General features: G+C 37.8%; 6 protein-coding genes across 9 annotated transcripts; 4 read left to right on the top strand and 2 right to left on the bottom strand.

The window, feature by feature from the left end:
- Positions 1-928: 928 nt before the first annotated feature.
- On the top strand, positions 929-27,811 carry ATAB2 (RNA binding protein). Its single transcript, XM_010258886.3, has 5 exons — positions 929-1,580; positions 1,744-1,813; positions 17,889-18,060; positions 19,596-19,739; positions 27,268-27,811. Exons 1-5 carry the CDS (start codon positions 1,060-1,062, stop codon positions 27,525-27,527), a joined length of 1,167 nt encoding a protein of 388 aa, XP_010257188.1. The 5' UTR covers positions 929-1,059; the 3' UTR covers positions 27,528-27,811.
- A 3,380-nt stretch (positions 27,812-31,191) lies between these two features.
- LOC104597390 (uncharacterized) lies at positions 31,192-56,327 on the bottom strand. Of its 2 annotated transcripts, none has more exons than XM_010258884.3 (14): positions 56,195-56,327; positions 56,013-56,096; positions 55,586-55,922; positions 54,486-54,675; positions 54,344-54,393; positions 51,374-51,466; positions 51,202-51,290; positions 50,483-50,561; positions 43,777-43,859; positions 39,226-39,304; positions 38,414-39,140; positions 33,351-33,440; positions 32,603-33,179; positions 31,192-32,389 (listed from the first exon to the last, which is right to left on the bottom strand). In XM_010258884.3, exons 2-14 carry the CDS (start codon positions 56,042-56,044, stop codon positions 32,248-32,250), a joined length of 2,568 nt encoding a protein of 855 aa, XP_010257186.1. In that variant the 5' UTR covers positions 56,045-56,096; positions 56,195-56,327; the 3' UTR covers positions 31,192-32,247. The 2 variants fall into 2 exon arrangements, with proteins under 2 accessions (XP_010257186.1, XP_010257187.1); XM_010258885.2 differs by having other exon boundaries at positions 56,169-56,230.
- A 19,105-nt stretch (positions 56,328-75,432) lies between these two features.
- NRPB11 (DNA-directed RNA polymerase, RBP11-like protein) lies at positions 75,433-81,833 on the top strand. The gene is made up of 5 exons (XM_010258881.3): positions 75,433-75,572; positions 75,671-75,760; positions 75,921-75,999; positions 76,145-76,240; positions 81,573-81,833. The coding sequence occupies exons 1-5, from the start codon at positions 75,520-75,522 to the stop codon at positions 81,603-81,605; spliced, it is 351 nt and encodes a 116-aa protein (XP_010257183.1). The 5' UTR covers positions 75,433-75,519; the 3' UTR covers positions 81,606-81,833.
- Positions 81,834-83,341: 1,508 nt separating this feature from the next.
- Positions 83,342-88,268, top strand: LOC104597388 (zinc finger AN1 and C2H2 domain-containing stress-associated protein 16-like). Of its 2 annotated transcripts, XM_088891020.1 has the most exons (3): positions 83,342-83,653; positions 85,374-85,538; positions 87,306-88,268. In XM_088891020.1, exons 2-3 carry the CDS (start codon positions 85,530-85,532, stop codon positions 88,017-88,019), a joined length of 723 nt encoding a protein of 240 aa, XP_088747146.1. In that variant the 5' UTR covers positions 83,342-83,653; positions 85,374-85,529; the 3' UTR covers positions 88,020-88,268. The 2 variants fall into 2 exon arrangements, with proteins under 2 accessions (XP_088747146.1, XP_019053350.1); XM_019197805.2 differs by lacking the exon at positions 85,374-85,538.
- Positions 88,269-97,473: 9,205 nt separating this feature from the next.
- On the top strand, positions 97,474-100,637 carry LOC104597387 (myosin-like protein). Of its 2 annotated transcripts, none has more exons than XM_010258880.3 (5): positions 97,474-98,030; positions 98,164-98,469; positions 98,692-98,901; positions 99,645-99,863; positions 99,963-100,637. In XM_010258880.3, exons 1-5 carry the CDS (start codon positions 97,590-97,592, stop codon positions 100,461-100,463), a joined length of 1,677 nt encoding a protein of 558 aa, XP_010257182.1. In that variant the 5' UTR covers positions 97,474-97,589; the 3' UTR covers positions 100,464-100,637. The 2 variants fall into 2 exon arrangements, with proteins under 2 accessions (XP_010257182.1, XP_010257181.1); XM_010258879.3 differs by having other exon boundaries at positions 97,477-98,048.
- Positions 100,638-103,489: 2,852 nt separating this feature from the next.
- On the bottom strand, positions 103,490-111,486 carry LOC104597745 (cation/H(+) antiporter 28). Its single transcript, XM_010259474.2, has 4 exons — positions 111,043-111,486; positions 109,639-110,625; positions 106,446-107,036; positions 103,490-104,145 (listed from the first exon to the last, which is right to left on the bottom strand). The coding sequence occupies exons 1-4, from the start codon at positions 111,235-111,237 to the stop codon at positions 103,513-103,515; spliced, it is 2,406 nt and encodes an 801-aa protein (XP_010257776.1). The 5' UTR covers positions 111,238-111,486; the 3' UTR covers positions 103,490-103,512.
- Positions 111,487-122,217: the final 10,731 nt, after the last annotated feature.

Below are 122,217 nucleotides of genomic sequence, written 5' to 3' on the forward strand. Positions count from 1 at the left end.
AATTGGCCTCAATTCCGAGCTGGTACTTACCCCCAATTGTATGGTGGAGTTAGGATTTTAGAGGTGGACTGAACGGTAAAACCCCTATTAAAAAAAAGAAAAAAAAACAAACCATGTGTGAACCAAGAAAACCCACAAATTTTCAAACCCATAATGGGTCGGCCATAGAATGTGGATCCCCAACCCAACAAATTTTCAAAGCCCACCATCCAAAGCCCATTTCTCGGATGTTTTACATGTCTAGGGTCCAAAGTATGAATCTAACGTGAAGAAGGTCGTGTTCGGTTCTATTGTCATCTCGTGGATGGCCTGTTTCGGTCCATACCACTGAATGGCCACAGAGTTTGGTTGGCTATAGATGGAGATGGTTCACAATATATCGTGGATTGTCTTTGTCCATATTCCAAAATCTCAGCCTCACATATATCTGGTAGATGTGGTTGATCCATAATATTTCTACACTCTATTTTGATATAATGCATCTCTTTTACATACTTTTCTTTATTTTTAAATTTTAAATTTTGAAATAATAATTTTTTAAATTTTATTTTTTAATATTTTATCATTAAAATATTAATTTTTAATGTTAATTCTAACACAAATCCGGAAATTCTCCTTCTCCATTATTTTTTCATTTATTTAAATAATAAATTTTAATATTTTTATCAATAAAATAATATTTTTAATTTCTCTTCCAAATTACAGAATACTCCAAAATCAGCTATTCCACGTAGAGACATAGAGTAGCGCTGGGCTAAAACCTTAAAATCACAGCCTTTGAGTTATTTCATCCGATTCAAAGGTAAGACCACATCAATACATCGAAGGCCGTGATTCACAGTTTTTGCCTGCGCTGCTCCAAGTGGTGTAGCTGATTTTTTGAGCGAACCGAACGACATGTTTAGGGAGAAAAGAGTGTAACCGCGCATTTCAGCAAGTTTTACCTGTAGATAGAACTTCGTAACCGCCACCAACGGATATGTGTGGTGGATAGCTTCTCTCTCCCTCTCTCGGTCGGAACTTGTAAGGCTTCAGTGGGCAAGGGGTAGGAGTGAAGCCATGGCGACTCTAACATTCAATCCCGCCAGAATCAGAACCCCGAGACTTCAATCTCACAAACCCATCTCCAGTTCCCTTTCCCTCTCAAAACCCAACAAAATCGTATACCCCTCCTCTCATTTCTCCACAAACCCACAAATTTCCCAGCCCAGATTGTCTCGATCACGATTGAACTCTGTCTCCGAAAGCCCGACTTCGTCGCCGACAGAGAAGCCTTCAGCTTCAGCTCTAACTGATGATGAGGAAGAGTATGGGGACCCGACAGCGGAAGTGAGTTATCTGGACCCAGAAATCGATCGAGAAAGCATTTCGGAGTGGGAATTGGATTTCTGTTCAAGACCAATTTTAGATATTAGAGGGAAAAAGATCTGGGAGCTAGTCGTCTGTGACAGTACGCTCTCGCTTCAATATACCAAGTACTTCCCAAACAATGTCATCAACAGCATCACCTTGAAGGATGCCATCGTATCGATTAGCGATGATTTGGGTGTCCCTTTGCCACAGAAAATTAGATTTTTCAGGTTATACTTTTACTCTATTTTGTTTTAATGCTTTGTTGTAGTGGTGGTGGCAGTTGGTCTTCTTGTTTCATGTTCCTTGGCATTCTTCTCTTCTATGCCAGCCTTTTGAAGTTGCAATCAGAAGGATACATAGGATTGACTTGTTTGTTTTATTGATCTATAGGTCACAGATGCAGACAATTATAACAAGAGCCGGTAGGGAGCTTGGTATAAAGCCTGTTCCAAGTAAGCGGGTATGTTCTTTGGTGCTTTATCTTTTTAGTTTCTCCCTCTAAAATGTAACTGAATTTTTTGAGTAAAACATGGTGACCTTCAATGGAACTGAGATATGAAAGACAAAGATGAATAACGAAACTTAGCATGCTTTATGCCTTCCAGTTAATGAATTCGTCAATGAATATTCAAAAAGAATGAACATAATATGCATCTTGTCAGGCCAATTAGGATTTGCATACCTACCTATGGCTAGGAAATAGTGCCAGACAATATTTTGACATGCTTACTTCATGTTAGAAGCATCCAAAATGTTGAATGAAGGTGAACACAATAATATTAGAATCAGATAAGAAATAGTGGTTTGTGAATCCTTGTTTTAATGACTATTCAATTTACAAAAGATTTCAACTTTTTGCTATTGAAATTACATCCCATAATGGTCTGTTTGATTGCTGAGAAAATTGGACTGAGAAAGGATGGGATGAGAAATGTTGGGATGAGAAGAGGAAAATTTATTTTCTCAGTTAGTTATAATGTGTTTGTTTGCTGAGAATTTTTTTGTGAGAAAATCCACTTTCTAGTGTTTGTTTTGCAAGAAAATTTATAGGAGAAAAATCATGCTAAACTATAAAAATGCATGTAATTTACTTTTATGACAACTTGCACCCCCCAAATGTTGGGATGACAAGTTGCTTGCTCTCAAATGTTTCAACAGAATTTACATGTGCATAACCAAATCTCTACATTCAACCATCAGCAACTCCCTGCAGGTTATTTTTTCCTTTCTCTTTTCCATAAATCATTATCTGCAGTTCTTAATGAAGATATGTGCTCTTTGAGAGAGTATCCAGTGCAAGAAGAATCAATTACCTCTGTGGAATAAGGGGACAAGATGAGAAAATGGGAGAATATATTTGTTGTTATGGTGATTTTATATGTTCCATAACCCGTTTGTTGAACAAAGTTAGTTATTTACCTTGGGATCCAAAAGTCTATTTTGAGTTGCTCCCACTGTCATGTTTCTTTAAATGAATTAATTTTCTATTATCTTCATTCTTCGTTTTCTATGCTAAAAGTTGCAATTTTCTAATTGACTTTGCAACCATTGAGGCCATTCAAAGCATAGATTCATACATGAGCAAGTTCAATATGATGAGATGATGAAGCTGCCTCAGAAAAATTCATCCTTTCCACGAGGATAACTGAGACTACATTTGTGCGATTGTACTTTTTAAAATGTGATCAGAAAGTGCCAATGTAGGAAATAAGTCTATCCACAATTTTTAATAATAAATAAGTTTGCAATCTGGAAGTGAGGATAACTGAGACCACATTTGTGCAATTATACTTTTTAAAATGTGATCAGAAAGTGCCAATGCAGGAAGCAAGCCTGTCCACAATTCCTAGTAGTAAATAAATCTATGTTCAATCTGACATTGTTACTTCCCTTTGGCTTCTATGCCTAAAAACAGCAGCCTCCAGAAGACCTATGGAAAGTGGCAATTGAAAAGAGCTGGTTTCTTCCTCTTGTAAGGAGTTTCTCATAATAGTTTATGGGCCTCTCCAAATTATTTTTGGTGGTGCTCACAATGCAATCTGAGTTCAGAAAAGAAATATTCATTTTTCTTATATGAGAAAGAAGATATGTTTCAATTTTTCACTCCATTGAAGTAGATAAGCATCAATATCTTTGGCTTGGGTCCAAAGGAGCTTTGCTTTGTTGAACAGGGAGATATTTGCATAAGTTGGAACCACCGTAGGAAACAGAGAAAATACTGTAATAGCCTTATAGAGATGAACTCCCCTCTAGGATGCTAATGGATATTTAAGCTCAATGTTGACAAGAATTTGTTTGTGAATCTGAGTTCAGCATATGTGTTGGGTCCATTTTTGTGAATATGCATGTGGATTGGTGATGAGCTTGTTAATCTTATTATTTCCCACATTCAGAGATGTAAATGAAGCCACAACAAAAGCTTCCAGGAATACTCTGCTCCTTTGTTATGTCTCCTGTTTCAACTTTCAATTCAAGAATAACTCTTAAGTTCCATTATATGGGTAAGGAAATTTAACCAGCCAGAGTAGAAGACCAACTAGTAGGTACACTGAGAATATGAAGCAATCGAAGTGTAGATTGGGATCACACTACCCCATGTTATTGCTAGTGCATCTTTAGAGAATATTGTAAAAGCATGTTCTGACCATAGGGAGTAGTTTTAATATTTAACATATACTATTGCTACAAGTTGCCTCCAATTGCTATAATTTTAATCTTTAGAGAATATTGTAAGAGTTGATCAATCTTAAAGAGAGTACAATAAGAATTGAGATTCATATGGGGGCAAGTAAAATCAAAATAATCTTCTATCAAATAACTGTATCTGGGATTTCTAATATTATTAGGTCAGTGATGTGAGAAACCACCCTGCCCCCCACCCCCACCCCCACCCCCGAATAACTGTATCTGACTCTATCAAATAACTGTATCTGGGATTTCTAATAATCTTCTATCACAACTCATTGTAGTGAACAAAATAACTTAAGTTGGGCTCTATATCCACAGGTTTCGAGTCCATCAACTTATAATTCACTTAATAAATGCCGTCCTATCACATTGAAAGCAAGCTATACCCCATCATCTGTGAAGAGAGATAAGCACAGGGAAGAATTGAGATGCCTTATACCAGTGGAAGCCTTACTGACAATCACAATCTTATCATTATCAATTTATAATCAAATAGCTTAGTTAATATTCCCTGGAAAACCAAAGATTTCTCCAATCTCCATATGTAAATACCTCTACATAGTTTCTGAAAAACTTTTGCCATTAGTGAAGAAGAGCTATAAATATTTAAAGACAAAGAAACAAGCATATCCAATAGGGCCAGGGGGTTTCAGAATAAGGAAGCCATTAAGGATTCATTCTTCAATTACAACAGAAGGGTGCAGCTTATAAATTACCAAAGAGTAATAGTACATGATTGCGAAGTACTGGAAACACACATTAACAAAAGAAAAATGAAAAGAAAAAAAAAAGAAAAGCATCAATATGGATTGAAGGACCAGAATCAAATGGTAAAGTAAAATAGACAGAGCTAGTTAGGGTATACCTAACTACTGTCTGAATGAAGAAGATGTCTAATCGAAATGTGGGTGAGATTAAGAAACTGTCTGCACAGGGTACCTATCAATGCAATCTTCCCAGGGACCCTTGGGAGAAGGCTTTACATGCCGAAGAGCTTCCCAGACAACACTGTTACACATGAAACCACTTCCGAATGCAATCTGCCACACACGGTGGCCCTTGCGCATCCTCCCCTTGGCCTCTGTGTAGGCCAACTCATACCAAATGGAGCTTGACGATGTATTGCCGAAATGGTGGAGGGACATCCGAGAAGCCTCAACATGTACCAGCATCAGCTGTAGGTTCTTCTCCAGTTCATCAATCACAGCCCTTCCTCCGGCATGTATGCAGAAATGATCGAAAGCCAGCTTGAAGTCTGGAATGTATGGCTTCACCTTTGCATTGAACAGCTTCTTCGCCACTAGAGTTGCAAAGAAGAGAAGCTGCTCACTAATTGGGAGGACAAGAGGACCGAGGGTGGTAATGTTGGTCTTCAGAGCTCCTCCAGCAATTGCCCGAGAAATTTTCTTAGCTTTTTCTTTTCTCACCGGGGTCGCACTGTTTTGGTGCGACCCCACTCACTTAATTTTGGGATCCCACGTCCCTCTTGTTTCTCATCCCAAAACACTGTTTACCAGTAAACAAACACAAGATAGGAAGAATAATTCGGGAATATTCCCTTTTCTCATTCCTTTCTCAGCAATCAAACAGACCCTAAGCCTCTAGGTTTGTCTTGGCTGCTGCTGCAAATGTGGATTTGTCCTGCATCGGTTTAATATAGTTTTTAATTATATTAAACTACAATTAAAACAAGGGACTGTAAGGGAGAGTCTGTTTTGGGCAGTGCTGTAATGTTTGATGTTTATTGAATCAAACTTTTCTAATAAGGGTTGAATTCTGTATTTCAGGTTAATTTATCTCTAATGAAAGTTATCGTTTCTGATAATATATATATATATATATATATATATATATATATATATATATATATATAGTTTTTAATTATAAATTTCAGCAAGCCTCATTTAGTGGATTATGTGAACTCAGATTTAGAGATTTACACCTCATAAGAAATTTGATATATGCCATTGCAACTATGAAGCAATTTGTTGCATCATTTGGATGTAAAGTAGGAATTCTTAAATGAGAAATTGTGAGAAGCTTGTATGTGAATAAACTTCAAATCCCTTATTAGCTGGTTGTAAACTTAAACAATGATCTTATGTTTGAAGAGCACATATATAGGGCTGTCAATGGACTGGATATTGGTCCAACCCAACCTGTCCAATATGAGTCCATTACAGATGAACCAGGTCCAATCCAATCCAGTGAATACTTTAGACCATTCTAGACTGGTCCTATTCAATGTCTGGACTGTCCAATCTGTTCAAATTGTTTTTAATTTAGATTGGGTCCAACTCAAACCTGGTCCATTAACACCCACTCTTATTTTCTGTTAATGGACTAGATATTGGTTCAATCCAACCCAGTCCAATATAAATTCATTAAACATGGACCAGGTCCAGTCCAATCCAATAAATACTTTGGACCATTAAGTCTGGACTTGTCTAATTCAATATGTCTTATTGGTCCTTCCAACCCATTCAAATTGAGTTTGATTTGGACGGGGTCCAACCCAAACCTGGTCCATTGACACCCCTATTTCCCCTACACATATGTAGTTCAATGTTGATGTATACATTTCTTGGTGATCTAGTAAAGAATAAACACTTTTTTTCTGAAACTTGAATTCTAATGTCGTTTAGTATCTCCATGAGCATTATTTTGGTAACTAAAGTAAGAACATAGTATATTTGAGTTGATTCTTAGCTTATTGGGTAGAAGGAAACAACCCTGAAATTAAGCATGGTACACGTGAAACTGGAAGATTAATTGATAAAAGTCTTGAAAACTCTTTCTTAATGTTGGATTGAAGTCTTTGTATGTATGAGTATTCGGCTGATAAGAGTTCTTATTAGCCTATACTTAAGTTTAAGTTGTCTTGTACTGGGCCTTTGTTAATGGGCCTAATCCTGTTTAATGTTTTAAGTTGTCTGGGTGTCCCATCACTAATCAGGGGCATTCTAGTAACTTCCTGTATCATTGTACTACATCATAATATAAATAATAGTACTGTCGACTGAGCAGTGCAGTTCGACATTCCAGCATCTCTTCTTCTTCTTCTTCTCTTTTCTGCTACTTCAGCTACAGTAATTTAGCTTTCATGGTATCAGAGCATTAGCTTCTTCCTGGTTTCAACTGGCACACACTCTCTTCTCTTGCTGTCTTTTCATCTTCTCTCTTCCTTTTCTGGGTTGCTGCAGTGAAGACCTAGGGGTGTAAGAGAGTAAAGCAAGTTCGAACCTAGGGTATCTCTTGGTTGTAGGACTCAAGGGAAGTAAGACCCAGAAGTAGATATTTGGCTACTTGGCTACTAGGTTATTTCCAGCAAATAGTAGCTATTTGGCTACTAAGAGAGGTCTGTGTAGGACAGACCTAGTTGAGGACTGATTTCAGCAGTCCTAGCACTAGCCGAAAGGGGCTTAGCTACTTCTACAGTTGCAGCTTCGGTGCTCCAGCAAGACTCGCACAGACTTAGCTTCTTTCCCGAACTGTTGCAGCCTCGAACTCTTCACTTGCTACTGTTGCAGCCTCGAACTCTTCACTCGCTACTGTACCCGAACTGTTGTAGTTTTTGGTTCAGCCCAAGTGAAGTCTATCTAGTGTTCTACCAGCACTGTGAACACTTCTACCAGCATAGCAATGTGGCAAACAGCTCCAAGTTCAAGGTGGTTATCAGTCCGAAACCCCTCACCACTGCTGTGAGGTTACCTAGGGAGCTGCCAGCTCCAGATTGTTAAGCACTGTGAACCCTAGTTGAGGACTGGTGTCAGCAGTCCTAGTATTGGCCGCAAGGAAGGGCACTCTCTTTACAGTTGCAGTACTCGAAGTTCAAGTGGAGTCTGCATAGCACAATAGTTGAGAACCCTTAGCTTCAGGTCGGTTACCATCCCAGAACTCCTTGCTTGCTGTTGTAACTGAACTGTTTCAGAACTGTGACAGTCTCGGCAAGTCTGAAATTGTGTCGAGTGCTGTCAGAACCTGCTGTGATCATTTCAGCTAATCAGATCTGCTCCAGAACTGGTTCAGAACCTTCAGAACTGCTTCGGCTAGTCTTAATCAGTGTCACCTACACAGTGACTGCAGTCAAGATGTCTTCAATACCCATAGATGTTTCTTCTAGAGATAACAGGCCTGCGGCAAGTGGGAATTTTGTCACCAGCAACAATGATGACAACTCACAAAATACACCAACAGTGTCTTCTTCTCCTATGGGACAGGTTGCTGATTCCTCTGGAACTGGTACTTTGGGCTTCACTGCTAGTGAGGTTGAGGTCCTTAGCAGGGCATTAGCCCGTCTAAGAAATAATTCTTTTGCTTCTACATCTCTTGCTAGATCGGTACAGCCTCTGCCTTCAGTGCCACTGGCTCTATTGACTCTACTTCTTGGGTTATTGATTCCGGTGCTACTAATCATATGACACATATGTCTTCCCTATTCTCTTCATATCATTTGTTGTCTGGTCAGGATAAGATGAGAGTTGCTGACGGGTCTTTCTCCACTATCTCTGGAAAGGGAATTGTTGACCTAAGCAAGGACCTCTCTCTTAAATCAGTTTTACATGTTCCTAGTCTTACCTCAAATCTTTTGTCTGTTTCAAAACTTACCAAAAATTTGAACTGTAGTATAACCTTTTTTCCTACTCATTGTGTCTTCCAGGACAAATTGACAAGGAGAACGATTGGGTGCGGTCATGAGTATGGATGCCTCTACTACCTTGATGCAGACATCGGCTCAGCCTTACAAGCATCTGCTGCTAGTAATCCGGAAAGTGTGGAGTCAATAGCTAAGCTGCATCTTTGGCATGCTAGGCTAGGTCATGTGTCTTTCTCCTCATTAGAAATGTTGTTTCCCGAATTGTTTAAGGGCATTCCAAGTCAGAGTCTAACCTGTAAAGTATGTCAAATGTCAAAACAATGTAGAATTGTGTATCCAATTTTTGTGCTCCTTTTGATTTGGTTCATTCTGATGTCTGGGGCCCTTCACCCATTGTTTCCTTTGATGGCTTCCGATACTTTATCAGTTTTATTGACCACTACTCTCGTTGTACATGGATCTACCTGTTAAAAGACGGGATGAAGTACCACGGATAACCATGGCATTTTGCAAGATGATTGAAACACAGTTTAATAAGAAGATTAAGCAATTCAGGTCAGACAATGCTGCTGAATACCTTGAAAAATCCTTGAACTTATTCATGGAAGATGCTGGCATACTACATCAGTCATCCTGTGCTTATACTCCTCAGCAGAATGGGGTTGCTGAGCGCAAGAATAGACATCTATTGGAGACAACTCGAGCCTTACTATTCCAGCACAAAGTCCCCAAGCAATACTAGTCTCAAGCTGTACTTTCTGCATCATATCTGATAAACCGGATGCCATCTAAGGTGTTGGGTATGAAAACCCCTTTCTCTGTTTTGTGCCCCACTCTTCCAGACTTTCCCCTTCCTCCTCGGGTCTTTGGCTGTATATGTTTCATACATGTGAAGGATCCAAAGAAGACCAAGTTGGATCCTAAGGCTACAAAGGGAATATTCTTGGGGTACTCTCCTACACAAAAGGGTTACAAGTGTTATGACCCTGTCTCCAAGAGAAAGTATGTCACCAGAGATGTCTTCTTTGAGTCTCAACCCTATTTTCAGTCTTCTCAGAATCCTCTTTAGGGGGAGACTAGTGGGATGGAAGAGGATTCTCATTCTCCCTCATTTTTTGTTCCCCTATCTGCCTCGGGTCTTCCATCCTCTCCTCCTACTCCTTGTTGTGACATTCCGGGTCAACCCAGTGAGGCTCCCACTGTGCCGGTTACCTCTCCTGATGCTGCAGATGTTCCTGAAGGCTCCGATAGGCAACAAAAAGAGATACTTACATACAACAGAAGAAAAAGGGGCCCTCAACCTCATGACAGCAACCAGTTGGACTCGAATCAATCTGTCTCTACAATCCAAGGTAATTTCAACTCTCAAACTTCTGATTTGGATCTTCCTATTGCTCTCCGTAAGCCTATCCACTCTTGCACCACCCGACACCCCATTGCTGATTTTGTTTCCTACTCATATTTATCTCCTGCCTATCACTCCTTTGTGTCTGCTCTTTCCTCTGTGTGTGTTCCTTCTAGGTACTCAGAGGTTGTGTCTGATCCAAGGTGGAAAGAAGCTATGAATGAAGAGATGAAAGCCCTAATGAAAGCAAGAACTTGGGAATTAGTGGATCTGCCAGAGGGAAAAACCACTGTTGGGTGCAAGTGGGTGTTTACTGTAAAGCACAGGGAGGACGGGTCCATTGAAAGGTATAAGGCCAGACTTGTGGCAAAGGGGTTTACTCAGAAAGAAAGGGATTGACTACAAAGAAACCTTTGCGCCAGTAGCAAAGCTCAACACAATTCGGGTTCCATTGTCACTAGCAGCAAATTTTTCATGGGAACTTCATCAGCTGGATGTGAAGAATGCCTTCTTAAATGGTGACCTTCATGAAGAGGTATTTATGGAACCTCCACCAAGCTATGACTTTAGTAGAAAGGTGTGCAAACTGAGGAAAGCATTATATGGGTTGAAGCAATCTCCCCGTGCATGGTTTGAGAGGCTCTGTGGGGCCATGAAGAAAGTGGGGTACACTCAGAGTGGTGCAGACCATACCTTATTCATAAGGAGACAGGATAACAAACTTACTGCACTCATTGTTTATGTGGATGATATGGTAATTACCGGGAATGACTTGGAAGAGATAAAAAGACTGAAGGAGTTTTTAGCTTCTGAATTTGAGATCAAAGACTTGGGTCATTTGAGATATTTTCTTGGGATTGAAGTTGCCAGGTCAAGAGAGGGAATCTACATATGTCAGCGGAAGTATGTTTTTGACCTCCTAGAGGAAACAGGCATGATGGGGTGCAGGCCAGCAGATACTCCAATGGAACAGAATCATGGCCTGCAGGAATCAGTAGGGGAGGACTACTGTGATAAAGAGAGATACAATAAATTGGTAGGGAAGCTGATATACTTATCCCTCACTCAGCCAAATATTGCTTATGCTGTGCATGTTGTCAGTCAATTTATGCACTCTCCAAAGATCCCTCATATGAAAGCAGTTGAAAGGATTCTCAAGTACTTGAAGACTTGCCCAGGGAAGGGAATTCTCTTCAAGAAAAACAATAGAATTGAAATTGAAGCCTACACTGATGCAGATTGGGCTGGGTCTGTTGGAGACAGGAAGTCAACCTCGGGTTACTGTACATTTGTGGGAGGAAACCTGGTCACATGGCGCAGTAAGAAGCAGAATGTAGTGGCTAGATCAAGTGCAGAAGCAGAGTATCGAGCTATGGCCCACAGGGTTGCTGAACTCTTATGGCTCAGAACTCTTCTTAATGAACTTGGCATTAAGGTTGAAGGTCCTCTCAGGCTGTATTGTGACAATAAAGCTGCCATCAACATTGCCAACAATCCCGTGCAGCATGATAGGACAAAACATATTGAGATTGATCGGCACTTTGTTAGAGAAAGAATTGTCTCGGGTGAACTCTGTGTGCCTTATACTCCATCTGAGATGCAAATTGCAGATGTACTGACTAAAGGGCTGGCAGCAGCAAAGTTTAGGGACATGCTTGGCAAGCTAAACATGATTGATATCCATGCTTAGCTTGAGGGGGAGTGTTGGATTGAAGTTTTTGTATGTATGAGTATTCGGCTGACAAGAGTTCTTATTAGCCTATACTTAAGTTTAAGTTGTCTTGTACTGGGCCTTTGTTAATGGGCCTAATCCTGTTTAATGTTTTAAGTTGTCTGGGTGTCCCATCACTAATCAGGGGCATTCTAGTAACTTCCTGTATCATTGTACTACATCGTAATATAAATAATAGTACTGTCGACTGAGCAGTGCAGTTTTGTTTTAACCATTGAATTAAATTTTTTTCTTAATTAATCTTCCACCTGAGAGATAAATGGAAAATCTCCCTTGTCCCCTCTTGTCTTCATCATATTATATAATACAAGGTTCTTTCCATGGCATTCCTCTTATAAAACATCATCTAAAACTAACAGTGGATCTTGTACCCCATTGAAAGCTGAAATGTTGCAGTCGAAGAAGTAGAAGAGAGAAGAAGACCAAGAGGTGTTGATAATGTCGAACTGAATAACCCAGTCGACAGTACTATTATTTATATTAGACTATAGTACAACGTTACAGGAAATGTCTGGAATGCCCCTGATTAGTGATGGGACACCCAGACTACTTAAAACAACAAATAAACTTAGGCCCATTAACACAGGCCCAGTACATAACAACTTAAACACAAATACAGACTAATAAGAACACTTATCAACCAAACCATCTATACATAAAACCCCTCAACCTAACACTCCCCCTCAAGCTAAGCATGGATGTCAATCATGTTTAGCTTGCCAAGAAGGTCCATGAATTTTGCTGCAGCCAACCCTTTAGTCAGTACATCTGCAATTTGCATCTCAGATGGAGTATAAGGAATGCAGAGTTCTCCCGAGACTATTCTCTCTCTAACAAAATGTCGATCAATCTCAATATGTTTTGTCCTGTCATGTTGCACAGGGTTATTTGCAATGTTGATGGCCGCTTTGTTGTCACAATACAGTCTGAGAGGACCCTCAGCTTTAATGCCAAGCTCATTTAGAAGAGTCCTGAGCCATAAGAGTTCAGCAACCCCGTGAGCCATAGCTCGATATTCAGCTTCCGCACTTGATCTAGCAACAACATTCTGCTTCTTACTACGCCATGTAACCAGGTTCCCTCCCACAAATGTACAATAACTTGAAGTTGATTTTCTGTCCCCAACAGAACCGACCCAATCTGCATCAGTATAAGCTTCAATTTCAATTTTATTATTTTTTCTTAATAGAATTCCCTTTCCTGGGAAAGTCTTCAAGTACCTGAGAATCCTTTCAACTGCTTTCATATGAGGGATCTTTGGAGAGTGCATGAACTGACTGACAACATGCACCACATAAGCAATATCTGGTCGAGTGAGAGATAAATATATCAGCTTCCCTACCAATTTTTGGTATCTCTCTCTATCATAGTAGTCCTCCCCTACTGATTCCTGTAGGCCATGATTCTATTCTATTGGAGTATCTGCTGGTCTACACCCTATCTTGCTTGTCTCATCTAGAAGGTCAAAAACATACTTCCGCTGACATATGTAGATCCCCTCTCTTGACCTAGCAACTTCAATCCCGAGAAAATATCTCAAATGGCCCAAGTCTTTGATCTCAAATTCAGAGGCTAAAAACTCCTTCAGTCTTTTGATCTCTTCCAAGTCATTCCTAGTAATCACCATATCATCCACATAAACAATGAGTGCTGTAAGTTTGCTATCCTGTCTCCTTATGAATAAGGTATGGTCTGCACCACTCTGAGTGTACCCAACTTTCTTCATGGCCCCACAAAGCCTCTCAAACCATGCATGAGGAGACTGCTTTAAACCATATAATGCTTTCCTTAGTTTACACACCTTTCTACCAAAGTCATAGCCTGGTGGAGGTTCCATAAATACCTCTTCATGAAAGTCACCATTTAGGAAGGCATTCTTCACATCCAGCTAATTGAAGTTCTCATGAAAAATTTGTTGCTAATGACAATAGAACCCAAATTGTGTTGAGCTTTGCTACTGGGGCAAAGGTTTCTTTGTAGTCAATCCCTTCTTTCTGAGTAAAACCCCTTTGCCACAAGCCTGGCCTTGTACCTTTCAATGGACCCGTCCTCCCTATGCTTTACAGTAAACACCCACTTGCACCCAACAATGCTCTTCCCCTCTGGCAGATCCACTAATTCCCAAGTTCTTGCTTTCATTTCTTCATTCATAGCTTCTTTCTACCTTGGATCAGACACGGCCTCTAAGTACCTAGAAGGAACATGAACAGAGGAAAGAGCAGACACAAAGGAGTGATAGGCTGGAGATAAATGTGAGTAAGAAACACAATTAGCAATGGGATGCAGAGTGGTACAAGAACGGATAGGCTTACGAAGAGCAATAGGAAGATCAAAATCAGAAGTATGAGTGTTGGAATTACCTTGGATTGCAGAGACAGATTGATCCGAGTCCAATTGGTTGCTGTCATGAGTTTGAGGGCCCTTTTTCCTTCTGTTGTAGGTGATTCATATCTCTTTTTGTTGCCTACTGGAGCCTTCAGGGACATCTGCAGTATCAGGAGAAGTAACTGGCACAGTGGGAGCCTCACTAGGTTGATCCAGGATGCCACAACTAGGAGTAGAAGAAGAGGATGGAAGGCCCGAGGCAGATAGGGGAACAAGAAAAGAGGGAGAATGAGAATCCTCTTCTATTCCACTAGTCTCCCCCTGAAGAGGATTCTGAGAAGATTGAAAATAGGGTTGAGACTCAAAGAAGACCACATCTCTGGTGACATACTTTCTCTTGGAGTCAGGATCATAACACTTGTAACCCTTTTGCGTAGGAGAATACCTCAAAAATATTCCTTTCGTAGCCCGAGGATCCAGCTTGGTCTTCTTTGGATCCTTCACATGTATGAAACATATACAGCCAAAGACCCGTGGAGGAAGAGGAAAGTCTGGAAGAGTAGGACACAGAAAAGAGAAAGGGGTTTTCATACCCAACACCTTAGATGGCATCCGATTTATCAGATATGATGCAGTAAGTACAGCTTGAGACCAGTATTGCTTGGGAACCTTGTGTTGGAATAGTAAGGCTCGATCTGTCTCCAATAGATGTCTATTCTTGCGCTCAGCAACCCCATTCTGCTGAGGGGTATAAGCACAAGATGATTGATGTAACATGCCAGCATCTTCCATGAATAAGTTCAAGGATTTTTCAAAATATTCAGCAGCATTATCTGACCGGAATTGTTTAATCTTCTTATCAAATTGTGTTTCAATCATTTTGCAAAATGTCATAGTTATCCGTGGCACTTCATCTCGTCCTTTTAACAGGTAGATCCATGTGCATCGAGAGTAGTGGTCAATAAAACTAATAAAGTAACGAAAGCCATCAATAGGTGAAGGGCACCAAACATCAGAATGAACCAAATCAAAAGGAGCTCGAATTCCATTACTGGAAATTGGATAAACAGTTCTACATTGTTTTGACATTTGACATACTTCACAGACTAAACTCTGACTTGAAATGCCCTTAAATATTTCGAGAAACAAATTTCTAATGAAGAGAAAGGTAAATGACCTAGCCTAGCATGCCACAGATGCAACCTAGCTATTGACTCCACACTCTCCGGACTACTAGCAGTAAAGGCTTGTAAGGCTGAACGGATGTCTGCATCAAAATAGTAGAGGCCTCCATACTCATGACCACTCCCAATCGTTCTCCTCGTCAATCTGTCCTAAAAGACACAATGAGTAGGAAAAAATGTTATACTACAGTTCAAATTTTTGGTAAGTTTTGAAACAGACAAAAGATTTGAGGTGAGACTGGGAATATGTAGGACTGATTTAAGAGAGGTCCTTGCTTAGGTCAACCACCCCTTTTCCAAAGATGGTGGAGAAAGACCCGTCAGCAACTCTCATCTTATCCTGACCAAACAACAATTGATATGAAGAGAATAAGGAGGACATATGTGTCATGTGGTCAGTTGCACCGGAATCAATAACCCAAGAAGTAGAGTCAATAGAACTAGTTGCACTAAAGGCAGAGACTATACCTGATCTGGCAAGAGAGGAGGAAGCAAAAGAATTACTCCTTAGACGGGCTAAAGCCCGGCTAAGGACCTCTACCTCACTAGTAGTGAAGCCTAAGGCACCGGCTCCAGAGGAATCAACAACCTGCCCCATGGGAGAAGAAGTCACTGTTGGTATACTCTGTGAGTTGTCACCATTGTTACTAGTGACAAGGTTCCCCCTTGCCGCATGACTCTTCTGTTGCTTCTTGTCCCACTGTGCCGGTTACTTCACCATTGTTACTAGTGAGTTGTCACCATTGGTATACTCTTCTGTTGCTTCTGTGAGTTGTCAATGCAGCTGGCTTCAGGTGTGGATGTAGGACCGAACACTTTTCTTTCACATGTCTCTCACCCCCACAATGAGTGCACTTAAGATGCTTCTTTTCTGGATGTCTGTTTCCCTTAGTAGAAATCAGGGCTGAATGGTCTCCAAGTTGTTCAGCTGGTTGAATCTGAGAGTCAACTTGCATCTCCTTTCTCCTCACTTCTTCATTCCATACCAGATAATAAACATGGTGTAACTCGAGCAGTTCATCTCTTCCTAGAATTTGTGACCTTATGCCCTCATACACTGGTTCCAGGTCAGCCAAGAACTTAAAGGCTCTGCTCTCTTCAACCTGCTTATCATGTCTCTCCTTGTCCCTGGCATTTTCCCAGTTCAAAATCAAGTGATGGTCAAGTTCTTCCCAAAGTCCTTCCAGAGTTGCAAAGTATGTTGCAACTGTCATATCCCCTTGCCTTAAGGCAGCAATGTCTTGATTCAATCTGTAGATTCTAGCATTATTTTTCCTCTGTCCATAGGTTTTAGACACTTTTTCCCAAATCTTGGCTGCTTTGGGAAGTGTTGAACAGTCCTGGCAACTCGTGGAGTCATAGAGGCAAGCAACCAGGACATAACTGTGGCATTCTCCTTGCGCCACACTGCATACTCCGTACTGCCAACTTCAGGTTCCTTCTTATTCCCATCTAAGTAGCCTGTGAGATCACGGGAAGTAATAAAAAGCATTGCAGAAACTGACCACTCCCTGAAGTTGTATTCATCCAGCAGCACACTTGTAATCTGCAAGCTGTGCAGATTCGGGTTTTCCAGGTTTGAAGACCTCCCACCAGGTCTGTTATCTCTAGAAGAGACCTCTCCTGATACTGAAGACATCTTGGCTGCAAACACTGTGTAGACAACACTGTTGAAACTAGCCGAAGTGATAACAGTGCTGAAAAGAGACTAGTTGCAGTATTGAAGAAGGTTCTGATAGCCCACAACACTGTTTCAGACTTGCCGAGACTGACACAGCTCTGAAGTAGTTCAGTAACAGCAGCAAATTGGGTGTACTGTGAGCAGGAAACCGACCTGAAACTGAGAGCTCACACCACTGCACTATGCAGACTTCTCTTGAGCTTCGATTACTGCAACTGTAGAGAGTGTTCCTCCCCCTACGGCCAATACTAGGACTGCAGAAATCAGTCCTCAAACTAGGTCTGTCCTATACAGACCTCTCTTAGCAGCCGAATAGCTACTAACTACTAGAAACAATCTAGTAGGACATCAACTTCTGGGTCTTCTTCCCTTGCGCCCTACAATCAAGGGAAATCCTAGGTTCAAACCTCGTAGTGTTCTCCTCACCGCAGCAACCAAGATAAAACAAAGAAAGAAAGACAGCAAGAGAGAAGAGATGGTGTCGGCTGCAACCAGGAAAGTGCTCAATGCTCTGATACCATGAAAGCTGAAATGTTGCAGTCGAAGAAGTAGAAGAGAGAAGAAGACCAAGAGGTGCTGATAATGTCGAACTGAATAACCCAGTCGACAGTACTATTATTTATATTAGACTATAGTACAATGTTACAGGAAATGTCTGGAATGCCCCTGATTAGTGATGGGACACCCAGACTACTTAAAACAGCAAATAAACTTAGGCCCATTAACACAGGCCCAGTACATAACAACTTAAATACAAATACAGACTAATAATAACACTTATAAGCCGAACCATCAATACATAAAACCCCTCAACCTAACACCCATGACCAACATTTTTGAGTTCAATTGCAAATGAAACTCCATAATGTTTCAATATGGTTGGTCTGGTTGCTTGCATGCATATATAATGAAGTGTGCTTTGGTTCCCAGGTAGATATTCTGCTATTCTATCATATTCTTCTGATGATCATTTGTTGTTGCAGTGTTTGTCACTACTTCTGTGGCTGGAAGAGCGTTATGAGACTGTCTATATGCGTCATCCTGGATTTCAAAAAGGATCAAAGCCACTTCTGTCATTAGATAATCCCTTCCCAATGGATCTTCCTGAAAACCTTTTTGGGGAGAAATGGGCCTTTGTCCAGTTACCTTTCTCAGGCATGTGAATCACTTCTTTGATGATTTCCATTACTTTCTCTTAAGAGTTTTGTCTCTTCTAGTAAGCATGCAATGCATTTATAATATTGCATATAACCAGTGTTGCATGGACCTCCTAAATGGATGGAGTATCTGTGCTTTTTTTATAAGAAATGGTAGCACTTTCATTAAAGATACTAAAAGGAGAGTACAGTTATCACCACCCAAAGGATGGGTGGAAAATCAGAATAAAAGTCTTACATACAAGCCCAAAACAAAGTCTCCCCAATAACTCCTTGCTTAGCTAATGTGTCAGACATTCCATTTGCTGACCTTCTTACCCAATTAAATTGCACCCCAAGTTCCTTTGCCAAGCTAATAATCTCTCTTAGAAGCTGTCTAAGTGACCATACTCCCAAGTTTCTAGATTGCATCCACCCTATTACCAGATTGCAGTCTGCTTCCACTTCCAAGTGCTGCATACCCCATTGCTTTTCCAATTTCAGTCCTTGAAGTAAGGCCATGACTTCTGCCCTCAAAGAATCTCCCACCCCAATTGGGCCCGAGTAAAGGGCCAAAACTCAGGATGAAGTATCTGTGTTGAAGACACATTAGAGTTGAACAATCCATGGATTCTTGAAGGACACTTTTATACAAGATTTTTTTTTACTTTTTTAACCTTTTTTATTCAACTCACTGGAACAGATAATGTACACAATAAATTTAATTTCCATATAAAATGCTATTAAGTAACAAATATTTCTATAGGTTTAAAATGTTAAAGTTCAACAAACATGGACTGTCTTAATAGTTTATACTTTTATGTAGACGTGTCCCTGAGTCCTTGTTTTTATGTCGTGTTGAGTCAGACTCCTGGGCACACACACATCAGGTTCTGATTCCCATGTATCTCTCTATACAATACTACATATAACATGACCATTTTAAGTAGCGTTGTTTTCATATTTTAGGCTTTTCTGTTATAATCATTACTACTTGCAAAAAGCATCCCATACAGGGATCAGTTAGGCAGGAATTCAATGAGTTGTATGTGGTAATGGAGGTATCTTCTTTGTTTGATATGCATTAAAATGGTAAATATCACTGAATATTAATATGGATGATAATTGGTATCAAATAAAACACAAAGTGAAACCGCCAATGGATTGTCATCCAATATGTTCACCATGCAATACTTAATATCATCATTATCACCCAAATCTTATCCTAACTATATGGGGTCAGCTACACGAATCCTGTTCCGCCATTCCTTTCTGTTTAATGACATATCCATCTCTAAATTATGGGCACTTAAATCATTTCTTGCAATGCTTAACACATACATACATCATAACTAACTCACATCTAAGTCAAATTTTATTTTATATATATGTATGCTACATACATATATACAGTCATACAGTCATTACTTATTCCAATGGTTTACGTTCTAGCTTCAATTGCAATTCTTTTACTATCTAGATTGCTAACAATAAATATGGCTTTCACAAGAAAGTGATTCTTTTTTTTTTTAATTTTATATTTTTAACTTTCAGCTGTCCAAGAGGAGGTCTCATCTTTAAGGACAAGGTTCACCTTTGGTGCAAGCTTAGATTTGGACCTCTTGGGAATTGAAATTGATGATAAGACATTGATTCCAGGACTGGCTGTTGCATCTTCACGTGCTATACCTTTAGCAGGTATATATGCCCTTAATGATAGATGTCTTGACGATAAATCCATAAAATATTCATTTGACACCTGGAACATGACATTTCCATACTGTACTTCTCTGAGGCATGAGGGGTCTATATGCTATTTGTGTAAATGCTAATTTATTTCATCTGAAGAAAGATAACTTTTCATCTATATCAGTCATTATGTTATACACATCCTCTGCACATGATTCAAATGATGAACTACAAAATCCTTATATGTTAAGTATTGCATTCCCCTTTGTAGAGAAGATGGGCCGAATGGCCCATAGGTTGTTTATTCTTTCTTGTTATTTATGTTTCTTTTCTGTAATGGGCCTTATTCTGGGCCCATCCTGTCAATATTAAGTTCTTTGTAAATTCTTGCCCAACTAAGGGCCTCCTTGTAATTATTCAAATATATCTAATAAAACAGTGTTAGGGGTCTGAGAGAAAGAGTGTGTTCGAAACCCTCTTCTCAGACCCTCATTGCCGAACCCTCAACTCTCTTCTCTTCAGTTTCTTCATGGTATCAGAGCCACTTTGACCAAGTGGTCTAGTGTTCGATTCTCGTCACCCTCATTATAATAAATTAAGTTTCAGCACAAGGTATGGGTGGGCCTGTGCTGTCCACGCTTCAAGCCCAATGGGCTTTCGTGTGAGGGGGCATGTTAGAGAATAAAACCTATTCAAGGACTTCACTTAACAGCTTAAGCTTTTAGGTTGAATGGTTCTTTGAGATGGTATCAGAGCATACCTGAACTTCAATATCCTAGGGCTGGAATCTTGACTCGTGTTGCCTGATTCTTGGAGGTCATTGGAAGTGCCCAAGACTCGAATCTCTTGGAGAAGTGGTTCGGTGGCCAGGAAGAATCAGAGAAAAGAAAAAGGGGAAGAGGAAGAGGAAGAGGAACAATTCGGTTCTGTTGAAGCTCGAAACTGTAAGTTGTACTCAGATTTTTGGGTTCAGTTTTCTTCTGGTTCGAAACTGTAAGTTGTACTCAGATTTCTGGGTTCAGTTTCTTCTGGTTGTTCTGTATTGCTTTCGAATGTGTTTGGACTGTTGAACTGCCCGAAAAACTTTGGTTTTTCTGTACTACCTTCGACTGCCATTGAATCTGGTTTAACCCAGAAATTTTTGGGCTGTTTTTCACTCCTTATTTGACTGTCAAACTGCCGAAACATCCCTGTAACAAGGCTGTGGATTGTTGCTTATACCTGGTTGTTTTTGGGGGGCTGTACGAACTATTCTTGAGGCCTTTTCTCCTTTTGACAGTGGGGTTGTCTCTATTGCCCACACTGTGTTTGTAAAAAGGGTGCTTCGGCTGAGTGCCAAGTGGTATTTACCTTGAAGTCCAGATTTGAAAAGGGTACTTCGGCTGAGTGCCTAGAAGTTTCTATTTACTTCTTGAAGGTTGAACTCAGTGTATTGCCTTCTTGTGGTCGGCTGAACTCTGTTATTGCTTGGTAGAAGTCATCTGAACTCAGTTTGGAGTGTTTACTTGTAGAAGTCATCTGAAATCATATTTGGAGTGTTTACATGATGTAATCCTCAGAGTTTGAAAACAAAAGTGGTGCTGAATATGGACTGGTTCAGGGGACTCCAAGTGATTCCTTATTGACTGTGACCACAGTTAAACTAGATGGAACTAATTATCTGGCATGGTCACAATCAGTAAAGATTCATGTATGTAGTAGAGGAAAGTGGGGGTTCATTTCCGGGAGTAAGAAGGCTCCCCCAGAAGATGATCCATCCTACGAGAAGTGGATGCAAGAAAATTACACTGTCATTGGGTGGCTTGTGAACTCAATGCAGCCACAAATCAGTCAACACTACCTATGGATGAATTCAGCAAAAGAAATTTGGGACAGTGTTGCAGAAACCTATTCCCAAAAACTCAATGTGGCCCGGGCATATAAATTGAGAAGTGATGTAAAGAATTTAAGGCAATGAGAGAAACCTCTTGCTGTATATTTCTCAACCTTGAAGTCCCTATGGCAAGAAATTGACCTAATAGAAGCTGTAACTTGGGACACCACCAATGATGCAGAGACCTACAGAAAATTGGTTGAAAGGAACAGGGTTTTTGAGTTCTTAACTGGACTAAACCCGGAATATGATATCACAAAACAGAATATTCTTTCCAAGGAGTGTGTCTCTTTGTCACAAGCTTATGCATTGGTGAGTAGTGAAGAGAGCAGAAGGGTTGTCCAGGTTCAAGGGGCTGATATTAATGATCACTTTGCCAATATGGGGATTAAACCTAAAGGGAATACTGGAACTTCTAGTGGCACAGGAAAGAAAAAGTTATATGTGAGTACTGCAAGAAACCGAAGCACACCAAAGACAAGTGTTGGAAGTTACATCCTAATCTTGTTCCCATTCAGTTTCAGAAAAAACATGATAGTAAAAGATCAGGAAGTGCAAATGTAGCTGTCGGGCCAGATAGTGAAGAGATGTCTGCTTCTGCACAGTTGGCAACCATGAGAGCAGAATATGAAAAGTTTGGGAAGATGATCAGTCAGCTGAGTGATGTGACCTCTCCTTCCAACCCTTCAGGAAATTCTACTGCTTCAGCATTTGCTCATTCAGGTATAAGGGCTTCTGCTAATCATGCTACCTCTTCAGGTAATCTCAAGATCCCTTGGATTATTGACTCGGGTGCTTCTGACCATATGACCAATCTGTTTACCTTGTTTGTTTCATATGACCTACTTCCTGGACGTGATAAAATCACTTTAGTTGATGGTTCACTTGCCTCTATCTCTGGTAAGGGAACCATCAAGGCTACGGATTCCTTGTACCTACCTTCTGCCCTTCATGTACCTAAACTAAATACAAATTTGTTGTCTGTGAGTAGTTTAACCAAGTCACTAAACTGTTGTGTAACATTTTTTCCTTCCTACTGTGTTTTTCAAGATCTGGAGTCTCAGAAGGTGATTGGGAGTGGCCATGAGGCGAATGGAATATACCTGCTTGATACTCCGGGACAATGCACTGATCATCTTGGGAATGTTGCTCTCGGATCTGTCTCTTCAAAGTCTGTTAGTCGGATTATGTTGTGTCATTGTCGTTTTGGTCATCTGTCTTTTTCTGCCTTGAGTCATCTATTCCCTGAACTGTTTAAGGGAATTAGTTTGTCCAGTCTTCATTGTGAGTCTTGTGAATTGTCAAAGCATTGTAGAAACAATTATCCTTTGAGCAATAAAAGATCTTCTGTTCCTTTTAATATTGTGCATTCTGATGTGTGGGGACCTTACCACTTACCCTCTATGGGTGGCTACAAATATTTTATCCTGTTTATTGATGACTTTTCACGGTTCACTTGGATATTTCTGATGAAATCCCGTGATGAAGTTCCAAGACTTGTAAAACAATTCCATGAATTTGTTTTAACCCAATTTGATACCAGGATTAAAATCTTCAGATCGGACAATGCAAAAGAATATTTTGAGAAAAACCTATCCTACTATCTTTCTGACATGGGGGTTATTCATCAAAGCTCATGTGCTAGGACCCCAGAACAGAATGGGGTTGCTGAGAGGAAAAACAGGCATATTGTTGAGGTTGCAAGAAGTATCTTATTTGCCTCACATGTTCCTACCAGGTTTTGGGGTGATGCTGTTCTTACTGCTACCTACCTTATAAATCGCATGCCATCCAGGGTTTTGGGGTTTAAGTCTCCCTTCACTCTTCTTCATCTAGACAATGACCTTTTTCCTGTTCCTATTCGTGTCTTTGGTTGCACCTGTTACGTACATGTTCCAAGTGTCCAAAGGCATAAATTTGAACACAGCTCAAAAGTGTATCTTCCTTGGTTATTCCCCCACACAGAAGGGTTATTGTTGTTTTGATCCAAAGTTTGGCAATCGATATGTCTCAATGGATGTCACCTTTGATGAGCTTTCCCCTTTTTATGGTTCCTCTCCAGAAGGACATTGTCCACAGGGGGAGGATTTGACACAGGTGTTTGCACTTCCTCTTCCTGTCTCTGTTGAGTCTCTTGATGTGTCTGCCTCTCCTTCAAATGTATCAAGGGCGGATCAATCGTTCAATTCTCCTTGTCCCAGTACTCTACCTCCTCGTCCTATCCTCAATCCCAAGGTGTATCAAAGGCAAAGATCCAGAAATGTGCAGGTTGTTTCTCCTTCAACACATGAGCCTCATACACTTCCAGTCACAGAAGAGACAACAGGTACTGTTTCAGCACCTTTGGATTCATCATTCCCTGACCTTGATATTCCCATTGCTATCAGAAAAGGAAAACGGAAGTGCACTGCACACTGCATTTCCAAGCACCTTTCTTATAGTTTGCTTTCACCTTCATACTTTGCCTCTCTCTCTTTTGTTGCTTCTCATCCTATTCCCAGGTTTGTGTCAGAAGCTCTTAAGATTCCAGAATGGAGGGATGCTATGAGATCTGAAATCGATGCCCTACACAAGAATGACACATGGGAAGTGGTGGATTTGCCTGAAGGGAAGGATCCTGTTGGTTGCAAGTGGGTCTTTACTATCAAATACAGAGCTGATGGCACCATTGAAAGGTACAAGGCGAGGCTGGTTGCAAAAGGCTATACACAGACATATGGGATTGATTATTTAGAGACTTTTGCACCTGTTGCCAAGATGACATCTGTGAGGGTTCTTCTATCTTTAGCTGCTCACTTTGACTAGCCCCTTTATCAATTGGATGTGAAGAATGCATTTCTGAATGGTGAATTACATGAGGAGGTTTACATGTCTCTTCCTCCAGGGATGTATGGAACTGACATGAAAGGGAAGGTATGCAGGCTGAAGAAATCACTTTATGGACTAAAACAGTCACCTAGAGCATGGTTTGAGAGATTTAGAACAACACTTGTTAACTTTGGTTATGTGCAGACACAGTCCGATCATACTCTTTTTGTGAAGAGGAGTGGACCTCTGGCAGTATACCTCATTGTGTATGTAGATGATATTGTAGTGACTGGTAATGATGCCTCAGGAATTCATGATCTAAAATATTTTCTCCATACAGAGTTTGAGATTAAAGATTTGGGGGAATTGAGATACTTTCTTGGCATAGAAGTGGCTCGATCCATAGATGGGATTCTTATCTCCCAAAGGAAGTATGTTCTTGACTTGCTCTCTGAAACTGGAAAGATGGGTGCTAGACCAGTTGCTACTCCTATTGATATGAGTCATAAACTCTCAGCCTCAGAAGGGACATTGTTAGAAGACAAAGGAATCTTTCAGAGACTTCTTGGGAAACTTTTGTACCTATGCATGACTCGGCCAGATATTGCATATGCAGTCAGTTGCATTAGCCAATTCATGCATGCTCCCCGAGACACTCATATGGTAGCTGCAGAGAGAATCCTATGTTATTTGAAGGGCTCCCCAGGAAAGGGTATTCTGTTTTCCAAGCATGGTCATATGAAACTTGAAGCCTACACCGATGCTGACTGGGCCGGGAACATTGATGACAGAAGATCTACCTCTGGGTATTGCAGCTTGGTAGCTGGTAATGTTGTTTCTTGGAGAAGCAAGAAACAATCGGTTGTTGCTCGGTCTTCTGCTGAAGCAGAATACAAGGCCATGGCACATGGGGTTTCTAAATTATTATGGCTAAAATCTTTGATGGAAGAACTTTGAGTTGAATATGACAAGCCAATGATGTTGTACTGTGGTAATCAGGCTACCATCAACATTGCTCACAACCCAGTGCAACATGATAGAACCAAGCATATTGAAGTTGATCGACACTTCATTAGGGAAAGGGTCTCTTCGGGTGAAGTGTGTCTTCCTTTCATCACATCTGAAGGACAGTTGGCAGATTTTCTCACCAAAGGCATTCCCAAGGCAAAACTTCAGCATGATACCAGCAAACTTGGCATGATCGACATCTATGCTCAGCTTGAGGGGGAGTGTAGAGAAGATGGGCCGAATGGTCCATAGGTTGTTTATTCTTTCTTGTTATTTATGTTTCTTTTCTGTAATGGGCCTTATTCTGGGCCCATCCTGTCAATATTAAGTTCTTTGTAAATTCTTGCCCAACTAAGGGCCTCCTTGTAATTATTCAAATATATCTAATAAAACAGTGTTAGGGGTCTGAGAGAAAGAGTGTGTTCGAAACCCTATTCTCAGACCCTCATTGCCGAACCCTCAACTCTCTTCTCTTCAGTTTCTTCACCCTTCAATTCAAGGATTACCTTAGACGTTTATATGATTGACTTAGTACTGTTTGCTCAAGTGAGAGGCATCTGACCCGTGGTGCCATGCAAATGAGGATGAAACACAACGAAAAGAAATTCCAGCCCACAGATGGAGACCAGAAAAAGGACTTGCACTGAAAGAATTAGTATTGATATTTCCATTTCTTTTTTGGTATAGTCGTCTATATTGACCTATTTGGTGCTAAAAGATCTAACAGTTACATTCATCTTTTTGGCTTTTGGCAGAAAATCTCTTCCTTCCAGGACAAGTTATGGTTTCTTTTCTGAAATTTTAGTATTTTCATCACCATATTGGATTGAAAAATATAAATTTTCAATGAAATGATTGCATGTTTTAACATTTAAGTCTATGTGAAACAATTAAACTTTATAATCTTGAATACAACATAGACCTGGCTTGTGGAATGAATGAAGCCATACATCACGGAGGTTGGAGTTATGCTAACTGTCAAAACCTTCATTATCATGTTAACTTTGAGTAGACCCTTTTTTATTTAACTATGCTATATGGCATTTGATTATCTGTATTCTTTCCATATTTTTATATTCATAGCAGAATTATCAAGTCTGATATTGGAAGACACACACTTCTCAATGAGGTAGAAAGAGTATTAAGACAATTCCTGATGATGCACTTATTTGGATGCTTCTATACCAATAAATTTTAATTTACAGGTCCATATGGTTAAAACTAATAGGGTCATTGCATTATAACCATAAATACTCTTAGTAATAGCTGTTCGCCCTGTTAATAATGGAAACCTTCCAGTTATCTAAGGCCATAAATATAATTATAATATTAGTTTAATGCCATTTATGTGTGCTAGTTAAATGCATTATATTTTTTGCAACCATGGTATAATCACATACACTATTTAAATGTAAAAAGGTTCACTAGTTGGATCAAGTAGGAGCTTGCCTACTTGAAACCACTTATTTCTGCTATGTAGAGGGATCTTGTGGCTGATCCAGACCATCCATTAGACAAGGGACCCAGTGGATTGGCCACATGTTCAATCCCACAGTCCATATGCGTGATTTTCACAACTAGTGCTAGTTGTTCAGAGTTTTGATTTTTTTTAATGTAAAACCTAACTATAAAAGTGGTTTAATATGCATACGTGCAAGGTGTTGGGGGTCAATCTTCTTTTCTCCATGAACAGGGTGTTTGGGTCAATTTTCTTTTAGCAAGCTGTTTTCTTGTACTTTTCCCTCTTTTCTAGTAAAGATGAATTGAGCAACCAAATTATTGGCCTATTAAGTTGTTAGCTTTTGAGTGTTAACGTGCATGGTTTTTTTCCTTTTTTTTCCATTTCAGCTTGGATGAATGGATTGGAGGTTTGCTCAGTTGAAGCTGATACTTCCCGGGCTGGCTTGATTCTATCAGTTGGAATTTCTACTCGGTATATCTATGCTACTTACAAGAAAACTCCAGCAACAACTCAAGAAGCTGAAGCTTGGGAAGCAGCGAAGAAGTCATGTGGAGGCTTGCATTTTCTTGCCATCCAAGAAAGCTTAGATTCAGATGATTGCGTTGGGTTTTGGCTCCTCTTGGATTTGCCCCCCCCACCTGTATAATTTGAGCTGACATTTCCATTATCCATGATTCACTCTTAAATGTTACTTCTCATCCATATTGTGTTTAGGCCAATGGTTGCAGGAGAAAATGCACTCCCACTTATTAGCTCTTTAGGCTGCATTTGGAAACGATGCAAATGGAGTGTAAATCCCGGTTCAGGGTAAATTTGCACTCTGGTTCACTTTTGCCTTTTTTTTTTATTAGTAAAAAGAAGTTTCATTAATGTAAAGAAATTACAGGGGTTATAGTTTATGAGTAGCCTCGGCTACCCCGTTACAGTGCATCCACTAGTAAATTTACTTTTCGCTTTTATAGTTGAGCCCAGAAACATTGATCCCTGTTCACCCCTTGTTTGGCTAGCTGGTCTGCAAGTCCATTTGCTACTCTATGGGTCCACTGAATTGAAAGCTGCATGTCCTTGGATAGACTTTTTAATCTTCTTGATGTCATTTCTGAATATCCAGGGTGTACTGTCATATTGTTTTAGCCAACTGATGATAACTTTTGAATCCCCTTCCACAACCAAACTTTCCACCCCCATCTCCTTAGCCTTTTGTATCCCATATACCATTGCCTTCAGTTCAGCTGTAATGGAATTTCCAATTCCAATGGAACCCAAATACAGCCCCAGCACATTTCCTCTTTCATTTCTTATAACCCCTCCGATTCCAGATCTTCAAAGGTTTCCGAAACTGCTGCCATCAAAATGATTCAATTTGACAAAGCCTGGTTCAGGGGGCACCCACTCCTTCAGGATCTTCTTTTTTGCCGAGGAAAAGCAAGCAATTAGCCTCCAATTCCTAATCATATCATCCACTATAAAATTTGAAAATAAGTTCAGTGTTTTCACCCATGAGATCACCTTCATCATAATACTTTCAATCATTTCTGCCTTGCATCTTTCCTTATCTTCAAACAATCTCCGATTTCTTTCCTCCCATGGTACCCATAGTACTGCTGCCCTTGTGCATCTCCACATCATTCTCCCTCTTTGCTTTGGCCATCTAAAAGTAGATGGCGCAAACAATCTTTCCAAGCTCATTGGGGTGTCCCACCTGCATCCAAATAGGTAGAAGAACCAACCCCAAATGCTACTAGCAAGAGGACAGGCAACAAGAATATGAAAAGCATTCTCACCATTTGACTTACATAAATAGCACCAATTTGGTGAAAGGCACCAACTAGGTCTTTTCCTCTGCAACAGATCACTAGTGTTAATTGCACTATGATATACTTCCCAACAAAAAGCACCACTTTGTGAGGGACAGGTCGACACCAAACTTCCTGTAAATGAAAAGGGTTCCCCAAGTTGGGCAGGAGAAGACAAAGACTTGAAAAAGGAGGCACAACTGAAAACACCTGAAGGATGGGGAGACCAAAGTCTAGTGTCTTGTTTAGAAGTGTCAAGCCACACCCCATCAAGCACCTGAAGTAGAGAAGACAAAGAATCCAGTTTTGAGTCCCTGACACTTCTGGGAAGTCCCAAGTTCCAAGTCGGACCAGACAAAGGTGGGGAGGGGGCAAGAAAATCAGCAACCGGTCTACCTTTGAGGGATGAAAGAGCAAAAATTGAGGGAAAGAGGGTTTTTAAAGAAGACTCTCCCACCCAAATATCTTCCCAGAATTTGATTTTGTTACCTGAATTAAGATCAAATCCAATATGACTAAGAAACGAAGGGAGAAGTCTGTGAATTGCCTTCCATGGTGAATAGCTCAATGCCCTGCTGGAAACTCCAACATCCCATCCACTCCCTGAGAGCCCATGTATACTGGTTACCACTTTGTGCCAAAGCCTATCTGTCTCACCTGGGAATCTCCATAACCACTTGTCCAAGAGAGCTTCATTCCTCTCCTTAAGTCTTCCAATGCCCAGCCCTCCCAAATCCTTCCTTCTAGTCACTACTTCCCATCTAACTAGATGATCTCTCTTCTTCTCATCAGGTCCCCACAGAAAATCCTTCCTTCTAATCACTTTTGCCTGTGTTTGGCAACATTACACTTATGCATTGACAAATGACAGACCGATGCATATTTACATTGATAATTAGATGTAAAGGCTCAGTTTGGAAGGAGTACAAATACAAATATGTACAGTGCAAATACATACAAAATACAAGGTTTTGCACTCTACATATTTGTATTTGCACTCATTCCTAACTGAGCCAAAAGTACATCAATAAAAACGAAGTAAATTTGCATTCAAATGGGTTTTTGATAAAAAAAAGCATATGTTTTATTGAAATTCATGTTTGCATCCATTACAGCTAAAAGTCTGTTTGGTAAGAAGGTAAATTTGTCAATGCAAAATTAACCCAACTTTGCAATTTATATGAACTATTTTATACTCTACATATTTACATTCACACTTATTTGCATCGTTTCCAAACAAAACCTTAGGAATGCCAATGTCATGGTGAACCAAACCAATCCACTTGAGCTAACCCTGATTCTAAACTGATCTACCCCATGAAACGAAGTCTAGAAACTATACTTCACAGTTTGAGCAATATGTGAACCCCGCCCCCGCTCCCTCTGAAGTAGAGGGTTTGCTTGGGACTGTACCCAGTTAAAACGGTTCCTTAGGGCTAACTGCCTAATGCCTATTGAGACCAATTCCTGACCATAAGCAATTAATAAAGTGAAAAAGAAGAAACAAGAATCAGTTGGTTGATGAGGCTCTTGTGGCAAGGGTATTTATTGGAGAATCAGTATGAGAATAGAAAAAGAATATCCAGAACAGACACCATAAGAGCTTGTCACCTCAAAGCATACTATAACATTTTAACCTCCACATGTCAAAGTAGAAGGAATGCTTATGTAATTTAATGTACTTACTAATTTGCTTATGCTGCACTCAAAACCTAGTCCCTATTGCAATCATTGACAGCCTTCTATGCTGTGCTGCAAATAATGTAATTCAGTTATCCCTAGACAATTAAAATGTGACAGAGTTACAGGAGCCAGAAGGTATTGACCTACCCAACTTGAGCTTTAGACATTAAGTAGCCCACAACCTACTTAAAATCTTCTTTCAGTAAATGACAAAATAATAAGCATTTCAGTTCAACCAGCTGTTACCAAACAGCCCTGAATTTGAGGGTAGCCACTAAATTCAAAAAAAAAAAAGGCCAAAGTTAGTATCCAATCCACCCCTCCCAAGGTCATGCATACCTAAGCTAAACTGCACATGTACCCTATTGCTCAGGATTCCCTACAAGCAAAAATTCTGTTCATTCTACATGGGAGTCCGGCCACACATTAGGAATACAACGGGATTCCCTGCAAGATACACTTTTTTTTTTCTTTTTTTGATAAATAACACGACGCTCTGGACATTCTTCAAGCATAGGAATCCAGTCAAACATTAGGAACATCTCCTTATGAATTTAACATACGGTTGGATGTTATATAGAGTTTTTGCATGCAAGAGATCCTGGCATCCCTGCCATCCAAGGGTCTAATTAATAATTACTATTTATTTTGAAATAAAGAACATATGGTTTTAACACATGTAGTAGTTCATAAAAAGTTATATAACCATTAGCTAGCATATTAAGACAAGTTTACTATAACTTTGGGTACCAATTGCATTGCTCTCTGCAGTCAGGTATATCTTATGGAATCTAATTCTAATTTCCATCTGAACCAAATAGGTAATTCTGATTCCAATTTCAGGGGATTTCAATTCTGATCCCAATTATAAACTAAACAGACCCATTAGGCTCCATTTGGAAATAATTAAGAGTGCAGATACAAATATATTAAGTGCAAATACAAATATGTACAATTCATACAGAGGTTCCGTCTGTATTTGCACTTTCCCCAAAAACGGGGCCTAGATTACAATTACAAGGTTTCAATGCTGAAGCCAACCCAAGAAAATTTTGGTTCAAACCATAAATGTCCTACTATGGAATTTGGGATTAAATCATTTGAAACTACATCAAATCAAATCAGCTGAAAAGCTCAGATTCATGAGAATGATACCAATATTTCTCATTTTTGTAAACGATTATTGCTTAATTATCGTATGAATCCCAAGTAGTTCGCTTGCAGGAATGGCATTTAAAGGGACTGAAACAGTTGCGACGAAAGCGAAAATGATGATTCACTTTATCATTTGGGAATTGGGGGAAACAGCAGTTAATGGACTCTCTTTTAGTAGCAAATTTTGTAAAGCTTCCGATCTTTTGAGAATAAAGAGAGGTAGACAGGTAGCTATCGTTATCAGTAAAATTCTTTCACCATAATTCCCTTATTGATAACTTACCCCACTTGTATTAGGCATTTTGACAAAGCATTTACCTCTGCAACTTCATTTTCCCATCTCAAATAGAAAGTTCAATACACTAAGATGTGTAAATCCATCCTCGGACCCTGAATAGGTCAGATTGTATTTCTCGCGTCTTTCGAGTTATTCCAGGTAATTTTCAGAAGCTGCTGCCTGCTGATCACTTTCGCAGAGTGAAGAAATTGTATAGACCCTCCTGTTCAATCAATCACTGTTCCACGGCATGACCCTTTTTTATATGTACAATCAGCTATTGCACTTCAGCAAGATGGCCGGCCAAGGCGATGAGGCGATCAACTCCAAGAAAAAAAAGCTGGTGGGCAAAAAAGAAAAGCCATGATTGTTGGGTTTCAAAGCTGGAGCTGCTTCTGCCGGTGGAATGGATCACTCAACATTTAAATAAAATCCACAGATAAATGGGTTCAATCTCATGTTTTAGTTCGCTTTTGCTTTTGAGAAACAAAACGAACCCCTTGCTTCCCAAGATCCAAGGTCTTCGCTTTACCATCATCTAGATGAACGGTTAAAGATGATGTGCCTTCCATCACCTCAGTAACTACTCCCTTGCGCCTACAGAAAGTCAAACAGATCCTGTCAAAAATACCTTCTTTATAGAAGTAAAACTAGTATGCCAAGCAAGGCATCTAATTTAAAGATTGCAAGACCATTTTTCACGTCATTTATAATTTAAGCAAAAGATGTTGCAATCTTTCTAAAAAGTACGATGGTGCAGAAAGAATGCATTACGAAGGTATGAGAAGATCAAACTTAGGAAGCACTCACCAGGAATTATCAGATGGTTGGTGAACTTCAACTCTTTTTCCAATTGCATCCTTGCCCAGCTTCTTTAAGATCCAGTTGGCACCCATTACCTCATTGACTGGATTTTCCTGATGATATTGTGTATTCTCATCATCTTCCCTGACTAGGGCTTTTTCAGTCAAGGGCGATGGTCTTTTCCTTTTTGATCTCTGCCCTTTGACAGAAGTCTTCTCTTCCTCCCCATGGGGAACCCAGGAACTCCGGTTATCAATGTAAGGATTCTTAAATTTAAGTTTCAGCAATGGTTTGGGGTCTTTTGGTACCGCATCAGAAACAGAGGGTGTGAGACTGGAGTTATTGCAGCTTTCACTATGTATATTAGGTGTACCTCTTGAATGCTTCCTCAGCAAGATATCTTCATCCTTTAATGTGGTTGTTTCGCCTACAGGCTCCACAGCAGCAGCACTTCTTTCCTGATAAGTAGATTGATAACCCTCTCTGATACTCCCCCCACTAATATTTGAATTCAAGTCAGAAACATCTGACTTGGATTTTCCCAACTTTATCAAGCTATCTTCCCTAACTCTAGGCTTATCTCCTGCAAATATCAGAGAACCAAATGAATGCTTAGTCCAAGTTAAAACAGCATATTCTATTTTTAAGTACTTGGCAATATATTGACAACATAAGCCAGGACAATAATCAAAAGGTATCAGAGCTGATTCCCTAACGAATCTCAACCATCATCCAAAACTAAGAACTACAATACCTTTACTATCTCCTAATCTGGTTAGTCCATCATGCCCATCAACCACATACTTTTTACCATTGGCCTTCTGCTGGCTAGTTTCATCACTACCTGTTCATCAAATTACCACAAATGAAAATTCATCACAAACTAACAGGAAAAAGAAAAGTCGGCAACACTTCACCATCTTTGAAAGTAAACACAGATTTTTATAGAAAAACAATTACAAAAAAAACGACAAAGAACATCAAAATGGTAGAAATGAGAAAATGAGAAGCATCTTGGCTAGTTACGGCCAAGACAAAGAACACCAAAAGACAAAAAAAAGACAGAACATCAAAAAGGTAGAAATGAGAAAAAAGACAAAGAACATCAAAAGACAAAGAACATCAAAAAAAAAAGAAAATGAGAAAATAAAAAAGAGTTAAACAAAGAAGCATCTTTCAAAGAAGAGATGATAGAAATTTGGAAGTAAAAGGAAAGTGATCAATTAAATTAAAACACCCAAAGAACATCAAAATTAAATTTGCGAAAAAGATGATCATAAACATACAGGATTCAGTGCACAAAAAGTACTAGTTACGGCATGATGATGGTAGAAAACATATTCTTATTTTCTGGCCTCTTAAAGTCCTTCAGAACAATTTCAGCATAAGAAAGCTTGATAAACTACAGTCATTTTTTTTATCAATAAAAAGAAATTTCATCGATGAAAATAGAAATTAGAGGGGTTACAGTTTATGAGTAGCCTTGGCTACCCCACTACAATGTACTGTATCCACTATTAAGTTGATTTTCACTCTTACAGTTGAGCCCAGAAACAGTGATCCCTGTTTACCCCTTGTTTGGCTAGCTGGTCTGCAAATCCATTTGCTGCTCTAGGAGTCCACCGAATTGACAGTTGCATGTCCTTGGATAGGTTTTTAATCTTCTTGATGTCATTTCTGAATAGCCAGGGTGTGCTGTTCTGTTGTTTTAGCCAACTGATGATAATTTTGGAATCCCCTTCCATAACCAGCTTTTCCACCCCCATCTCCTTAGCTTTTTTGTATCCCATATACCATTGCCTTCAGTTCAGCTGTAGTGGAATTTCCAATTCCAATGGGACCCGAAAACAGCCCCAACACATTTCCTCCATTTCTTATAGCTCCTCCAATTCCAGATCTTCCTGGGTTTCCAAAACTGCTCATTCAAAGTTTAATTTGATAAAACCTGGTTCAGGGGGAACCCAATCCTTCAGGACCTTCGTTTTTGCCGAGGAAGAGCAAACAGCTGTCCTCCAATTCCTTATTATATCATCCACTGTAAATTTTGAGAATAAATTCAGTGTTTTCACCCATGAAGTCACCTTCATCATAATACTTTCTATTAGATCTTCCTTGCATCTTTCCTTGTCTTCAAATATTCTCAGATTTCTTTCCTCCCATAGTACCCATAGCACTGCTGCCCTTGTGCACTGAATCCTGGGAGATTTGCTAGAAAATCCCTCATTATGCATCATTTTGTGCACTGAATCCTGTATGTTTCTGATTCAGTGCCCTAGTCCTCTTGCATCTTTCCTTGCATCCTTTTTCTCATCAGGTTCCCATAGAAAATCCCTCATTATCTTCTCTAACTTCTTCCCAATAGCTTGAGGCATACTAAACACTGAGAGATAGTAAACTGGCAGATTTTCTAAGGTGGCCCTAAAAAGAATGATCCTATCCCCCAAAGAAACATAATTTCTCTTCCATGCTGCCAATTTCTTTTCAAACTGCTCCAGTATCGATTCCCAGAATCCTAAATTTGTTAGGTTTGCACCTAGGGGGAGTCCAAGATATTTCAAAGGCCACTCACTCCGCAGACAACTTAATTCCTCTGCCCAAACATTGACCTCTTCTTGGGTTAAGTTAATCCCAGCTACCACACTCTTGTTGAGGTTCACCTTCGGATTTGTCACTTTTCAAAAAGATTAAACACCAACCTTAGGTACCTTGCAGCCACCTAATCTCCAATTTCACAAAAAGCAATGATGTTGTCTGCAAATTGAAGATGAGTTACCACCACACTCTCCCTTCCTACTCTCCAACCCTTTACAATACCTGTCACATCTGCCTTCCAGATCAATCTGCTAAGCACCTCCGCTAAGATCGTAAAAAAGGAAAGGGGATAGAGGGTCTCCTTGTCTCACTCCTCTTTTAGCATAAAAAAGTCTTTTACTACTCCATTGACTAATACTAAGAAATGACAAGACTGTAGACATCCTGTAATCCACCTACACCATCTCGCTCCAAATCCACACTTCCTAAGAGCCTCCAACAAAAACTCCCAACCCACAAAGTCATAGGCTTTCTCTAAATCTAATTTGCACACAATGCCTTTCTTTCCAGATCTCCTGAAATCCTCCACACATTCATTAGCTATTAGAATTTGATCCAAAATTTGCCTTTCTTGGATTAAAGCCCCTTGAAACTGAGAGATGATTGCTGGTAGGACCTTTTTTAGCTTTAGGGAGAGAACCTTGGCTAGGGTCTTATATTGGCTTGTTATCAAACTAATTGGCCTAAAGTCCTTAGGGTGGCGAGCTCCAGATTTCTTTGGGATCAGTGCTATGAAGGTAGCATTAACAATTTAACAACTCGGCTAACAACCCCTCTATGATAGAATTCCTCAAAAACTTTCATCACATCCTCTTTTAGCCACTCCCAACAATCTTGATAGAAAGCCATTATGAATCCATCGGGCCCGAGTGCCTTAGTTTGATCCATTGAGAAAATGACTTCTTTCACTTCACTCTCCTCAAAACATCTCTCTAGATTTCTGCTCACCACCTCTTCTAGAACTGGCCACTCCAATCCTTCCAACTCCCATCTTCCTGACATAGGCCTTCTAAAAATTGATTCAAAGTGATCCACCAAGACCTTAGCAATCTCGTCCTGATTTGTTAAAGTTCCATTTTCCAGTTCTAGCATAGAGATCTGATTCTTTCTTTTTCTCCTATTTGCTATCATGTGGAAGAATTTGGTGTTCCCATTCCCTTCTTTAATCCATCGCATTCTTGATTTCTTCTTCCAAGTTATTTCCTCTCTCAAAAGCATAGTTTCCAATTCTCCTTTCAAATTTAGTCTTTCCTCCTCCCCTATCTCTAAAGCCCCTCCCTCCTTTCTATTGATCTCCTCAATTCTGCTTATTAGCTTTCCCTTTCTTTGTTCTAATCTCCCAAAATTATTCAAATTCCACTCCTTTATTTTTTCTTTTAAATTCACGAGTTTCCTATGGAATCTAATCCCTTCCCAATCAGCTTGGCAGTTGTCTTCCTCCCACCACTCCTTGATTTTTTGCATATAACTCTGGGACTGTAAGCCACATGTTTTCGAATCAAAATGGCTTCGGCCCCTCTCCCTATAATCCTTGTTAAATGCAAATCGGCCAACGATCCGAAGTGATTCTGGGTAACATTCTGCTTACCACATTATTCCAATGTTCCTCCTAATCCATAGGCACAAGGAACCTGTCCAATTTTGAGCATAAAGGAATTTCTTGATAATTAGTCCACGTGAATCTTTGTTGACCACTTTCAATCTCCTTTAGCTCAAAGGTTTCTATAAACCTATTGAATCTCCTCATGCTAGTGGATACCCTCTGTCTTGGCTTGTTAGATTCATCGAGATGTCTGATCACATTAAAATCACCCCCAAGCACCACGGTCCCTACCATAGTCCTCTCACATCTGCCAACTCTTCCCACAACTCATTTCTTTCCCTGTACGAAAGAGGTCCGTAAACGTTTGTGAGCACCCATGTGCAACTGTCGTCTACCTTCCTCAATTTACAGACACTGAGAATCTCCCTATTAAGTCCTCTATGCACTCTATTGTCTCCTCATTCCACAAAGTGATTATCCCTCCCGATGCACCATACGATGGGGCCACTTTGTATCAATATTCAGGACCTTTGACTCTTGTGTCATTACAATGTATGGCTTCTCTCTCCTCAATAATTCCTTTACGAGCCTTCTTTTTGTTGCTCTCCCCAACCATCTGATTCCAACTCACCATCTTCATTTCTCCTTGGCTTTGACTCCCCTTTACAGCTTTACCCTTCCCAATCTCTTCTCCTTCCACTACTCTCACTCTCCTTAACTCTCTTGTCCCATCCACTCCTTAGTTTTTCCACCTCCCTCAATTTCCTCTTACCAGTTTTACCCCAATTGGCCTTCACCTTCATTTGGGTCTTGGGTGGAACTAACTTAGAGGTTTTCAATCCCATCCTTTCTGCCCATTTCAGTAACAGGATCTCCTCATCTGATTGGCCTTCTCTCGGGCTTTTCGCCTCTGCTTCCTCCCCTCCACCATCACTTCCCTCTTTTTCAAGTGTTGACTTCTCTATACTTTCTACTGTTACACTTTCCTCTCCTATCCCCCTAGAGACTACAAGCCCTACTTCTCCATCCTTGGCACATTCAGTATAATGGGTCTCTCTTAAGCCATGGTTTGCATCTGCAGAATCTGTAGAGGTAGCACTAGCATTATTAGTAACCATAAGCAATTTCACATTGTTACCTGACAAACCTTGCGCCCCTAGGGTGGCTAAGGCGGAAGGACTCGAGGGGGATCTCTGACCACAGCCCTGAAACCCGACTCGGCAAGTGCTTCTGTTAGGGAGTAATCCGGCTTTGGGATTGTCCTGGTTCTGGTACTTTATTCTTGCTTGGTGCTATTTAGAGACATCATTAAGCTATAGTCATTACTCATATTCCTGTTGAGACAAGCTATGTGGGCATCAAGCTGGTGTGAGCTCTCTTGAAAAGTCAAGGAATCACCTTGTTGTAATCTTCTTTTTCTATTTCAATAAATTTTCTTTCTTATTTATTAACACAAAAAGTCGGAAACCTAAAGCCAGCAATCTATAAAAAATCTACTTGAACAAAGTAGTGGCAAATAAACAAAGGTTATTCTCTTCCCCATTACTTTTCTATCCTCCTCTTTCTTTTTGTCTTTCCCTTTTAACAGATGCCTAACTTATTATTTGTTCTAATGATAATAGTCATTTGTAAACATGAAAGAGAAGTTTGAAATGTAACATAGAAGGTAGCCACTTGTATACCATTAGATGCTGTTAATTCCTGCTCTCTCTGACAGCTTGAAGCTTCAGACCTTGGAGAGGTAGTTACATTTCTGTTTCTTACACCCAAATGTATAACAAGCTTCTTTCCCTTTGTGGTTTCTGACTTGCAAACTCGTTTTCCAATTCCTTCACCTATACCCAAACCATGTGGTTCACTACTCTTAATTTTAACAACTTTGGAGGTTCTATCTTCATTTGTCACCACAATATCCTCAACAAGATTGTGCTTCACAATTCTTGATTTATTAATAGAACATCTCTCTTTGGTGTTAACAGGAATTCCAGCACTAGGAGACAAAAATGATTCTGCCCCTTCACTTATATATGAGCGCAAATGATCATTTCTCTCATCATACAAGCTGTTCTCAAGTGACTGTTCATCAAGTGGTCTATCAAAACTCTGATGAGCTTCAGTTTTCAATGTATAGTATCCTTTTTTCTTTATGTACTTTCTGTTTGAATTTTTCTTCCCATATTCTTTGGTGTTCTTTGGGGCTTTATCAACCATTCCTTTGACAGAAAACCTTAAAGAACGTCCATTTAATATAATGGGACCATTTTCTTCATCATCCGAGAATGGTGAGATTGAAAATATTTCCTCCTGAGTTGGCAATCCTGCAGCAGCCCTCAAGCTTGCAATTTCCTCTCTATCAGCTTCATCTCTCCTCCTCCAAAGTTCTGATATAGCTTCCTCTGGCTTGCTAACCTGGCCATAGGCAAAATCACCCCTACATCAATGTCAAGTTGCAAGGTTTTCCCAGCTATAAGATTTTCATATGGGTAAAAGATACCTTGTAACAGTCCCCACGACATGCAGCACATCTGTAATAAAGGTTTGTATCTGTTTGATACTGCAGATATTTTTCATCACTGCACAAGTATGTTGAAGTAAGAAATCGTCTAGATATGAACAGGCAGTTAAAGGATACTCACAGAAAAAAATAAAAAACACAAAAGAGCAGTTTTTATAAGCATAAATAATGAAGCAAATATATAGAAAAGAGTATTGAAATCAAGCCATATGACAAAATCCAGATTTGACAGTTATAAGCAAGCTAACATAGCTAGACCTGAAGACCCTACAACCATCTGCAGCCTAATCACTCTGCTGATACCATTCTTATCTTTATTGTGCCATAAGGAATGGATGAGGAAAGACAGAGGCACTTGTTCAAATAGGAAAGAACAAGGGATCAAAGCCAAGAAGATATAGATGTTGCTAGGGAAATCACAAAAACCAAATAAAAAACCTGCAGTAAGCATGAAGGTGTGCCATTGACCAATAACATGTGGGTGTCAGCTCAATAACATGTGCCACTGACCAGAATCAACTATCAAGTGCATTTATGTAGTTTTGTTTAGGTAATTACTGAGGTAGGTCCAATTTGGGTTATTTAGGTGTTGTTTGTATAGACTTCTACTTCTGTACTTTTAAAAATATCAAAGTATAAAGTACATAAAATATTTTTGCTTTGAATACCGTTTGGGTAAAAGATTTTTAAAAGTATGCTTTCCAAGACAGAAGTACCATTCTCTGTTTGGCAAAAGCACGCCCATTTTTATTTCCAGTGGTTTCGGGGTTTGAGACTGGTGATGGAAGTCAGACTCTAGCAGCAGTGAGCGGAGGTAGGGTCGAGAGTTTTATCAAAGGGTGGTTTGGTGGTCACACGTTACCACCTGTTCGCACGAAAACGAAAGCACAATTTCACCACAAGTACGAAGTATAGAAAGCTGACTTTGTGCTTTTGGGGTTTTCATACTTTTAAAAGTATGAAAGCAAAAAGTATAAAGTACATAATACAAATGCTATGTTGTATTTTTCGTACTTCTATACTTTCAAAAGTACGAAAGTACTTTATAAAAGTCTATCCAAACAGGGCCTTATTTATCATTGTACTGTTTTTATTGTTAATTTAGATGAATACAATTGATTTGTAGAAAGAACAATTGTATGAACAAGATATTTTGTGCCAAAGCAGTTCATCATTTTACATTGGGCATCCTCTTTCCCTGCCTTACACAATATCCCTTTCAGTTACATATATTGCATTTCTCTATGAATAAATCCTCAATACAATTGGTCCCTGTAGACCCCTTGACTTTCTAATGCATCTGCAATACCATCTTCTGATCTTTGTAACCAAGTAAAAGACTCGGATTCCTTGCTAAGTATCTTACAATTTTCAAGGTGTGTCTATGAACATAGACCCAGGCTGTTGTACTTTATCCATCCAACATCTGACCAGAAATCTCCTTCAACCATTATACCACAGTAAATAGTATTCCTGCTAGTTTCAACCCTTGAAGAAGAGCCAATAATTCCACTTCCACCCTTACTGAGTTACTGTGGCTAATACGGAAAGAGTAGATGGGCATACTGCACCTTCATTATCTCCAAATACTCCCCCCACACCAGATAAACCAGAGTTTTGCCAAGCAGCAGCCATCAGAGTTTAGTTTTATGAAGTTCAACTAAACATTGTTAACCTTCTCGTAAAGTAGAGAGACTGATTCTTTTGGCAGAAAGTAGAGAATGGTGAGGCAACCCGATTTCATCCCCTTAAAATACCATCCAAAAGGCTGCAAAAAGAGGTTTACTCCTGACCAAATCTTCTACTTTTACTGCAACATTTTCAAATAATGCATCTTTTGAGCAAGTTTGACCTTTAAAGATCATTGTGTTCCTTTCTTCCCAAAGGTCATAGTAAGGCAGCCTTGATGCAATTCCATAACAACCTTACCCTTCTTTTCTTTGGAAAGAAAAATTCAAAGAATTTCCTCAAAAAGGCTCTCCATGTCTAAGGGAGAGAACCACCTCCATCCAAAAAGGTTAAAGATTCCCAAATATCAGATGCAACAGGACAAGAGATCAGCAAGTGAAAAAGTAGATCACTAATTGCCATTCATGGCAAGCAAATAAAGAGACAAACCAAAGATCAAAGTTCTGACACGATATGCCCCATATCAGGTGTATCATATCGTATTGGTAGGACTCTGAAACCCCAAATAAAGGGGTGTTTCAGATTTTGACCAGTTTCAGGGAGATAGGCAAGCCTACAATTGACCCCCTGAAGCAATTTTGGAACTAAAAACAAGTTATTAGGTATCAAAACACCCAATATGCCTGTCCGTGTACGGGTGTGTTGATAATTTGAACCTTGAGACATAGGCCAACTGGGCCTACTTCTTAAAAGCCTAGTTCTTTGGTGGATTGGTCCATCCCCACTAGCTCTAATCAAGAAAACCCTTGAGGGAGTAGGAGTAAAGTCTGGAAGAAAGAAAAAGAGAGAGAGAGAGAGAGAGAGAGAGAGAGAGAGAATGAACCAAAAGGACTAGAGATCCAAATTCTGCTATCAAGTGTCACCAAATCCACGCAATCTCCTAAAGATGAAATGGGATCCAAGATGAAAAAGTTTCCTCTTCAAGACCCAAATGCCAAAGCAGACCAAAGTCAATCATAGACATGCACTTTTTATCAGCAAAAAGAACTGAGAATTTTATTAAAATGTACTAAATTTTGATATTACAATAAGTCCAATCAATCAGTCATAGACATGCATTCAGAAAAAAATTTCCTTTTTATTTAATCATAGGCCATAGATGCTAGGGAATCTCTCAGTCAGGCCACTCCCCCTGCCATAAATCCTCCCAAAATAAAGTCCTCCGCACATTAGAGATGTCATAGCAAAAAGACAGGCAAGTCATTTTGGATAAGCAAAATTAAATTCCACTGAGAGGCTACTGAGGAGGTAGTTTCCATCTCTGCATCCATACATTTAATGCCAACCCATAGATATTTTTTATCACAGTGATCAGCATCAAGTAGAAACCAGTATAACCATTTCCGCTATAAAAGAAAGATTTTTTCTTACCATCTCTCACATTCCCAACCCAATGTCTTGCTTCCTCCCACATACTATGTTCCAATTGATGAGACAGAACTTCCTTGATTCAATTAACTCCCAAAGAAAGTCTCTTGTACCTTATCTTGTGTTTGAAATATTGAAATTAATAGATCTAAAATCTATTTATCTTTTGGATATAATAATTTGCACATTTTTATTGTCATTTAGTAAAAAACTTTGATATGATTTTCCATACTGCGATTAGAAGCAGACATAGTATACTAGATAATGGAATGCAGGTTTTTGGTGCATCCCTCCCCATAAACAAAAATAAACTTGTATTCTTGTGAGCCTCCTTATCTGAAAGTGACATGGGATTTTGGATTTAGGAGAGAGGTCTGAGAGACTGGCAGACATAGTATACTAGATAATGGATGGAAAGCTGGTTTTTGACACACACAGTTTGATGTGCCCCCAAGAGACAAAACAAGATTCTAGGTAGACCAATGTGGGTGTGGTTTGGCTTTGAAAGATAAATATGCATCCCTTCCCATAAACAAAAATAAACTCGTATTCTTGTGTGCATCCTTATCTGAATATCACATGGGATTTTGGATTTAGGAGAGGTCAGAGAGACCAGCAGATCTTTTCTACTATGGATCCCATTCAGTTTATAGAAGATGTTTCCCTTCACCTTTCCATCCTTGATCAAAGAGTGTGGACTCCTAACTGCATTGACTTGTCCACTCGTGCATCCTTTTTTCATATTCTCACCCTGTCTCACACCCTTTCTGGATTCATGATGAAAGCCATTTCGTTGAGAAGAATGGTGCCCAAAATTAAAGCTTATTGTTGGGAGGTGGTACATTTGAAAATTAATAATTGTGAGCTAACAGTTTAGAGATGAATGATAGAAGAAAAGTTTAGAAAGAAGAATATAGATCTTCATATGGTGTTCATTGATCTAAAGAAAGCAAATGATAGAGTTCTTGGAAAGATAATATGGTGGGTCTTGGAAAAAGAAAGGGGTTTCAAATAGGTATATAGACTTAATTAAGGATACGCATGAGAATGCAACAACCACCCATAGGGGAGAGATATCAGACTTTACAGTTACAGTGGGTCTTCACCAAGGTTCATCGCATAGCCCTTATTTAATTGTGCTGATCATAGATGAATTGACTAAACATATTCAGTAGGATTGGTAAAAATCAGGGTACACTTAGGATTGGAGACCCAGAGATAGCTCAATGTGGCCTTTTCTGGTACCTTGATTAAATATTCATAACAAAAGAGAGAGGAGAGGGGACAAAATTCCATTAAATGACAATGCAGTGATCTCATAGAGTAGTGTTTCCTAGTCCTTGGCTTAATTTCTTAAATCAGAAATTCACAATTCCTCAATAAAGTAATATATTTTCTAATAACCTTGACCTAAACACATAGAAAACGGAAAATCTACTCATTTCTGCTTTTTAAGAAATAGTCGAAATAAACCTGATGCCATCACATTGCGGATGCACCCATTTCGAGCAATCATCACAGCAGACCATTGGTATTTGCTCAGTATCTCTAAAAACCTACAAAGATAGATCAATGGGGATCTAATCAAGCTTCTTCCAATAGAAACAAAAAGAAGTTAAACCAAAAAAAAAGAAAAACAAACATTCAACATTTGAACGAATAACTTACACCCATGCAAAACACTCAACTTTAGTTTCAAATCCATTATATTAGTGCTAAATGTAGACACACCAATCCTCGAGAAATTTAACTTTTGCATTGTGAGAATTCTTAGAACTAATATCTAATTTTATATTGGGAACAGAAGTGCAAAAAACAAAGTGTTATTGCAAATCATAGGAGAAGACTAATCAACAACAATACATAGAAGCAACGAGCCTATAGTAGGTTACCAAAAAAATAGCAACTCATACAATGGAAACGCAAACTACTAATCTGGTTTGGATGGGAACAGCCTCAGTAAAACTCCATACTTTTATTGGTGGGGGAGTGCGAAATTACAGACTAAAGAGAGATTGCTAAGGCATTCTCAGAGCATTTTAGGTTAATTTATAGAAGACCTCTAATTGTAAGGTGGGTGGCTTAAGGCATAGATTGGGAGACTTTGGGGGAGACTCAAGTGCAATTTTTGAAACGAAGATTTGAGGAGGAGGAGGAGAGTAAGGAAGCAGTTTTTTCTATGAATATATCAAAAGTTCTGGGGCCTAATAGCTTTACAATGGCAGTTTACTAAGATTTTTGGGAAATAATCAAAGATGATCTACTAAGAGTGTTTAGTGAATTTTATAGAAGAGGGGTTATTAGTCTGGGTATGAACTCTACATTCATAGCATTGGTCCCAAAGAAGAGTAGTGCTAACCAGCCAGTGAATTTCAAACCTATCAGCCTAGTGACCAATATCTACAAGGCAGCAAAGGTACTGTCTTTGAGGATTAAGAAGGTGATTCTGCCACTTATTCAGCAATCTCAATGGGCTTTTATACAAGATAGGTAGATGGTTGATCAGATTCTGATTGCGAACAAATATGTGGAGACCCTAACCTTCAGCCTTTGGATTTTGCAGTTCCAGCTGTTGAAACGTCACCGATGGCGGATAATGACCCATGTGCAATAGAAAAAGGAGGGGGTGGTGGAAAAGACAATGAGGAGAAATTGTTTAATGTGATGGTTTTGGAAAAGGATGAGGGGAGAAATGAAGTTATTGCAGGTACCCAAGAAAAGGAAAAGGAAGACTGTCGTTTGGATGAGGGAGAAGAAGGCTGTAGAGAGATACCCAAAGTAAAAGGAGAGGAACAAAAAGAAGCCAAAAGGAAGTTCACCAAAGTAAAGGTCTATCTTAGAAAGGGGGTAGAAGATGATAAAAAAAGAAAGAAAAGAATGAATGAGGTGGAAAGGCTAGCCTGTGCTGTGTCCTATGAGAAGACTGTAAATAGGAAAAGGGAGAAGAAAAGAGGAGAATAGGATTTGGGAATGAATTAGGGTTGGGGAAAAAAGAGTGAAATGAAAGTGCTTTGCTGGAATGTAAGAGATTTGGGAAGTGCAAAGAAAAGGAGAATCATCAGGAATGTGATAAGAAATGAGAGACCGGTTATAGTCATGTTACAAGAGACAAAGCTTTCGGACTTGGACAGAAGGTGGATAAAAAGTATTTGGAGTTGCAAGGGTCTAAGTTGGTCTTTTGCCCCGTCGTGGGGTGCCTCAGGTGGAATCCTTACAATGTGGAAGAATGAGGAAGTTGACTATCAAAAGGAACTAATAGGTTAGTACTCAATATCAATAAAAGCCAAGAGGATGAGTGATGGAAGGGAGTGGGTATTGACTAATGTGTATGGGCTGAATTCATATAGAGAGAGGAACTCATTCTAGGAAGAGCAAGCTGCAGTCAGAGGCATATGGGAGGGTCCGTGGTGTTTGATTGGGGATTTCAATGTAATAAGATATACAAATGAGACAAACAACCCCAACCAACCCTTAACATCCAGCATGAAACACTTCAATTCCTTGATTGAGTCCCTAGAACTAAAAGAGCCTACCTTGTTACAAGCCTCTTTCACCTGGTCAAATCTCCAAGAAAATCAAGTGTGCTCAAAACTGGATAGATTCCTATTCTCCATTGATTGGGAAGAGTTGTGGGGCACTTTGACACTAAAAGCCCTACCTAGAGTGACTTTTGATCATTGCCCTTTAAGTCTTTACCAAGAAAATCTTATTGGTGGCCCCACACCTTTTAGATTTGAAAACATGTGGCTAGAAGTTCCAAACTTTTTGCGAAGGGTAAAAGAATGGTGGTCAAAAGATGGGATTAGGGCTAGAAATAAAGTGGTGAGATTCTCTAAGAAACTGAAAAGATTGAAGGAAAAGGTCAAGGATTGGAACAAAGAGGAATTTGGAAAACTTGAGGTCATGAAGGAGGAATTAGCCAGGAAAAAAGAGGATGTGGACCAAAAGGAGGCTAGGAAAGAGTGTGGGGTGGAGGATAGAATAGAAAGATGGAACTTAAAAGTGCAATTGGAAGAGATTCTAAGAAAAGAAGAGATTTCTTGGAGGCAAAAATCTAGATGTAAATGGCTTTTAGAAGAGGATGGAAATACCAGTTTTTTCCACTCTCTAACAAATGGGAGAAGACGGAAAAACCAAATTTCTAGTGTAGAGGTGGATGGAAGAGTGATCACTACAAAAGAGGAAATTGAAAGATGCTTTGTGGATCACTTTAAGTCAATCCTAGCATCTTCTGATGAAAACATGGCAGAATTGGGAGATTTACAGTGGGACAGAGTGCCAGAATCCAAAGTTAACCTCCTAGAAAGAGCCTTCACTATTGAAGAGATACATGAAGCAATATTCTTGATGGATAGATCTAAAGCACCGGGGCTGGATGGATTTTCAATGGCTTTCTATCAGGATTGTTGGGAAATTTTGAAAGAAGAATTAATGGATGTATTTGTGGAGTTCTATCAAGAAGGAAAATTATCGCCTTGAGCAAATGCAACTTTTGTTGCTTTAGTGCCAAAAAAGGAGGCCAAAACCCCTAAGGATTACAGACCGATAAGTCTTGTGGGTAGCTTGTATAAAATCATTGCCAAAGTCCTGGGTACTGCCCTATATTATCTCTCAGAACCAAGGAGCTTTTGTAGAGGGGAGACAAATTGTGGATCAAATTGTAGTGGCAAATGAGTGTGTGGCAGCTAAGAGAAAACAAAGTGACAAAAGTTTGATTTGTAAATTGGACCTTGAAAAAGCTTATGATATGATGGATTGGTCCTTCCTGTTGAATTTAATGGAAAAGATGGGGCTAGGTGAAAGATGGAGGATGCGGATTAAAGAATGTATTAGCTTAACACATTTTTCTATTCTGGTGAATGGGGTAGCAAAGGATTTCTTCCAGGCTAAAAGAGGACCAAGAGTCTAAGACAAGGTGGCCCCTTATCTCCATTCTTATTCACCTTTGTAGCTGAAGTTTTGAGTAGACAAATCACCAAAGCTGATCAAGAAAACCAGTTTAAAGGTTGGAGGATGGGTAGATCAGAAGTGGTGGTGTCTCATTTGCAATTTGCTGATGACATAATTATTTTCTGTGAAAGCTGTGATGAAGCCAGTTTAAGGAATCTGAAAAGATTGGTGGATGAATTTCAGCAGGCCTCCAAATTGATAGTCAATTGGGGAAAAAGCTGCATAGCCAGAATCAACATTGAAGGGGGGGATATCCAAGCCAATGGCAAATATGCTAGGTTGTCAAGTGAAAAATTGGCCTCTGGGATACTTAGGAATGCCCTTGGGTGGGAATCCGAAAGCTGAAAGCTTCTGGAAACCGGTGGTAGAGAGGTTCATGAAGAAGTTGGCAATGTGGAAGAGAAATTATATTTCCTTGGGGGGAAGAATCACCTTGATAAAATCAACCTTTGCAAACCTTCCCACTTATTTCCTTTCCACCTTTAAGATCCCGGTGAAAATAGCTAGGAAATTGGAGAAGATTATGAGGGACTTTTTGTGGGAGCCAGGTGAAGAAAAGAAAAATCATTTAGTGAAATGGGAGCAAGTTTGTTACCCTAAGGACCAAGGTGGATTAGGTATAGGGAACCTAATAAAGAGAAACAAGGCCCTCCTAGGGAAATGGCTATGGAGATTCCCTTGTGAGGAAGAAAGGTTGTGGCACAGGATCATTAAAAGCTTACATGGTGATGCAGATAACAGCTGGGATGCAAAATTAGCCCCCAATGAAGCTCCATTCTCTCCTTGGAAGGCAATCTTTGAGGTATATCCAACTTTTCTTCAATTTATCAGGTTTTTTGTTGGTTGTGGCAACAAAGTTTTATTCTGGGAAGACCTTTGGTTTGGGGATGTGCCTCTTATGTTCAATTTCCCAGACCTCTACTCTTTATCAAACTATAAAAACAAACCTGTTGCTAGGTTTGGTGTGCTTTCAAAATCAGGGATCTCTTGGGATTTTGGCTTTAGAAGAGGGTTGAGGGAAAATGAGTGTGAGTCTCGTGTTGTTGATTTCAACACTTGAGAGGGTCTACTTGGACCAATCTATAGCTGATTGTAGAGTGTGGTCCCCAACTTCTGATGGTTTATTTTCCTGTGCATCTTTCTTTGGTTTGCTCACTCATATTAACCCTATGGGAGTGAACTTCCCAGTGAGAGAAATTTGGACTAAACCGATCCCTCCAAAAGTACCAAGCATTCTGTTGGGAAGTGTTCCTAGGGAAGGTAAACACTTGTGATGTGCTACAGAAAAGGAGGCCAAACAATTGCCTCTCTCCTCATGTGTGTGTCCTTTGTTTGGGATGTGGTGAAACTCTAACCTACTTACTATTATCCTATTGTTTTGCTTCTAGTATTTGGAATGTTGTTTGTTCTCTCTTTGGATGCAGATGGGCTCCCCCATAAGATGTGGTAAGTCTATTCAGCCCCTCTTTCCTGTGTCAACGGAAGAAAAGAGGAAAATGTATATGAAAGGCAGTGAGAGCAGCTACAGTATGGACTATTTGGGAGGAAAGAAACCTAAGAATCTTTTCAGGAAAAAGCAAAACAATGGAGGAAGTTATTGAAGCCATAAATATCATAACTGCACATTGGGTGAAGACCATGGAGATATTCAGAAACTACTCCACGAATGATATACTAAGGAATTGGGCTGAAATAGCACAAACAGATGTACCCAAAGTTCTTGTAAGCATGGAATGAAAGCCACCAGCACAGAACAAACTAAAACTAAATTTTGATGGGAGTTCTCTTGGCAACCCTGGAAGGGCAGGCATAGGGGGTGTATTTAGAAATTATCTGGGCGTGGTGGTGGCACTCTACTCTGGACCAATAGGTTATGGTGACTCAATACAGGCTGAATCTCTAGCCCTACTTCAAGGTCTAAAGATGGCTGAGCAGATAGGAACAACAGACTTAGAAATTGAAGGAGACTCTCTATTGATCATCTCTTGGGCCAAAAACATCACATCAGCACCTTGGAAGCTCAAGTTTATTTTCAAAGAAACTGACACACTTGCAAGGAAGTTCAACTCTCAGTTTGGTTGGGTTAAAAGGGATGCAAATGGAAATGGCAGATAACCTAGCAAAACAAGGGGCAAATAGATCTTCATTGTATTGGGCAGAATTGTAACCGATTGCTGGAGATTGCAATTTCCTATGCAATCTTTAGCTATTGTATCTTAATCTCTCTGTTATTAATGAAAGATTTTTACTAAACAAAAAAAAAAGCGGTTAAAGAGGAAAGGGAGTGGCAATCAAATTGGACTTGGAGAAAGCCAATGAACTGGTGGATTGGAATTTCTTAATTGATATCATGAGAAGGTGTGGTTTTGGGGACTTGTGGTGTAAATGGATTAGAGATTGCTTACAATCTAGTCATTACTCAGTTATTGTTAATGGGACAGTGAGTGATTTTTTTGAGGGCTTTCGTGGTCTTAGACAAGGTGATCCTCTCTATTTTTCTATTCACTTTGGTAGCTAAAGTGCTGAATAAGTTTATTTCAAGAGCAAACTTCTAGCAGTTATTCAAAGGTTGGTCAATTGGGAGAGACAATATTTTGATTACTCACTTGTAGTTTGCAGATGATATCCTGATTTTTTGTGAGGGAGACTGTAGTGAGGGGGTGGAAAATTTGAAATTGGTGGTGAAACTCTTTTGAGAGGTTGTCTAACTTGAGGATTAATGGGTCAAAGAGTTTAGTTGTTGGAATCAATGTAGAAGAAGATGATTTGAGGACAATGGCAGGTTCTCTGGGTTGTGAGAGGGGAGAGTGACCTATGAGATATTTAGGTTTACCCTTGGGTGACAACCCTATATCGGCTAGTTTTTGGACCCCTATGGTGGAGAGGGCTGAGAAGCGATTAGCTAGGAGCGACCTATGAGTTGCTTGAAGGGTATGTTGGGCTGGTTTTGGGCTCCAATTGTCATTGGCTCTGGTTTATGGGCTCCAATTGCCATTGGCTCAAGTTTTCAACACACCCCACATGCCTAGCAGTCAAAGATTTCTCATGGAGCACCCATCAAGATTAAGATCCATTTATCACTAGCATAATTACACCATAGATCATACATCCCAAGTTTTATCATTCAATGAATGAAATCAGCATTAAAAAATAAACCCTGTTTAATAGTAAAATAATAAAAGCAAAAGCCAACAAGTTCATTATTTTTTTGGAGCAAATAAAAGGATACCTTCAAGCAAACGGGACAGTAGTTTCCCTTCAAGAACAACCTGCCACAAGCATCACAGAAAGTATACCCTAGAAACCATCTGCATGTTTAAGAATAACAAATTAGTCCATATCTTGTAGGTAAAAGATGATAAACCTTACAAGACGTAAAATAGAGTTCATGAACAACTCATTTGTCATCATTTAAGCTAATAGAGCTCAACTCAACTCAACTAAGCTTTGTCCCAACTATGTGGGGTCAGCTACATCTTTTCAGCAAACAAAACTATGCATTAATTAACAATGACATTTTACTCCCCACCCCCACCCCCTGAAAGAGCTTCATGCTCAGTGTACCCATGAACTAACCATTAACAGAGACATAAAAAACCAGAGCTTTTATTTCATCACATCTCACATTGTAAGTTATTAACTTACTAAAAGGAACATTCTTTCATTTTTTTAAGAAAAAAGGAATGTCATAAATGCATATGCAGTTTTATGATACCATCATAATTAGCAATGGCTTAAATAGTACGAAAGAGAACTTCTTTGAAAAGAACAAGATTTTCCAAAGCTTATAGGAAGCTGCATTGCTTTTTATAATTAAGGTGATTATATTGATAAGAAACAGCCAAAGGTCAAAATATAAGGGCAGGAGAGGATGAATGGCTGACACATGGTATTACCATTAATATTCAGAACACCTGAGGCAACAGTGTTAGAATTAAAAATCAATACCTCGTGCTTGGGCCACTTCCAGATACATTGGACCTGCAGCTGTGGCACCTTGTATGTTTTGGGCACAAAAAAGGACCAACACTAACATTCTGCAGGATCACAAAAAAGGAGAGAAGGGTGATTATTTGGATCATTCTGTTGGGAGTCAAGGAAAAATAATTCAACAACCCACCTTGTGTGGAGGCTGCTGACAGTAGCAATGGTAAGCACTGTCACACCTTTTGCAAAACATGAATTTAGTTGGATCTCCAGCTCTGCGGCACACCTGGAAACACCAGAATGAATGCATCAGATAGTTAATATCTTCATCACTGTCAATGCATTAAATATAGGAGCAAAGAAAGCATATCATTCATAAAACCATGTATGCTGCCAACAATTTGCAGCATTCATCACAAGTATGAAAAGTTGATAATGGAAATAAATTAGAATAAATAACCCCACATCATTAAAGCCAAACTAAGATGAATTCTGGATGGAGAATTTAGATGTACCTTAATGCATTACCAAGTTAAATGCACGATGTCATGTGTTTGGGTGGCTAAATGCAAATTGCACTTTAATGCATCAAAAGAGAATGCTATAAAACCTAAATCCTGGCAAGTGCATTACCAAAACCTAGAACCTGAAAGTACTTTACACGATGAACCTATAAAAAATGTATCCAAATCCAACCTCAAATACCTAAAACAAGGAGAATAAGTTTGTGCTAGTGCCACTACATGGTTTTCTAACAATGCACAGGTTCTGTTAAATCAGGTTGTACACAGCTTAAGTAGCAGTGCCAAGATACCCAGATTCCTGTACAGACCTAACATATCAGTGTCAAATACAATATTGGATCCTGCATGGATACTTGTAGGTGCACTTTATAGCATTAACATATCTAAACTTTGTAGAATGGTATGCTTTAACATAGTATACTGTAAAAAGATCTGCCCATGTTAGAAACTTAACTAAATTTGGCAAGACATAGGTCTTAAAAAATGACGTCTAGCTTCAAAAACTAGATATAAAGCATATTTTAGGAAATCAAGGTGTAAAACTGGTCAAACAATGGGGCTACAGCAGATTGAGAATTTGAGATAGAGGGAGACTCCAAATTGGTAATTGGGTGGATGCAATCAGGGCAGCTAGGAATTTGGCAATATAGACAACTGATAAGGGAAATACTTAGCATAACAAGGGAGGTGGGTGTTTGTTTCAAGTAGATAAGGAGATCAGCAAATGGTTTTTCTGATGCCCTAGCAAAACAAGGGACTGTAAGGGAGAGACTTTACTGGGCAGTGTTGTAATGTTTGATGTTTATTGGATCAACCTTTTCTAATAAGGGTTGGCTTCTGTATTTCAGTTTAATTCATCTCTAATGAAAGTTATCGTTTCTGATTAAAAAAAGAGTCGTATCCCCACTTCCTGTGTGTCCATGTCTGGGCATTATAGAGCAGTGTTTAACAGGAGACCTTAGATGTATGTGTATGGGATGCAGTACAGACATAGCATGGGACAAAAACATCATATGTCCTCATCTTTGAATAAAACAAAAGGCAAAAAAAGGAAAAAAAAAGAAAAAAAAACAAATATATATAACTACCAATTTCGCCACTCTTTCTTCATCAGCATAAAAAATAAAAGATGTTAAGTTGGCATCAGTACAAAATAAATACACAACAATCATGGTAACAGAGAAGATATTAGAAAGAACAAAGAGCACAGATACCACACTCCAACCCATTCGCATGGTTGTCAAAATCTTACAATTTATGATACGATTCATGATCTGAATCATGAACCCAAGGGTTTTGATTTAAATCTTATGTCTGAGTCCTTTTCTATGAGAACCTTATGATTTTTGTTTGAATCATATAATTTGATTCATGAATCTTATCATTTATATAACTCATGCAGTTCAAATCAATACAATTAAGAATTAGTTTTATACTTTGTTGTTTCTTGTTTCTTTTAAGTTTGTCAATGGAGACTTGTTTTAAAGCCCTAACCACAAATCATTGGTTATTTAAGACTTTTTTTTATCAATAACTCGCAGATTTCATTAAAATTAGAGAGAAAAAACACAGGTACAAGAAGAGGGAGATAAACTCTCTTATCTCACCTAACCAAAACAACAAGACAAGAGAACAATTACAAGATAGCCCAAAACAAAGAGTCCCTAGATGTCCCTTGTTTAGCTAACCCATTAGCAAAGGAGTTAGCACTTCTTTTAACCCAACTCATCTTCACCTCAACATTCTTGGTTAACCAATTAAATTTCCTCTTCTCATTGCTGTAGTTCCAAAAATTAGCAGTATCATTTCTCAACCAATCCACTACCAGTTTAGAATCGCCTTCTATGACCAATTTGGGGATATTCAGTTCAATTACCCTTTGAGTTCCTTCAATAACAGCTGAAATCTCAGCTCTAAGAGAACCATCCATTCCAATTGGCCCCGAAAAGAGAGCAATTATCACTCCCTCATTTCTTAAGACACCCCCAATACCTGATGGACCCAGATTACCCATGCTACTTCCATCAAAATTAAGTTTGATAAAAACACTAGGAGAAGGAGTCCAAGAGGGTAGGGATGTGTCTTTAACTGAACTCTTCTAACTATCTCATTTTCTTCTACAGCATCTCTCTTTGCAAATATCACTCAATGACTCTGAAAGAAAGTGGCCTTTGAATGATCCCATTTCTACAACAAGCCACTAAGAACCTACAGCAAGCAAATTAAGCAGAAATTTGAGTTCTCAGTTTCTTTCTTCATTCTTTTTATGTTATAATTGAAAGAATTTTATCCTGCTGCTCATAGTTGAAAATTGAAGGAACTTAGTGCAGCACTGGATGTTCTGCATTTTCTTACATCATGACTCAAAACCAAGATTTTCCCATAAACCTGGACATCATTTCTTGATTTATTCCATTGAACAAGCTTTGGTGCAAGATCAAAAAGTAAGGAGAGAGAGAGAGAGAGAGAATTTTGTAGTGAGGTGAAACAATGCAGAAATTTTGTTCTGATCTTTAAAAGTGAGAACGCAACACACGCACCAAACAAAATTTTCTAAGGTACAAAACAAAGATCATTATTTTTTTCTAATTGTACAAAACATAAACATAAAGAACAATATAAGCATAAAAAACAATCACCTCACAAATCCGGCAAGAGGGGCAGATCCATGAACTCCAGTGAAATAAATCTGCATGAGAAGCCACATAAAGACAATGTTATAACATGCTAGAATTATGTTGACACCGTCTAGCTGGAAAGATTTGGGAAAATAAAAGGGACCTCTATGTTGAGCCCAATTTTTCAGGCAATTCCTATGATACTTCTTGTTGCAAATTTTGCATGGGAGCATCCTCATTGCTCTGTCACTTCCTTCATTTTCACCTTGAAAACATAAGCGACACATCACTTTGACAGTAGAAGAATTCTGGTTTTCTCCAATGATATCCCAAACTTTTTCCGTAGAGGCATCCTGAGATTTCAAAAATCAAACAAATAAATATTTCTAGCGTATGGAAAAAAAATAATACCATTACCCAGTGTTGGTCCCAGCTATCTGGGACCTTGAGAGGTAAGGATTGTATACAGACCTAACCTTTGGCATTTTTTGCACAAAGTGACTGCTTAAAGACTTGAATCCACATTTCTCATGTTTGTCAGCCTAAGATTTTACCATTACATCAAGCAATTGCCCCTATTTCTAGTGCAAGAACAAGGAGCCCAAAAGTAGAAACAGGTTTTAACAAGTGAATTTACTCTGCAAGCCGTCAAGGGTGAAAAAAAGGCTCCAAAAATGTAGAGCCTTGATATCCAGGTAAGAATTTTTTTATGAGTCAGATAAAATATTATTTTTCTTCTTTTAATTTCTTTCTTTTTTTTTCTTTGGGTGGGGTTGGGGTGGGGGAAGATTAACCATTTTCAAGCTAAAATAGGGCCAAAGTTACTAACCACATAGTAAAATGAAAAACTACCTTGCATCATAACCCCCCACGACATTGCTTTTAAATCTATTCATTCTTTGCATTCTTAAACGGTCAACCACCCAATTAGCATTGTTCTTCCGCAAACGATATTCATACAATCAAAACAGATAAAAGCATTAAGTAGCTCTCGTAAAGAAAAATGAGAAAAAAAAAATATTGCCAATAACTAAAAGAAAAGGAAGAACTACAATTGCAATAGAATGGAAATTAAAAGAAAATCATTATACTTTAATCGTCGTAATTTATTCACAGCCCAAGCAGCACTAAAAACAATTAAAGTCGACTACATGAAGAAATTATAACGAAATAACTTATTTTATCATCACCTTAGATGCCAGATATAAAAAGATTAAAATAAATACCGAAATTGACCATCAAACAACAATTTAAGAACCTCACCGCCAAATCTCCGGTTTCAAACCTCCGAGCATAATCCTCGGCAGCCAAAGACGCTGCAACTGCCCTCTTGTGCATTGCAGCCCGCTTCGACTGTGCCGACAAATTCTCTTCCCCTTCATCTCCACCTCCAAACCCATCAGTCACCGGAGTTACCGCTGGAGTGGGCACAACAATCCGAGGGACCAAAACCTGAACTGTGTCCTTCTCTCTAGCCCTAAGCGACCACGGATCGCGCAAGAACTCCTCGACCCTAAAAACCTCTTCCAAGAAATCCTTCCGACCCTTCTCGCTCTGGAGCTTCCGCGGAAACCCAAGCGTGCAGAAACAGATTTTTCGGCTGCATCAGACAAAACAAGTAACGCTGAGAGAGAGGGGGGGAGAGGGTTCTGTTAAACTTAAAAGGGAGTTTGACTGAGACGAAACGAACCGTGTAATTGGGCAAGCAACGTGAAAGGCCATAAGATTTGATTCGATTTTTTGAAGTTGTATTTTCTTTTAGGCGGGTTTTCTCCTGTAATCAATCGTTTCAGCATAAAACGCAAAAATTAAAAAATAAAACATAAAAATAAAGAAGAAGCTATACACTGCCCCCTTTAGAGCGAAATGCACCTTCGGTCCTTCCTATTCGCACACCGGTCGATGCAAAGTATCCGTGTAGGTTAAAAGACGATGTAGGGTAAACCTCTCTAGTCGCACGCACGACCACACCAAAAGCCTTGAGCTCTAGGGTTTAAAACACAAGAAACAAGGGTTTGGTGGTCGGGTCGTTTAGAAAGAAATCTAGAGAGCCCCGGTAATCTTCCACGTGGCATAGTTGCCATCGCAAAAAGCATCTTTTACATGATTGTGTGTTTGGACTTTGGATTAGCCATGTCACTCTTTCACGTGGCAAATATCAGTGGGATCGTTCAGGGAAGTGGTTGTGCCAATTTTTTCGTTGTGAAACTGTGACAATTTCACAATTTAACATCATTTTGTTAAAGAATAATTGCTTATATATATATACCTACGATGTTTAGAAAACTACTTAAATATATCGTATAGTTTCAAATAATTGCTTATATATATACCTACGATGTTTAGAAAACTACTTAAATATATCGTATAGTTTCAAAATTTGCTTATATATATCTTATAAAATGATCATATAGCACAAATAGGCCATTTGTTAAAAAAATGTTTGAGGTTGTTTAAATTAAAATGGCCTTCAAATTGTTTTATAATCCCAGTTTTACCCCTCTTCCCTCCATCTTTTCTTCAATAAGAATCAAATCTGATGTTGCGTGATTTGATTACTCCTTGCTAGAGGTTGATCTGGCTTCCAGTCGGACGGCGAGCTAAGTGAATCTGCAAGAAAATGATCAAAGAGCCCGAGGTGGCTAACTTGGCGAGGTCGCTCCGATGCTTAAGTCAATAATCTGATGTGAGCTTAAGAGCTTAGAGAGCTAGAAAGCTAGAGAGTAGAAAAATCACGCGTACCTTGCGCCATTGGAGTTAGTGCCTTTATATAATGGAGTAGTCGTGGAGCTCACGAAAGAGCTCCGGGATATCCGGGGGGTGGAGATAGAGTTCGTTTCGCTTCCGAAGGAGCAGTAGATAAGGCTTATCGTTCCACTTCCGACTCCGACAGAGTCGAGATGAGCCCTCATCGTAATCTCGAAAAAGTCGGGATCTGTTAGCTCATCGTGATCTCGAGGGATTTGGGATTCAGGTTCCGCTGGAGAGACCTCTGGAGTTGGTTACGGGGGAATTAGTTACGTGGTGATTCGAGTTGTTGGTCCCGAACTGGTACTTCGGTTCTTTAGTTTCGAACTGGATTGAATGCCGAAGTGCTTCGATGCCGAGGTGGCCCTACACCGAGGTGACTGAATACTCGATCTCAATTGTTGCGAACTAGGCATGTCAAGCTGAGCTGGCATCTCTTGGTCAGGTCGTGTCCACGTGTCCCCTTTTCGCTAGGTCGGGCCAAATCACCCTTCATCAATTGCCCCCCACTCCCCGAGCTAGGGGTCTCGACCCGGTGCGGGGAGTTCATGACGAGTCCAAGTGGATTTGACACAAGGTCTAGGCGGCTCGTCGGGCGAATCATTGGTCGGACCTGTTCGGTCGCCCGGCTCAACCAGGAATAACCCAGGTCGCGTCTAGTCTACACGCGGACGTCACGCCATCTATGAACTCCGCGGACGTCAAAACACACGCTAAACCGATTTCAACCTCGGAGACCGCGCAGCTGGTTTTTCTAGGAGTCGTTGGATCCTTATGATCTCGACCATTGATTCTCGGACACAGCAGCTATAAATAGGGGCAAGGGACTCATTTTCTTCGCCACAAGTCTGATAATTCGCAATCTAAGGTTGCGCTCAAGCCCTTCAGTTCGGTGTCTTCCTGAGGTCGTCTTCCTTTCTTCAGTTCGATTTCTCTTTGGTGAGTCTTCCCTAACTCTCCTTTTCGATTCTATGTCTTTCCATGTCTAGCTTTAGTTTCGATAGCCTTTTAGATGGAAGCGGCGAATCTGCTGGAGCCGAGGTGGGTACCTCGGTCATGCTAGTCTTCGTCCTACTGAGGATGTTACTTCAGGTCAGGATGCGATCCGTGATCCTCCTGAGGTGGACTCACCCCAGGGGGAGCAAGAGGCCTCTAGTGACCTGGCTTCCACCTCGCATCGAGGTCGGGTGCTAGATAACTTTGGCCCATCGACGATGACGACAGACAGGCTCCTGTCCCTAGTAGCCCGGTATAAGCTTCAAAACAACTTAGTCTACAGTATCCCCCTAGGTAACTTCCCTTGGGAGCACGGACACGACGAGATCGTGATTTTCGAGGAACAGCTCGTAGCTGGTCTTCGTCTTCCACTTCACCCCTTGATAGTCGAAGTCATCAAGTTGATCAACATAACCATAGACCATTTGCACCCGAACTCCATCCGTAATGTAGTAGGAACAATCTCCCTTTTTCACGACTACGACCTTCCTCTCGACCTCGACATCTTCTCCTCCATTCTTTCTATTAAAAGGAACTCATCCTGTGTTCTGCCCGAACGCAGGCAAACTTACTACCTGTCACCATGTCCGGGCTACAAGCTCTTGCACGAGCTCCCGAACAAGGTCCCGACCTGGAAAAGGCGTTACTTTGTGGTCCACAACACTGAGGGGTGGCCTTTCCCGACCCATTGGAGGACGCCCATCCAAGACCCCGGTGTCAAGTTGGACCTGAAGATAAGGGAGGCGCTCCGATCTTGGGCGGAGCTCAGCTTGAAGTTTGTGGACTATGTGACCGAGGAGAAGCTCGTGCAGACCAGTCTGAGTCCTGGTAGGTCGTCATTTGTTGTATTTCCTTTGTTTTATTTCAGTACTATTTCTGATAGTTTGTTTTTTGTTGCAGCTATCATGGACATCCCCACGACTGAACTCTTCGGGAGTGTGAAGAAGGGGAAGAAGAAGCGAGCCTTGAAAAGAGCTTGCGTTGAGTCTCCATCGGCTGCCGTTCCAAAGCCTGAGCAGCCATCGTCCGCCGAGCAACCTCCTGTGATTGACTTGGTCGAGGAGGAATCTAGGAAGCTCTCCCCACCCCGCGTGGCCGAGGAGGCGATGTCTTCGGAGCCTGCCCTTGCAGCTGCAGCTTCTTCAGGCAGCGATGATGCAGCTCGGAGCATTCTGACTCTGAAATACGGCCTCCTCAAGAGCAAAGGTGCGGTGTATGCCGAGGAGGTTGCTGGCTGGGCCGAACTGTCGGTTTCTCAACTCGGAGCCTGAGCGGCTACCCACTGCATGGTGGCAAGTTTTGACTTATCTTATTCGATCTTGTACTTAGCTTCTCATGTACTGACGCTTGTTCTCTTCTCTTGGCATGTGAACTCCGCTATCCATGCCTTGACTTATCAGTGCGAGGTGAATTTGAAGCGGGTCCTTGCAGCTGAGGAGTCTTCCCACAAGGCTCACACCAAGCTTAACTTAGCCCGTAGCGAAAACAACCAATTGAAAAAGGATGTGCGGGCTAAGAAAGAGTTGATCACGCTGCTGATGTCCAAGAAGAAGGAGCTCGCGGAGTGGAAGGCAGTGCTGAAGAGGAATGTGGAGAACCTCGAGGCTCATGTAAAGGAGCGGACTGGGATACTCCTTAAAGCAGTGGAGGAGGCTAAGGTTAAGTCCATCGAGGAATACAAGGCTTCGGTGGAGTACCGGAGGGAGATGGTCGAGGTGGGGACGGCGAGCTATCACAAAGGCTTCAAGCTTAGTAGGTGGTTGACCCGACGTGAGTTCCCCGAGCTCGATCTTAAAGCCATAACTACCTCAAGAATCACAAAGGAAATGGTCGCCGAAGCTGCTGAAGATCTGGACTCCGAAGTAGAAAGTGACAGCGACCTGTTCGATGACGTCAAGGAGACCGGTGCTGGTGAGAGCTGCATGAAGACGGATCCTCCTACCTAAGCCTTGGACAAGGGCGAGGAGCCTCGAGATGACTAAAATCCTCATGATCCTTTATATTGTATACCTCGAGCCTCTGAGCTCGGTTCATAGTGGAAGTTTCTCTTTTTTTTTTGTACTCAAACTTTACATCAATGAAATATAAGCATTTTGACTCTCTGTGCAAAAATTTTCAAGTGTAAACAACTCTCGAACTGGCGAACTAGACCACATAAGAGCAAAAATTGTCAATTTTGATTGTCCCAAACTGTCAAGCTAACGAGCTGAGCTACAAGTAAGGATAACCAAAGTATATTTTTTCTAAGTGTTGATTACCCCGAACTGTTGAGCTAACGAGTTGGACTACGAGTAGGGGTAACTTTGCATATTGTACGTTGAGGTGGGCGGACATTGTAGGATATAAACCCGACCTGTCTGCGCATGGACTACTCGCTTGAGTGTCGGTTATCCCTTAGTGTCGAGCCGTCGGGCCTGACCTCAAATAGGATCAACCCGTTGTTATATGCCAAGGTGGGCTAGATGCCGTAAGGTTTGCGCCCGAGTTGTCTATCCCTTGGGCATGAAAACCAGTTTGCCTATGCCGAAGAGGCGACTAGGACTTGTCTGTTTATGCCGAAGAGGCGACTAGGACTTATCCGCCCATGCCGAAGAGGCGATTGGGACTTCTCTGCCCATGCCGAAGAGGCGACTAGGACTTATCGTAGTGTCGAGGTCCTATATCAGCTCAGCATCATGGCCCTTAGGCTTCTGGAAGTGATTCGCAGTTCTCCCTCCAGTTTAGTGATCACAAGTAGTATCTTCTTAGGTTGTCGATGTTCCATGCTTGAGGTACTTGCTTCCCTTCCAGAGTCTCGAGCTCGTACGTACCTTCCCCATATACCTGTCTTACTTGATATGGACCTTCCCAATTCGGTCCGAGCTTATCGACACCGGGATCAGGTACCATAACCTTCCAAAGAACCAGGTCGTCGGCGCAAAAGTGTCGCTTTTTGACCTGGGCATTATAGTACCGAGCTACTCTCTGTTGGTAAGCTGCAGTCCGGATGTATGTTAGGTCTCGTACTTCTTCCACCAGGTCTACGTTAGTACGGAGCTCGTCATCATTTGTCTCTTCGTCGTAGGCCTCCAAGCGTAGTGTAGGCACCTCAATCTCTCTTGGGATCACCGCTTTCTGCGTCGTAAGTGAGGTTAAAAGGAGTCTCACCTGTGGCAGTCTTGATGGTGGTCTGGTAGGCCCAGAGTACATTGGGCAGTTTGTCTACCCACAATCCTTTGGCTCGAGCTAAGCAAACCTTCAGTCCGCGGAGTATGGCTCTGTTGGTGACTTTCGCTTGCCCATTCGCCTGGGGTGTGCCATCCGATGTGAAACTTTGCTGAATTCCCATTTCAGCACACCAATTCTTAAATTTTATATCCTTGAACTGCTTCCCATTGTCAGAGATGAGTACCCGAGGTAGCCCGAATCGACACACTATGTTCTTCCAAAAGAAGTTTTGTACGTTGCGGGTTGTGATTATTGTTAGAGGTTCAGCTTCCACCCACTTCGTGAAATAGTCTACTGCCACGACCATAAACTTCCTCTGTCTTGTCGCTGGCGGGAATGGGCCAAGTATGCCATTGGTGAGGTATGTCAGGTCGACAACAGGTGGGTGGTGGATGTTAGCGTGCCTCTGACACTTATCGCACTTCTTGACGAGCTCGAGTGCATCTGCCTTCATCGTGGGCCAGTAGTAGCCCTGCCGTAACACCTTCTGGGCGGGAGCCCTGCCCCCAAGTGTCCACCGCACAAGCCTTCATTGGGGTCGCAGAGAACGAACTCAGCCTCTGAGGGTCACAAGCAGTGCAAGTAGGGGAGTGTGAAGGATCTCGTGTACAGCTGTCTGTCTATAATGACGTACTTAGCCGACTGATGCTCTACCCTTCGGGCCACATTGCATTCTGCAAGGAGGGTCCCATAAAGCAAATAACTCACGAGTGGATCAATCAAACTTGGCTCTACTTGTGCTACAGGAGTGACCTCTTTTGCACCCCCCCTCCCGAGAATGCTAGGCCGAGGTAAGTCCTCTATGTACACGATCCTCATAGTGTTGCTGCTTGCTCGCTAATCGGGATAAGGCGTTGGCCTCAGGATTTGTCAGATGAAGTAAGAGATGAAGCCACGCAGGAAAATAATGGGACCTGATGGAGCATGATCTAGATACTCCTAGCTGGAAGACGATCCAAACTCCAGTTGCGCGGCGAGCTGGACCAAGCTGCAAAATAGTAGATCAGAGAACCCAAGGTGGCTAACCCAGCGAGGTCGCTCCGATGCTTAAGTCAATACTATACTATGGATGCGAGCTGAATACTTTAGTGCTTGAATGCTAGTGAGTAAATAATCACACATCATCAATTGGTGTTGTCTGTGGGAAACGATCGAAAGGTCATCCCAACTTTAGTTGCAATTTTATTTTTCAATTTATCCCAATGGATTCTTCCAGCAACATCGGAAAAAGTATCAAGATAAACGTCAGTACCGGTACCAAAGCGGAATGGACCCCTACGTCGTGGGCCGAGGATTCCGAGAGCGTTTTGCGAGACCCACGACAACCCAACTATATAAGAGCGTCAACGACCCAGGTAGATGCGCAATTTAGTTCTTGCAGCTCTCCGGCTCTCTCACATTTAATTATTTTAAAATCTCTAATTCGCTAACTTAAGCATCGGAGTGCCCACCCTGGGTAAAGCAACCCGGGCACTCTGACATTGTTTCCTTGCAGGTCGCATTAGAGCCACCTCTCCAGTTTGTCACCACTCAGTTAGGCATCAAAGCCACTTCTCCAGCTCGTCACCATTCAACTAGGCATCAGAGGGCACCTCTCTAGCTCATCACCACTCAGCTAGGCATCAGAGGCACCTCTCCAGCTCGTCACCACTCAGTTAGGCATCAGAGCCACCTCTCTAGCTCGTCACCAATCAAGTAGGCATCAGAGATACCTCTCCAGCTCGTCACCACTCAACTAGGCATCAGAGCCATCTCTCCAGCTTGTTACTACTCAGTTTGGCATCAGAGCCACCTCTCTAGCTCATCACCACTCAGTTAAGCATCAGAGCCACCTCTCCAGCTCGTCACCATTCAGCTAGGCATCCAAGCCACTTTATAGGTAGGAACCATTTAGCTAGGCGTCCAAGCCACATTCCAGGTAGGTATTATTCAGCCAGGCATCTGAGTCACCTACCAGCTGGGAGCTGCCAAATTGCGCATCATCAGGACCATTATGAGTATGGAAGTCACCTCCAAGTTAGGTGACAACGCTTCTTTTGGTCGATCATGATTATGGATTTTAAGTCTAAGTTCCCCACAATGCACATAGACTACTTAGAATTTATCTTTAGGAAAAAAGGTAGGGAAACCTAAACATAACCTAATAGTATGTTTGAATTATGGGAATTGGGAGATAGAAATACAAAATGTAGGTTGAAATTATAATTTTGGGCATGTTGATGTGTCAAATTCAAGTCAATTAGAATACTCATAGAATTTTAGTTCATTCATTTAGAGGTAATTTGAATATTTTTTTATTCCAGGTCTTTATTGAGTAATATAGATTAATAATATATTAATAATTAAAAAATCAATAATAATAATATGTATATCATTATCACTATTATTTACTAATAATATATTCTTATTATGTGTATTGATTTTGAAATTAGTAATATATTACTATTATTATTTTTATTATGAAGTATTTAATTTGTTATAATTATGATTTTTTAGTTAATTATTGAAATAATAATTGCTTTTATAGTTCTTTTAGTTTAACAATAATGAATAATTAAAATTTTATAACTTAACTTTCACTAAATGGAATATTAATTGGGGAATAATAATAGTATTAATTATAATTACTTATAATAATAATAATGTAAATAATTAACACTGATTATATATTTATAAAAAAATAATATGAATTAATATAAATATAAAATGGTTATATCCCAATTAATAATTAACATTATTAAAATAATTATTAATTATCATTAATTAATTAACATTCCAAAGTAATAATTATCATTATTACAATTAAGGAATTAATTATCAATAAGTAATTATAATCAGTAATTATTTTTTATCAAAAATCATTATTATTAGTAATAATTAATTATAACTATTGATAATAATAATATTAATTAATATAAGTATTACTTATAATTACTGATAATAATAATATAATTAATTATTTCATATAAATGTATGAATTATAATTTTTTATAATAATTCTAATATAAATAATTAACATTCAACATTTATTTTCAAAATAATTAATATGATTTAATATAAATATAAAATTATTATTTCTGAATTATTAATTACCACTATGAAAATTGTTATTAATTATCATTCCAAATTAATAATGAGAAATATTATCAATAATTAAGTATTAGAAGTAATTATTATTAGTAATTAATAATTATCAGTGAGTTATTATTATTAATAATTAATAGCTGAAATTAATTAATTAGAAGTCATTAATTATTATTAGTACCCCTCTTTCAGAAAGTTGACTCATCATCAATGTCATCATCAATTACAACAACTTGATAAATGCATAATTTGACAAAAATAAGTAAATAACATTAATTTATTTTTTTTTATCTTTTGGAAAACTAAAATAGGAGAAAAATAAAATGGCGCATTGCAAATGAAAATTTATTTGGATTTTTGTAAAAAATGTATTGAACACAAAAAAGCAATTATTCAAAAATAAGGTCGTTAATGAAAGAATAATGAAATTTATTCTATAAATAATAATTTTAAGAAATTAATAATTAATAATTAATTATTTGTCTGAATTAAAACCAGTAATTTCAGCAAATAATTTTAAGTAATTTTTTTTTAATAATAATCAGTATTATTAATAGATTAATAATATATTAATAATTGTGAAATCAATAATAATAATAATAATAAGTATATTATTTTTATTATTAACTAATAATATATTCTTATTATGTGTGTATTGATTTTGAAACCAGTAATATTAAAGTATTATTATTAGTATTTGCTTTTATAGTTCTTTAATTTTAACAATATTGAATAATTGAAAGTTTTATAATTTAACATTCACTAAATGAAATATTTATTGGAGAATAATAATAGTATTAATTATAATTGCTTGTAATAATAATAATATAAATAAGTAACACTAATTATATATTTATAAAATAATTAATCTAAAATGATTATATCCCAATTAATAATAACATTATTAAAATACTTATTAATTATCTTTAATTAATTAACATTTCAAAGTAATAATTATCATCATTAGTATTAGTAATAATTAATTATAATTATTGATAATAATAATAATATAATTATATTCATTAATATATTATTATTAATTATAATTGCACATAATATAAATAATTATTTCATATAAATGTATGAATTATAATTTCTAATAATAATTATAATATAAATAATTACCATTAAATGTTTATTTTCAAAATAATTAATATGATTTAATATAAATATAAAATGATTATTTCTGATTCATTAATTACCATTATGAAAATATTTATTAATTATCATTTTGAATTTATAATGAGCAATATTGTTATTAATAAATTATCAACAAATAAGTATTAGCAGTAATTCTTTTTCTAAATTAATAATGAGCGATATTATTACTAATTAATTATTATAAATACTTAAGTAATACTAGTAAATATTATTAGTAATTAAGAGCTAAAATTATTTAATTAGAAGTAATTAACAGTAATTAATTAGTAATTAATATCTATAATTAACTAATTAATTAAAAGTAGTTAAAAGTAATTAATAGCACAACTTTCTTTTTTTTTAGAAAATGATTGAAAGTGGGAGCTTCTCACTTCTCACAACTTTGCATGGTGGTGGGCTTCACTCTGCATGTTAGTGGGCTCTTTTCTTGAACTACCACTAAGCAGATTTTGACACGTGCCCATTTTGTTTAAATCTTTGAAATGACAGGTGTTTTAATGTAAGTGGGCCAAATGTTTGTAGGGGGCTTCATAAATCCCACAACTACATCAGTGACATTAAATATAATGCTAAAATAAATATGAATGAGGAATAAACACGTAAAGAATGTTCATTTCAATAATTTGTACGAAACATTATAATAAAATGATGTTTGAGTTTTAAATCTACTAAAAAATCATTACAAGATACATCCAAAATTTGTTAGATCAATGGGTTTGATAGATCATTAATGTATCAATTTTACAGTTATCACTTACCATTAAGGACATTCAAAAATATATAAAATATATTATTTTTTATTTTTTTTGCTTCTCAAAAAAAGTAATAAAAAGCTATTTTGACATAAATTATTTGTATTTTTTTTCTTTTTGTGATGATCATGACTACCAGTATAACTTTTAGTGGCATTTATGACCTCCGTTATAGGTTCTGCAATGACATTGTGTTGTTTAACTCGTGCCTCATGCTCATATCTTTAGATACTATACAATACATCTTGTATTTGGTGTATCATGCATATTGTATTTTCTTTAATGTATCATATTGATATTTGAACATTGGGAAAAAATATATATTGAATTGCATCACACTCCACTTTTTTATATATTTTTCTTATACTTAACACAACACACTAACTTTTCAATGTAGATGGTAATAGTGGGATTTGAACCTCCGTCTTTGCTAGGACTTCCCAATTAACATGCCAACCAATTCACCACTCACTTGGTTAAATGCATAATACTCTACATAGTAGTGTCAATTTTTTGTTCTCTGCTCATCGACCTCAGAGTTTGCATTCAATTCAAATTCATTAGAAAAAAAATACATTTTATATATGTATGCAGTTCAATTGGATCTTAAAGTTGGTAATGTTTTTATAGTCTAGTTCTTTTGTTTGTATCCCAATTAAATTATAATTGTGTTGATTATGAATTTTGAAATTTGGTCCAATTTATATTTGGGTTGGGATTGGTTTAGGTTGTTATAAAATGATAACACCTAAACTATGTATTTTTATATGTACTTTGTTGTTCACAATGACACCCCTCAGTTCTTTTTATTTACTCATTATAGTATGTTTGTAATTTTTGTAATGTTTCATGTTCAAATTAGTAGTTCCACTTTTTATCTCCACGGCTTATTTTTCACTTTATATATTTCTTAGGCCTTCACCCAATTGATACTAAGATTACAACATCAGTTAATACTTTATACTTTGTATTTTAGGTTCAAAGAAGCAATACGATTGTAATGCACATCTTGTTTCATTTTTTGTTAGGCATCCTCTCTTAGTCCTCTTTAACCTCTAATATCCTCTCCCTCCAAATATCATTCTTTTACATTTTCCCTTGGAATATAAGGTTGTGGAGTAAGGTAAAATCATCAAACAAATAAAAAATTGTAGCTATTTTTCACTTATAAAAGAAATCAAAATAAATACTATGACTAGCTAGAAAAGTTGAATCATTATGCTCAATTTTGTTCATACATTCAAAATAGAATTTGTTACAAACTATACAAGAACCATAAATATAGAATTACCATGGACTATGAAAATTGAGCTTAGTTAATAACTCCATGATACAATACATTGTTTATAATAACTAATATAAATAAATAAATAAACTAAAATTGTGATGCATGTCCTCTTCAAGAGCAACAAATTCAGAAAAAATTAACTGAAAGATAATAAGGCAAAACTGATCACTACTCATTCCAATTTCCTTCCATGTCAAATGAATGTATCCCTTTTTTCAAATTAATACTATTCATACAAATTCAGACCATCCTCCTTAACCATGTATTTGTTGATGACGAACAAAATGATGTTTAAGAACCAGACTCATTGAGAAATTACACTATCAACAATGACTTTTGTCAGAAATTCTCATAGAACTACGTGAAGTTGTTCCATAATCAAGTTAGAATGGATATGAATTGTAAACTATTGATTTTTGAAATTGAAAAGATATTTTGGCAATGAAAGCATTTCACTTCATGTTTAAGAGATAGAAACTACTTTTTATTGCATTATAAAAGATTAAATGTTATTAGGAGTTGAATGAAGGTGATTAACCATGTTCAGTTTGTTGTACACAGTGGATATTATTGCTCTAAACATTGAAAAATGAAAAACTATGATGAATGAGTTTTGAATTGATCATGTCCACCTCACTAAGGCAAGGCTTTCTTATAATTTGTCCACTTCATTGATGCCTAAAACCCAATTAACAAATTGATCCATTTGGGTTTGAGAAATAAACTTTTTATTCCAATAGACAAATGACAATTCACATTTACTTATTTGTGTTTCATGCCTTTCATCCTTTATAGCCTAAATGACTTAAATTTGAATACAACTAGATGAGATAAACTACATAACATAATAGTATAATATGGCTTCATTGTCATGTTAATGCAGGTATATTGTCTATTAGGTTTGAATATAGTTGGGAAATGATAAAATGTATTACAATAGTGAAACTTGTATATTAGCAATAAGGGTTTGATTTTCTAATTCTAAACCTACAAGAGCTACATATGTACACAACGTATTGCAATTGAGCTTATCGATAACTAGTGGTATCATATATTAAGGGATTAGGAAATTTCTTTTCAATGTTAGTAATGGAAGGCAAGTTGGGTAAACCAAGTTAATACATTATCTTTATTTCCAATACTTTTAAATATGCAAAATTTGACAATAAGACACTAGTGTTAGTATAGCTTAATTTGGAAGGACTACAAATACAAATGTGTACATTTCAAATACATATAAAGTAATATAAAATACAAGGTTTTACACTCTACGTATTTGCATTTGTACTCTTTTCAAATTAATCTTATAGAATCATATTTAGGTTAAGTTAGGTAGGACAAATCTAAGGATTTGCATTCCTTTATTATTCTTACCCCCGTGATTCCTATCTAACAACTAATGGGTTCATTTGGTGGCCCACAAACCAAATGTCCTAATGTATATTTATTCAAATAAATAGTTTTTTAAATAAATTTAAATTTATCTATAATTTCAAAAATTTCCATTTATTTGAAATTTTAATACAAAATTATATTTGAGTATCAAATCAAATTTGTGAGAACTAAGCAACATAAAAAACAATGGTTATATACAAGTAGGATCGATGGTCTAGTCATTGGATAGCAAATGATTCATATGAAAGGCATATTAGTGCAATTGTAATAATAACACGATGATTGAATCTTCTCCTAACATTTCGATGAATTCATGATGACAACTCTTACTCCACTAATCAAATGATTAATCTATTTTTCTCTTAACTTTCCAATTAAATTTGCATTAATTGCTATACTAATATTATCTTAATCTTGATCTCCTCCTCATATCTCACCCCACATTCCAAAATTTTGATTAATCAAAGTTTATGATATGAAGATTGTGAGGAGGATTAATAGTGTTTCATTCGTTCATAAATCGAAATGGTGCAACACCATTAATTATTTGATGTCACTGGATATTGCTATTATATTAACTATCCTACCCAAGTTTATCAGATGATATTTTTAAATGATGGTTCAAATACCGATGATTATAGGTCAAACTCCACTCAATAACTATAATACTTTATATTATGAAAGGTCAACGATATTGATAACCTAAGCCTACATCGATCCATTGGCTATTGATGCAATGATTATTTGGAGAACTCATTATCTTCATTTTATGTTATCTTCTCATTGATGATTGTTTCATTTGTATGGAGAATCACCATTGATTTTATTTTTAATTGCATGGAATGTCACATCATTTAATACTAGTTCATTGAGTTTTCTATACAACTCAACTCAGTCTTAATCCCAACTATTTGGGGTTGAGTTTATCCATATAAGAAAACAATAAGGTTGTGTAATTCTATAATTTCATACCCGATTTTGTTTTGGTTTCCAACTTTACATATATACATTTTTCTTATATTTCTAGATCAAGGTAATAGATATGTCTCCCCTCCCTTATTATAAATTATTTACTTTGTTTTATTACCTTAATATCATATATGCATTATATGGCTTCTTTTGGTATTGAAATTCTAAATTTATTTTTTATTAAACAAAAATTTGATATACTAAGTCAAGCATTAGAGGAACTACAAAGCTCCCTCTACAATGAGCTTGCAACATAAGAAGGGCTAGATGACAACAACAACGACTTTGTGGGCCTGTTGTGGCAATGACCTTCAATTTTTTGGTTGCCATCATGACTCACAAGTTGGTTTGTATATTTGTATTTTTTTTTACATTCTTTTAATATTTTGTGTTGCCAATAAAGGGGACTATGGGACAAGTAATAGTTCCCAATGACCATTCCATCACATGTAGACTGAGAGCTCTTTATACTTTGGCTTATGTTAATAATCTAATTATTTGTTAAAATTCTGTTTATAGGTGATGGGGAAGATTGGATTTAATTTCCCAATCTTTTTCACACTAATCCACTACTTTTATTCTTGGGTTCTACTCATCATTTTCAAAGCACTATCACTACTTCCGACCTCTTATTCTGCCAAATCCACACAATTTTCTTTATTTCTTTAGGCACTATAATGGCTTTTTTGACCAACCTTGGCAATGTTAACTTGAAGCATAACATGTAAGATATATTAGAGACATCTCCCTTTGCCGATTCTTGAAAATTGCATTGTTTTCAACCTCTTAGTTGCAAATGAAAGGAAAGATAAAATTTGGCAAATGGACAATAAAAAGGTGAAAAAAATACTAGTATAATCTTGGTATAGTTGCCCTACCATTTATTTGTATGAGTCTAATGAGCCCAAATGTACAGAATAATGGTTTTTTCTCCAATATGGTTGGAGTCTAACTACCTAAAGAAAGTAAATAAAATTTTTAAGAATTTGAGCTAGTTTTTTGATAAGTCTAAGTGAAGTGTGGGCTACTTGATTGGTTTATTGAACACACAACATACTATTCTTGAATATACCCGCATTGGATAATTAAAATACACATATTAGATAAGTGGATTTGAATATTGTTACTTGTGTTGTACATTATAAGTTATCTCTCTAGGACATCGAACTTTATCATCTGGTCATCCATATTTAAGTTATGTAGTAATATCAATAAAATGCACCATAAATCTTAAAATACCCCAAAGGTTTAGGAAATTGACTAATTATTCCCCCATTGTTTCGGTATTTCTTAAAGTATCCATACTATTTCTAACAATTGAATAAATCTTCCCCACCGTTAGCGTTCGTTAACGGAAGAATTAAAAAGACTATTTTGCCCATCATTCATTAAATTTTCAAAATGAAACTTTTGATACCTTATTGAAAGTGAGGTGATGTTGAAGACGCTGTTGGACATCGTTTGAAAATGATGGTGAGGTTTTGGTCGACGAGGTTTTGATCGTCATTGTCTATAAGAAAGCTGACAAGTAAAAGTATTGGTCATCATTGTTTTCGTTGGGAACGACGAGTGCTCTTGCTCTGCTTTCAATTAACTCCAAAAAGAACACCGAACAATAATCATGTTGCGGAGTATCGCATAAAGAATAATTCAACAAAGGGACCACCTCTTCCTCTCAAGCCAATCCCATATTATCCGAAGGTCCAGCTGATGTGAAATCATTCAAGACGGGCTCTTCAGTTCCCAACCTTTCAATCTTTGGATTAGTGGTGTCGCTTCCACCTTTTTCTTGAACCTTGCTTTATTAACAAAATCCTTTTCCTTGTATTTGGTTTTCCATCAAAAAAGTACAAATCAGCTATGAAAAAGACCCATTTAACAAGTTCACAACTTATGAGCTTAAAACTAAGAACACCGTAAGGCAACAAGATTTGAAAAAAAAAAGAATAATTTCAATTGGGAATTACAAAATTGAAGTCAAGCCTTACATTCCAATCCACTGAATAAAAAAAAGAATCTTTAATCAAAACAAGCCTTCAACTCCAAACAACCCGAGCAAAGACCCCCACCCCCTTTTCATTTTAATGTAGAAGTTCTTATATGTCCATCTATGCATTATACCCTCTTTAGAGAGAGAGAGAGAGGGATATATATATATATATATAGAGAGAGAGAGAGAGAGAGAGAGAGTGTTGGAAGGTTAGCCGCTACCGCTGGTTTGAGTCAAGAAGACGGTGATCTTTGTCGAAAAGGGTATTTTGAGTATAATTTAAAATTAAATCAAACATGTGAAGTCACTTGTAAATGGTATGGGACTGAGACTTAATGGGAAGGGAACTATGCGCCAATTGTCATAATTAGTAGGGGTACTTTAAGATAATACTGAAATAGTAGGGGTATAGTTAGTCTTTTTTTTCTAAACCTTAGGAGTAGTTTAAGAAATTTGCCCTTTAATTAATAATTAAATATTTTTCTCGTGCTTGTTTCAATTTATGGCTAAGTTGAAACCAAACAAACCTTGAATTATTATCTAGTGGAAAGAAACCTCTACCATTTTGTTTGAATATTGAATTGAACAAAAAAAACTACAAGGATCTACTAGAACAACTGGGGGTTTCAATATTATACTTAGAAAGATAATCAAATCATAAATCATTGAGAAAGATAATTTGGGGGATTTAAATCTGTGAAAGTTGAAGGGGTCTTTGTAAGAGCACATGCAAAAGCAAGGGCATGTAAAAAGAATAGGTCAAAGTGATATGATCCCAAACATTTGCTCTTAACATCATAAATAACAACAACAACAACAACATGATGATGATGATGATGATGATAATAATAATAATATAACAATCATGAGATGTTTAGAATTGATTTCAATAATGATAATATAAAGTTCAAAACTTGTCATTATAATTTAAGATTTGTAAATATAAATTACACTTTACATTACTTTTTTTTTGAAGAAATTGCATTACTTATCAGAGACCATGGTATTTTTAACCATGGGCACATGGGTTCAAAACTTTACATACTCAAAGTATTTTTTGGGGTTTATTTTAGGGCAAATAGGAATGACAACCATAAGGGGTGGGGTCGAGTTTTGTTGTCCTGTCGTCCCGACTCAAACTCAAGATACCTGTCATGTCCCCGCCCATACTCAATGGGGCTAGAAATCCCCCATCCTCGTTCTTGTGGGGAATGAGGACCCCCGAATTTGCCTCGTTCCTCTCTGATCATACTTACAAATTGACTTTTTATTTCTTTGAAACTCACCTACAACTATGTAATATAGTATAATATATATTAAACGTTATTTTATAAAGACACACTTTTAGTTGGGGCGGGTTTTGGGCCAGGGTAGGGCTAGGGTGGAAAAATACCATCCTCGCCTGGTCCCCGGTTACAACTCAAAACTTGCCTCAAACCCAATCAAAGTCTACCCCAATTGGGCAGAGAGGGTTAGAGCCCTATGGGGACTGGTTAAGTTGTCATCTCTAAAGGAAAGTTAAAGGTCAATTCCACGAAAGCCAACCAAGGTTGACTTTTAACGTCGGTACCAAGAATTTGGAATATGATCCCTACTTGGTTACAATCAAATCCATTTGATTTTAGGTAAAACCTATCCATTTGCTTACCCATATGGGCTTTACAACTGGTGTGGCCCACTAGTCCATACACCAAACCCATAATCCTCTAAGGCCATGCTGAAGGCTAGATTTGTTCCCAACTCTCTATTATTATTATTATTATTATTATTATTATTAGAGAGTTGATGATAAGTACCTTGTACTTTTAAGTAGGGTTGCAAGTAGAGCTGGGTTAGATCGGGTTGAGGCCAACCCTAGCCCAACCCTAACCCTAACCCAACCCGACCTTCAACCTGACCTACCCAACCTTAACCCTAATCCTAACTAAATTCCTTTAACCCTAACCCAACCCAACCTAACCCAAAGTCAACTTTGGGTTGGGCTGGGCTTAGGTTGGGTCCAACCTAGCCTTCTTCCCATCCCTTAAAATCTTGTAGAACTTCTTAATCTTAGATTTTAACTCAATTTTCATTACGATGACTTATAAATTATAATAGATCTTTTATGGGCAGTAAGCTATGGGTGACAAACAACACAGAGGAGATAAAGAATAAAATATTCAAAAAACATAAAATATGTTATCAAGGTTTTAGTATTTCCAATTAGGATTAAGTGAAGTGATTATCTTCAATGAAATAAATGATAGTATGTGGCAGTGGCTATACAACTATCATGTATCTAAACAAATCAATGTATGATCAATATATATAACATATATTTATATATGATATATACTATAGAGTCGGGTTTGGGTTGGGTCGAGTTGCCCAAGGAATCAACCCTAACCCAAACCGAATTAAAGTCGGGTTCATAAATTTCAACCATAATCATAACCCGAGCATCAACCCGACCCAACCCAACCCGACTTTTTTCGGGTTGGGTTTGGGCTAACCCGACCCAAGTTACAGCCTTACTTTTAAGGGTAATCTTAAGATCCCCAACTTTCAAATGTATCATTTTAGTACTTGAATTTCTACACACACGTACACACACCACAATGGATAAAATTAAAAAATGATTATATTATTTCTAACGCTCCACAATGGATAAAATAAAAAAATGATTACTTTCTTATACCGATGGACTTTTAGATACAAACTAGTGACGGCAAAGTAAGAGTTCAAAAGTGAGATTACGCATGAAAGGACTACAAATATATAGAGTGCAAAATCTTGTATTTTGTATTACTTTGTATGTATTTATATTGTATATATTTGTATTTGTTTTTTGGTAGATATTATATATTTGTATTTGTGCTCATTTCAAACTGAGCTCAATAAATAGAGTTTGGCTTCCGGCAATGCCCCGTTTAAGTAGCCTTTACAACCTTGCATTGGGAATATCTCCCTACTCATGTGTTTTATTTTATATGGAGATATTCTCGATGAAAGATTGGAAGAGACCGTTGGGACGGTGTAAGCATGGGCTTGTCCTGACCGAAGCCAATTTCCAATAAATACACCAAGGTGCATTTAATTAATCATTGATGATTTGTGTCCGAAGTCCAAAGGTAGATGAATAGTGACAAAAGAGGAGTTCAGGTCTGCACTCCATAAAGTCCCACAACACATCTCTGCTGTGTATTGGGGACATCTCCCGATAATGATGTCATCAGTTTTGGTACTATTATCGTGAGATGTTCCTAATACACAAGAGGGATATACTGTGGGAGGTTGTGGGACACGTCCTTGTGGGGCGCAGATCTGGACTCACAAAAGGGAATCAAAATATGGCCATTTTTATAATTTATTCTTCAATGTAACATTAGTTTAACGGTAATTGGATTTAAATGTATATTTCTTAAAAAAATAGATATAAAGTGGGACATTTTAAAGTTGAGCCCCTAAAATGAAAATAACCAAGGTACAGGGTACTTATATGCAATTTACTTTTTTTATTGTTAATTTGTTGTCTTATATTTATAGCAGTTCTTACAGCAAAGGGCTAAGAGGCAGGTCGAATTGTTGGAGAGGAAGAAAGACAGAGTACACAGAAGGGCAAAGCACCATGAACGCCCCTGATCGTTACGAGCGGTTCGTCGTACCAGAAGGCACCAAAAAGTACAATATACATGGCTCTTCCTTTCTTTTATATTCTCTCTATCTGTTGTATATATATATTTTTAAACATTTTTCCGCGTTTCGACTCTGAACGACAGGGTATCCTACGAAAGAGACACGAAAATTATCAACGCTGCTTCCTTTACACTTGAGAGAGAAGAGCACACCATAGGCAACATCCTCCGCATGTACCCCTACTAATTAATCACTCGTTCCATTTATGTTTTCTGATGCTAACACTTGTTTTGATGGTTCTGTGATTGTTTGCGGCTACGTTGATCTAGTCTATTTGTATAGTTTATATAATTTGATTGCTTCCTTACTTGATGGATTATTTTGGTTGTATAGGCAACTGCACAGGGACCCAAATGTTTTGTTTGCAGGTTACAAGCTTCCACACCCGCTTCAGTACAAGATAATAGTTAGGGTTAGTATTTTTTCACTCATATTTTATTTGGTTATAATATCTCTAAACGTTCTGCCATTCATGTTCTTTATTTTAACAAAATTTAATAAATTTAGTACATAATTGGTTTGTAATGCTTTGGATAATTGTATGGTTTATTGTGCAGATACACACAACAAGCCAATCATCACCAATGCAGGCATACAATCAGGCTATAAATGACCTAGACAGGGAGCTCAACCACTTGAAGAATGCGTTCGAGGTTTGACAATACATCATTTTGTTTTAATTATCAACTACTAGATTATTCGTTAAGCATGTGGAGAAAAAGATCCGAGTTCAAAATGTTTATTCTTTCATCTTTTATTGCTTTTTTCAGTCTAGTCTTTCTAAATCTCCTCTTTCCCTTTTGTATCAATAAGTTATATTCTCAATAAAAAACAATTTTTTTCTTCATGGCTGCAGGTGTTTGGTGCAAGTTACCATTTAATATATTGGGTATGCTTGGTTTAGTTAAATCACTTGGGAGGAATAATTGCTGGAATAGTGGGGATTACTAACATTACTTTTGTAGTTTTTTTGACCAGTAACCACAGAAAGAATATTCATTAATAATTAAAAGATATGGATACAACAACAAGTTGTGAGAAACTAGCGAGTCTGATACAAGGCAAGCCACGCAACCTTTATTATAATTGTGCCCAGTACATATGCTGTATCTGAACCCCTTTCTTAGCTAAACCATCTGCCAAACTGTTAGCAAATCTTCTAACCCAATGTACTTACAAGTTCACATCTTTTGAGTTTTGACATCCATTTAACGCGCACAATTCCTAAACTGCTAACTCACCCCTCACCTTTTTCTAACCATCCCACAACTATCTTTGGATCACCTTCAATAACCAAACTACCAATTCCCAGTTCTTTGGCTTTCTCAACCCCATAAAACATTACTTTTGTATTTTGTTGTATACAACATAGTCTTTTGTGTAATTCTTAGAGAAATTACTAGGTTCTACAAAGGTGAAAGTTAGTAACTTTCAACAGGAAATCCACTATTCCCTCCCATTGAAGATTCTTTCATTCCTCTCTACCAAACTGTCCAAAAGGAGTACTTCCCTAATGCATCTTACATGATTTCTCCATCTTTCTTTGTTAGTGGAAAAAAGGAGCCTTTTAATGTTGTAAAAAGATCATCACCATCATCATCATTATTATGTTATTACTACTATTTTGATGATTATTGCAGTTTTTTTTTTGGATCAACAGCATTTTTACAAGAGCATAGATTATTTGCATTATGGGGGATTGGGACATAAAATAGCTGCAAATCATGCCAAAGAAAATTTATGCCAACCATCTCCATGTTCATCATTATTCAATGTGTGTAATGTGGAGTTTTCTTCTAAAAGAAATAAGGAAATAATAAATTTCTATCAAAACTGGAATTAATAAATTAAGTGTTGTTTTGATAAAGGAATGTGCTTGTTTTCTTGGTAGTGGAATTGTGGAAAAGTACCTTGATGGCTTTTCTGATTTATGTAAAAAGTTTCTCTTTTGGGGGCAAAGACATTTTTTCTAATTCTTTGTTAAAAGTAAACCTTCTTTTATGTTCTAATATAAAAACCCAGAATGCATGTATTGTAACTAGCATTGGTTTTTTACTTCAAGGGGCCATTGCTTGGTGTAATAGTAAACTCTGGGCTGACAAGTGTGAAAATAAGGTTCAAGTTTGAGTTTGAGAGTGACCATTTTATTAAAAAAGGTCAAAGATTAGGTTTGTAATTTTGTATCCAACCTACCTCTCCTGATAGAATAACTAGGACCAACATTGAGTAATGATCTTTTTATTTTTGGCTCCAGATTCCAGTAAAATGCCATTATAGTCCACATATTTTGATTACTGAGTTTTTATTTGGAAGGAAGGTTAAAGAGTAAAATGACCTCTTGGTCCCAACCAAAAGGGGATCAAGGGAAACAAAAAGGTGCAAAAAGAAAGAAACTTGAGTATAAAAGTACAAGTTGCACAATTGACCAAGAAAAAAGGGGCTTGAAGCAATCTTTTCCTTGAGATACTCTTTTTGATTGTTAATCAAGATACTTTTCTTGCTAGGACTTCTGTGGTTGAATTAACTGATCTAGGAAGCTAAGCAAGCAAGGTGTTCATTATGTAAGCAAAATTCTTGCCTCTCAGTGGTTGGACTCCAATTCCTTGGTTTATTAATGGGGTTGATATTAATAGGAATTAGGGACATTTGGGCCATTAATGAATGATATTGTGCTTTTTTTTAATCTTTGTACAGTATTTAGTTTTATAATTGGAGGTCTCCATGTCTTCTGTAAAGAAGCAGTTTTTTTTTTTTTTGTATTTTTTTTTTGTTATTGATAAAAGAAGCTTCTAAAACTAGCTGGCCAGAAATAAGTCCTTCATATCTTGATATATGGAAGGATCTAGGAAAGTCTTAAAAGTCCTAAAGGTCAAAAGGCTTTGCTTGATGCATTCCAAAAGTCCTAGGGATTTTGGTGAATTTGTTTGGCATGTAACATTTGGTGATTAGGGGCCTGCTTCCTTATCTCAAGTTTGAACCACAGAGGGGTATTTGGGAGAAGGATTACCTATTTACCTGGAGAAGAGTTTGGGCTGGTGAGGGAATATCTACTTGCCGCGTGAGATGTTGTCTGTGACGCTTATGTAGGACCAGCTCAATTCTGTCCTTTTGTGAATGTTGAATGATTTTTCTTGATCAGAAAATTTTGGCTGTTGATGGTGTACTTGAAGGAATAAGAAAGAAACTAGAGAGAGAGAGAATACTTGGCTGTTGATGGTATATCAGCTCAATTCTCTTTACTGAAAATGCCTTTTTTTCTTGTTCATCTTAACCTTCCCTTGTGTCTTTTAGACCCCATTAACATCTCAAGAATCGGAAAACAATACAGGTTTCTTTTCTTACTCCAATCATTGCCTCCGCTCTGCCTCTGATGTCTTTTTTAGTGTTTGAAATAAAATTTGGGCCACAGAAGTGACAAATATCTACCTCAACTTAAATAAGATGGTCTCAGCAAGTCTTCTGTGATCATTCATGATAAGATGCACAACCAACCATATTGTTCATTGATCAACATGGATCAATCTATCAGAGTTTATGCCATTCCAGGCTCTATTGACTGTAATAACTCCATCCAAGGACACAACATCCCAACTGTAGCTCTATCCAAGTCTATATATGACCTTCTTGATGCCAATAATTTATCGTGCAGAATTGTTTTATCATATCAAATTTCTAAGTCACTTAGTCACCTATAAGATCAATATCAAATGCCTAGGTCACAATGATTCTTTTTATCACAAGCATGTCTTTTAATTGTATGAGACAAAAAGTCAACCATGATCCTATCTATAGGTGTTGTCAGATACTCAGATGAGCTTTGCTTTAGAGCCAAGAGATCTAAAGGACAAATATTCATAATCAATCCATATTTTGTATAAGGGTTGAATATGGACCGCAGGTTGGTGTGAACCTCAACTTAGATCATGTCAAGCACACTCAGATCCGACACCTATTTAATACACCATTAATCTTGTTGAGGCAAAACTCAGAGCCAGGGAAGGAAGCAACTCGACTAAGAGATTGCCCTTTTCCTTGAGATTGAAATTGATGTATTGGCTTTAAAATTCCATACATCTGTGATATTGAGTTTCCGAGTCCCATTCTTCCTAATGGCATGCACATACACTTTTCTATTTCATTTCTTCTAGACTGTTTCCTTCCATCCTATTTTTGGTTAGAATCAAGTTTTGTTTCTAGCAAGAAATGACAGGGCATGTCAGAACTTGGCAATGAAGCCAACGGGCCTAAGGTACTCGCTTCATCATTTGTACATAACATTATTTCCATTATATTGATAAAGTTAAAATTACCAATGAAAAGAGATAGATGTAAAGTAGATGAACCTAGTTGGTGATGGTGTTCTTGATATTAGTGAGCTTTATAATCAGGAATTATATTTCTCACCATGATGCCAGTTTCTTCGTAGGGGCTATTACTTGCTGTAATGGTAAAATCTTGGGCTCTCAAGCGTGAGAGCACGGATTAGAGCTTGAGAGTGGCTATTTTGTGCCAGAAAAAGCCAAAGGTTAGGACTGTATCCAGTCCACCCTTCCCAAGATCCCAACATCGGATAGCCTTTTTTGGGTAAATAGTAATGGCCTTTTTATGCCAGTTTCTTGGTAGGCTATCTTATATTATATTATGTGGATCTGCGATTCACTTTCTATAGAGGCCAAAGTACACTTTGCCTTCCTAGTTCCTAATAATATAGTTCAAATTGACTGAGCCTTGTCCCAAGTCCCAACTATATGGGGTTGGTTATATGAATCTTGTTTTTCCTCTCCACTCTGTTGTGTTACATCCATTGTTATGGGCACTTATCTTTTTTTTTTTTTTTTGACAAGTATTTTGTTATGGGCACTTATCTATCAAAAAGAAGAAAAAAAAACCAGGGTTATTGGGTGCTCAGATAATTTCTCACTACTTCAACCTATGTCCTTATTGTCCTGTCCCTAGCTCTTCTAGATTTTTCAACTTGCAAAACATCACTTATTCTCACTGATGGGGTTAGTCCTAGGTTCCTATTGATACATTCATTTCTGATTCAATCCTTTATTGTTTTTGTTTTCCCACTTGTCCATTTCAATGTTTGCACCTCTGCTACTGTGCTACACTTATTTTTAAACATGTTTCTTGACTGCCCAACACCCCATCATTGCTGGTCTTATAACTGTTATATAAAATTTTCCTTTTGGCACAGGTAATATTTTCTCATCACATAGGACTCCAAATATAGCCATCCATATTACCCATTTCATTCTGATTCTATGAACAATATCCTCCTCAATCTCTCCCATGTTTTATTTTTTTGATGATTAATCAATCTCTCCCATGTTATGGATAATCAAACCAAGGAGGCCACAAAATTGATAGTTGCTTTTGTGGACTGTTGATGAATGATGATAATAGGTTTCGTTGAGAAAATTCAATGAGACTGCATGGAAAGAAAATGAGAGAATATAAAGTTTCAGCTAGTAAATTGTCAATATGTGTAGGCAAGCTGTGGGGTTTGTACTTCAGAATATATTGTTGATGAGTAAGATGCTTTTTTCGCTATAGCATGGGATTGATGATAGCATAATTTGGAGACTGCTAATGCAGTTGGTCGGATTGAAGGAGTTAGCAAGAATCCATGGAGTGTTGATCATCACTTGATGTTAGGGCGACTTTTCTTCCACTACAATTCAGATTAGGTTCAAGAGAGGTTAACTTTACAGCTGATGGCTTTAAATATATCAGGAGTTAAAGTGCCTCATCTAGAAATTTTATCCTTCATTGTCCTCCCCCCTCTTTTTCTAGGTGAGGAGTGGGTCTGTATAGATTTACATTCTGGTACATAATTGTGCATCCTCTCATGAATGTCTTTTTTATAAATACATGTTAACTTGTTATCTTCTATCTGAATTACAACCTGAAATGTTTTGCAGCTTATGTCATCTTTGTATCTTCGCGTATTCCTCACATTCTATGGCTTCTAATATGCAGGAAGAGATGATGAGAATTTCGAGGGAATACTAAGCAGTACGGCTGAGCAACATTATTTTGTTGAATGGAGAAACTTGACCATGATTGAAGATTCAAGAGGGAACTTGAGATCCCAAGCATATTTTGCTTGCTGTTAATGATAATTCTCTTGTTTGGTAGACCTTATTCTACGTTGTTATGGTGTGCGATGGAATTTTGTTGCCAAGTAAAATCCATTTGTAAGTTGGATAGACCTTGAAATGTAATGGCAATTTACTTGCAGATGTAGTTTGTGGACTACCATTTATTCAAATTGATCCATGTTGGAGAGACCTTTGGGACCAAAACATATATCCCACCAATGAACATCTTATCTGATGCGAACACAAAAGTTTGGTTAAGTATATGCAATTCCCCTTAGAAAGAAATGCCACCGACTTGTTGAAACCTGAAAGCTGTCAATTGATTCTTTCCTCAATCCATTTTTTTGTCATCGTCAAAAGTGATTCTTCTTATAAAATCTATGCTGCTGGAAGGGCAGTTCAACCATCTCAGTTGCAGAGGCACGTGCAGCTCTTGAAGCGCTTAGGCTAAGCAGAGAAATTGATGGTGATAAAATAATTATCGAGGGAGACTCCAAGCTAATGCTTGATGTACTCGGTCAATTTTCGAGGAATGTAAAGAGAATATCTGAGGAAGAGAACAAGATTTACCTACAAGCACATACACAGGGAAGGGAACAGGGTTGCAGACTATTTAGTGAATCGAGGACACAATGGTAGGATGCATGGAACGACAAGAGCTTCAATGATGCTTCACTCGCTAGTTTTAGCTGATTTTTTTTTTCCTGCTTTTGAGTTTTGCTTGTTCTCGTGTTGTATTACTTCCTAATATTATCAAAAAAAAAAAAAAAAAAACATAAACCACCTCTCCGTCCGGGTGAGTTTTGATAAATACCACCTGATGAGAAAACCGATTCATTTGTTTACAAAATTTTCCTGTATTATGGGTGAATCCTTCTATAAAATATCATCACAGTGAGACTTGAACCAATGAAAAGTAACCAAAGTTTAACCTGATTGGTTCTGATCTGAATTTAATTTTCAGCCAATATAAATGCACCATGGTTGAACTCTAAACTTTGGCGTTGTGATATGAAATCAATGGTAAAAATGTAAAATGGGCTCAACCTAAATTTGAACCAGTTACGGATGCACCGAGATGGCGAGATCCAAACTTGATTCATTTACTTTTGAATACAAATTGAATAGTATCAGTCGGATTTATGGATTTGAATCAGGTCTGGGTTGAAATTGGATATCTATAACTATAAGCGTTGATAAATTACACTAAAAGATCAAAATGTTATACCAATCAACTGCGATTCATCCAAATAATTTGCATTGGTTTTAAGTTTTTCAGCTACCAAACCGCCTACAATATTATTAATAAAATGAACTGAAAATGGATTTAATATTGTATCATAAATTCATAATCGAGACCATGAAGAAAAGAAATTGAATTCATGACTCAAAATACAAGGTTAGAAACAAACATGGCCCTGGCCCCGGGGAAGTTAAAAGTTAAAACCAATTGAACCCGAATAGACAAATTTCCGCTTCACTTGGATGGTCCGATTTTAAAACGTTGCCTATGACTCGATTAATTTGTGGTTTCGCTTGTCCAGCGCAGCATTTAACCTTGTTAAGTCAATGAACGGGAAGTCAACACGTTTGGTTCAAATCCAAACCTTCAAATGTAACAGAAAACTGCCTTCGTTGTATTATATTTGAATAGTTTGGAATCAGATGAATTCTGGGAGTGGAAGAAGAAGAACCCAAACAGTGCTGGTGCTTTCGATTCCCGCGGTTTCTGAACGCGGAAATCGAAAGTTATCAGACATTGATTATCCAAATCTCTGGTTCAAATCCCGGAAGAAAAACCGGAGATTTGGATTTACTCCGTGATTCTGAATAATCTCTCTCTCGTGTTCTTTCGATTTTATGGGAACTCCGGAGTTTCCCGATCTCGGCAAGCATTGCAGCGTCGACGATTGTAGGCAAATTGATTTCTTGCCGTTCACCTGCGATCGTTGCAAACAGGTTCCACCCTTTCTCTTGTCTCGGTCTTTGGTGTCCGTTGTTTTCCCGCGCTATTGCCGTTGGATATATTGTTAAAGGGTGATTAGATGAATATGTTGGGGACTCCGATTTCTTGGTTAATCGCATGGATCTCTTGATTTCCTGATGGATTAGTTTTGCAGCGAAATTTACTTGAGTTATGCCAACTTTTGGTTTGTAATTGCTGAGGGAGTTCTGTGTCGGATCTTTTCAAAATGCTTCATTTCATTCTTGATTATTCGGAACTTTAGATAATACAAATATCTAGTATCCGGAATTGCCCACTTCAATCAACATTAGGTGCAAACAGACTCGTATAATGGAATTTTTCAAATTGGGGAGCACATTACAATCGAGCCTCAACTCTCATTTGAAGCCCTGAAAACCTTTTTGTTTTTGTTTTTGTTTTTGCTTTTGTTTTTTTTTGTTTTTGTTTTTGTTTTTCTGTGAATTAATTAGGAGTAGCAGTTCTTCCTTACTCTGGAGCCTTAGTCCTCTAAGCTCTGCGATAGTTCTACGTGGAATTCCCTTACCATGATCATCTCTTCTAGATTCTCACCTCCATACTGTAAGATGTGATACGAGACTCATTCTAGTTACTTTGCATAAAACATTAAAATGTTGCATTCTTGGCGGAGGTTTTGAATCTGATGTTTTTTTCTTTTTGGGATTTTTACTGCTTTCCCATACCTCCTGCATTTGAAAACCATCATTGTTGCAATCTGCTTATATCTTTTGACTAATAAACGTTTCTTCAAATATAGTTGAACTTCTCATTCATTTAGAAGCTCTCTAAGATATGCCAAAGCATTCGTGAAAAATAAAGGCATGATGCTTTGCCGCTAAATCTATATCTTCAAACTGCAATTGTATTTGCAATTTCAATTACTCATAGACTCATAATAGTTTTACTGGATTGTTTTGATTCCTGAACAGGAACTTGTGGTTTTACTGTTTTGACATTCCTCATTACCGTAGTAATCAATGCCAACTTCAAAGACTAAGGCAGTCAAAAAATCTAATATACCTGGGTTCCTGTAACCTAATTTGTATCCCATATGACAATCGATACTGCATGGATAGCTCTAAAGTTTATTTTACAGTAAGAAAATATTTAAAATACATAAATGGTAATAGATTTGAAAGATACAACTGATTTATCTTAACTCATTATACTATACAAAATTTTCAGCTCTTAAAAATTTCATTAAATTTGGTATGGTATATAAATATTAAAGAATGATAGTTACTTAAAAAACTAAAAAACAAGATATTAGCATACTAAATTGGATAGTTATATTTGTATGTGTGTTTGATACAAGAAATGGAGAATTATATCCCCTTTTATTTTGTTGATGTCCTTGTTGGTATTTTATCTGCGAATCTTTAGTCAGAATTCCAGTTAGTAGTAATAGTGAGCCAGCCACAATCCATAAGGAACCATAATAGCTCCCCCCACCCCCCCCCAACCCCTGAATGTATTTCCTTCTACTCTTTTTTTTTTTTTTCAAGGAAAGGTATGAAAACATAATCCTAGATGACTGGATTCTGCCTTTGAGGAGTATATTAGCTCATAACAAAGAGAAGAACAAGAAAAGAGCAAATCTATCTGTCCTGTCTTTTAATTTTAGCTTTAAGAAATACCTTTAGCCCCATTTATGGTCTTAGAATTAACTGTAAGGGATAATTTCATGATACACAGGTGGTTGTTTCTTTCCCTCGCACACGGATAGCTCTTGGGTGTTAACAAGGGGTTGCTTTTTCCAAATAGTGAGTTCCCCTCTAGTCCCGGACATAGTGCATTGTGTCCCTAGCATTGGTAGGAGACACTTTCTACACTGCATGAGACTTCTATACTATGACCAAGGTAGTCTTGAATTAAATGAACCTTGGCTGGTCTAAAAATCCATTTTTAGTCAATAATGTTCTATGTAATGAAGACTTTGTGGGAAAAAGATTCGTATATCAAGTACCATTTTATTGCCAGCCATATTCTACTTATGTTATTCAATGTGGTGTCATTGATTTGTACACAGCTATTCTTTATCTTGATAATATGCAATAGCACAGCTGTTCTTCTTTTCCATTTCAGGCTCTTGACCAGGTCTCTTGCCTAATAGATGCTTTGGTGTTCAGTGTCATAATCAAGCACTAACCATATACAAATAGGTCTCCACCATTGTTTTGAAGATCACACCAAATCAAGAAGATATTAGATTTGTTTGACTAGTGGTCGCCTAAGAGATTTTTTTTTTTTTTTTTTTTTTTTTTAATAAAAACCTAAACTGTCAACAGACTGATGTGGTTTGCTTGAGCTGTTCTAACCAAATTGTTGAATTAACATATTTTTTAATGATTTAATAGCGAAATAGCATTTTATTTATTGTTTCGTGACATTTATCGAATTTGTTATTGTTATTGTTTATTTTTAGAATTTCCTTTTTTTTTTTCTAATTTTCATATTGATATACTGACTTTACATTGAAATGTGAAGTGCTAGTCCCACTGGTTCAGTGTATGTTTCAAATTTGAAAATGTTGGTCTCTAAATCCCATTATCTTGCAAGAGAATTGTAGTTTGTAGAGATCATAGTGTAAGACTATAGACATCTCAATTTCCATGAAATTGCCAAAACATATTGTGAATTCCAGTCCTGTGCATGTAAATCTCGCGAGTAGATGTTCCCGAGACTTGTGAAGCCTGCAGGATCCTGACACTATATACATGACAAGTGCAATGATCTCAATAAGTTCCAATGGTGACACTTGGCAAGATTGTGTAAGAGGCGGGGAAAACTGCGCAGGTCAGTACCTGGTCCCCTCACCCACGTTCTTGTCCATAACCGCCCATGCCAAGTTGGCATAACTAACTTGGGAATTTTGCCCAGAAAGATTATTCTAGAACTTTGTCCAAGGTTCATGGCCACTTTTCCCTCTAAATAGGGAACACAACCTCCTTCTCAGGGACTCTTGGGAGACTTTAAACCTCTCAGACTTTCAGACCTTTTTCCCTTGGGTGGTTTCTCCACTGACTTCACCTTCAAGCTCCCATAGCAGTCATTCTTGTCCAACTTTCAGAAACTCATAGATCGTTGGTGCTTCATCCTCTTAGACATGGTACAATTGTTTGGCCTTACACATCCTGAGATCTTGACCTAGCAACTTGCCTGAATGATGCTTTAGCCTTAAAATCATTATCCAATTTACTATCTCTATAATGATATTGTCAATGGTTTGTTTTTGATGTGAATGTTTCGCCTTTTTTTTTGATAAATGTGAATGTTTCACCTTTTGACCATAATATCCTCAGAAAACACCTTTCTTGACCATCAACAATAATATGATCCATAGAAAGTTTGTTGTGATATTCTTAATAACTTGGAGCATTGTTCCTTCGACACTAGAGCAATTTAGGCGTTAAACCACTATTTACCCATTCTATAATGACTTTTATAAGTGATGTGTTTACATGACTGTTGCTTTTGCTTTCTTGAAGTTTCTTCTTGGTCACCTTTATTTTGGATTAGCTTCCCACCTTGATATTATGTTAGCCTTTTCCTTTGTAGAATATTTTGTTATGAACAAAACTAATTGGTTTTAGGTTGTGGTCATGACTTTTTCCATATTTCTCACAGGTATTCTGTTTAGAGCATAGAAATTATGTTAAGCACCACTGTCAAAATGCCAATAGACAGGATGTCAAAGTTGTCATCTGTCCCCTCTGTGCTAAAGGAGTCCGCCTGGTTCTTGATGAAGATCCAAACATTACTTGGGAGTCACACGTGAACACTGACTGTGACCCATCAAACTATGAGAGAACAACAAAGAAAAAAAGATGCCCTGTCCCTCGTTGCAGAGAATCTCTGACGTTCTCGAACACGATCAGGTGCAGGGATTGCAACATCGAGCATTGCTTGAAGCACCGCTTTGGACCTGATCACAAGTGCCCAGGACCTAAAAAACCTGATGCAGGCCTCCCATTTATAGGCCTCTTGACGAGAAGTCTGACAGAAGATTCCCGATCTATCCGCAATGCATCTGCATCATCACTAAATTGGGCTACAAGCTTTGTCAATGTGGCTTCAACTGTCCGAGCCTCAGCTGAAGCTGGTATGGCCAAGTTGAGTCTTGCAACTAGCCAAGCATTGCAGATGGCAAAGGACGGGATTGGACCAAGCAACAGTGACAGCAATGGACTGGTGGAAGAGTGTCCAAAGTGTCAGGCAAGGTTCAATTCTGTGATTGCTTTGGTAGAGCATGTTGAAAAAGTTCATGAAAAAGCAGGTGATCGAGCTGGTGTTAAGAAGGTGAGAATTGATGCCTGCCCCAAATGTAGTAGAGGATTCTGAGATCCAGTATCCCTGGTAGAGCATGTTGAGAGAGACCATGGTGGGACTTCTAAAGCATGATAGATAATGTATCAAATTGCCCGCCATTGGTTCGATTTGTATAATACATTTAACATGGAATGATTGTACCTGTTCTCTTCAATTTTTTCAAGGAAACATGGGAACATCTCCTATAACCTTCAAGTCACAGAATTTGCTGAAGTCCTGCCTTCAGATGAAATGGATGCTTCTCTGGTCCTGTGTATTAAATGGTGAGATCCAGCAACCTGTGATGTTGGTTTGTCAATATTTGAATTTAAGAAAACTGCAAAGTTCTTGTCTTTCTTACCATACATAGCTTTTTAGGTCTAAGGTTCTGATTGTTCATGATTTGAAATTCTTGATATAACAATCACTTGGCCAATTAAACATTGGCTCTGCTATGTATGATTTAAAGTTCTTGTCTTTCTTACCATACATAGCTTTTGATCCTTCCTATTTCCCTTAGTGGAGAGGGCGGGCCTTGGAACAATGGTTGGGTTTCTCCATTGCAACCTGGGTGACCAGGGTTAAAATCTTGGAAACAGCTTATTTGTGTATCTTCATGGGTAAGTCTTTATACATTTGTCCCTCCCTGGACCAGCCTCGTGCACTGAGCTGCCCTTTTTCTCTTAGTGGACCTCATACATGGCAATCCTTCATGCAATTGATGTACTGATGGAACAAAAAAAAAAGGCCTATTGTATAGAATATATTTTGGCATGGTCTATTATACTGTATAGTTGTTCATAAGAACACAAAAACTACTCCACACCATATCCTGTAGCATTAGGAGGTGTTTGCCAATATGTGTGTGTGGTTTTGTTTTTCGAAACAAAAACAACCGCCACATCAACCGAAAACCCCCTTGATTTACCATCTCATTGATGCCATGTTACAACTTCATAGAGTTTTTCCCGTGCCGTTCTTTGTCTTCACCTTGAACATTTTCCGCTTAGTACTGTTTCCATCATCCACACTCTCTGGATGATATGCACCTCCTGACTCACCCTTAGTCCATGAGAGCTTTCTGGTCTGCCAATTCCTTTTAGTTAATGCATCAGGAAGTTAGATCCCTGTGCTGTACAATTGGTGAAAAAAATAATAAGTGCAGAAATAAAAAAAGATATCAATTACATACCTAATCAATAGAGATATCTCGTGTTTATGCAGAAGATGAAGATGTAGAATGAGTGAATATTGTACTAATTATGACAATGCATTCCACAGATGGCATGCAAATACCATGCTTTTTATTCACTTTGGAAAGAGTACAAATACAAATATGTACAGGGCAAATACATGCAAAATAATACAAAATACAATGTTTTGCACTCTACATATTTGTATTTGTACTCTTACCAAACGGAGCCTAAAAATCATATTGTTTTTACTGCGAGTTTTTACAATTACAGGCCTTGAGTCAATGCCTTCTTCACTCTTCATAGTGAGGAGTGAAATCCATTTTAGAGTAATTGATTTTACTGTACTGGTGTTTGCAGCATGGTATATTAGATGACAGAGCAGAGGGCTCTCAGAGTAGTTTCATCGCATAGTGCCATGGAGGGCTAGAACAGAATGGTGAAATCCATTTTACAAATATGTAGTGTTTTTACAATTACAGACCTCGAGTCATTGTTTTTACTGCGTGTGATTGGACTGTTAAATCCATTTTATGATTTTAGAAAATTAAAATAAATAAAATGACAGACAGCATTGTGATTAATGAAGGGTTGAAGTTTCCATCCTCCCATTGGCTGAGATCTTCCTCTATTGCCTGAACTAGGGCTAGAAACGGATGGGATCAAATTGGATACAGGTAGATCAAAATTTGTTTTTGTTTATATTTGGATTTGAATCTGATCTTATCCATTGGATTTATATTGGACCAAATTGGGATTGTAATTGGATACTTAATAGTATTCATAAACTAAACTCAAAATGATCAAAATATCTTATTTATTTTGGATAAAATTAACTAAAAATTACTTTTGATATTGAATATCATGGACAAAATGAGTACAAAACAATTTGTTGAAAACACAAGCATATGGCTCATTAGTTAAAATAAAGCATTCAAACCAATTTTACTAATAAATAAAATTTAAATATATGTAAGCAAATATATTTAAATTGAATCAAAGCATATTGCATTGGATAGGGGTGGATCCTTATTTAATCCAATTATAAGTTGATAGAATTAAGATTATCTTTGACCTGATTGAATTTGAATATGAGTTCAGACAATTGGATACCATTTCCAGCAAAGGAACTATGAACTCAGCTCAGTATAATGGGCTAAAATGGGCCGTGATATGACATCTTATGATCTTGTGGTTCTTCTTCTTTTTCTTCAGGAGTGGGGTGGGGTGCCTTCTCCTCATACCCATTAACCCCCAAACCCTGGTGGCAACAGGATTTGATTCCAATCTTGCACTACAACTTACCAGAGGTATGATCTTGTGGATCTGTCCCTTTTACCCATTTTAGGCCAGATCCTTATTCTCCATTCCCCTTTCCGCATGAGTCTTGATCTGCTATGCAAACTCTTGACTCTATTCACAAGCAGGGATCAAAATATTGATACATACCAAAAATTGGGTATTAGTGCATATTGATAGATCGGTATTCTTCTTCTTCTTCTTATTTTTTTTTTAATATTATCAGCCTGAATAAACTCTAAACAGGCTTAGAGGGATTTTTATTGATAGACTAACATTTTTTAATATGTTATTGGACATATTGTATCGATATTTTAATTCTTACAAACAAAGACACTACAATCGCAACATACAATTATGAAATATATATATTAGAGATGTGCGGCTGTAGTGCTTTTGCATGCAGCAGGGTCCGGTCACTTCGCTTCCTGGCTTTTCTCCAATTCAAAGGCTCTCAAAGTGAATAAGCTAAAATCCTAAAAAAGCTGATGTTAAATTTGAAGCTGCAAGCCAATTACAGACTTTTCTTTGTTTTTTCCTGGTAGAACAATTATAAACTTTTCAATCGAAATGCCAAAGGCATCCTTAATATGACTTGGGATATGCGCTGAGGTGGGCCTATTGGGCCCGGGTTAGCAGCATGCCCGTATTACGACTGCACGTGGTAGCCCACAGAAACATTAAATCATGTCCTGCGACGGCCCAATAGAACAGGGATACGATCCTTGTTTGTTTTAAATTCAAAACACCGATGATCCGCTTATGAATCCGTGGTTAGCACCAGTGCGTTGCGTGAACCGATGCCCGAAACGGGTGTTCGACGGTCGGGCCGTGCACTGTACGGCATGTATGCTGCAATTTTGGTGGAGACCTACTAACAATTAGGCCACGTGGACCTGGCGTCCTTGTTGTTGGTGAGGGTCTGAGCCCTGAGGGACCATCTCTCTGCCTCTCCATTTCAGTGTCTTTCACTTTCTGTTTATACGGAGATTTTCTGACACGTAGACACATAAAACCGATCTGGACCGTACGCAGTTGGCCCCAGACTGTGGACCATCTAAGGACGAAAAACACCCGCATTATGGGGGCCACCACCAAGCACTAGTGCGTTGCCCAGTACTCTCCTGTTCTAGCTCTCCATGCATGTCCTCCAGCCTCTCCATGAATGCCACGTGGCAATCAAACCCTGCGCATCAACCGTCGTGTTTAGGCCACGTGTGCACTAATAATTGAATAGAGCTAGTTCTGTGTTCAGATCTGCTCCCAACAGATGCCACCAGTTGGGACAATGTTGAGAGCTGAGTGGGTCGATGTGATATATGGGTCCAACTTATATGGATATGACGTGGTGTATCCTTATTGGCCTTCATTACCAATGGAACCGTGGGTGCAGATGCCATCACAGTCTGAAAGCCTGCAGTCGTCGTAGTTGTACAGATTATTATTTTTTAATAAAATAAGATATATTATGAAGGAATACGAATAAGATATACCTAAGTAATGCATCGGTCAAGCTCCTTAGACCGTTTGATTATAATCCATCTATCAGTTCTTTAGAAAGGCCCCACACATTTGGATTCCTTCACTGATTTCCGCTCCGTGGAGAAGCGTGACTGCGTGAGACTGTCACGGATTTGCAGTTGCCGAATCATCGGCATTTCCTCGGCAATGCCGGAGTTGAATGGTGACGGATGGAATCATAGGCCGACAGCATCCGGTGTTCCGCACGTCGGCGATAAGTCCAGGGCTACGCGCGTGACAATGGAGAGTGAAAGAGAGAACCGATGTCACGTGAGGAAGGAGAGAGCGTCGTCGAGGCGACAAATATATAGGTCCAAGTAAATGCGACAAAACCGTACTTTAAGAACTGTTAATGGATAATTTAATAAATAAAAATTGACTTCCTAAGGTACTTAAACTCCAGTTAAATCCGGTTTGGTCATTTTTATACGGGTCGGTCTAAATCTGTAGGACTCTTGTACAGATTCTTTAATTAATTAACTTTAATTAGGGAAAAAAAGGGCAAAAGGACTGGCATCTTTGAAATATGGGGAGACATGATTATAAATGTGTATCTGTAATTTTGGAAATTGTGATTTGTGAGGGATTATGTAAATAATGGAAGACGCAATTGTTTAAATTAGAATGGTGTTTGGCATCTGTTGTTTCTTTTGACCGTTAAGTTTTAAAAACTTGCCACGTCAGCATCTAGTATCACCATAAAAAAAATCCTATTTGTGTCTATGTATGCGATGGCAAATTGGCAATGTATAGATTTTTTATTTTATTTTATTTTTTACGTTAAGAGGCTGATCCAAGAAGATGCTCGTGGGCTTCCCATTTGTAAAGAATTAGGTCATCTTGTTGTATTTATTTCCCTTTGACAATGGTTAATATGATTTCAAGGTGGCTGCCCCTTGGTATGAAGTAAAGTTTGGGGTTAAAAAATATATTAAGCTGTGTTTGGAAGCGATGTAAATAGGTATGAATACAAATATGTAAAGTGCAAAATGTCTCATATGAATTGTAAAATTGGCTTAATTTTGCACTAACAAATTTATCTTCTTATCAAATAGACTTTTAGCTGCAATGGATAGAAATATGAATTTCAATAAAGCAATTTTTTTTTTTTATCAAAAGCCCACTTGAATGCAAATTTACTTCTTTTTATTGATGTACTTTTACATCTTATTATCAATGTAAATATGCATTGGTCTGTCATTTATCAACGCATAAATGCAATATTGCCAAACACATGCAAAAGTGAACTAGAGTGCAAATTTACCCTAATCGGGATTTACACTCCATTTGCATAGTTTCCAAATGCAGCCTTAGGAGTTATTATAGGCATAATATCTATGATATATGTTCTCAAAAAAAATCTATGATATATATGATGTGACACTAGGATACAACTTAGGTTGGGTTTAGAATTTGTTAAATTTTTAATGGGCTAGAACTCAAACTTGAGATAGATGTAGTTGAAATTCTTGTGGAGCAACTTTTATGTTGCACAAAAGATAAGATTGATGCCAAAAACATATTAAAAAATCGACTTTTACTATAATGTGGAAAAATTTTTACTACACCATAAAGCCAAGAAATTAAACCAATCGAGCCATTTGTCATTGTTGTTGTCATCAACTACAACATCTATCGTCTAAGTCTTGTCTCAACTATATGGAGGTTTAGCCATTGTCATCCATCCAGGGTTATATCCATTATTAAATTATTGACGCTTGAATAATTTCTTATACTTCTTCCATCCAAAGTCCTTTTGTATTTATCATTAGCTTTTCTAGTCTGAAATAACTTTTTCTAACAATGATTAAAAATAGCCTCCTATGCATGTGACTCAATCGTATCAGTCTACTTTCTTTCATTTTATCACTTGTTGAAACTATTTCTAGATTTTTTCATAACTCATGGATCACATGCATATGTGACTTGCTAAATTCACTGGATTGCCAATTTCACAGATTGTGTCAAGCATTTGGGTAAAAGCACCCTTAAATTATCAGAAAAAAAAACACTTTCTCTGCATGACCATATCCTAATTGCAATTCAAATATAACGATTAAAAAACATTGTGAATTTGTGATGTTAAACACCCTCCAAAAGTCCAAATAGATTATTCAAACACTTCCCAGAGGAGGCTCACCTCTTATAATAGACAACAAAAAGTACTTATTTTTGAAAAACAAAAACACTCCTATGTTTTATGATTGAGAGAAGAACTTTTCTTTTGTCAGGATTGCCCGGCTTATCAATATAGAGGTCCCCAACCCCAAACCAGTCCTTATCCATGACGGTTGTTGTGGTCCTCCCTCCTCCGTCCGTGGCCCCACCATTCGATTCTCATCTATGATCATCTCATGATGTGATGTAACATGTCACATCATATACATAGTAAAGTCATCAATCCATGATTGAACAGATGGCGGTGTGGTCCATACTCTATGGCGTTGTGGGGATCAAATTGATGATGTGATGCGTATTGCGTATCACCATATAGGGCTAACATGATGATACCAGAATTGCAACATGTCAAATCGGATAGAATTTAGCTATACAGCCTATACTTATCCCAGCAACCAAACAGTCGACCTACTACGATGTTGTTTACTTGGTTATGATTTTATGAGAATTGAAGAAGAGGATCACGGTGGGTTCGTGAAGATCGAGAGAATCAGAGTGAACTACTCGAAGAGCGGAGCTGGGAATAAATTTGTCAGCTTGAGAAGTAAATGTGGGGAGGGAAAATTGAGTAATAAAAGGGGGCATAATAATAAAGAATAACGACCCAAACACCTTCAACGGCACGGACATCTTTATTAGGGAGGTCCCACACTCCCACCCAGCAATTAACTCCAAAGCCTCTTTAACAACTAATGAAGTATACCTAGAAAAGAAAGCCACCCTAGAGTCATAACTATGGGGTGTTTCATTTAATTTCAAACTCATCACGCTTAACAAGGCTAGCTTATTTATTTTTTATTGCCACGTGGCATTATTAATATGTGGTTGATTGGTGTCGTTACCTAACCACCTTCTTAGAGGGATTTTTAAACTTGGATGGTGGTGCTGAACTTGGTGGTGGGGTGGGGGGGGAGGGTGATTCAAACTTGATGGGTGATAATAAGTTAATAACAATTCATCTAGCCGTTTGAAGTTGAACTTAAACTAAGGCTTTCAAAATCCTGAAGGATGTGTTTGGCATTGAGGTTAAATCAACCTTACTCATATTTAAAATATAGAGTTTGAAAAATAAAAAATAAAGATTTTGATTTCATCAACTTACAAAAAACCTTGCAAATAATTCAAAACGCACTAAAATCACAAACACAAATAATTTCTTGTACGATTGATTTATGGCACTCATCTCCTTAAAATCTATTCACTTGAGTACTCTCCTCAATTGATGACACAAGATAAAAACATACTTGGTGCATCTTCCAACAATCAAGACGGCCAAGAGATGTGATGAGCTTTTTTCTAATTACTGTTTGATAAGTATCAATGGTCTATTACTGTCTACTAAGCTATTAAACAAAAAATTTTAGGCGGAAATACTGAAAGCTTATTGAGGCCTTGAGGGCCATTTTGAACTTTCACGATCTTTCTGGGTGTTAGTATTTCTGGCTTCTGGTCTTTCTTTTATTGCCAAATAAAAAGACCAAATTTCAGTTTTTGAAGCTTTGAAAAGTACACAAAACCACGGGAAAGACTTGACAAAAGACCTACCAATTCTACTCAAAATTTCTACGGAAAAATGATGATGTTCCAGACCTCGATTAATATGGTATAATTTCATATGAAATTCAGCCAACTGAAAATGCAAATTCCAATTCTATCTTAATGAAATAAATAACTAAACAACGTTTTTAATATTGGATCAAACAGGGAACCGTTCTAGGACTAATTCCTAGGACGAACGTTCAGACCATCCGTTGCAAATGGATGGTGCACTCTGACTTAAAAAAATAAAAGACTAAAAATCGTTGTTTGGGTTGATGTTTTGACCATCCGAGTCAGCGGATCGCTGACTAAATCAATAGGTTTTGGCCAAAAAAGCGGTTACAGAACTGGTTACCTGACCAATTCTCTTTCTCCGGTCCGACCGTCTAGTCTGGTCCGGTTTTCAAAGCCATGTAAGTAAATAAAGGGAAATTGTTTAAAACTCACTATAAGTTTTCAGCATTTCTGTTAAACTCACTACAACTTTTCAAAATGTCTAAAATTCACCATGTCGTTAACTTGATGTTAAATAGACTAACGTGTGTTAATATATTACCATTTTAACCTTCATAGAAAAATATAAAATATATATAAAATAAATTAACGGGTGTTAATATATTACCATTTTAATATTTAGACATGAAAAAAGGAAAAAGTTCAAAAAATATTTTCAAATATAAAATATACAAAAACATAGAAATTACAAAAAAATATAAAAAGTTATTTTCAAATTATAGAAACTATAGAAATTGAAAAGCAAAATCAGAAAATAAAAATTGTAGAAAAAACACCAAAAATTATAGAAAAACACAGAAATTGCAAGTAAATAACAAAAATACAGGAAAAATTTATAGATTGTAGAAAATAGAAAAATGTAAAAAACAGAAATTATAAAAAATATTGGAAATTATAACAAAACACTAAAAATGCAAAAAAAAAGCCAAGAAAATTGAAAACTGAAAAAGACCATTTTTCCTCTAACTCACCGGTCAAGGGTAGTTTGGTCATGAAAATTTTCATTTATACTGACATGGACACCTCCGTTAAGAAGCATTAACGTGCACTAAAGAAATGTGAGTTTTGGAAAATAAAAACTTACTTATATAGTGAGTTTTAGACATTTTGTGAAGTAGAAATGTTAAAATCTCATGATGAGCTTTAGACAATTTCCCGTAAATAAATAATAAATAGTATCTAATTCTAATAACAAATAAATCAATTTCATTTATCCCAATAAAACATAAATATCCAAAAAAATTATGAGATGGCCAAATCAATGCTTGAGAAAAGCTAAAATTTTGTGAAACTGAATCGTTATCATCATCTTACAACTTTAAAAATCAAAGAATTGCCATTATTACACATGATATTTCCTAAAAAGGCGTTTCCAAATTATGCACCCTTCGTTTGGTTGGACAAGTCCGAAAAGTGATTTTTACAAAAAGGAACCTCGTTTGTGTTATGTTTATGCTTTGGTCAAAATTACTTCGAGGAAAGCAATTTTCTTTCTAAAAATAACAAGGATTTTCTCATCCTCCAAACGTTCACCAGGCATTTTGTGAAACATGGTTTCACGTACTTCCATGAAGAACAAACAAATAAATTTAACCAACGTTTCATTTGCCAAAATGATTTTGAAAACAGCCTTCTTTTACGAAAACGAGGAAGCACGCTCTCTGGTACGTATATGCAAGCCCCTCTCGCAGGTCCGGTCGCTCGTTGGTGGAAAACCGCTTTCTCCAAAACTGCCATTTGTCGGACAAAACAGCCTTCAACCAAAACCGCTTCTCCCTCGCTTTAAAAATCAAAAAAGCTGTTTTTTTCCTTCTTTCCTCTTTTCAAGAGAAGAACAAGACGAAGAGGTAGAAGGACAATGTCGAGCACACGGAGACCGAAATGGCATCCTCCGCCGCCTCCTAGCCCTAGAATCCTCCACCTACCCAGAAGAACTCGCCGGAGAGCTACCACCAGACAACTCAAAGGAAAATCGATCAGCATTAAGGAATCGGATTCTCGCCTTAACAAGTATGGAACACTTGAAAATCTGCTTGATCAAGAGCGAACTTTCTATCCCACTGTTCCTGTTGTTATCTTGAACACTGGAGATCGTGAGACGAGAGAAAGAGTTGATGACTTCGAGTATACAGAGAGGATGGATAACCGGAGATGCAGTAGGGACTTCGAAGACGAGAAGTGGAAGTTACAGGCAGAGATTCTTCGAGCAGAGTGTAATTTTCTGAGAATGGAAAGAGAGGTTGCGATGAAGAAGCTGGAGAAGAATCGCGTTCAGATGGAGCATACTCTTCGATCTGCAGTAGAATCATTGATCTCTGTTCGTCATTTTTTTTTTCATTATTGTTTGGATCTCGTTGTTTAAATCTTGCGCTTATTTTCTTTCTCGATTGAATCCATTTCCAATGTTCTTGATTGGCTTCTTTCTTTCACAGGGGAAAAAGAAGATGTATGAAGGAAAAAGCGTCGGTGTTATGTTGGAAGAGGAAATCAAAGATCTGAAGGAGAAACTGGAAGAGCTCCAGAGAAGCTCGTGCATTAAGGATTTCGAGTTCCGCAAGTGTACTAACTTCGATAAGCAAACAGCAGTTCTTCAAAGACGATTAGAAAAACTAGACGGAATATCGGAGGAAGAATGCGTGAAGGAGATTCGAGAAATGGCAGAAGCCAGTTTGACGATCAGTAAGAATTATAGGATCGAGGAGTGCTTCGTTTCAGATAGAAAGTCTCGGTTCGCAGACGTAAGATTCATTACTGATTCTAAACAGCTTCCTTCGTCTTACTTTGTTTTTCTTTTCGCTTGTCCTTCTACATTAATTGATTATTCTTCTGTTCATTTCCGTTTGCAATGCTTCATGTAAGCAGCTTTTTCTTCTTACTGTACTCTGTGGTCGATCTCCATTAATGGTAAATACCTGATTTGAATTAATTTATTTGTTTTGATAAGAAAGAATTCCTTGCAGGTGGAGAATCTGAGGAGGAAGATGGAAGTATTGTCGAAGGGGATGCTGGAGAGGATGGAGGAGGAGTACAGGTCGATTCTCTCGACAACCACAACCGCAACTGCGAGTGCTAGTAGCTCGGCTGCCAGCTCTGCTTCTACTTCCAGGCGCATCGAATTTCCTGATTCGTCTTCTTCTTCTTCTTCCATTACGCGACAACAGTTTCCTCAGGCATGTTGATTGTGGTGTGGAGAGTTCTTTCCCTTTATTTTTTTTAATTAAATAAAAGAAAATGAATTTGAACTTCGGGGCTTGGGCGGTTAAGGCTAGCATGCGCCTGATGTGATTCAGAAAGGAATGGCCGTACGCCACGTGGATACTCAACTCCCTCTCGGAACTTAGAAGAATCACGCGAAATGTCAGGCCGGTAGGACCCATTTGTACCGTTGATGGTTCTCATGGATGGTAATTGTTGTCTATAGTTCATCGTGCACGTCCGTTAAGTGACAAACACAGCATACGCCAACGACTTCGGGAAATCAAAAAGGAAACGTGTAGGAGTTCGGGATTTGTCGTGGCCTTTTAGCTGGACTGTCGTGTTGAGAAGGGGTAGTTTAGTCCACATGCTGAAATAGTGCGGGTGTTTTGGGAATTGTGTAGGGACTGTTGCCATGTAGTTTGACGGAAATACCCTTTCCATCACGGCCTAATGTTAAGGGTAGCTGAGTATTTAAGTGAGATTGCTGGGTGAAAGTTGCTGCACGGCACTCTCGAGTCTCTAGTTGATATGGTGAATCCGTTATTTCAGTAGAGTCAATTCAAATTTAAATGATTAAGATACCTACTTGACACGTGGAAAATTATAGGGTTAGTAGTTCTAGGCAGCTGTAGAATGCAGTCCTCTCTAATTGCTGGCAATTTATTCATCTCGACATCGTTAGTGGTTTAGTCACTGTGAATTTTGTTTCCTATAGGAGACGATGTTTGGAGAGGAGAAGGGGTGTACCGGGCGTTGCCGAGCAATCGTTCGGAAGATAGTGGAGCAAGTCAGGGCCGAGACAGAGCAATGGTCTGAGATGCAAGAGATGCTGGGACAAGTTAGGGAAGAGATGGAGGAGCTTCGGGCTTCTCGGGATTTTTGGGAAGATCGAGCATTGTCTTCTGATGAACGCATTCATTCCCTCCAATCCGCTGTAAGCTCTCTGCCTCCTCCCCCTCCCCTGACATTTCATTTAATTTGGTAAGAGTAAAACTAATTGGGTTATTGATTCGTTCATTATTAATGTTGTTAGGTGCACGAGTGGAGACATAAGGCTAAGTCCGCCGAGACAAAGGTGGCAGAGCTACAGAAACAGATATGCGATCTCAGTGCTGAGCTCGAAAGATTAAAGACTGAACAGAAGGTGGAGCCACCTAAGATCAAAGGTTTACCGCCATTGCCTCTGTTGATACAGATGGAGAGGGAGAGGGAGAGAGAGAGGGGGAGAGAGAGAGAGAGGGAGAAGGAGAGGGAGAGGGAAAAGGAGAAGGAGAAGCGAGTGTTGATATGCCGATTGAAGGAGAATCATCAGAATGGCTGCAATGTCAATAAGCAGAACGAAGGCCTGGATGAAATCCAACGAAGAGGGAGAGTTTGCAGTGGTGGGTTTATTGCTGCAAAGCGGCCTCCTCTTCGAGATATAGGGAATTCTTCACCCGTTTTGAGGCAAAATAGTAAAGCAGTGTTTCCTTTGTATTCCCCCGAATCTTTGCCTTCAGAGAAAGACTTTGAACTGCTAAGGATTAAAGAGTAGGAAACATGCTGCTAGCATGCTGGCTAGCCTATAATCTCTTTTAAGCAAAGAGAATTTGTTTTTTTTTTTTTTTTTCTTTCTTTTTTTCTTTTGTTGTTTTTTGAAGTCGTATTAAATGTAATATCTCTTTTGATGAAGAATCCGCGTAGAATTCAACCATTCAAGAGAAGACTATACTTGCGCTCACACCATTTATAAACTTACTACTAACTTATTATTTTTTCCAGTTCCAGGGCAGATTCTTGTAAGAGTAGAATGTGTTTGGTACCATGTGTTTTAAGCTGAAGTGTTTGAGCTTGAACCATGGTGTTTCAAGCTCCATCGGGAGCAGAGACGAAGAGATGTTTTGACATAAAACTTGAAGTATAACATTTTTTATTGGGAAAATTTTTGATCAGTACTCTACACTTTGGTCTCCCAGCTTTAAAATGCTACCCGCCGTTAACCACCTGTTAAGTGGCATGTGAAAACACACAAATACCCTTTAAGTGTCATTTAATTTTCTTTATTAATCATCTGCTAAAATTAGAACCAACTATTAAAATTTTCATCACTGCTATAACACTTTTGTCTTTTTTCCCCTTTAAATATTCCCTCATCTTCGGGCCAAAACCAAAGCAATTTATGGGAGAAAAATTTTCCTTTAACTATTGTAATTATCTTATCCGGAAAATGGAAAAAGAGAAAAGTCTCTGACCACCATCACTGATCTCTCTCTCTCAAGTATAAGACAAAGCTTTCAGTTCTTCTCCTCTCTTTTACCTGTAGAAATAAAATATTACTGTATCAAGTTAAAAAAATAAAAGTAAGTTGTATAAAACTTGGAATTTTCTGTTTTTGACAACAACTTGCAAGACTTTGTGAGAAAAGCAAAGTCGTTCCAAGTGTTTGTGACAGAGATCTAGGGCCCTGTTGCAAGGGTTTTGGTGTTTGTGACATAGAGCTTAGGCTCTGTTTCATCTTCTTGATCAGGAAGAAGATGAATAGTGTGTTTTATTTTCAAAGATAATTTTAGCATTTTCAAAAGTCTTAAATCTCACATAAGGTCACGTGATATACATAACTGACGATTTATTAACGGCATGTACTAAATTATCGTGTTTTAAAAATTTGAATACTGAATTATCACATTTTAAAATTTGGGACCAAATTGTTACTCAAACCAAAATACATGATCGAAAATTTTCACTATTTTATTATTATTTCAAACAAGTAAACTCCATAGAGTGCCAAAGAGGACACTATGTGCAAAACCCAATGCAAGCTTTGTTGTTTCGGTTCCAAGTTGAATCCACGAAGTTTTTTTGAAGTTAAAAGTCAAATGGCCTATGTGGTGCTGTGAGCCTGTGACAATGTTTTAAACCTTGATGGACGCTTCTAAACAAGCTCTTGGTTGGTCCGCCAGTTATGTTTGGCCGTCTGCTGACTATGTACATAGCTCCGGGCTAAGGCATTCTGCCCAAAGCCCTATATGTTCTCATTCCATAAAGGTATAAAAAAACTCAGTTGAGCCAGCCGTATTTGCATACGGTGGCTGGTAGGTAAAGCTGCAGTAGTCCTACCCTATTCATTCTTAATTGGGCAAGTCGGTTCAGGGTCGAGGCTGAACACATCACACTGAGTCATGGATCGAATTCGGTAATACTATCTCAATTAATTGGATTCGGTTTACGGTTCGGATTAACCCAAACCTGCACCAACCCCAACCCGTTTGACATCCTTAGTAGTAGGGGTATAAGTAGGCCGGGTTGGGCTGCGTCAAAGAATTAGGCTTAAGCCTCAAACCGAGATTGAACCCAACGTCAAGTCCAATCTGTCTAAACTGGGCTCAGACCATATAGAATTTGATACATTTGAGTCGGGCTTGGGCCCAGGCCAGGCTTGCTTTGGTCAATCAGGTCACATAAAATTTGGCAAATTTATTGTGTATATGCATGTTTGGAATTGAACTTGCATCCTTACCAGGATCAGGAAATGTAAATTTTATTAAATACCTACTAACTGAGTTTGGAATTGGATGCAATATAGGATCTAAATTTTGTTGACCTAGATGATGTTAATCAGAGTGCGAATGTTGGGTAGTCGGGTACCCATTGCTCATCCTCACTGCAAATGCAGGACATATAGGGGTGATCATTTGCCGAGCTTAGCAGTTATTGGTAAGGGGACGGGCCCTGCCCAACCCACAAAGCCCGCATATTTTGGTCTACTATTGGGTGGATACAAGCCTGGGCCGAAAATTTGTGGGCTGGGCAGGGCTTTAGTTCCAGGTTAGGAATGGCAACAGGGCAGGTTCCTGTGAAAATCCCCATTTTTGTCTCCGTTCTCATCCTCGCTAATGGAGACAAGGTTATCCCCATTCCCGTTCCCACAAGGATTCTCATTCTTCATGATTTTTTATAATGTTAATAATTTTATTTGTGTTCTATTTTAATTAAAAAAATAAAAATAAAATAATTAAAATTTACAATCATATTAGAAAAGATTCAAACATATTTAACCATATTTTTAAAAATATTAATATATAGATGTATGTGTACATATATATAGTGGGGATCCCACGGGACAAGGATCAGGGTCTCTGCGGGGTGGGGAGTACTCTCCCTGTCCCCGCCCCATTCCCACTAACGGGGATGAAAATTTTTCCATCCCCATCTCTGCCCTATTCGGGGTGGATTTCCGCAAAAATAAAAAAAAATGAGAAAAATTACCATTCCTATTCCATTCCAGGTGAAAACAAACACCCCGCCAAGGATATATGCATAATATTGAATCAATTGTCGGAGTGTAACCCTGAACTGTGGGCCTCCATTAATTGGGATGCGATGCTTTAAGAGTCCGAATCTACTGTTCACACCAACCTCACAACATGTTTTAACCCCCACATCTGTAATATCTCTATATTTGTATATCATTATTTATGTGGAGATGCTTCCAATAGTGGGATATGCTATGAAAACGGTGTGAGGTTCACTCTGAGGATGCAAATCCCAATTCATGCTTAAGTACTTAATACTTTAATAGCATTTTGATCCGTGAAATCAATCCATTAAACCAAAATTTCATCGTTAACATCCTCTTTAACACTCCTCTTATGAGTATGCTGTTGTATGATCAACACAGAGGCCTTGTGTGAAAAGTCATTAGAGGAGAGCATATCCCCGATGGGGCCCAACTCTGGAAACTGCTGCCACTTATCAATCCCTACCGTCAAAATGGAATTTACCCCGCCCCCACGCCCCACAATGAAGAGCTCGTAGGACGTCTTCATTCGTCGTAACCTATAAACCATCTCGGCCGAATTTACTACGTACCTCTCCTCGTACCCAACCTGGCCTGTGGCTACACGCCTCTCGTAAAACTGGGCAAAATATTCATTGTCCAGCTTCATCTCCTCTTCCATCTCTTCCATCTCTCTGAAGGATTCAGAGAAACGCAAGCTGCTACCCCGGATCGAGCCTGTCTGATCTTTGGAGTCGTGTAGGAATCTAATGACGGTGAGGTTGACTCCAGGGTGTAGTGACACACGACTGGCGTAGGCTAATGCTTCCCAATCATCTCTGCCTCCGATGAAGATTACGGCAACGTTGAGGGATGGATGCGAACCCGAATCCTTGATGTTTTTCATTTGGAGTCCCTTGTCGACGAGTATTCCCACAGAGCATGGGGCGTGTCGTAGAACCTGTTGGACATCAAATCGTACATCGGTCCGTTAGCTGGTAAGTTAGTGTACTCTGTAAACTATCAATCGAGACTGGTCTGGAAGAGTCCGGATCTGCTCCAGAGCGCGCCTCACACCGACCTCAAGCATATTCTGGATGTACATCGAAAATATCTGTCATATTTATATTTATTATTCATATGAAGATATTTCCAATTCAAACTGGGATGTGACTGTAAGGTTAGTGTGAGGCGTGCTTTGAAGAACAGATTCCAATTTAGTCTGAGTCTCCGGACAACCGGAGGCTTATAGAATTGTCAATGAGTGAGAACAGATTAGCTGTAGGGTTGGTCTGACACAAAAACACTTGATTATGATTGTCATCTATAATTACCTATATAATATGACAAATTAGAAATTCATTTTTTATGATATAACCTAATGACAATCAATAATAAACTGTTTATATGTTGATTAATCAAGTTTTTTTTTTTAATACTGTCTGGAATTTATACGTTTAACAATAAAATGTACCAAAACTTACAAGAAAAAATTCATGAAACCTTCATATATTAAGAATTACATAATCGGTTTGGAATGGCAAAAACTAGTTAAAATCCAATCATAACCGAGATTCAAAACCTAGAACTAGAAGCAGTATAATCAGCTCGGTTTGATTCTATCGGGTAGACCCAACCCATTGAGTTCTACGTGGCATGACAAACTACAACTCCCAATTAACATTGTATGTGACGTAAGTCTTATATAGGGGTGCAAGCCAATTGGGTTAGGTCGGGTTTTACCTCAATCCATATCCAATTCTAAGAATTGGGCCTAAAGCTCAAGTTTGAATTAAGCCTAAGGTAAGCTCAAACTATCCAATCCGAATCCAATCCATACTAAAATTTGATGTGTTCAAATTAGGTCCGAGTTTGAATTGGGTTCAGTTTGGTTAATCAAGCCACACTACAAATATATGTATATATATATATATATATATATATATATATATATATCTGTGTGTGTGTTTATGTGTGTATATATGTATTGTCTATTAAAAAATATGCATGTATACATGCAAATATGTGGCTATCTATACATATATAAGGTTAGGCCTAAGCCCAACTTAAAAAAAAATAAAAAGCCCAAACTTTTAAGCCCAGGCCCAGCTTGAATATAAAAAATCCAAGTCTAACCCATGTAAAATTGCAGATTGGGTTGGTCAAGGCTTGGGTTGGGCTGCCCAAGTTGCACCCCTAGGCTTATATGCCTCAATTACTGCCCATAGTACCATAGTAGTAGGATTACAAAGACTGGTGTAAGTCAAGCAAGTTAGGCAGAGTTTAAGTTCAATTGTAACCAGCCCTAAGAATTGTGCCTAAAATTTGACATTAGTTTATATGTTTATGCATGTGTATAAAAATATAAATGTATGCAAATATGTATTCATATATGGATGTATGTATTTGTGTATAGTTAAGCTGTTTTTGGATTGAAAAACTTGAAATAAGGTTGGGCAAAGTTCAGGCTATCTACGAGTTAGGTCCAAGTGCATCACGAGGACCAAAAAATCTAAGCCCAGCCTGTATAAAATTACAGATTGGGTTGATTCGGACTCGGGTTGAACCCCCAAATTGCACCCCTAATGAAGAAAGCTCACAACAATTAAGGTGCCATTCGGCAAGTCTTTTAGAAAGATCTTTTATCAGCCCATGCAATCAAAAGATGTATTGAATTTTTGGGGTCTTATCTTTAGACTCAATTTAAAAATATAGTACAAATACAAATATATACAGTACAAATACATACAAAATAATATAATCATTCCAAACTGAGCCAAAGACAAAGTCCGTTTAGCAAGTTCCTTGGTATATTGGACTTTTAAAAGCTTTCCTAAATTTGACATTTTTGGTATTTTTTATCTTTCCACACATGCTCTTATGATTTTACCAGTTTTTGATTATCAAATGGAAAAGACCAATTTTCAGTCTTCTGAGTTTGCTAATACCCATAAGAGTGCCTTGGTATATTGGACTTTTAAAAGATTTCCTAAATTTGGCATTTTTGATATTTTTTATCTTTCCACACATGCTTTTATGATTTTACCCGTTTTTGATTATCAAATGGAAAAGACCAATTTTCGATCTTCTGAGAACCCATAAGACCGTGAAGAAAGACTTACCAAACACACCGCCAAGTAAAGAAATTGTAAATTATGGTGGGTGTGTTAGTATGATACAAAGTAAATAAGATTAAAGCATGATAAAAGAAAAGAAAAGAAAAGGATTAAATCATTAAAACAGGATTTGGAAAAGGGGTACCTTACGGTTAACATGCCTGTAGCCAGCGAGATTTTTCTCCACCCTCCCGTCGAGCTTTAGATTCTTGTGGAAGGGCAAGATGATGAAAGAAGCCACCACGTCCTCGGCTATGTTGCAGATGTCTCTGTGCATGTTATCGAATGTTGAGAGGGCGATTACCCGGTGGAGGTGGATCCCCTTACCACTCTTAGCCATGTATCTTTGCAATACATTTGCTATCTGCTCTCGCTGGTTCATGACTGCCTCATCGAACACAGTCACGGCGTCCGCATCCTTCCCGCCGCCGAGCGTCGCCGCGGTATGCGCATTGAGCTCGATCATTTCGGTGGCAAAAACAGTGGCTTTTGACTTCACCGCTCCACGAGAGACCTCCATGATGTTGATAGCACTGGCCACATTGTGAGGCCCGTGGAGGCACAGCAGCATACGTATTTCGCTCAGTGGATCTTGCCACTGAAGTGTCATGTGTTGGACCTGCGAACGCTTTCGTGCACGACTTACGATGAATGCCACCACCAGGGGGATGTAGACTATGGTCAGCACGGTTGCGAGTATAATCTGCATGAAGTTGCTAGCACAAATCGCTCCTACCTGCTTCCAGTCTTTCAATAAGGAACTTGCAGTTGCTTTTTTATTCATCATTATTCTAAGTAGAATGGTTGTTAATTGAACAAATCTTTTAGAAGAAATTGAGTGATTTGATTATCCTCTTAACATATTTCCCGATTGAATTGATGGTCCTTACACCCACCTCATAGTAAGGGTGTTAATGGACCTCCAGTCCAAAATCAATTTGAACGGATTGGACGGACCAACAACACATTGAATTGGACCAATCCAGTCCAAAATATTTATTAGATTGGATTGGGCCTGGTCCGTCTATAATAAATTTATATTGGATTGGATTGGATTTAAATAATATCTGGTCCATTGATATAAGATAAGAATATAGGTGTCAATGGATCAAGTTTGGATTAAAACCAATCTAATCAAAACGAATTTGAACAAATTGGATGGTCCAGACATTGAATTGGACCGGTCCATAATATTCATTGGATTGGATTGGATCTGGTCCATTTATAATGGACTCGCATTGGACTGGATCCGATTGGACCAAATCCAATCCAATTGACATCCCTACCTCATAGCACTTATGGTCATGCACTTAGCAATATTTCTTCACGAATGAAAACATATAAGTATTTTCAAAAAAAAAAAGAAAACATATAAGTATGGAAGATATTCATGATGTGTGGCTACAGTGTGTTCTTAGGAAGAAATCCAAACTCCCTGCTGCCTCCAGGGTTGGGGTGTTAATTCAAGGGGTGGTTGATGGGCTACCCTGTTTGTGTACAGCTAAGGGTGTTCATTATACGATTCAAACCGAAAAACCAAATTTAACCAAACTGAATTTGCGGTTTGGTTTGGTTCAGTTTTGTGAATTTAGAAAATACGGTTTATGGTTTGGTTTATTAAATTTTATGAACCAAGCCAAACCATAAACCATAAACCGTATTAATATAAACATATAAATATATATCAAATAATATAATTTAATATATTAATATTAATTTTTAATTTTTAATTATGACTTTCTCTCTCCTCTTCTCGATACCTAGCCAACTTACCTTTTGTCCGCTGCCGCTGGTTTAGTGTTATCGGTCATACCTTCATCGTCCGACTTTGCGGTAAATGCTCTCTCTCTCTCTTATTCTCATTACCTGATACAATGAAACCCTAACCGTTCTCGCCAACCCACCATTTTCACCAGCTCACCGCCGACCACTCCACCACTATCGCTACTCCCGTCTCCCTCTCATGATGTCATCTCTCTTCCAACCTTAACAAAACGCCCTGACCAAGGAGGCCAGGAAATCGTCTTCCTCTGTTCTACCGATGAACCCTATCCGCCCTAGTCCGGCGACTCCAGCCGGCTGCTGCAATCTTTTTATTATCTTCTCATCTCATCTCCTCTTTAGTCTATTCTCTATTATTTGAAAAAGAAAAAGCCTAATGGCCTACCCCCTTTCTCTCTTCTCTGATTGGTGACGATGGGTCAGGTCTATCCAACAAATGGACCCAATTAAAATGATTACATGGGTTTTAGTTCCTAGTTTTGTCTCAATTAGTCAATCATATTTTGTTTGGGATAGGAATTTTCTTCTCCAAAGTGATTATGGTGGTGTTTGGGATTGATGCTGATTTCTCATAAATCGATGCCACATCAGAGTCACATCAGTGATTATAAAATTGTTGATTATTTTACTATTTGGTTGGCTGATTTCTAAGAACTCGGCTACTTAGCTAGAAATCAAAATCAGTTGGAAATCAATTATTAAAATCAGGCTTGCAAGAGATGGGGATTTCTCTTTCTAGGTTGATTTTGATTATTTTTGGATGACATGACATAATGGACAAGGAGAGTTCCCATAAATACAAAAATCATGGTGATAATCAATATCAAACAAATCCATAACTGATTTATGAGAGATCAATTTCTCTGATTTTTGAGAAATCAATTATCTCAGAAATCAGAGATTTTTAAAAATTCTCATAACAGAACTCAACACCCACCCCGAGCATCTCCTATTTAACCAATAAAATATAAAGGTTTCTTGTTTTTCTTGTAATTTGTTATTATTAAAATTTTGATTAAAAACACTAGTTTGAAATTTATAATTATTTATGATATACCAATTTGGAACTTATTTTTTGATAGTATATAGTTTTGGGTCTCTTCTAGTACTATCAAAAATAAGTTCTAAATTGTTTTAAGTATAGATATCAAAGTATAATGTAAAACCCAATTATTCTCTTTAGGCCGTGTTTGGTTGCAGTGCAATTTTATTTGTACTAATACAAATGAGTGCAAATAAAAAAAATGCAAATTCTTTTTTGACTTTGTTTTATGTTTTACTTTATTCTGCTTCATGTCATAATTTACTTCATTTTTACTGCAATCAAACAAAATAAATTAAAATTTGAAACACAAATAGATCAGAATTTTGAATTTACACTCAAATCATTTGCACTGCCATAGTTTTGCATCAATACAAATTTATTTGCATTTGGTTTCAGTTCTAAGTCTATTTTATAGAACTGATTGGCTTATTAGTTAGATTCTCAAGTTGAACCTCGTTATCTTCAATTTAGAAATATTAAGAAGAGGATCTTGGGGGGGAGCTGGACTTACTTCATAGGCCATCATAGAACAGTAGATATGAAAATGCCCTTTGATGTTCAGAAGCAACCCCAGTGCGATTGACTCCGACCAATTATACCCTAATATCTTGCCGGAAACCACCGTTCCGGAGACTTTTCCTACAGTCGCAATTAGGAAGATGAGAATTAGATCGGACCATGTACGCAGATCGTTGGCCTTAAAATGTTTGAGATTAGCTTGCATTCCCACCCAAAAGAAGTAGATCGGATAAAAGAGCACTCCCAAGAAGTAGTTCAGCTTGCCGGTCATCATCTTGGATAATCTCCCCGCTCTCGGAATTATCAGGCCCGTCACGAAGGAGTTAATGATGGGACTAACTGCAGCAAGTGGACCAAAGCAGCAGACTATTACAATTACAGTGATTGCAAGCACCAAGTGAGTGGCTTTCATGGCCTTCCCCTCTGGGTTATTGTCGTTGATCCATCTTACGAAGCGGGGCAACGTTTTCACCATAAGAAAAATCTGGATGATCATTGCAAATACGAGGAACAGAAAATCCGAAAAATAGACTCCCATCTGGCTTGTCGGATAGATAATGAGACCAAAGGAAATAAGGATCAAGGAGACCATGTCTGTGTGCATTCCTGCACCAACCGCAAGCCGTCCAATTTCCGACTTTCCAATCTTGAGCTCGGTTATCAGTCGCGTCAGGAGTGGGGAAGCTGTACCGGAGAGGGCGACCGCAAGGGTTATGATGAATTTGATCATGATTGGCTCCTTTGCTAGACTGAGCAATGGAGCCACCAAGCAAGCAACGATGAAAGTTGAGAGCATTCCGCTGTAAGCTACCATGGCTTCGCGGGTTGGCCGACGAAACAGCACAGAAGGATCCATTTCCAGGCCTAAAACAAGCATGTAGCAAACCATGCCCAACTCGGAGATAGCGTGCAACGTCCGAGCAATCTTCAAGCGCATTATGATCCTACTCAGGCCCAAGTTGCCGTATAGCAACCCTACCTGTAACACAGAGATCGATGTTTAAAATAAAACTATGATAAAAACGGTGACAGAGAAAAATCTTCAATCTGATAAATACAATGAATTCATCCACTTGAATACTCGTGCCAATCCATCAAGCTGGAGCCCAAATGGTTTTTTTTTAATGATGTATATTTACCACTAAAATGATTTTAGATCATCACTATGAATCAAAAACTCATATATTTAAAATGGGTCTCCACTAACGAAATTCCACAAACAAATCACACAGGACTGATCAGATTGGATGCTTCCCCAATTGTGGTTTTCAGTCGTAAAGTTCTAAAATTGCATCCATGGTCTGCACAAATGCGTATTTCCTTGATCACCTATGAAATTTCACTGTTTAATCGATGGGTCATCTATTTACTATTCAAATTCATGAGATATACTTACGATGATTTCTGAGATGATGCGAGGTTGAGATATGTGCCTGGTGATGCCGTGTACAATACTGCATGAAACCAAAATAAAGAGGACTGCCACAAAGTATGAAATTACGAAGAAGTGAGCAGTCATGGCGGCGATTTCCTTTGGCAACCGAATGCAACCCTTGGGCGGAGATGGAGAAGCTCCAGCGTGTCCATCCATTGGGGCGGGGGGCAGAGGCGCCTCACCTTTGTTTGTCTCTTCCCTTTTCTTCCCCCCGATCTTCTCCCCGTAGTTTTGGCCGGGATGGGCCGGGCCGGGGAGATGGCCGGGGGGAGAGGGATTTATATGTAGAATGATTAACAATATCGGCCGGGGAAGGGTGGCAGAAGGACAGTGCCCTTCTCCCCCTTTAAATATATATATTTTTTTACTCTCCCTGTCTTTGGCCGGGGTAGACGTCCAAGAGATTGTGATGGAGCGGGTTGGGCGCTTTGTTGAGTTAAGAATAGAGCCCCTACCCCGAAAAATCAGAAAATTTTCCACAGCTGTCCGAGCAGAGATACAAATACATACAAATTTTGCACTCCACCTGAGTGAAAATGGATTTATCAACGATATCTTAAGAGCTAGAGCCATTGATAACAATAATTTATGTCAAAATTATTATTTTTTTAAATTTTTAGAAAAATTTTGTAAATTAAAAGAAACATTAAGTTTATATATTCATTTTTAGCTAAATGATTTTTATAGTAAAGAAAGGAAGAACTATAAGATGGATCTATCAATTATTTAACCATTTCATTAATCCAACAACAATTTAATTTGTATTCTAGATGAATTTTAAGTAGATTAGAAATTCAAACATTGTTTGATGTATTATTAATAAATTTTTTGTATAATATGTATATGTTCTAAATTTCCAATATTGTTGATTGTAATATATATATATATATATTATAAAATCCTGCATTACTTATATGGTTATACTTTATATCAACTTTAGATTATTACTATTGATGTATTTGTGTGATTTGTTAGAATTTCCCTAATGTATTTAGTATATCCATTTCTTTCCACCACATCAGTATGTATCAAAAGTCAAAAGTGTATTGCTATACATATTTGTGTCCAAGCTTATGGTTTCAATATGCAATACCTCTTTTGGTTAAAGTGGAGGCCATTTCATTTTACTTCTCACAAACAAATGAGACAAAGCCAAATATGGATTAGAAGTAAACCAGAGTTTAGATCCAATCTCTTTGCGGTCCAATAATTATATATCAGTGTAAAGGAATGCAATTAAAGGCATCCTTAACAATTTTCCCTCAACTTTGTGTTTCTCCCTACTTTTCTATCAAATCAAACATGGCTGAAAGAGAAAATCCCTTCAAGTACACATGAGAATTCATCACATGCTCATATGTTTTTTTTTCCTTAATTTATGACTTCAGAGTTAAAAAAGTTTCTTTACTGTTACAGTCCAATATCTCTTCAATCCAAGAACAATATGCACCTGCCAATTACATTAAGCTATCTTTTTCTTTTGAAAGCCCACATTAAGTTATCCTTTCACCATAAAATTTTATTAATCTTTCTTTGTTATGCTTCACTTGTGTTGTCATGTTCCCCCAAGAATTTAGGTTGTATTTGGTTTGAAGGAAAAGGTAGGAAAACCTGTACAAACTCTGTATAGGTTTTCCTACCTTTCCCTACCTTTGCCTATCATTTCCTTCAAACCAAGCACAGCCTTAGACATTTTATTTTATTTTATTTTTCTCTTAAACTTGTTAATGTTTTTAACACTGTCCTCTCTTTCGCTCTTAACACGGTCCTAATAACCAATATTTTTACAATCATAGATCACAAGTTCACAACTTATCCCCTTTATATTCTCATTTTCCAAAGAGTCTAAATCAGCTTCTGGTGAGTCATTTGAAGGGATACCCACTTTAGCTTCTTTGAATAGCTTATCCAAAGAGCTTCAAAGCAGCTAAACCGGCTTTGCTAATGGTTCAGCCCTTCTAAACAGACCCTAGATACATAAAATAGATTCGATTGGAGATTGGGATGCCATTTAAAACTCAAGAAATTTATTTTGGGTAAATTATAGGACCCCTGTATTGTGGGGTCAGTGACAATCGCCCCCTCAACTTTCATTTGCGACAAAGGCCCCTTGAACTTTCACTTTGTAACAAATACCCCCCTCTCCGTTAGGATTCCATCAATTAACTTTGAAAAAGATTTTTTTTCTTTGTTTAAAGTTTTATAAGTTTTCAAACTACCCTTAAACCAAGTTTAAAGTTTTTCTAAATATCCAAACTACTCTTAATACATGTCTTTTGCTTTTATTTTTTGCCTTCTATCTTTAGAACCTTTAAACTTCGGCCATGTTTGGGAGTGCTTATTCAAATAAGCACTTATTTGCATTTGGCACCCAACTTTTTTAATTGCTTATTTTTTATTTTATATAGGCGTTTGGTAGTCTTTTTCTCTAATAAGCACTTAAATAAGCATTTGCGACTATTTTGTCTTTCATTTTCTTTCAAATTTTCAAAATATACCATTTGAAAGCATTTTTATTAAATTACTTTTATAAAAACACTTTTACGAAAATACTTTTATAAAAACACTTTTAAGAAAGCACTTTTATGAAAGTACTTTTACAAAAGCACTTTTATGAATGCACTTTAATAAAAGCACTTTTACTTTCTTAAAAGTTCTTTCGTAAAAGTGTTTTTATTAAAGTGCGTTCATAAAAGTGTTTTTGTAAAGTGCTTTCATAAAAATTCTTTCTTAAAAGTGCTTTTGTAAAATTGCTTTTCATAAGTGTTTTTATAAAAGTACTCTAATAAAAACACTTTTGCAAAAATACTTTACAAAAATACTTTTATAAAAGAACTTTTATGAAAGCACTTTTATAAAATTAAACTATGGATAATTTTATAAGTGATATTTTAAAATTCAACCAGGGATAATTTTGAAAGAAAAAAAAAATTGAATAAGTGCTTATGGTATAAGCACCTAAAAAAAGCTGGAAATTTAGACTTAAAAAAATAAGCCCTTATTTTTAAAATAAGCATTTATTTCGGCCTTATTTCCCAAATATCAATAAGTGCTTAATGGCCTAAATAAGCACTTATTTTGAATAAACACTCTGTTTTTTTTTGATAAACCATAAATTTTGTCGAATTATTCTCTGACGTCAAAACCTATGGCATCTGTTAGTTACGTTGTATGTATTTTATGACATAAGCGACGGGGATGCAGCAACATGCTTCGGTTCATTCTTTTCTAGCAATAATGAAGAAACAAACTTTCGTTTGTTCTTTCTCCAACGCCAATGACGAAGTTTGGTTCATTTTTTCTTCTTTGACAATGGTGGAGAAACAATTGGAAGAAATGTAAGAGATGCGAAGGAAAAATTTATCATCAGAATTTCCTTCTCTAGAGATGACAACTAAAGTATTTTCCAGCGAGGAGTGTTAGGAGGTGCAGGGGGTAAATCGGATCGGACCCGGATGGTCGGACCAGAAAATTGAGAATTGATCATTTTACTTTAAAATTATTTTTTGACCAAAAACTGCTGATTTAGTAAACGAATTATTGATCTAGATAATAGTTTTTAGCCGTTTTTTCTTTTTATTTTTTAATTTTTTTGTCAAAATGAGACATATATCCGCACCAAACGGTTGGACTATTCAATCTCCATAAACTGGTCCCAGAACGATTTTCTATCCGATCTGGTTTTAAAAACCTTAGTTTAATGGCTTTTGTATGGAGGAATTTGTTAGAAAGGGAAAGTTAAAGAGAATTTTTGTGCAAATAAAAGTTCGTGAGGGTAATACAGGGCCGGGTACTTGTAATTAAATCCATTTATTTTTACAAAATTTCAGTAGAAGTTGATGATGAATTGTTGGAATGATGGGCTCTAGGGCTGATCTTTGAGGTCAAAAGTTTTGATATGCCGTATCTCTTTTGGCCATGTCATACAGCATGTGACTCACCAACAAAATAACAATATCATCTTATTGACACTCGTACGTTGAAGGGCTTATCAGTTGCATAGGCGTACGTTTGGGTTGAAATTGCTCCATACAAATACAAATAGAGGGTGGCAATATTGTGTTAGGTAGGGTGTCAATTCGACTGAATTTGGTCTGATGAAATCCAATCTAATGAATATTTTGGACCATTTTGAATCCCTTTAATTTAATGTTTAAATTGTTTTAATCTGTTCAAATTTATTTTAATTTACATTGGTTTCAATCCAAATTTAGTCCATTGACACTTATATTTTTAGAAGGACCAGGTCTAATTCAATTTAATAAATAATTTGGACCAAATTGGTCTAATCTTATATGTCTTGTTGGTCCATTCAATCCTCCAAATTGATTTTAGACCGGACGAGTCCATTGACACCCTTAGTGTTAGGAACCTAACCTCTTGCGAAATGGGGTTATTGAGACCTTTTGCTAGGCAACCGGACTAGCAGATCGACCTATTCCCTTTTCCACTAAACTAAAAAGTGTAAAAATTATAGGAACCCTTGTTTGTGACAGTTAGAAGGTTATACTCTTATAAATTATTTTTTGCGACACTTAGCCCATTGTGCTTTCATACAACGTTGAATTATACCAGAAAAAATTAATGTTAGAATTATGTGCAAGCCCTTGATGGTATCACTGTTTTCAAATTGCTTTTCCCCCAAAATCGTTTGGTCAGCAAACCGTTGAATAGGCCGGTTAATCGTTCAAATCATTCGAATTATTCAAACGGTTTTGACCATTTTTTAATTTTTTTGTCAGAATGGGCCAGCCATTTGGGTCGAACGATCGGACCGTTCGAACCAGTAATCGGACCCCTAACCGGTTTGGTCACCGGTTCGTTTTTAAAAAACCATGGATGGTATTAACTGTGTGTATGAAATCATGCAACTATCCACATCTATAGACGGTTTAAATCCATTGATTCGGATAGCACTTTAATAGATCATATCTTTGATTTACTTTGTTACATCAATGATTTCAACTCATTGCCTTGAGGTTGGATAACACTATGGGGCCGTTCTTTTATTCGGATTTTGAGAGGGGGAAAGTAGGTCAATAGGATTTTGGTTCCTATTAACCAAGAATCTTATCTTCTTTTTTCAGATTAATGTGGGGACCTGAGAAAGTTTATTTTTCCAAATCCAGGTAAGTGATACCCATATTCTAGGTGGATAAATAACTATTCCACTTGGAGGGAAAGTTTACAACATTTGAATGGGACAAAAATGCCCTTTTTAATAATGGATTTTTATGGTTAAAATGACCATTTCCTTTTTCTTTTTTACTTGGAAAATATAAGAACATGGATAAATACATTTACTTGGGTTTCACAAGAGGTTAGGTTCCTAACACTAAGGATATATTTACCCGGGTAAATAACTTACTGAAAAATGAACGGGGCCTATATGTATACCTAACTTGGTTGAATTGCTGACCTGAGACCCATACGAAAAAAATGTTAAGCCTTTGTGTTGTTTTTTAACACACTGTGTTACATGACTTACATCACTTGGATGGGCAAGATTAATTTATTGTTATAAGAGACATTTTTTTAATGTTTCTATATATAGGGCTACATAATGGGGGTTGCCCATCCCCCAAACTCATGATCTCTCCATCCCTGGTGAAAGTTAGATTCAATCAGAAGTCTCTTCTACACCAAGAAATCTTGTCAACTTAGCCAGTTGGCACTGAACTCGACCCAGTCCATATAAAATCATGCTCACACCGTCCTCACAGTCACTTACAACTGTATATTGGGAATGTCTCTGTACTTGTATATTTTTATTCATGAGGTAACATTTCCAATCCACGCAACTACTAGTGCCTGTGAGGATGGTGTGAGCATGATTTTGTGAGGGCTGAATCTGATCTCTTTGGCACTAGGACTGTCAATGGGTTGAGTCTAACCTAATGGACTTAATGGAGCCAAACCAATTGGGCCAGTTCCAATTCCAGGATCTATACCAATGGGTTGTTTCTGGTTCCTAATCCATTGTTCCAATTATTATTGATTCAGAACCGGTTCTACCTAATCCCGAATCAACTCAGCAAGTTAAATGCATTATATTTTCAGCAAGTTTATTATAATTAGGTCCATCAAGTCAGATCTAATTGTCCCAAGAACCAACCAGTTTATTTATGGGTCTAATATTAGTTAAATTACAAATCCTATAGGGTCTGGTTGATCGGTTCCGGTTCCTTGATGTTTATTCTTGGGTTGGTTTGATTCTACCCTATGACAGCCATGGATGGCACCTTCTACGTCACCTATTTTGATGGCCTTAACTTTTGGGTTGGTTTAGTACATTATTTGGATGGTCAAGATTAGTTAAGATTGCGTTGATCTATTAATCTTAGGAGATCGCTTAAATCTTTCGACTTGGTATCGGGGGGTATAAATTAGTGGTTGAAACCTTGGTACATAACTTTTGGAGTTCATTTTGATGGTCCAAATCTTTGGCTTATTTAGTGTATCACTTTTATTTGGTTTATTTATTTTTAGAAATTTTTTATACAAGTATTACTTGAATGGATGAGATTATTTGAAGTTTTGGTACATTGCTTGAATGGCCATGATCAATTCTTAGCTCTTAGAAATCACTTTGATGGTTTAAATTTTTGTATTGATCCATTATATTGTTTGGATGGCCTCGACTAATTGAAACTTTGCAAAATTACTAGGATGGTCGAGATTAGTTTAATGATAATGAGAAGAGAACTCGATGGCTTTTATATTTGGGTTTTACTAAACATTTTGATGGCTCATATCTTTAATTTTTTTTCTTTTCTTTTCTTTTTTTTTCTTTTTTTTTTTATAAATGATATCTCTAGGTTAATTACGTACATCTGCATGGTTTACACATACAAACGCACATTGGAAAATCTTGGTAATTTAATTCAGAAATTTTTGAAAATTAATTATTGAAATCAATAATTACTATTATAGTTAACTAAAATATTAATAAATACAAATTTAATACTTAAAAATTATCACTAATTTTTTACTGACAATTTTATTTCAATCAATATAAATTTATTTTGTTTACATTTTCAGTAATTTTGATATTATCAATAATCTTTTATCAATAAGTAGTTATTGATATTTTCAAGTCAATTTATTAATACTTGGAAATTTATTGGGATTTTAGTAAGGGCAACTTTTGAGTCATAGTCACCAAAAAAATAAGGGCAGAAATACTATTCGCCTTCTTACTCCACCCATACCACCAAACAAATCTTCCCCACCTCTTCTCTCTCTCCTCCTCCTCCCCTTCTTTTTCTTCTTCTTCTTCTGAGTTGTTCCAAACTAAGAGTTGAGCTGCTATGAGTTCTTCTTATGAACCAGAAGAAGACATGAAACACCATGCCAGGTATATGAATAGGCGCTTTGGTTCAAGCTACTAAGCCTGTTAGAGGCATCTGAAGCAATTTAAAACACCATTAAAGCTTAGAAATCGGGATTGAAAGAGAGGTTTGTGAATATACTAAGTGGAGAAACTAGATACATAGAACGAAATACAAAAATGTAAGAGTGGGCTTCACAATATTTGCTTATAGCAAGCTAATAACTACGGTGGTGAACAGAGAAATAGAGATCTACGAGTGTCACTGTATAGTCTTTTGAATAGGGGAGACCTTGGGTCAGTAAAAACGTAATTACGACAAAACCCTTGGGCTTTTCTATAAAGAATGAAGACAGGTGCATTTGTTTCTTCTACCTGGTGTCATAGTTTTCCCACAAAGTAACCAGGATTTTGTTCTATTTTGGGGGCAGGGAATCAACAGGTTAAGGAATTATTTTGATTTATTTTACTGTCCATCCAATTATTTTGATTTCTTCTCTGCATCCATTCTTCTTAGAAGGAGAAAGAGAGAGAGAGGAGGCGGGGGAGACTTGTTCGGTGGTTTGGGAGGATGAAGGAGGTGACTAGTATTTCTCAGTTCGGATTTCCTACTAACTTATCTCTACTCCCTTCTCTACTAACCCAATAAAATGATTCCAGCTGTCCTTAATCATGCTAGAAGAATCCACTTTAGTGTAACAACTAACCAGGAACTTAACCCCTCCATTAAATATTCTTTTTAAAATATATCAATTCTTCAAACATTAATTAACCTTTTCTTAAAAAATAACTATTTCATTTAAGCCCAAATTCTTCTTCCCCATTAAATACTCTTCACGTAACGGCGAATCTGGTTCTGAACATCGTGGAGATTGTGCTTGTGTACCTCTCTGCCTTCGACTAATTTACTTAATGCATCTAGCAATTCGTTATCCATTACTCCGGCTTCTGCAACAACAATTCCACTTAACGCCAGGATTCTGGCATCGGCCGGAGTGCGAATAAGCTCCGACAAGAACTTGAGGTATGCCAGCACTTCACTGTAGGGTTTGTCTCCGTAGTTCGTAAGCGATCAAAGTCCTGAATAAACTCGCTGTGTCATGATCCCATGAGAAAGACGGGAGATAGAGACAGACGTAGTATTTCATCCAGGCCGAGAATCTTATTCCTCTTATTCCCTTTCCTTTTCCTTTGTTAGATCTGAATGTAATTTCCTTTTTCACAAGGTCCATCGCGCTCGCCATCGTCCAACCATTCTTCATTATCTTTACCATAGTCGCCGGGGGGGGGAGACTTTTCCGATGACAATTACGTAAAGATCGTAGAGGAGGGTGGGCGGTTGTAGTTTTGAAACCCAGCTGTTTTTCTGCACTAGCACGTCAAACAAGACCATACCCATTAGATCATTTGGCCGCTTAAGTTTTACTGACTTGAGATTCAGACTCAATTCCTTCCTGAAGAAATCAGTTTTCATCAGCTGCTTGAGTTGTTGAGGTCAAACATGGACAAGACGTACAGTCTTTTGATCTGCTCGTCGTTGGTCCGCTGATGGGATGATCCACCATTAATGGCGGCCCTGTAACCATGATGCAGAGGCCATGGTTCCAAAACACCCAAGTAGGACAACACCGTAACTAGCATGAAACAGCCCTGTTCGGCCAACTTCTTCAACGTGTTTTCATCCCATCTGTAATACATCCCACCCGATTCCTGGTCGCCATTGTTGTTAATTTCATATACCTCTTTGGCTTTTTTTCCACTCGACGTACTGCTTCGATGCATTCTTGGACATTCTTCTGATAAGATCCGCTGATCGTCAACACATCAACCCAGAAATGATCTCTGTCCCAAGCATCAAAACTGCCAATAATTGGAATAACTGGCCTTGCTACCACTCTCTCCTTCAACAAAGCAGTGTTGACAACGGCAACGACTATGTCACCGTAGCTACGGTTTTTTGACCGTAGCTAAAGTGCCGTAGCTATTACGAGTTACGACATCGAAGACTACCACCAACAACGGCAAGACGATTATTTCAGAAACTGATTTTATCACTCTCTTCTTCCAAGGGTTTTCTCTTATCATCCCTCCGCGATCCATCGGATACAAAAATGTAGTGTAAGGAGAGAATACAGAGAGGGAGTAGCAGATAGTAGCGGAGTAGGGAGGGAGGTCATACTTTATTACTTGTAACGTAAAAGCATAAATGCTAGACTGGTTCAAGAAATCTGAAATCTGAAGAAATCTGAGTGTGGCTAGAGCTATAGAGAATTTTTTTCTTGATCAATGAAGAAATCTGAAAGGAGATTTTTGTATATTAAAGATGAATCACACAGAACAAAAAAGAGTATTTAATGGGGAAGAAGAATTTGGGCTTAAATGAAATAGTTATTTTTTAAGAAAAGGTTAATTAATGTTTGAAGAATTGATATATTTTAAAAAGAATATTTAACGGAGGGGTTAAACTCTTGGTTAGTTGTTACACTAAAGTGGACTCCTGATTAAGGACAGCTGGAATCATTTTATTGGGTTAGTAGAGAAGGGAGTAGAGAGAAGTTAGTAGGAAATCCTGAGTATTTCTGCCCTTTTATATATATATATATATATATATATATATATATATATGTTTTAAAAAGTTAGTCTATTATTTATGTTAAAAATGTTACTAATATTAGGGCCCAAAAGTTAAGCTAGAATCTCCAAATTGTTTTTAATGAATATAAATTTATTTTTTATATTTTCAGTAATTTTGACCAATTATTAGTGATTTTAGCAATTCAATTATTAAAAATTGTTGATTTTGGTAATTTAATTTTGTGGAAGTTAGATTATAAAATTTTCCAATTATTCAAATAAATAATTAGAAAATTTTAATCATTTCCATAAGTATTGGATACTACGTTTATAATTACCATAATTATTGGATCTGCATTTATGGGCTTGGGGGATGACCCCTCATGTAGGAATGGCAATGGGTCTGGGTGGGGATCATATTTCCCATCATGACCCTAAGTTTAAAATTAATTCCCATTTGGAAAAAATTATCTTGCATCCTCGGTCCCCGACGAAGATGGGTTCTCCATTGGGTACTTGAATCCCCGAATTTTTTAATTAAAAGTTTATTTTCAAAAAGATATTTATTTAAAATAAAGGAAAAATTACAATGCAAATAATAGTTTAAATATATAATATAAAAATATTATAAATTACATAAATAATGTTATATTATGAATATATATATAATTGAGGTTGGGGCGGTGTGTGAATTTCACACCCCGTCCTCGTTCATATCCCTAATTGGGTATTCCTATTAATCCCATCCCCACCCTGTCCCTACTAAGGTAGTCACCATCCCCATCCACTTGGTTAGAGAGGTTGGGTATAGGGTACTTAGTGGGGATGGGGAAGACTGTCATTCCTACCCTAGGTTGTGTAGCCCCATCGAGCAATAAGTTTTTAAGCCTTCTTAAGTTTTAACATATTTTCCCTTACATCACACAGATCCGCTAATAATCTATACTACATATAAAAGTGTGAATGCAGTGTGAAATGTTTTTTGGAATAAAATTACCCTCTATTACTTTGTTTGATAAAGGGTATAAAAGTCATTTTATTATAGAGGGTACTTAGTGGGGATGGGGAAGACTGCCATTCCTATCCTAGGTTGTGTAGCCCCATTGAGCAATAAGTTTTTAAGCTTTCTTAAGTTTTAACATCTTTTCCCTTACATCATACGGATCCACTAGTAATCTATACTATATAAAGTGTGAATGTAGTGTGAAATGTTTTTTTGGAATAAAATTACC

Source organism: Nelumbo nucifera, chromosome 7 (genome assembly GCF_055504915.1).
Source record: "Nelumbo nucifera cultivar China Antique chromosome 7, China Antique-T2T, whole genome shotgun sequence".
NCBI classification, from domain to species: Eukaryota; Viridiplantae; Streptophyta; class Magnoliopsida; order Proteales; family Nelumbonaceae; genus Nelumbo; species Nelumbo nucifera.

Bases quoted from the DNA above. Each gene is read 5' to 3' on its own strand.
- LOC104597745 (XM_010259474.2), bottom strand. From the start codon at position 111,237: ATGGATGGACACGCTGGAGCTTCTCCATCTCCGCCCAAGGGTTGCATT. The intron at 107,037-109,638 runs GTAAGTCCAGCT...GACTGGAAGCAG, and splicing joins GTTCTATGATGGCCTATGAA to GTAGGAGCGATTTGTGCTAG. The intron at 104,146-106,445 runs GTACCCCTTTTC...GATGTCCAACAG, and splicing joins ACAGGCATGTTAACCGTAAG to GTTCTACGACACGCCCCATG.
- LOC104597387 (XM_010258879.3), top strand. From the start codon at position 97,590: ATGTCGAGCACACGGAGACCGAAATGGCATCCTCCGCCGCCTCCTAGC. The intron at 98,049-98,163 runs GTTCGTCATTTT...TTTCTTTCACAG, and splicing joins CAGTAGAATCATTGATCTCT to GGGAAAAAGAAGATGTATGA. The intron at 98,470-98,691 runs GTAAGATTCATT...AATTCCTTGCAG, and splicing joins GAAAGTCTCGGTTCGCAGAC to GTGGAGAATCTGAGGAGGAA.
- ATAB2 (XM_010258886.3), top strand. From the start codon at position 1,060: ATGGCGACTCTAACATTCAATCCCGCCAGAATCAGAACCCCGAGACTT. The intron at 1,581-1,743 runs GTTATACTTTTA...ATTGATCTATAG, and splicing joins CAGAAAATTAGATTTTTCAG to GTCACAGATGCAGACAATTA. The intron at 19,740-27,267 runs GTATATATGCCC...TTTCCATTTCAG, and splicing joins ACGTGCTATACCTTTAGCAG to CTTGGATGAATGGATTGGAG.
- LOC104597388 (XM_019197805.2), top strand. From the start codon at position 83,555: ATGGGAACTCCGGAGTTTCCCGATCTCGGCAAGCATTGCAGCGTCGAC. The intron at 83,654-87,305 runs GTTCCACCCTTT...TATTTCTCACAG, and splicing joins CCTGCGATCGTTGCAAACAG to GTATTCTGTTTAGAGCATAG.
- NRPB11 (XM_010258881.3), top strand. From the start codon at position 75,520: ATGAACGCCCCTGATCGTTACGAGCGGTTCGTCGTACCAGAAGGCACC. The intron at 76,000-76,144 runs GTTAGTATTTTT...TTTATTGTGCAG, and splicing joins AGTACAAGATAATAGTTAGG to ATACACACAACAAGCCAATC. The intron at 76,241-81,572 runs GTTTGACAATAC...TCTAATATGCAG, and splicing joins ACTTGAAGAATGCGTTCGAG to GAAGAGATGATGAGAATTTC.
- LOC104597390 (XM_010258884.3), bottom strand. From the start codon at position 56,044: ATGGCCTTTCACGTTGCTTGCCCAATTACACG. The intron at 55,923-56,012 runs GTTCGTTTCGTC...TGTCTGATGCAG, and splicing joins GTTGCTTGCCCAATTACACG to CCGAAAAATCTGTTTCTGCA. The intron at 32,390-32,602 runs GTGAGTGCTTCC...GACTTTCTGTAG, and splicing joins CAACCATCTGATAATTCCTG to GCGCAAGGGAGTAGTTACTG.